This window comes from Tetrao urogallus (genome assembly GCF_951394365.1).
Source record: "Tetrao urogallus genome assembly, chromosome: 8".
Taxonomy (NCBI): domain Eukaryota; kingdom Metazoa; phylum Chordata; class Aves; order Galliformes; family Phasianidae; genus Tetrao; species Tetrao urogallus.
The window spans coordinates 8,843,870-8,964,212 of NC_136821.1; the positions used below are offsets into that span (position 1 = coordinate 8,843,870).

Consider the following 120,343-nt stretch of genomic DNA (forward strand, 5'->3'; position numbering starts at 1 on the left):
CTTGCTTTTAATACAGTAGCCCTCCCAGGCAGGTCAGTAAGAGGTTCTGTCAATGTGAGCTAACTTGCTACCAGCAGTTAATGCCTAAGGTACCTAGGTATAGCCTAAGAGAGCCAGAAAGTAGAAGTTGGGAAGGTGCTTCTGTTATGTACCAGCTGTAGTGTTCCTCTGATCTTAAGTGGAAAAGAACAGGGCAAAGGTGTTGTTGTTGGTTTGGTTTTTTTTTTTGGGGGGGGGGGGGGGAGGGAAGAGAAAGCGAAAGAGAAAGCTTTCTCTTTCCCCCCCCGGCCGGGAAGAGAAAGCGAAAGGCAGCGGAGCCGCTGACGGAGCGCAGCCATGGCGGGGCCGCGGCCGGGCTCCTTCCCGCTGCTGGTGCGCGGGGATTGGGGCACCGCGGAGCTGCCGGCCGCGCTGCGCAAGAAGCTGCTGCTCTACTTCCAGAGCCCGAAGCGCTCGGGCGGCGGCGAGTGCGAGCTGCGGGTGGGACCCGGGCAGCTGCTCGTCTGCTTCGCCCAACCCGACGGTGAGCCGGGACGGGGAGAAGGCGAGGGTGCAGGGGAACGCTGGCTTGATGAGATGTAGCGTATGATGCTGTAAGGGCACCTTCTAGGGAGGTGCTCAAGGTCAGGTTGTATGGGATCACAGGCTTGAAACTGGGTGGGCTTTAAGATTCATTCTAACCTGTGATTTACCATCTGATACACACTGTGCAACTCTGTTATAATATGCAATATGCACCATAATGTGCAATATAAAATATACAGTATGAGCATTTACATATATAGAAGCCTGAATTCAGTGCTTAGTCCTATCCTCTGGGTGGTTTTTTTGAGTAAACCTTTATTATCTATAAATTAATAAATCCAGGGAATAACACTTTCCAATGGTATCAGTGCCAGCAAAGGTTATGGAGCAAATCATTGCATCGCACAGGACAGTAAGGGGTCAGACTCAGCGTGGGTTTGTGAAGAGCAGGTCCTCCCTGACTACTGTAAAATCACAGACTCGTTTGAGTTGAAGAGACTTTTAAAGGCCCTCTGGTCCAACTCCCCTGCAAGGGACAGGGACACCTACATCCCAATCAGATGCTCAGAGCCCAGTTCAGCCTGACCTCAGGTGTCTCCAGGGATGGGGCATCCACCATCTCTCTGGGCAACCTGTGCCACTGCCTCATCTCCCTTATTGTAAAACAATTTCTGATCCAATTTTTGTCAACAGTAAGATGCCATCTTCAGTGGATGAGGGAAAGGCTGTGGATGTGGTTTACTCGGATTTTAGCAAAGAGTTTGATGCTGTTTTCCTACAGCCTTCTGGAGAATTCAGAGAAATTCTGTCAGCATATGGCTGGGATGCATGTGCTGCTCACTATGTGAGAAAACAGGCCTGAAGGGTTGTTGTGAACAGAGGTCAATTGGCTGGCAGCGAGCCTAAGGGGCTCAGCACCAAGGGCAGCTTTGTTTGATATATTGATATTAATGTGGTGGCAGTTAATCCTTATTGTGACAGCAGATATATGTTAGAAATACAAAACAAAAACATGCAGTAGGGAGGAAGCACTCAGTTCCAGTTATGTTAAACTCACGTAGGTACATATTCCTGTCTGTACATAAACTTACGTGTATGTAATTCTTCTGTCTTACCATGCTTCCTTGCTGCTGCCTCTCTCCAGCTGGTAAGTTGAGGTAAGATGACAGCCTCATGCTGCTGGAAGAGGGTGTGCCAGGCACGGGGCTGATCCTGGGGCTCCTGTATTGCCTTGGGGCTGCAGCCCTCACACAGGCTGGGAAGTGTGATGGAGCAGTGCAGGCAGGGTGAAGCTTTATGTTTTCGTGTTCTATCACTGGGATATTCTCTGTGCTTGTTTCCTTCCTGTTCAGGAAGAAAGTCCCCTACGTGCTCTGCTAGTGTCTTGAGTTTAAAGATCTTCTACTTAGCGGGGAAATGCATGAGTCCTAAGCAAAATGGTAGGATGTGCCACGTGGTTTAATGTATACAGTTTTTCTGTTCAGCTCGTCACCATTTTCTTTGGTTTTCCTCAGTGAAGCAACAGGTCCTTGAGAGACAGACTCACGAGCTGGATTTGGGAGAAAAAGGGAAATTTAAGTTCATTGTCACAGAGCTTGAAGCAGCAGCTGAACAGGAAGCACTTAAGGAAAAAATAGTTCCCACAAAGGTGAATACAAATTATAATCCTAACTAGGACTTTGAAACAATTATGAGAATGACAAATCAGTCAGTGATAATTTGTTTCAATTTTACTTTAGGCTCTGGATGCCATGAGAGGCCTTCAAAGAAAAGGTAAGCTGTTGTCCATCTCTCTGTGACGATTCTTCCTGAAACAAAAGCAGATCTCCCATTCAGTGGGGAGTTGGGCTGAAAGTTTCTCTCTGAATTTGACAGCCTGGCCCAGGTGATGTGGGAAAACATAAGCAGCCAGGCACACACAGCCACTCCCCTACAGTGGGATGGGATTGAGAATCAGAAAGGTAGAAGTGAGAGAACTGATGGATTGATATACTGTTTAATGAGAAAGGAGGGAATAATAATAATAATAATAGAAAAGAGCAAGTGGTGCATGACACAGTTGCTCACTACCAGCTGACCGATGCCCAGCCAGTCCCTGAGCAATGGAATCCCACCTGTTCAACTGCCCCTATTTTGTTACTGAGCATGACATTGTATGGTATGGAATATCCCTTTGGTGCTTTGGGTGAGCTATCCTGGCTGTGCACCCCCTGAGGCTCCCTGTGCACCCCCAGCTCTCATTCTCAGGCAGCATGAGAATCTGCAGAGTCTTTGACTCAGAGCTCTGCTCTGCAGCAGCTGACATATCTGTTATCAACATTCTTCCCAGCCTAAAGCCAAAGCACAGCTCTGTACTAGCTACTAGGAATAAAATTAACTCTATCCCACACAGAACCAAGACGAGTGCTGTGCTTAAAACTACTTCCTGAGTTTGATACTCGGGCTCAGGTGATGTAGGGAAGCATGCATAGCCAGGTATGTGCACCAAGGATGAGGTTCACCCTGCCATGCTTAAACCATGTGTCTCTTTTAAGCTTCTATACTAGCCAATTTCATTAGAGAAATGCATCCAGAGAGGGATTTAGTTCCTTTATCCTGCATAACTGCTCTAAAATGAGACATACATACAAACAAATGGGAGGTCTTAATCCCAGGCCAGGTGTCTTTGCGCTCTCTGCAGTTAATAGACTTTGTTAAGTGGCACATCTCACCACTATCATGGTGAACTTGATTACTTGTCCAGATTCCCTTTCAGCAAAATTCTAGCAAGTTTTGTGGCTCTGCAACCAGTCTAGAGAGCAGCGCTAACATCAAAATACACCTGCCTTGGTGAAAAGTCAATACTAGGCCACCAAGAAGGACCAGTTCCTCAGGAAATTTGTCAGTGCTGGCACTGGGGCATTTTCCTTTCTGTACTAAATCTAGTTTAATGCTGCTTTGTATGTTTCTCCTCTTTTGTACATTTTCTGCACTGGGTGTGGTGGCACAGATGATTCCTGTCTATGATGTGGAGATGCAGTGGTGGGCACAGAGCTGCTACTTCTGCAGCTGTGACTTGTAGAGCTGTTGGTTCTGCAGCTGTGTCTTGTTTTCTTCTTGTCAGGGTTATGCTGTTAGGCCTTCAAAGCCTCCCTTCTGTAAATATTATGGCTTCGGTATATCAGTTGTTGCTGTATATCAGGCTTGCTCCTGAAACCCTCTAGCCAGCAGTGTACAGCCCTTTGGCTTGACTGCCTGCTCCAGCCCTGCTCCTGCATTTCCCTCTCTTCCCTTGGGCCTGCTCAGACCGCTGGCTCCATGGGCCCCCGTCGGAATCGTGGGGTGAAGGTGTCTGTTCCCACAGAAGGTGTGAGGCCAGAGGATGCTGTAGGGACAGGACCAGCACCTGGTGAGATAACAGAGTGGCTGTGGGGGGGCGGGAGTACTGAGGGTCTGCGCAGACCTGCATGGTGGCACAGGGTTCTGGTGGGGTGGGAGTCTTCAGTGAGGTCAGAAAGCACCATACGGTACCAAAGGTGCTGCTGCATGGCTTGGGGGTTATTGGTTGCTTAAGCAAAAGCAACTTGTTCGTTGGGACAGTGAGAGGAAAGCTGCCACTGTTTGCAAGGATGGCTGCTGCGAGCACTGTGTGGCTCTGTGGTTGACTTGCAGGTGCTGGGGGTTTGTCTTCTGCCTGGTCAGTCAGCAGCTGGCTGCACAGATATCTCTTGGTGTCAGAGATGGTGCTTCTGCCCCTGATGGATGCTCCCAACAGGCGAAATTGCCATGTTGGGGACAGAGTACTGTTGGGTGGCTACTGGATGGCAGCATCTCCTGTTGGGTCCTGCAGAACCCTCTGGTTTTGACAGACCATGTGTCTGGAAGCTAAAGGAGCCTTCCTGCTCTCTGTTGGCTTGAGGGACAGCTCTCTCAGATCCCATTTGCAGTTACCTTCAGGCCATACAGGTGAAATAGGAAGAGCTGCTAAGGTGGATCTCTTTCCCCCCCCCCGCCTGTCTGTCCCACCCCCTGCATGACCCCAACCCCCCTCCAATTTCAGTAAAATCTCAGCAAAAAAATCTTGAGTGATAGCTGGTGGTCCTTTGGCTGTGCAGATTTGGGGCAGGGGATACTTCTGAGGTTGGCTGTATGTCCAGCAGCATCCTGGCTTCTACCAGCAGTAGTGCAGCCAGCAGGAGCAGGGACCTAATTGTCCCTCTGTACTCAGCATGGGTGAGGCTGCACCTTGAATGCTGAGTTTGATTTTGGGCTCTTTGCTATGAGAAAAATTCTGAGGCTCTGGATTGTGTACAGAGCAGGGCAGCAGAGCTGCAAGTGTCTGGAGCACAAGTGCTATGGGGAGAAACTGAGGGAACTGGCATTGTTCAGTTTGGAGGAGGCTCAGGGGAGACTTTATGGCTCTCTACAACTCCCTTGAAGGAGGTTCTGAGGAGGTGGGATTTGGCCTTGGTTCCCAGGTGACAGCAGTAAAATAAGAGGTGATGGCCTCAAGTTGTGCTAGGGGAGAGACAGTTGGATCTTTGATCCAACCTTTATGATGCTATGATTCTATTTATTCCTGGAAATATGCACCAATATAACAGGGTCTATTTCTCTTTCTGTTGAAAATGTTGCAGGAGGAGCATTGCAGAAAACAGAGAATGATTTTCCAAAGAGTGAACTCCAGGAGAGATCTCGCTCCATGGAGAAAGCTGCAGAACAGTCTGCAGAGACTTCACCTTCTGTGGTGCTTGGAAATGTTGAAGGATGCAGTGCAGAATGCATACAGATACTGCTAGAGGATGTCAGCGGTTTAGCTGCAGATGATGACTTCACTGTGGAAATGATACCGGAGTTATATGTTGCTGTAGCTACTTTTCTAAAAAGTATTGGTAAGACAGGATGAACACTGACAATTATTTTCATGCATATTGCTTACATATGAATTGTAGCATCCAGAGCTTGATTTCTTTCCTTTTAGAGACTGAGGTTTTTATAAACTACCTTTGCAGTGGTCTCTCAGGCAAGACGAAAGTTTTATATACTGCTCCATGAAAATGTGCTCCAAATTTTAGAGTGAAAAGGAAAATTGTGACATTCTATCTCATTTTGAGACAGATGGAGAATTAGAAACAGGCTGAGTATGAAGATGGATTCTGTAGATTATTGGAATATATGAAGTCTTTGTTCCAGTGTCATGGTTCTATGTTTTTTGTTTTTTTGGGTTTCAGTATTCCACATCAAAACATCATGTAGTGTACGGGGCATTAAAGTGTTAATGCCCCAATTCCAAGTACCTATCCCTGTACATTACAGCAGTCACGGGATCTGGCCCTGCAGGGTGGGGGGGGGGGCGGGCGCTCTCTTGCTGCCTTGCAGTGGGTGCTGGAGGGTGCTTCCCTAGCTGTTCCAAGCTTTTCAGGTTTGACTCTGTCCTGGGAACTCTCTCTCTCATCTTGTCTGATTTATTAATCCCAATTTCAGTTAAATTGTATTATATTGTTATCTTGTATTCCGGTATCATAGTAAAATAAGTTTTCCTCCATAGATTGTTGCTGCTGTTCTTCTCCTCCCTTCCTTCCTATTTTTGTGGAACTGGGGTTGGGGGGGGGGGGGCAGAGGCCTGTTGCCCCCTGTCATGGACGTAGATTGATCTAATCAACTCCGTGACATCCAGAAGACAGTGAAACAGTGAGAAGTGCTTAGTATATACAAGATATGGATGAGGAGACAGAGGAAGTAGTAACGAATAGCATGAAGTAACATGGCTGTGTCCACTTCCCCCCTTTTGTTACAACACTGAGTTATTTTGCAGCTGTCTTTTCTGCAAATGCAGGGAAAAGTAAACTTTGCTCTCTCCTGTGCCAGCCATAATGATAAGGATGTGGGAAAACATGTTGAATTAACGCTGCTTTTCTGTCTACAGATACTCAAGAATTCATCAACAACCTCACACAAAACAAAAGAGTGAAAAGATTCAAAATAACTGCCAGGCTTCTTGAAGTGACTCGCAGCCTGAAGGCTGAAAACATACCAGATAACGTTTCCACAGACTATCTCACAGTTTATTTTGAGAACACACAAAATGGAGGTGGGCCTTTGTCAGACATCCAGCTCTTCCCTGAGGAGAACTCGGCCATCATTACTTTCTGTGATCACAAAGGTAAGGCTGCCTCTGTCCTTGCTTTTCTTTTGATGTTCTGCATTTGCTTAGGGATGTTTATGTTAGTATGTGATTTAGTTCTTGGTAATGTGTTTTAAGCCCATGTCAATCTTATGATTCACTTCATTTGTCTGCTCCTACCAAATGGCAAATATTATTAAAAAAAAAAAAAAAAATGCATTGGGACAATAAGGTTTTTTTTTTTTTTTAGGCTGAAAGTAAGGTCCATTTCATAGTATTGTCCTGATTTGGCCCTGCTCTGTGCTGCGGTTTCCTTAGGAAGTGAAAGAAAACCACAACTGTATAAGGAATTAATGACATAAGCATATTCGTTAAACTATTCAGAACCCCTTGTCCCCTACAGAGTGCCTGGGAAATCAGAAAGACATGAAAATAGCTCCTTCAAGTGGCTGAACAAGACAAGTTATTTTATTCAATTTAATTGTGCTAACCATAGATTAACTTACTTGATTTGAAACTAATGATGTGTGTATGTGTGTATATAACTTAGATCTAAGCACTGTCTTGGAAAAGCAGCATTTACTTCAACAAACACCGGTTTCTGTGCATCCATATTACCACTCGCTGGGAACAGCTCTGTACGGAAAAGACAGACCAGTTACCAAGATGCCAGACCCTGTGGTGATGCCACTAGATCCCTATGTCTGGCAGTTTTTACAAAGGCAAGATAGACTGACTGAAGCCATAAACCAGGAAATGGCAAATTGCCATTGCTGTCTAAAGTGGCCGCAGGCAGACTGTGCTCAACCAGAAATCACGCTGTGTCCATCATCATCCATCTCTGAGCAGAAGGAAACAATGATTAAGTTGATCAAGACCTGGAAGCAAGATGTTTCCACCGAGTTCTCACGTATCATGTCGCGTTACATAGCTATAAAGTGTAAAGTAAGTTCAGCTAAGTGGAAAGATGTGAAGAACAGATTGATGAAAGATGCTGATTTGATCATAACTGATATTTCTGAGGAGATGGTGGTGATAGCAGGCAACAGAGCAGCCGTGGACAGTGCAGAGAAAGAAGTGAGGGAATGCATGGAAAAAGCCATGGAGGAAAGTGAAAGGAAAAAACAAACCATAGAAATTTCTGTGTCCATCACCCCAGGGAAATATGCAGTTTTGCATAATGCTGGGCTAGAAAAGCAAATTCATGAAGAATATCCATGCTTAAATATCTCTTATGATGAGACAAAACAGACTGTTCAGTTGAGTGGATTATCTGCAGAAGTTTATAAAACCAAAGCCAACTTACTGGAAAAGGTATTGAATATGCCCTCAGCATCAGTTAATGTTAATAACAATGTTTTCCTACACCTACGCTGTGTAAATAGTAAGACAATGTCAGAGATGTTATTTGCTGTGAACAAAATTAATGCTTTTTATGAGCTCAAGGGTGACACTGTGGTGGTATTTGGAGAGACTTCTAAAGATCTTTCAGAAGGAGAAAAGCAATTAAAGGCAAGCCTAGCATATAAGAGCATTGATGTGAAGGACTCTGAAGTCACTAAAACGAAAGAGTGGAGTGATCTGCTTGCCTTCTTGCGTAAGAAGTACCCCTCTTCCCAGGAAGCTGTAGTCATCCATGAACTTGTTGGAAATGAAAATACAGTGATCATTACTGGCTTTACTGAGACTGTAGAAGAAGTTTATCAGAACCTTTATGATTTTATAGATAGAAACACGCAGGTGGAAAAAGAAATCCCTGCTAAGTTGGTGGCAGCAGTGGAGTTCATAGAGAAGGAAAAATCTGCTGTTTGTGATGAACTGAGGAAGAAGGGTGGGACAGTATGCTTTCACACCAAGACACCATGTATTTCCCTGTGCGGACCAAGAGCAGAAGTGTCAAAAGCAGCCACTGTGTTGGAAAAAATTATCTCATCCCTTTACTGGAAGGATGTGTCAATTGATAAACCAGGGGCAAAGCAGTTCTTTGTCGACAGGAAAGATACATTTATTTTTGAGGCAAAGCAGAAGTTTAACTGTCTGATTAGGCTGAAAGAAGAACAGCAGAAGAGTGAAAATGTTGATGATAACGAGGAACGAAAGCTCCACTACAAGCAAATCCTACAAGATGGTGTTGAAGTGCTGGTATATAAAGGCAACTTGTGCAATTACCCAGTTGATGTTGTGGTGAACGCATCAAACGAAGACCTAAAACACATTGGTGGCCTTGCTTGGGCACTGCTCCAAGCAGCTGGTCCAGGGCTGCAGGCTGAGTGTGATGAGGTGGTGAAGAAGAGGGGGAGTCTGCAGGCCGGGTGTGCGGTGATCACAGGAGCGGGGAAGCTCCCCTGCAAACAAGTCATCCATGCTGTTGGGCCCCGGTGGAAGGAGAAGAGGGTAGGAAAGTGTGTGTACCTGTTAAGACAGGCCATTAAAAAGAGCCTGCAGCTGGCTGACACATATAATCATCGCTCCATAGCTTTCCCTTCTGTAAGTGGAGGGATTTTTGGCTTCCCGCTGCGGAAGTGTGTAAATGCAATTGTGTCAGCCATCAAGAAAACCCTGGAAGAATTCAATGGGGGAAGCAGCTTGAAGGAGATTCATCTTGTTGCCATTGATGAAGAAACAGTTCAGGCTTTGAGTGAGACTGTACAAAGAGTGTTTAGAACTAAGCCATCCACCTCAGTGCCACAGCAGGGATGCTCTACAGATCACAGGCAGCAGGAGAGTGAGAGTGAGGAGAGAGGAGAGGATCTTTGCGTGGCTTCAGATGGTGAGAAGATGATTACGACAGCAGAAGGACTGTGCATCCGAGTGGAGGAGAAAGACATCATAGATGCAACAGTAAGTCTTTAAATTTTCCATGTAGTAGCTAAACAAGAAAGCAAGATGGCAGAACCGATAGGTTTCAGACTGGGGTCTGTCATTCTGGTGAATGCACTATTTCTAGTGGGCAGCCATGAATTTCAGATGTTTTATTTCTAGCTGGGTTTTATTTATTCTCCAGATCTAGGGTCAGTGTGAATTGTAACATGGTCATTGAAGAAATTACTTTAGGAAAGCAGTCCCATAGAAGAGTGCATGCTTGGTTTATTTTTTCGAAGTCTAGACCTGTTTTTTCCCCCTATATTAGTTTCTTCCCCAGTCTGTCTCTAAGAGCCTGTTGCAACAGAAGAGCAATATTAGATGTAAAAATGTTCAGCAGGGCGCACATTTTAAATAATTTGTCAATAAAATACCTCCTGTGATCTGGAAAGCAAACAATTTGGCCTGTTTTGCTACATGAAAGCAATTCTTTCACCTTGTTTTTGTGCAAAAGATGCTGCTTCTGATCAGAATACAGTCCCTCTTCAGTGAAAGGGAGGAAATGTGCATTAAGTTTTGTGGCTTACATGGGCTTTATGCAATATGTTTTGTATCTTGTGACGATGCTGGCAAATGCATTTTTGAAGCCTGGCTAGAGATATTTTTGTTTTCATTTTGTTGCAGACTGACGTTATCGTCAACAGCGTTGGCCCAGATTTGGGGTTTGGTGTGGGGCCTCTCTGCCGTGCCTTGCTGGAAGAGGCTGGACCAGAGCTCCAGGTGGAGTTTGACAAGGAAAAAGGACAACAGGCAGTTGGTAACGGGAGTGTGCTCTGCACGAGTGGATGCACTCTGGCTTGCAAGTTCGTGTTTCATGCTGTACTTTCTCAGTGGGACAGAGGAAGTGGGCAGGCCCTGAAGGTACATTTGAATTTAGTTTTAAAATATTTGAAATGCCGGCATTTGAAACAGCTCTTCTAGACAAATGAACTTCATTTCCTCCTGTTTCAGCGACCTTAAAGATGCCTTGTGTACCCTCAGCTTTTTCTTATACCAGCATATTCTCTATGGATCTAACAGTGTATGATGAAATGCGAAAGTATTTTTTTCTCATTTTCTTAAAAAATTGATCTTTGCTGTGTTTTACAGACCCTAGAAAACATAGTCAATTTATGCTTGATGAAAACTGAAGAACTTGGACTGAATTCCATCACTTTTCCAGCTATTGGAACTGGGGGATTTAGATTTCCTAAAACTGTTGTTTCTAAGTTAATGTTTGATGAAGTATTCAAGTTCAGCAGCAGTCACAGTCGGAAGACTCTCCAGGAAGTTCACTTTCTCTTGCACCCGGATGATACGTATAACATTCAGGTATTTTTTCTCAGGGCGAAGCCATCTGTGGCACATGACAGTTAAATTTAATTATATATATATTTAGTACATAAAGCCTGAAATTGTATCTTTGGTGCCTTTTCTCTCTTTCTAGGCTTTTACTAATGAACTAAAACGTAGGGTAACTGGTGATGTAGCACCTCGGCTAGGTAAGTTTTGTTGGGACAGGAGGTGGGATGTGGAGGAGAATGTAAGTACTGCAATTGGTTTTATATGTAGCAGGAAACAGATGAAATATCATAAGAAAGAAGGAACGTTTATTTCCTCTTAATGGACTGACATTCTTAAATTCCATCTATAAAAATCTTGATGAGGAATTTCTTTTGTTGAGGGAGAGCTTAATATGACCAATCTTAGTATATGGAGGAGGACAACCTGGTAAGAGAACCATTAGTATTCCAGCTCAAAGGGTTTAAGGTTGTGTTGGGATCTCCATTGCTGATAATGCTTCATGTCATTTTAGAGTTCAGAGAAGAAAGTCTCTCACAGAGTTGGTCTCATCACATGTCTCTAGCAGTCCTTCCTGAACTGATACTGCACAAACTTGCAGGAATTGAGCTGGTTTCACTTTCACAGTATTTAAGCAGGAAAAGTACTGTACCTTCCTGCTTTTGGAAATGGATTTAAAGAGAAGTAGGCAGAGACTGTCAAGGTGCTGTTGAGCTGGTTGACAGTAAACTCCACAAAAGGATAAATTTACAGTTCCCTTCAGTGGAAGGGGATAATATACAAAGCTGCAACTGTAGTGTTTTAAGATCTTTTTCTTTTCCTTGCAGACTTCATCAGCCCTGTTTCAACTGAAGCATTGGGAGTTTATAAAATGAAGATTGGTTCCATTACGCTCAAAGTAATTAGTGGAGATATTACCAAGGAGGACACAGAGGTTATTGTAAATATATCAAACCGAACATTTGATGCCACATCAGGTATTGCTGATAAAGAACTACAGTGAATATGTAGTTCTTCAGTGGAAAACTTATGCTAGCTTCTAGGAACACAGAGGGGGAGAGAGTTGTCCATATGTGAAACATTCATGAAGTTTATTTTTCAGATGAGAAATAGAAAGCAGTGATTTGTCAGGAAATAGGTCTTAAACAGTTTTATCATATGTTCTAAATATTCATGTAGTTTTCAAACTACTCAGAAGAGGTTTAAAATGAAAAATGCTTAAATTAAAGGGATTTTTGAGATCAAATATAATTATGGAAAAATTCTCATCCTAATATATTTCTTTACATTTATATTTCATTATAAGCCCAAGTCTCAACTGTGTAAGAGTGAAGACACCAAATGTATAATTCAACGCAATCTGAGTTTGGCGAAGGTCATAATATTACTAAATAGAACAAAAGAGGAGTCATTTCTAAGGATTTCCAATCAATAACAAAGACAGTGTTCTATCTGCAGCCAGTGCAGTTTGTGATAGAAGGCACTTGGAGGAACTGGCAAGGTTTTGCCCTTTGCCTCTTGTACTCTGATACTTGGGGGTGTTCAAACTACAAAACTCAGCTGGAGTTTTGTGTAGAAATATTGAAGCTGACTTAATGTGTATTTTCTTGAATAATTTAAGGGGTTTTCAAAGCTATTATGGATGCTGCTGGTTCCGATGTAGAAGAAGAATGTGATCAATATGGTATGTTAGAACACATACATTTTTTTTTTTTAAACTAGATTTCTTTTTCTTCTCTCAAAACACTTATTGTTCTTGCTATAACTCTGTATCCTGATAGCAAAATTATTTTATCTTTTTTTTTTTTTTTAAAAAAAAAAAACCTCTCTGTGCTAGGAGTTCAGAGCAGTTCTGTTGCCCTGGCGTATGCTTTAAGAATTTTCCTTTTCACAACTGCACAGATGTTGGAAGACTTCTGATGCTAATAAACGCTTGGAAAATAATACGGTGTAAGATGTCAGCCCTGAAGTTATTCAAGCATGCTCCTGGCTTAAGGGCAGAAACAGTCCCTTTGGCTCAAACAGACTCTATTCACAAGTCCATTTATCCTCACACATGACTTCGACCTGAAGTGTTTATAATCCAACAGTGTTGATCTGAAAAAATGCAAGAACCCTTCCAAAGGTTCTGTACCACAGTTCTTAGACCAATTAATTAGTCATTAACTTCAAGACATTATTTTAAACATTCAGCTCCTCTGCAGAGTAACAGTTAGAGCTTTCAGTGAGTAAGCGACAAAAGAGAGGATTTCATGTATAAATGAATTGTGCACATTCAATTGGCATGCCTTTAAATAAAAGTGAGCTGTATTTAAATTGAACGTAAATGAAGTTGTACTAAATAAGAAACTGCTTCAAAGGAGAGATTCCAGGAAATTGTAGTCAAACAGAAAATGTTCAATCACTTGAATTATTGTCTCATGAAATTCTGACATTGGAATATTTACAGAGAAAACTTGAATAATCTACAGCCAGGATAATCACACGTAGAATCATAGAATGGCCTGGGTTGAAAAGGACCACAATGATCATCGTTTCAACCCCCCTGCTCTGTGCAGGGTCTCCAACCACCAGACCAGGCTGTCCAGAGCCACATCCAGCATGGCCTTGAATGCCTCCAGGGATGGGGCATCCACAACCCCTCTGGGCAACCTGTTTCAGTGTGTCACCACCTTTCACAGTGGAATTCTTTCTGCTTTTTCCACTCTTCTTCAAGTATTTATCCCGCTAGTGTACACTAGCATCCATATTAACATTTGCCTTATCAGAAAATAGCCACTTGGAAAATGTCTCCTTTTTTATCTTCTCTCTTCCAGCTGGACAGCTTCAAAGTGGTTTTATTACTACAGAGGGTGGTGCACTGTCATGCAGTAAAATCATCCACTTGATTCACAGTATGAATGTGAAGAATCAGGTCTCCAAAGTACTTCATGAGTGTGAGCTAAGGAGCTACAAATCTGTTGCCTTTCCAGCAATTGGAACAGGTTTGTGTTTTCATGGGGAAGTGATTAGAGCTGTGACTGGGGTGTTTGGTGAGCAGTTATAATGGGAGAAGAGAGAGTGACGCCAACCTATATGAGCTGGATGCTGCCTTGATTTAAATAATGTTCACTTCCTGATATGCGTCGTCTATTCTTGTGTAGGTGCTGCACGACAGAACCCAGCAAAGGTAGCTGATGATATGTTGGATGCTATAGTGGAATTTGCAAGCAGTAGATCAGTACAGCATTTGAAAGAAATTAGAATAGTAATCTTCCAGGAACATATGCTGAGAGACTTTTATGAAAGCATGAAAAGAGAAGATTTAGATTTGTTTGAACCGCAATCATGGATGTCTACGCTAAAATGTAAGTAGGTGGGTTGTCTGTATGCTTGGGCTCACAAAACTAAAGGTCTTCTATATAAAACTAAATAACTAACATATATTTCTCCAACAGCATGTTCTTGGGGCCAGAAAAAATCCATCAAGAAGGTTTTGGAGAAGAAAGTTGATAAAGTTACATTTCAGATTTGTGGAGAAAGCAAAAGAAATGTGGATGCAACTGAGTCCTGGATAGTAGATTTGATTTTAAAGGAACAGTTTGAAAACAAGATTGTAGATGAGCTAATTGAAAATTTTGATGAGAGACAAATTGAGGCTTTGGCAGATCTCCAGAGAGGAAAGCATGTTACCATTCAGCTTGATAAGAGCCATTCTCCACCTTGCATTACAATTTCTGGTATTAGCAGGGAAGTCTGTTCTGTTTCTGTGGAAGTTCAAAAAATGATCAAAAAAATAATGACTACTCAAGAAGAACAATCCAAGGCAGAACTTGTTTATAACCTAGTAGAATGGAGGTATCAAAGAACTGATGATAGCTTTGTTGCTTTTGATAAACTGACAAATATGCAGCTGGAAGATGCCAAAATAGATAAAAAAACACATCTGACCATCAGAATTAACAAGAACAACTACAGGGTGGATCTGAATACTCTACAGGCTCTTAATGACCAAGGAAGAACTATAAACATTCAACGTGTGCCAAAGAACGAAGGTAAATTACAGCTTTGCTAATAAAAAACCTTTAATAGTGGCTATTGTTTGTAATTATCAGAATTATCATTCAAGTTATTCCAAAGAAGTAATTTTCTCCCTAGCAATTTACTTACTTACTTACTTATTTAGCCAGGCATGCCATAGCTAGCAATTCTAAGTTTGTAATCAATAGTAGAGTAGGTATGACAGAAATCATAACTTCTATTGTAAATACAAAAGTTATCCATGTGTATGTAACTAGTAAGAATAGGCTTCATACATAAATTTTTCAAAGGAACATGTTTGGAATAGAGTATTTTATAATATTTACTGTGCTCTCAGCCTCCTGTTTGCAGTCAAACTACAAAAGTGAGCTAGATACGAGTGATGCTAAAACAGTTCCTGTTTTGCAGATATGCAGTCAATAGAGTTCCCTGCAAAGTGGGAAGACATGCAAGGGGAACGAGTCAAACTGGTGGCCCTCACACAATCGTGTCAGGAGTATCTCGAAGTTCAGAAGAGATTTCAGAAAACTGCTCACAGCTTTGTCATAGAGAAGGTGAAATCCTATGGGGGGAAAAAATGAACTCTTGGGCTGAAAGCATTAATATACTTCTTAAGTATCTGTTTGTCACATTTCTGTAATCTAATACACCTTCTGCATCAGGCTCTCCAAAAATTCCTGACAGTTGCACTGGCATTTCTGCCTTCCTAATAATGCAAAATGAGTGACCGTAAGTATGCAAGCTATAACTCTGTTTAACTAATGTGGTATTGAATAGTTAACATGATGCATTAGGGAATTGTATGTTGAAATTGGGCATATGAACAAAATCATTCAAAATTAAAAAGAAAGCATCTTATTTCACATAACAAATATGATTTAGGAGATGAAAGATTGCAGCCTTCCAGCTATGCATTGGATTAAACTCTGCTTCATCTTCTGCAGTTCATTTCATTGTCAAAGTTGACAAGATTTAGACACTGAATGCAGCAGAGCTCCCCATCAGTCTGTAGGGTGGCAAGCTGTCGATGGGAGAAACATTTGGAGATGCAGAGACTCTACTGAAAGAGCCAGATGCCCAGTTAGTTCTCTGCAGCCCTGTCCTTGCCGGCTGGCTGTAAAGCTTTTTACTGTTTTACTACTAGAGGAGTGGATTTCCCTGCTGGTCCCAGACAGAGCCTTTCAGGCTACAGTGCTGGTTATAACTGAAGTGTCATGATTTGATCCTTTTTTATTGAAAAATCCATAAAACAATGGATAGAGATTTAATTGCCAGGGAGAAGATAGGATTCTGTGAGAAAATAAAATGATATTAAGAGTGAGAAACTTGTTAGAAAAATAACTTCTCCAATGATCGTGGTCAAGAAAATAGGAATAGAGCAAGATATTAGAGTACAGTGTTTAAAAAAAAAAAAAAGCCAGCAACATCTGTCCTCCTGCCAATTTATTTTTAAATAGGATTTTCTACAAAACAAAAGAAGTAATTTTGACTTTTTGCTGAGGTCTAGAAGATAAATTCACTGTAATGCTATTGCTACAGCCTACCCTTCTGATGGGAAAAATCATCAGTAAAGATTACTAAGATGTGCGGAATGCATCTCGCATCAGTGCTTCCTTTCCACTAGCAGTGGTAGAACATCCTATTTCTGAAAATACCGGTGCTGCTATAGTTGCCTTGTACATGGTATGGAAGGCAAGACAAATGTGTACCAAAAATTACAAGCTCAAAAACCATTTGTAAGTTACCTTGCTTTCTGATTTTCAGGAGGCTCACTAAACACACACTAACAGGGTATAGTGATAATTATTGTCATTCTCTTAGTTTGGTTTGGTTTTGATGTCTTGTGGTCATGATTGATATTGGTCCCTACTATAGCTCTATTTTGTGACTTTGCAGATTCAAAGAATACAAAATCCCTTCCTCTGGCAGACCTACCAAATCAAAAAGAAGTCTCTGTGTATGAAGAACAAAAATCAAGATAATGAGAAGCTGTTGTTTCACGGGACAGCTAAAATCTCATTGAACGCAATCAACTACAATGGATTTAATCGTGGCTTTGCTGGAATTAATGGTGAGTCATTTTCCAAAGCAGTTAAGAGAAGGTGTACATAGCACCAGCAGATCTCTAGGGCTGACTTGATTTTGAGAGACTTGGGCATCCTGTCTCAGGTCTAGTTGACATTTCAGCCTGGTCTAAGGGGATTCATGTTGGATGAATAAAAAAGATTATTACTCAGACTATGCTGATAAACTACAAGCAGTTTATAATTTCTGTAGAATAAAAAAAAAAAAGAGTTTAAGAGATTATTCTGGGAATAAAAACACTAACTGTATCTGAAAACATCTTTCCAAACAGCTGCAGTCATTGGAAATGGAACCTACTTTGCCGTTAATGCCATTTACTCTGCTCAGGATATTTACTCAAAACCAGATACGAGTGGCCGAAAATACATGTACCTGGCTCGGGTCCTCACAGGGGAGTTCTGTGTTGGCAGCAGAGGGCTGGTCACTCCACCTCCAAAACACTCAGCAGATCCTACCGACCTGTACGACAGCGTAGTTGATGATGAGAATTCTCCAAAGATGTTTGTCATATTTAATGACATTCAGGCATATCCAGAATACCTTATTACTTTCAGACAGTAGAATACTCTTCATAGTCTAAAAAATGCTGGTGCCTTTTCTATATAAAATGTAACAGGCGTTTCTTGATTGCTTTTTACTCTTAGGTCTCTTAAGTGCTTTTTTAATCTATTCAGGTGCTTAAATAAGTCTTCATAGTCACCAAGGCCAGGATAAGCAATTATTTCAGAATGCATTGTTTTAATACTCACATTTCAAATTCAGTTCCGTAGAGGTGTAGCAAGAGCTTGAGAACAGCATAGACTTCCTCCCAAGCAAGGCAGATGGGAACTGATAGGAACGGGAGCTGCTGTGCCATACCTGTTGCCATCTGACTTTAGATTTGCTATACGAGGTTTTCGAGAAAAGGACAAATGTGGCGCTGAAGGGCACGGTGGCGTTGAGTTGATGATTGGACTAGATGATCTTAGAGGTCTTTTCCAACCTTAATGTCTGTGTGATTCTATGCATTATGTAAATTCAGATGCCACATACACAGTTATTGCTTCTGGAGTTCTTAGGAAAGTAAAGAGTGATTAATTTCTGCTGGATGAAATGGAAACATAACCTTTCTCCAGAAGAACTACTTTGGACAGAGTAGTCTATAGGGACACTTTCAATCAGTATGGGCACACATTCTAGGGACACATAGATACATATTGTAGGTAAACCATTCCAAAACACTTCATGTTCTGTAAAGCAAATAAAAATAATGGTATATGTACCCTTGAACATATGCAGGTTATGCACTTAGAGTGATCACCTTGCAACTGTCAATTAAAAGCCCTGTGTGTGTTTCATTTTATTAAAAGTAGTTACAAGTAAATTAGGTGGTATTGCTGAGTCATTGTTTACACAGAGGGGTGCACTTCAATTAGAAGTGTTGCTTTACATCAGAGTGCACTTATGCTACAGCGATGCTGTAACAGAAAGAAGCTGGAAAGCCTTAATTGACATTGGGTACCTCCTGGGGACAGAAGGGGGCCTGGGAGATGCATCACTGCACTGTGAGCTTCAACCAGCTGGCTGCAGCAAACCCAGTGCACTGAACCTCCTGCAGCCGCAGGACTGCGTGGACCCGTTTGGATTGCATTACATCTTACAGTGCTGCGTTATGCCACGTTGCACCCAGCTGGGGTACACAGCCCTGCACTGCAGCATGCAGAACTGCACGGCGCTGCATTGCTCTGCAGTGCTGCCCAGCACAGTGCGCTGCTCAGTGCTGCGTTGCTAACACGTTGCGTTTCTCTGCACAACGCTGCTTAGATAAGCCCTGCGTTGCTCCGCGCTGCACTGCGCTTCCCACACCGGCCTTCCCCTTACCGCGCTATCGTTCATTGCACTGCATTACATTGCATTACCCCGCACAGCTCGCCGCCGCCTTGCCCTTCCCTCCCTCCCTCTCCCCATTGGAAGAGCCTCACCCAATCAGGATCGTCGGCCGCCTCCGCCCCGCCCCCGTCCGTTATCTCCGCCCGCTCATTGGCTGGCAGCACCTCCATGGCGACGCGGTAGATGGGCAGCCCAAGATGGCCGCCGAGCCGGGCGGCGGATGCCGCGGTGCTGCTCCTCGGCCGCTGCTCGCCGTGCTCACCGCCGCCCTGCTGCTGTGCTGCGGCCGCGCCGCCGGCCTTTCCCCCTCCTTCTCTTCTTCGTCCTGTCAGCACCGCGTTCCCGGCCGCGGGGAGGTGCGGCCGCGGGGCTCCTCGGGCGGTGCGGGGCGGGGAGGTCGATGCGAGGCGGGGAGGTCGGTGCGAGGGGTCGGTTGTTCGGGCTCGGCTCGGAGGGAGCGGGGCCGCAGCACTGTGCTCCTCTCCGGGCAGGTGGTCTATCGGGTTCCTCTGAGGGAAAGCCACGTCCTGAAGAGAAGCGTGGATCAGCGTTTGAGGATTAAGATTATATACGACAGGAGCGTTGAGGGGTGAGTATGGCGTTGTGCTGCGGTTTGTCCGCGTATCTGCGAGCAGAAATCCTATTAGCGAAAAAAATAACTTTTTTCTTTTTTTATATATAGTTTGCTGCCGGAGAAAAGACACCTTATAAAGGTATGTGACATTTCTTTTTTTTTTTTTTTTTTTTTTTTCCCCTCTTTCCTTTCTATAAACTAGCATGTAATGGGGAGTTTGGTGGCCCTGCATGTGGTAGAGGGGTTGGAGACTCATGATCCTTGAGGTCCCTTCCAACCCTGGCCATTCTGTGATTCTGTGATAAACAACGCACACTGGAGAAGAGAAGGCTGCGGGGAGCCCTGAGAGCGACCTTTCAGTGTCTAATGGAGGGCTGTAAGAAAGAAGAGGACAGGGTTCTCAGCAGGTCTGTTGTGATAGGGAAAGGGAAATGGTTTCAAACTAAAAGAGAAGAGATTGAGACTGAGTATAAGGATAACTTTTTTTGCAGTAAGAGTAGTGAAGCACTGAAATGGGCTGCCTCAAGAAGTGGTGGATCTCCCATGCCTCGGAGGCATTCAAGGTCAGGCTGAACTCAGAGCACCTGATGGAGCTGTAGGTGTTCCTGTCACTGCAGGGGGTTGGACCAGGTGACCTTTAAATGTCCCTTTCAACTTAAACAATTCTGTGATTTTATAACCCCTGAACTGCATAGGAAGACATTAGGAAGTCTGCATCTCTGCTGTTCTAAGCCACAGCACCTAGCACATTTCATGTACCTTGGTTGTTAAAGCTTGCAAGTTCTGTCTGCACTGCTACTGGGTGACTTCTGGTTTTGTTCTATTTAGAACAAACTTTTCCCACAAGCTATCTCTTACTTGGAGAAGACTTTTCAAGTGCGCAAATCCACAGGTACTATCTTGCTAAGCAGGTATGTGAACTTTTGTTGAAAGTCTAGTACTGTCATTAGTATTTAATATTAAGTATAGACTTTAAAAAAAGAATATAGTAACAGCACAAGAAATGCCCTGGCTCAGACCAGTGGTCCCTGAGGTTCAGTGGTGGTGGGTGATGCTACCTGAGGAAAATGTACAAACCTTCTGTGATCAGCACCTGTATTTGGAGATGATAAAGAGCATACGTGCTGCTTGTTTCCTTTTTAGTCTACCCCATTTATGTACCTATTCCTAATCTTTCCTTGAACCTGTAGAATATTCCATTAACAACTGGAGGCATTGTACCTTCCGGATAGCATAACTAATGTTTTTCAGCTTGAAAGTTTACAATACTGCCTTGTTAAATATTTGTATTGTAGTGCCATTGGATGCTGTAAGATTATGCTATGCTTCCTTTTAAACTCTAAAATGGTGCTGTCTGTCTTTGATGTTTGATTGAAGGCAGTGTGCAATGAACCAGTATTTGAGGAGGAAAGCTGACCCTCACAGGTACTGCCGAGGGGCCTGTGCCAACCACACACGATGTGGGCCAGTTATTGTTCCAGAAAAACACCTCCAGGTACTCTGAGCTACCTCGGTGCTTCTTAGCTTTTTAAGTACTGTTGGTTGTGGAAACTACTGAAAACATTAATATTGCTTGCTGTGTGTATGTGACCATGCACAGGCGATGCTAAGTATGAGTGACTGTACAGCAATGGCTGCTTATGTATGCTGTTTGTGAGCCAGAACTTTCTAATTGTTATGGGAAACAAAGTGTGCTACTTTGGGGACATCTGGCTTGGCAAGCCCCTCTTCTCAATCATGAGAGCTAGTCATTTGTAAGTCATTCCCTGGCTCTGGTTTTATTTAGCATTGTTGCAGGGAGTTTTCTCATCTTCACCTGTCCTAGGATGGGGCTTATTCTTGGCCTCAAGCTAGCTGTAGTTTGTTAATACAAAATTTCTGTCATAGCAGATATATTTTAATGGTTCCATCTGAACATTGTCAAAGCAATGCAGGGTGTACAATCAGAATGAGCAGCTCTCCGACGTACCTGACCAAGAAGGGGTTCGAGATGCTGACTTTGTCCTTTACGTCAGTGCTCTCACCACTGAAAGGTGTGGCCACGAAAACATCATTGCATATGCAGCCTACTGCCAACTGGAAGCTGAAATGGACAGGCAAGTGTTCTCTCTGCTACAAACTTCTTTAAAAATTAAACTTGGGAGCTTATCTATGGAGTTTGTCTACTTATGTTATTGTATGGAAACTGCTGAGTTACGGCCTGAACCTCTGATTGATCACCTGAGGTGAGCCATGAGTCAGCCAGAGGAGCACAGGTGAAGGCAATTCACCTGTGCTGCCGGAAGGGGTGGAGCCAGGCTGCACCCCTCCTAGACCTATTTAAGAGCTGGCTACCAGTGGGGAAGGATCTCTTCTGGAGATCCCTCCTTCTGGTGTTTTGTGGTGAGCCCAGCATAAGGGTAAGCCTTCCATTTATTCTCTCTTGTTGTCGTTGTCCACTTCGCCTAACTTTCTTGTTTATTTTGTGATTGTAACATCTTGATATCCATTGATTATACAGTTATGTATAGGATAACAAAGTAGAAGTCATTGAAATAAAGACTAATGTTATATCCATGTAAAACCGGCAATGACAGAATAAAACTCAACTTGCAAAGCTGAGGTATTTAAATCAAAAGTAATCCTCCACTGTTACTGCCTGAACTTTATCTTGTGATCCTACTTCTGTTGTGGTAAATGAATTTGCTGCTATTTTACTGAAAACAATTATAAAACTGTCTTGCAGGCCAATAGCAGGGTATGCTAACTTGTGTCCAAACATGATCTCAACACAACCTCAGGAATTTGTTGGCATGTTATCTACAGTGAAACACGAGATTATCCATGCACTGGTAAGGTTTGACATTATAAAATGCATTTCGCTCAAACTTGTGCTGCTGCCTTCTTGGAAGAGAAGGATGTCTGGTGAGGGTAAAGCTCTGACTTTGCCTGTTTCAACTCATGCATTAATTGCTTTGAGGTGCAGCAGTTTAAGTGTGCCTGCTGCAAATGTGAACACTTCCATGGCACTGGACTTGTTGTGTGAATGTCTTACCAAAGGTTCTTACTTGCTTTACTTGCAGGGTTTCTCTGCTGGACTGTTTGCATTTTATCGTGATGATGATGGAAAACCTTTGACAGCAAGATATGCAGATGGACTCCCTCCTTTTAATGAAAGGTATTGATTGGTTTTGGACCTCTCAGTACACTGAAGTATGTCTTCAGGTTGTCTGATACATTCTTGCTGTCAGCCTGCTGAAAAGCCATCTTAATACCTTTTTATTTATTAATTATGTTTAGTGTTTATTATGTTCGTGCTTAAAAAAAAATCATATTAGTCTTCCTTTACATTGTCATTAAACACTTACCTTGTAATGCATAGGGGTGATAACGAGGCAGGATTTTATTTATCAGAAGGCTTGTAGCTAAACATTAGAACTACCCATGTTTTCTGAACACTTTACTGGATTGGGTCTTGCATTTCTTGTAGTCTGTTCAGTGTTGGTGCATTGAATACAGTAACTCTTTTTTAAGGCATGTATTTTTCCTTGTCTGTAGTTCAGCAGAAATGACAGTGCTTGTAGGCTAATGTGTGATGATGTTGTTGTTGAATAAACAATTTGCAGTACGTTTTTGATAACTGCAGAAAATGTGTCTTGAGTCTAAAGGTATAAGCAGTATTAGTAGTGAGTCATCTTTGTTGGTAGTGCATGTAATAAATGTGTACCTTACAGAGGAGAAGCAGTGCAAAGTCAATGTAAACTTCATAAAGAATGAGAAATAGAGATTATTCTTCATTCTGTTTTTTTAATGGAAATGGAACTTTGAATAGTTGCATGTATTTACGGGAAAGATCTGTAACTAACAAACTCTTCTTACAGCCTAGGTTTGTATCAGTGGAGTGATAAGGTTGTTCAGAAAGCAGTGAGGTTATGGGATGTTCGTGGTGGCAAAATGCTGCGCCATGCTGTTCATCTTCTGATAACACCTCGTGTTGTTGTAAGTGTTAAGTTACACTTTGCATGTGAAGGTTACTCTCACATTTCAGTGTCATGAATATTTTCTACTTTTGTAATGTTATTCATTACCATATGAATACCACCATATGTCATGCCAAAAATGCACTTTGTTTCAAATGTAACACAGTGTATAGGGCGAAAGTCTGTTTTCTGGAAACTGGCCATGCTGGCCAAACTGCTCAGAGCATAGCAGTGCCCATGGGTGCTGTCACATTGGCAAAGGCCAGGCTTTGGCTTTGTGATGCCTTTCAAAGTCTCCAGACCTTCTGGAAAACACGCTTCTTCACACAAAACTAGTTGACGTACAGTGCTTCTTAACAGAAAACTTCATTTGCACCCCCTCCCCACGGTGTTCCTCAGAAACAGGTTGTGGTGGTGGTGCTAAAAATAACAACATTATTTTTTTTAACTTAGTCTTTCGCATTCACGCAGTATTTTCACTTAATTCTGCTGTTTTATTCTTCCAGGCTTTAATGGCTTGTTGCTTCTGGAAGATAAGTAGGCAGATTGCTAGGCTTGGTGTTGGGGTGCCAGTTGGCTTAGTAAGCATCTCAGTAAGAGAAGTATTTTATATGAGAAGGGAAACAAGATAGTTGAAAGGAAAATGCTGAAAGAGTTTCTTAAGCTTATTCTAGAAGGTGATGAATGTATATGACTGCTTCTCTGTATTTTGAGAGTTGTGTTGAAATGTTTTCTTTCTAGGAAGAAGCTCGGAAACATTTCGATTGTCCAATCTTAGAGGGAATGGAGCTTGAAAATCAGGGTGGCATGGGCACTGAGCTCAATCACTGGGAGAAGAGGTTGTTGGAGGTTGGTGCTAATATTAGGAATAGAAAAGCCTGCTCCCCCTTCTTTTATTTTTGGTTTTATAGTGATACTGGAGCCTCAACAACATGGATGTGTCAAAGCTCACTGAAATATAGCTAAAACTGCTTAACTAGAAACAAGCATCCAATTTTTAGATGAATCTATTTTTATGTCATTGCTAAATCTCAGAATATGGGTTTGAAATAACTACTGAAAAATGAAATGTCCCGTTTATCTGCTGCTTGCCCTTTTGAGAAGGCCTCATTTTTAGGGGAAAGGACCTATTCCTTTGACTCAATTCAATTGTGTCATCCAATTCATTATCTCTGATCATTCAGTCTGTCACTGTCTGGATTTTGTCTTTACCTGCATGTCTCATTAGGGGAAGCTTTTCCCATCTTTACTCCAGAACCTTGCTGACCAAGGAAACACTTCCCTTCTGACACCCAAGCTTGTTTTTATTCGTAACGCTGAGTTATGTGTTATTTTGGGCAAAGATGTACCATCTAATCATTGTTGGTGAACAATATTGTAAATGCTTTAGGACAGACCTTTTCATGTAAGTAAACTTGAAAAAACATTTTTGAGACCAAAAGCAGCTGAATGAGGATAATCTAGAGAGCTGGATTGTCTATAATAAGGGACTGGAACTTCCAATGACCCTCACTGAGTGGCTGTAACATAAAATGCTTTCTCATAGTAAGCCATTTTCTTAATTAATGATTTTTCAAGAGCTTACTAATAGTATCTGGTGACTTTCAGAATGAAGCTATGACTGGATCCCATACGCAGAACCGAGTGTTTTCCAGGATCACCTTAGCATTAATGGAAGACACAGGGTGAGTGTTAATATGAATGATAATGGATTATCTTTTTTCTTCAAGTGTGTTTGTTGTTTGCTTTACTTGATGCTAGTTTTCAAATAACTGTATTTTCATTTCAAAATACCTTTGCAGGTGGTATAGAGCAAATTACAGCATGGCAGAGAAATTAGATTGGGGCCGTAATAAAGGCTGTGACTTCGTAATGAAGAGCTGTAAGTTCTGGATTGATCAAAAGAAACAGAAGTAAGTCTTTCAAAGAAAAAAAAAAAAAAGAGTAGTAGTAAGCAGATGCTCGTTTACATTTGCCTTCTTCAAATGAAACTCAGCAAGAAGTAGTATGCAAGGAATGTTCTTTGAAGTATCTTCAGAATGCACTCAAGAAAGAGCACGTGAAATGTATTAAGACCAGTAGTACTTTACCCAACAAATACAGAGCCAGACATATTAGAATGTGGAATGTGTTTACTCTTACTGTAAGAGAACTGTGCTTTGGAGAGGGACTTATACAACTCTTGTAGCTTTGTCATCTTAAACTGCAAATGCAGCTAGCAGTGTTTTGCAATGCTGCAATTTACTTAAAGCACCAAAAATGTGTGTTACCCATGACAAAGCAAAGCCTTCTTTGTTGGTTTGTTACAGTACTTATAAATTTGCTCCCTGGTGGCCTTGTTTGGTTTGTAAACATTTTACTTCAAGGTTTACAGAGCTCTGTCATTGAAACTGAGTGCATTGTGACTTTGGCAGTCTTGATGTTCTTGAAATTAGGAAGTTAATAACCAGACAAATAGTATTGCCAGCTCATAACAGACAATTTACCCCTGCTTCTTTGTGGCTGAACAGGTGTGAAGGAGAGCAGGAACAGACAGCTGACAGTAGTTATATTACAGACAGTATATATAACAGTATATATAGTATATATAACAGACAGTAGTTATACTACAGGAAGCAGTTAATCTGATTGGGTTATTATAATTATTTTTCTTTGAGGAGGCAACTCATCAGTCCATACTGTGACACTTTGAGGGGTAACCCTTTGCAGTTAACCTGCAGACAGGACCAAAGAGCAGTAGCAGTGTGCAACTTACAGAAGTTTCCAAAGCACTTACCTCAGGAATATCAGGTATTGTGGATCTTACTTTATCAAATAACTAAACATTTGCATTACTGTGTTATGCAGTCAGGTGCATGGTTTTGTTTTTTGTTTTTTTCTCTGAACTGGTAGGTGAGAGTAGATATTGTGAAAAATGTCTGCTCAGTTTCTTATAAGTATGAAGGCCTGAAATAAAGCCTTGTGACCTTAAGAAGATGGTAAGGATGTTGCTCATCTGTTTAAGCAAATCTCAGATGATAATGTTAGTGTGTAACAGAAGCTTTTCTTCACCTCATCTGCTGCCTTATGTTGCTGCATACTATGGAATTTGTTGTTTCATCCCAGCTATAATTGCAAAAAGGGACAGGGGGCAGTGCAGGGACATGTGAATCCCAGTGTGTTGTTTATGTATTCTTAAGTACTTTGGGCTCATCTGGCTCAGGGGTATTATAAGTGTCTGTTAATAGCATTCCTGAGAAGTAATTGATGTTCTTACAGCTGTAGTGATTTGTCCTATTTAAAAACAAACAAGCAACCCAGCTGTAGGCTTGTCTTTGTGCAAACTGCTTAGCTACCTCTTTTGTTTGGCAGTATTTTGACAATCTCAGTGGAGTACCAGCAGAAGATTTGCCTTACTATGGTGGCTCAGTAGAAATTGCTGACTATTGTCCCTTCAGTCAAGAATTCAGTTGGCATTTAAGTGGTGAATTTCAACGCAGCTCAGATTGCAGAATAATTGAAAACCAACCAGGTTCGTTTCAGGGCTTTAATGTGGTGCTTAAGAGACTGTATGTTTATCTGGGAAGGTCTTGCTGTAATCCAAAGTCATTGGATGTGAAATTAGTGTCACACTGCCCTGTGTGCTGGAGTGAGAAGCATTGCACTTGGTTACTTGGTGTTTTCTTCCCAAGTATACATGAAATACAGAAATTGCATAAGGGTTGAAAGAGATGATCCCCAAATGATCCAAATGTAAGACAGAGGTTGTGGGTGGAGGGTTGATTGATTGTTTTTGAGTCTCTGAAAAAAACCATGCTTTCCACCTTTGTAGTCTTTTGTCAAAGCAGGGAGGCTGGCAGAGCGTGGGTCTGTCTCCCAGAGTAGTCCCTAACTTGGAATATTGCAGAGCTACAGAATCCTGTAGGATATTTGTTACTCGTCTCTGCAGTTCTCTCAAAACAAAATGAATACCACTCCTCCTCCTCAAGCCAGCAGTTACAACTGGCTCTCTCTGGGGCAAACATATTCATGTGCTTCTATGGAAAATGCCTTTGTTTTCTTTGCACTGCATCCTCAAGACAATATGATTCGCAGATTGAGTAATGGTTAATGGTCTAGAAGATCCTAGAAGGAAACTGGGAATTAACTGTAGTGACATTAATTATGGCAGGCTTATTTGACGTGGGTTTCCTTTTCACGTACTAAATTGCAGTTCAATATATTCTCTCCACTTCAGATCCTACCAAAAACTATGGTGCAGAAGAATATGGACCGAACTCTGTATGTCTGATTCAGAAATCAGCTTTTGTCATGGAACAGTGCAGGAGGAAGCTCAGTTACCCTGACTGGGGTAGCGGATGTTACCAAGTAAGTGTGTATGTTGCGTGGCTTTGTTTCTTGCTTTGTTGGTTTTTCGTTTGTTTGGAAATCAAGGAGAAAAGTCTGACATGCAGTGTGGGTTGGGGCACCTGGACAAGGTTCAGAATCCTCTCTTCCTGTAAATAACCAGATAGGGCATGCATTGAGAAGAAGTATTTTTCAACCATAAGTCTGTAGTTTAGATGGCACATCAAGTCAAGCGTGTGGCCACTGGGCAGACCGTGTGTTACCTCCAGTCTTGCTAAGGGCTTCATTTGTCTTATCTCTGTGATGCTTTTTCCTCAGCTAAGTGAGAATACTTATGCTGAAATCGTCTGTTTGACATGAGTTAAATCACTTTGATTTGTCTGTGGCAGGAAGCACTGTGCACATGACACTTCTCGTTATCCTCCTACCACTCAGCGAGTGTCTCAACTGGAGGTGTCTCTTTCAATGACAGCACGACTCTAAAATGCAGTTTTTAGCAGAAGCTCAGAATTTTGCTCAGTCTCGATTGGTTATCTGTGTAATTGCATGAAAGAGTGCAGTCAGTGCATTTTTTTAGGCAGTTGCTGGGAGTGCATTAAAATACTTGCAGGTAATCTATGCTGTATACAGACTGCTTACTGAGCATCTTATTTCCCTGTTGAAAGAGATCCCACATGGAAAAATGTATTTCTAGTAAATCATAATACAGACTTCACTTTTATTCCTTTATTTTAAGGTTTCTTGTTCTCCACAAGGGCTGCATGTTTGGGTGAAGGACACTGCATACTTGTGCAGCCGCTCAGGTCAGGTGTTAACTGTGAGCATTCAGATGAACGGCTGGGTGCATGTTGGCAATCTGATCTGCCCTTCCTGCTGGGATTTCTGTGACTCCTGTCCCCCGGAGCAGGATCCTCCAGCTTTGAATTTATCGAGAGCTGCAGCAATTGGTAAGGTGTCTTACGGTGTGCTGAAGTGAGGCTTGATCTAAAACATCTGAAAGCGCTGATGATTCACATTAATGAATGGGAAGAGAGCCATGGTCTTGCTATTCCAGGATCTAAGATGTTAAAGCAAGGTGGTAAGGTGCTGGGCAGTCATACTTTTGCTTCTAGTGGCTAATACAGAAGAAATACATCTAAAACATAAATAATTTATCGTGTCTCCTTCTGGTAATCATCCCAGAAACCTAGCTTTAGAAAACCAGATCTCTGTTCTGGGGAACATAACATGACCTTCAAAATCATCACCTTAGTGCAAAAGGAGTACTCATATATTTTCCTGTTGACAGTACTAATGCAGTAGTCCAGAGCACAAATGGCAGGTGTTACTTTGCTTTCTGAAGGAAGAAGAAAGCTTAATTCACCGACGACCAGTTAATGTTTTATCAAGAGTAGATTCTCTCAAATGTTGACCAGTAAAGGAGAACATTCTTTACGGTATTTCTCATTTGTGGCTTATTTTTACGCCTTTAATCAATTCTTTAATTGTTGGATGTATTGTTTCGATTGCGTTATTTAAGGAAAAAGGAAAAATTAAGGAAAAAATAAACTGGTCACCTATAAGAGGGATAGTAATGTTATTTGGTCGCTCTGGATTGCTAGCCTTGAAAGCTACAAATAAATCAGTGCCAATACGTGCAAAGACAACAGATACATTTTTGCTCTCTGGTTATTTTATCCTCGCTTTAAATACAACATAGAAACTTTGTGCTGTTTTGTTCTTTGTTTCAGATTTGTGCTCTTCCTCGTCTAGCCTAGTCGTAACCCTCTGGCTGTTGATGGCTAACTTGATTCCACTGGTAACAGGATTATTCCTCTGCGCATAGCTCGAGCAGGGAGCAAGAAGATGTTTCAAGATGATGCACTACAGTGTTGCACCTCTTATTGTGGAGCACTGAATTGCTTTGTCTCTGCAGGCAGCTGCCTTCTCCTGAGCCTCATCTCTTGTGGCGAGTAGCGGTGCAGGCAGTAGTCAGGGAGGTGCTGACGGCAGCAGCCAGAGCCTGAGAGAGGTGGAAAACATTCTATGTCATCTCAATAAGTGCCAGTATTTTCTTGAATTGCAACCCTTGATTTTGACACAGTAACAAGATCGCTGTGCCAGCCTTCCTGGCAGCTTGGTCAGGATTTGAAAGGAGAACTGCTGTAGTAGAATTTGGGATTGTAGTTTGTTTGGTTTGTTGTTTTTTTTTTTTTTTTTTTTTTTTCTTCAGCGTGACTGGTAGCAAAGCAGCCTCAAACTGGAAATATACCTCAGTGGTTTAGTTGAAAGCCATGTGAAAATCAGTTATCATCACTGGTAATAACTCAGACCTAAGCAGGTATGGGAGGTTTCTGTCAGTTCTTACATTTTACAGGGAAAAATAATGGAATGGAATGGACCAGGTGTTGGGAATTATTTCCACAACTGAATTCTGCAGCTTTGAGGCTTCTCAGAATTCGTGTAATTTTGCAGTAAAGCATCTTCTTGGGGTTAACTTAAATCTTCATACATGCACAGAGTGGAATTTTAGAGTGATGACCATGACAGCTGTTTAGAAGTCACATCTTTGTTTAGCATGTGAAATGGAATATGTGAAGTATTTGAGTATTCTCAGAATGGTTTGCTAAGACAAACGCATTTCGGTACTGATACTAGTCTGTAAAATTGGGATAGGTTTTCTGATTTTTTTATTTGATTTTTTTCTTAAATCATGGCATTGTTTTTTATTAGAGTGAGCATTAATGCAGTTGTTCTCACTTTTTTTTTTTTTGTAGCCAGTAGCTATGGCAGCTATCATCTTACAGAACCATATTGACTTCTCTAGGCCAAAACTGTATTGAGTAGGTAAAGAAAAGTCTAATCTGTCTTCTTCCACTCCTCTTTCTTGAACCTGTAGTTGATAGTTCAGCTGCCCAAATAATTGGCATTTGGATTACGTTAGAGAATCAGACACATTGAGATATGCAAAGGCATGCCTTGGTACAAAATTCATCTCTTAGGGGACAAAATCTGCTTGAGGAAGGAAATGAGCAAAGTCTGTCTCACTGAGGACAGCTGCTCTATCTGACACTTGTGAAGATGTTTTTCTTTGTTCCTGACCCTACATAATGTGTTACTAATAATGCCTCTTAGAGCCAAGGAAACTCTTTCTGGTCCAACCCTTACCTCTCCTGTTGCATAACTCTCATTTGTGGGAACGTACTCAACAAGGGAGCAGATGTGCCAAGTGCACTAAAAATACAAAGGTAGGGAGAAAGATGTTACACCACTTCTTTAAGGCTTGATTCCTTTCTAAAATGAAAGGTAGAGGAATGGAAAGAGTAACTTCTTTAGCTACGATTAATGTTTAATAATAGGACTTCCATTGTACTTGTGAGGACACTAAAGATTATCTTCGTGCCTAGTATATAGACAATTTATGACACTGGTGAGGTGAGTAAGCTATTAGCTAAAACTGTCTGAGGGCACATTGCTAGGAGATTACATTGCACTGGGCTAGTTCCCTTCTGATCTGCAAGTTATGCACAGTTTGCTTTGAGCTAAACAAGGCCTGGTTAGCCTTAATTGGTGTTTCTGAGAAGCAATACAAATTAGGAATCAAATGCTTTAAATGTGTACAGGTTTGAATCGAGAAACACTCAAATTGATGAGCAGACACCGGTAACTTTTTAAGGTGTGCACAATCAGCAGTCAGTGTAACTGGATTCCTTGTAAATGTAAAGGTTTGAGAATATATCTTTGGCCCCAGAGGTTGGTATTGTGTCTTTTGTCTGTTGTGCAATAATACAGTTGAAATGGCATCACTCAACAGCAATGCTTTTTATACTTGAAAAGAAATTATTGATTATTTTTTCTTACTGTGAAATATTTGCACTGTTGGAACTCTCTGGTTAACTTTATAACTGTTAAACATTTCTAATGGTGTTAATTTATTGCACTTGGTATTTGATATGCTGGTCTCTATGTGTAAGTGGAGTTTGTTATATTTAAGTGAGTATTTTTTTATCTTCTACCCAGTTGTTTATCTCAAGGGCTTTTCTGAGCACTAACTGAAAACTGAAAGATGGCTTAAAATGTCAATGCTTCCCTACTTCTGGATTTGGATATGTTTGAGCAAAGAAAGGCTGCGGTGCACTGTACCTACAGGGAACATCTGCCTGCCTGTCGGAGTGCTAGCAGCCAGGTTCGGTCCTACCTGCTGAGTAGCTGCATCAGTGGATCCAGTGAAGTAAAACTATTAACGCCTTAATAATCTGAGATTTCAGTTGTAATCTCTTTGACGTGCAGCCCCTAAATTGGCCGTGAACCACAGAATTGGATGCAACTTGTTGAGAGGGCAGATTGAAGGCGGGCAGAATCCAACCAGTTCTGTTAGTGAGCTGGTGGCTGCATCTTGTTGGTGCTGCCAGAGGATGTGTCAGGTTCTCTTTAAAGTGGCAGTGAATTGGTGGCCTGTCAAAAGGAAGATCTGAATAAAACTGCCTACCTCAGTTCTGTGTGGCGTTGAGTTCAGCTTTTAGCCTGTTGTTAACTTGAGCAGCTTAAGGTGAATTAAGTAAAAACACGCCTCAGGTCTTTAAGAGCAACATAAACATATTAGGAAGCATAAGCCATTTTTTAGTGTAGAACACAGCTAAAATTGTAGCTTAAAACAGTCATTTGCGTAGCCTTAAGTATGGTTTGCCCAGTAGGAGTTTGTTTTGGCTTGAAATAAATACAAAATTTGCAGGTGTCTGCTTTGGGTTTCCTGACCATGTCATGGCCAGTCCATCACTCTGCAACTCTTGGATGTGAAAACTGAGGTATGGCGCAAACAAGCCTCATTTTCACCAGGGTAGTTAGCGTTATTCCCTGGGCTCTTCCTGCCCTAGGAAATAAATGGATTGACTCCTCTACATTTCCAGTATGTAATGTCCACGGTTTTAATGTTATAAAAGCAGGTTCCGTGTTTCCTTGTGGAAGTAAATTGGTCATCTTTAGTTATCCCAGTAGTTCAAATTTTTATTTATTTATATATATATATATATATATATATATATATATATATATATATATATATATATATATATTTCAATTAAAAGTTGAGGCAAGTCATGCTGTAGGAACTCATTTTTCTCGTGTTTCAGTTATAAGAGGGAAGGAGAGCTTTTGTCTGGAGTATGCACCAAGTTAAATGACATAGAGAAACAGGCTGCTCCTTTCCCTTGAAATGTCTTGAAGTTCTGGGAGGCTGCTCTGTGTACAGGTTAATAACTGGAACTGAACTTTGATGCTCACCAGTTGACTGTTGGTGCAACATAGCTTATTCTTTTTGTTATGCACTACTTAATTAGGAAGTCTGGTGCAAATCTTCCTGCTCAAATACATTTCAGTACAGAGGGATGCATAGGTCCTCCCTTCCCCACATGTCCCATGCGTGGCTGTGAGCTGTGGGAGCCTGCAGCCTGGTTGGGCTTGGCTCAGTGCTTGGCTGGATGACTGCTTGTGTCACTCTTTGGGTCAGGGGTCTGTGTTGTTACATTCAATGATGCCATCTTACACCATCAGACCTCCAAAGTGTAAATGGTGCCTTCAGAATGTGAAGCTTCCCTTGGAGATAAAACAACTGTCTTGGGAGAACTTGCTGACCTTGAATATGTGTTTCTTATTTTGGTACAGAATGTAAATACAGAACAAATCATTTTACATAGATTTTGACTGGGTTGAGATATAAGGGCTAATTTTTGTTATTTATGAAGTTCAAGTCTTATTTTATTGTGTAAAAGTGTCATACAAAAGAAGGAAAAAAATATGTTCATCAATAAAAATGTCTGTAGAAAATGGACTCTTCTTGGCCTTTTCTTTGAGAGCTGACAGTGCTAGCGGTAACAATAAGCACAATAGAGACTGTGTCACAACATTCATTTATTTTATGCGAGTTTTTTTAAATGAAATTACATCAAGCTTGCATTTATTGATCACTTCGAGAAAGTATTGTTTGAAACTTTGACCGTCACATGTTTGATGCTCAGAAATGAGGTAGAGAATTTCAGCTCACCCGTGAAATAAGGAGGTTTATGAATTCTCTATCCCACCCTCATGTATATTTGACACTTTAAGGACTGCGCAGTATTTAATTCTTTCTCACTTGATATTGCAGTCCCGTTCCTCCAGCCCAGGGTCTTCGTATGGGCTCCATTGCTGCCTCCACACAGTCAACGTTTGCTGCTGCCCAGCAGGGACCAGGGTGCTGCAGCCACGCTCCCACCAGCTGAGCCAGCTTTCCTCGCTGTAAGACTGAGATTTTTAATTATTATTTTTTAATTACTTATTTTTATATTTGATACACAATGATATATAAATCTGATAAACGTGAAAGACGGTAATATTCTTCTAAAGTATAGCATGGAGAGGGTTTGGTAACCTTTTTTTGGTTTATTTTTCAAACCAATTTGTCATTTGAATACAGATTAAAAAACCCCTTGTGTTCCTCTCTGCTCTTCTGGAAAATCAGATAAAGCAAAGCAAAAGTAGGTTATTCTTCCATTTTGCTTGCCTTCTTTCTGAATATGAATCTTTCCAAAGGGTATTAAAGCTTAGAAAATGTGATGCTCTTTATTTCACAACTGGTTTTAGCTCTGAAAAACATCAGCTGGGTAAAGCTACCTGATGTAGTTTAGAAAACTTGGATGCTTCTAAAATGAATGCCATTGGTAACAAAATTAAAAACTGGTTGTAGAACCAGTCGGTGTGTAAAACTCGAAGCAGAGAGAGCTGTCTCCCTTCAGGAATGCTGCCCACTCTGCAGTGGGTTCGGGGCATTGCTGTGGTGCAGTTCATGGGAAGACAAACGCCGTTCAGTTGTGTCAGTCCTGGGGGTTTCCTGGTGCAGCTGAAATGCAGCCCGGTTTCGGATCCGATTGGATAAGGAATTCTGTGCGTCTGTAGCGGTCGATTTTTGTGCATGTCTGCAAAGTCAGGGAACGCAGAGTGTTCCATTGCTGCTTCTGCGTCCTCAGGGTGACAGCGCTGCACAGGCTGCAGGCTGAGCTGTGCGTGTATCCCAGCTGCCTCTTCTTCAGCTTTCCCCTCCCAGCCACTACAAATACCGGTGGGTAACACTTGTTCAGAAGTGCTAACACTCACATGAATGTTTTGGGTCATTCTCCTTTCATTTTTCTTCTGTTTTTCAACAATACAATAGATGTAAGGAAATCAGATTACTATTGGAGGCTCCTTGTGTCCGGAATAAAAAAGGCCCTTCCTTTCTCCCCCACCCCTGAAACTTTTCTTTGTACATCCGCTGAACATTCATGCGTGTCTCAGCACAGCAGCAATACCTGTTTTTCCAAAGTGCCTTACAATGGGAAATGTTCAAGGAAGGACTAGACATCTCAAAATACTAAATGTTATGTTACTTGTGTTTGAGGGGAATTATGAATCCTGTATTGGCCCACGTGGCTGCATCTTATTGCTGTAGGACCTTTTGACTCTCATTCCTGTTTTGAAGCATTCTTGAACTTTTCTGCATCTTGTGCTGTTCTGTAACAACTATTAGAAAGCAAAGTGCTGAGGTCCACGAGAACTAAATTGAACTCCTGTTACAAAAGTTATGAGGGGCGCTGTCTTCAACCAACACAAAATTGCAGGCAAGTGCTCAAATTGCTATCTCAAAGCAAAACAGATTTTTACATTTTCCTGTTCAGTGGATATAACGTTGGAAGGCAGATTTTCACCCCCAGAACGAGGATACTGAAATACATTCTGTGTTGCTCTTACAGCAAGCATTGCCACACAATCTATTTGTCTACTTTATTTGCTGTGGAGTGGATAAAGTCCTGCAAAGATGAGAACACAACCAGGTGTGGAGAGCCAATTCCTAAACGTGCTGTGGGTGGTTCTGCAGGCATGAGATGAAATTCTGGATCGATTCGCCCTCGTAGCAGATCTTGTAGATGGTTGTGAACAACGGAAACCTAACAGAAGCATGGGAAAAGAAAAATAGTTTTGAAAAGTTCACACAAGCACACTTTGTTTGTAATGGAAAAAGCATTTATCTTTGTTTGTTGTTTCTTACATTAGAAGAAAAGTATCCGAAAACGTTTTATTTCTCTAGAAACTGTGCTACAGTAAAATTTTTACCTCGATTGGAAGATTGTAAATGAGCAACATGCAGACAAACCAGTAGGAATGAGGTTAGGACAATCAAGGGAGCTTAAGGACAACTTTGGAGGTGACAAAAGAGAAGTTGTTTTAGAGACAAAGTTGTCCTCTGCTCTTGTTTACCGAAAAACCCTGACTTGCACATCCCCTTTTCCTTTCTTTGTGTAAAATGCATAAATTTGTGTTCATTACTGCTGTCTGAAAGACAAAGACTGGAAAAGAAAATGCCTTAATGGTTTTCTTTTCTTTTTAAAGGCAGTACTACTTAGAATTTCTGTGTCTGTCTAGATTCTAATAGATTTATCATTTTAAATAAATCTATGTACTGCTAAAGTAGGACAGGCTTCAAATTATAAATCCTATATTACCATCCAAATAATTATAGTATTACTTCACCTGAATTATTGGCTTCTTTTGTGGCACTGAGGCATTGATATCTGCACATATTGTTCAATGTGTGTAAAATAGTTTGCTCATGAGCAGACTCCTGAATTTTTATATTGAGATTGTTTGCACTGGGAGCAGTATTGCAAGCTGTGATGGTGGTATAATGAGAATAATAAATCCTTTGAGCCACAGATCACATTCATAACCTTACTCCATCTATGCGTTTCAATCTTGCATGGTGTGAGCCAGTGATATCTGGGTAGTTCGTTTGGACTTCTTTGGTGTATTATATGTCTGTGGCTTGTTTCTTTTGATGTTGTTTTACCTTCATCCTATTCTACTGATCATGGCGATGAGGAAATTGGCTAAATTTAAAGGTGGCCCAAGATGTAGAAAGCAGTTGTTATGGAAATGAACAGGACAGCTGACCACAAATAGCAAGGAGGAGGTTAGGAATTGTTAATAATTTGTGGCCATACCCGGTGAGTCAGGTTTTGTTTTAAATCAGAACACTTACTTATCAAGTATATTTTTCTCTTTCAGAATCTTGTAGACTTCAGCTGAAGTCTGAGGACCTTGTAGTTTTTGTCCATTCAGCATCTCCTTTTCCAATTCCTCAATGGACTAGAAGAGAGATTACTTGGATCAGAGGGAGTACTTCTGTAACATCAGCAGTTACCAAAAAGGTAAACAGCTAACAGTGCCTTTATGAAAACAAACAATTTCATTTTTCTTTTTTCTTTTTTCTAAGCTTAAAATATTTCAAAATCCTCCTTACTTTTCCTGTGCGAGCAAAGGCCTCCGCCACTTTTCTGTTGCGTCCTCCATAGCAGGTAGTGATTAGGTCAGCAACCCCACAGCTTTCCAGGAAAGTGGATATTGACACAGATCCCTTGCAGAAGATCTGGGCAAAAGCCACCATTTCCATAAGGCCTAAACGGATCACTGCTGCCTTCGTGTTATCACCAAAGCTCAGTCCATCGCAGAAGCCAGCTCCTACTGCTACAATGTTCTAAAAAGTTCCATGCAGGACGGACAAAAAGGCAACCATCAGGTAAGACGTGTAGTTCATCAGGGTATACAGAGCAAGCTTTAAGAAAATTCCACACTGTGCCTCCACTCGGTTCAGCAGGATGGGCCCCAGGTTCATAGAGCCATGGATTCATTCAGGTTGGAAAAGACCACTAAAGTCATCCAGTCCAACCATCAACTCCTCCCCCCCCCCCCCCATGCCCACTAACCATGGCCCTTGGGGTCTCATCTCCACAGTTCTTTAACACAACACGATGCCTATGAATTTGTTCTGAGGAAAGCAGGTGTCTTTTTACATTTCAAGCAAAAGCTGCTCGATTTTGTTGGATTTTATAAAGCACCCACTGTTATTCCAGTGGGCAAATCTCAGAGCAGCTTGTGTAATATTGTAGTATTGCAATCATGTAGCAACGTGCAATTAATGTTTTTTTTTTCCTGCTAGTTCCAAGCTGGGGCTCATTTCTGTTTGAACTGTTCAAAATAGCCTGAATGAAGACATGCCTTCTAGCTCTTCTTTGTTAGTCTGTAGTTCACTGGTTCTATATTCTGACACTGCAGTAGACCAAACCTTGGTTTTTCCTGCAAGGATGGTCAGTAGAATTGGCCTTTCCTACAGCTCTAAACAAATGTATTGGGATCCTCAAAATCTTCCCGGTTCCTCACCTTGTCCTGCATGTCCCCTTCCCCACCTTTTAATTTGCTGCCCCTACAGAAGCGTAGTTTGTTGTATTTGAGTTAAAAGTTACTAGAAATGCCACTGATTTTGCTTTGGCAATGCCTTTGCTAAAGTAAACAATGATTTCAAGGGGAGCAGAAATTTCCCTTACAACTGAATGAACTCCAGCCTGTAGCTGGAGGCAAAATCTTTGAGTGTAAATACCTTACTCATATCTAGGTTAAGCAAAACCAAGTCTCCACCTGTCATCAAACCCCGCCTCCAAGTAAAGATGAATTGTTCTGATACAAAAGACTGTACAGAAACTACAAAAGGTTGTAGCCTGAGTTCAATTTTGGCACATTTAGAAACGAAGCCCAAATTTCATTCTAGTGTCCCTGACATGGAAACTTGATGACTGTGGTATTCCTTCTGACCCTGCCTGGGATCTCTATGTGGGCATGGCTACACACCATCCAGATAGGCTTCCAACTCAGAGTGGTGCTTCTGATGCTGCTTTCTAGTGGGTCACTACTTGAAATATGGAAGTAAGCTATTAGTTGGAATTATTGTATGTAGAAGAAGTCTTTGTTTCACATGCTTACAACATATATACAAGAAAATACAGTGGACTAAATTCTTCCCTCAGAAACAGAGGTGACTCTATTAAAAATAAATTCAAAAATCCAGCTATTTTGAAATGCTTTACCAGCTTTATATTTTTAAGCAAATTTTCTTTTTTTTTTTTTCTCTTTTTTTTTTCTTTTTTTTTTTTCTTCTGTATTGGAAAGCTGACACAGGAAATGTTACATGTTTTGTCCATGCCCACTCAATCATAATGCAGCAGGACTAATGTTAGACCATGCGGCTTACAGAGGCGCAGGCAGGGGTAAGAATTTAGTCCTGATAAAAAAAGAAAATTAGTTTGAAGTCACTAACTTTTAAGGCTCCACAGATCTCCACTGTATCAGTGTCAGGCACTACGGTAATCCTGAAGTTGGGAGTCTGCAGTAATTCCTTAAAGATCTGCCCTTGTTTCTCGTTTTTGCACCCTGTGTGAAGGAAGGATGGAAGTTAGAGCATCTGTGATGTTTCGGTGACACAGCAATATGCACAATGAAATGAAACCTGAAGTAAGGGCTGAGGGACCTTCGGATTTTGTGGTCACAGTCACTGGGCATTGCTAAAGGAGATGCTTGCTCCTGCTGCTGGAGGCCAGCGTAAGCGTTCTTGGCTTTGCTTACTAATGGGCTTTGTGGCTTTCCATAAGGAGAAATGAAACACTTTGAGGCCCCAAAAGCAAGGGGCAAGCGAGCCTTCCTGCACAGTTGTCACCCTGTCATGGCTTAAAGCTGGGCCAGCAGAAATTAAACTGCCCCCAAGAAAATGAATATTGCCTAACTCTCCTGATCCTGTCTCATTCTATTCATATCTAGTTTCTCTTCCAGCAACAACTGCCCAGCTGGTATGGTTTTCACTATTACTGTAACCTCTGCACAGCAAAAGAACAGTATTGCAATAATTTTTTCTTTAATCTCCACCAGCTATTGAAGAATGGAACTAATTTCTGCTGACTTCAGAAATGAATGGATTTTAAAACTGCTGGGTGAACTCTTGTAGTCAGGTGAGACCCAGTTCTAGGGAGGGAAGAACAGAATGTTACTGCTGCTCTTATTAAATAGAGAAATACAAAGATGGAGAAATACGCCTCAGGGGGTTTGAGCTTTTGATTACACTTTCCTAGACAAACTGCACAGTGTATCAACTGCCTCAGTACTCAGCAATGGGCTTTACAGACAGGTAGCTTTTGATAACTCCTATAGGAATGGGGTTATGCTGTAATTTTTTAATGGATGAAATTAGCTCACAGCCTCACTACTGGAACCTGCTGTCATTTGGGATCTGATCCCACCAGCACCCATCTCCCTGGAAAGGGAACTGCTCCCCCCGGATGAGTTCAGCACACACTGCACATATGGCATCGTGCAGAACCTCAACATATCTCATTGCAGGCTGCCTCCCACTGCTGCCTGCAGACACTGTCCTGCCATAGGTGAGGGTAAGCCACAGACAGGAGATGAAATTGCCCTTTGCAATAGTTACCAATGGTGGTTTCACAGAACTTCTCATCAGCCACTTCTTTGGCTATGTTGGCCCCCATAAGCACGCTGATTTCTATTTTCAGCTTCTCTCGAATGAGGTCAGATATGAGCTTCAGGCCTTCAGGACCCTCATCAATCCCCTGAGAAAAGGCAACAGCAAAAGCTAAGTACAGGTAAATGACAGCAGCAGCAGTGCTGTTAAAGGAGGTGTCCAATTGCCTGCAGGTCTGCCTGGCTGTACTTGGGAGATTTTGGGTCTTGTATTTGCTAGCATTAGCCATTAGAGCCAAATGCTCTGTGTTTGTACTTTTAAGCACAAATTCAGGGGAAGTTCAGGGAGAAGGTGCAATAACATTAACCCTGAAACAGGGCTCACATGCAGTGCTGCTGCCCTGAGATGTCTTCCTGTGCTGCATTTTTCTTTTGTATTAAACTCCTGTGGTATAGAGCCATATTTTTAAAATGAGCTTACAAGCAGTGGCTTCTTTAGCAAGATTTGAAGTATTAACCTTAATGCTTCATTGGTATAAGGAGTGTACTGAGCTGTCATAGTTCTTTTGAAGCTGAAGAAAGGAGTAGATTTTCAGGAATGTCCTTACTCTCCTCACCATCCCCTCTATGAGCTGCTACTTGCAAGATGATTTTGGTAGGGGAAAATCAAAAAGGAAAGATCTGTTATTACTGTCTGAGAACTTCAATTAAATTTCTGATATTTCAGTTTTAAGTTGAATTTTAATGCAGTCGGTAGAAGTGGCAGACTATATTGCTGCATTTTGCCTTAAACTTTTAGTTTGAGATTCTCATAAAATATGAATTTCCCCTTAATGTAGTGATAATCTGACAGCTCTAGCCTTTAAAAAGCGATTGCCCTTTTCCTTACAAATGGGAAATGCTCCAATTCTGCAAAGTTATTAATATTCCTGTGCAGTGTTTCCACAAACGGCTTTGCATGCACACAGGACAGGCACGTAGACCCTGTGCTCTCTTTATTTAACAGTTAATAGAGGCTGAGGTTGGAACATTTCTCCTGGCAGCAGCACCAGCTCATGCAGCCCTCTCTCTGCATTTTCACCTCTGTGCTGGCCTGAGTGGGAACTAATCCAGGCTAAAGATGACTGATAACGATGGTTACTTGGCCCAGTGGCATTGCCCAATCTTTTCAACTCTCTGGTCACATGAACAGCAGAGAGACTACTGGAGTCTTTGTGAGTTTCCACTCTAGAAGAAAGAAATGCTTATTTTATGCAGAGCGTGCAGCTGAGGGCCTATCCTTTAGTTGAACATATTTACTCCTTACAGGTTGATTCTTATGGAGACGACAACCTACCTTGATGAGTGAAATCCCAAATGCTCCAGGCTTTATGTGACCTGCCATCTGCTCACAGACTCGTCTGATGAACTGATGTGGTAGGACAAACACTAAGATATCTGTCTCTCTCACTGCTTCAGCCACATCTGGTACAGCCACCTGAGACAAGCGTAACAAGGAAAATGAGCCCCCTCACACCAGGTGAGAATTCTCACGCCTTGCAAAGTAATACCATTGAGGCAATGTGCTAAATAACCAGCAAGCTGTACCTTCCTCTAAATGCTAGTGTTGCTTAGAACAATAATTATAGCCAGATTACTGAGGAAACAGGAGGGGAATTTAAGTCTGCTCTTGCAATTGGAGAAAATACTGCCCTGAGACACACAGCCTTACAGTATGCAACCTTAGAGCAAGTGGGGCTCCTCACTGAAGAATCAGGATTGCTGCCAGAAAGGCTGCTTGAAAGGAAAACAGCAACAGTACAGAGGGGTTGCATCACTAGAACTGTGCAGAGAGGTTTTCTGTCTCTCCAAAATGTGGAGAAACAATGAGATGTAAAAATTATTTTTCAGTTGGAGATGAAGATGTGAGGGGCCCTTCCTCCAGTGCAGCCACTTGATCTATGCTGTAGAGATCTCAGAGACTTTGCTAGAGATGTGTTGAGGCTGCTCTCAGATGATGAAAACAAGCTTGTTGATCTGTTCCAGGACTGTAAAAATAACAATGGCAATTCAATCTGAACCCAGGAGAACTGTGTGCCAAGTTCAAATCATGGGAGTGCAAAAATGCAATCCCAGCACATAGTACTGTGAAACATAGTACTAAATATAACCACTCTCCAGGCATGGAGACCCACCATGTGCAGCATCTTAACTTCCCTTTACAACTATGGCTGTTCTAAGCTGTTCTAGAAATGCTACAGTGCTACTTTCTTTAATTCACTGACATTTGGCAAAATCTCGAACAGCCTGAAAGCCTCACTTTGCTTCAGTAGCATTGAATTATCTAGGCTAATTAAGTAGCAAAGTATAATTTGGTATTTCAAATGTATGCAAAAATTACATACCTTATATTTTGGTAGAATTTGTAGCATTATTAATGGTAGTAATGCACTGCTATCCTGAAATCACCCAAGAAGCAATAGCTCCCTGCTCATCTCCTTGTAAGCCATGGCTGTTAGTCACGCTGTTGATTTCCTTTTTTAGAAGAAGGGAGAGCAGTAGCTTTCCCTTTTTATCCAGAAGATGTTGTGGGTTTGAAATCTGTCTGCTCTGTGTAGACATAGCTTGAGGAATAGCAGGCAGAGAGATGCTGATTTGTGCTGGAGAGGAGGATGGCACGTTACGTACCTGTACTTGGCACAGTGGGTGTTTGAAGTTGTGTGACAGGAGACAAGCAGATGTCACAGAAGTGGGTTATATTTCATACTTGTAATACTGGAGTGAATTAGGTGGCAAACCAGAATGAATCGGTGTTGCCTTCCTTATAAATGTATGTTAAAAAAGTGACTTTTTTTTTTTTTTTCAACTTACCACATTTTTGGGCATCTTGTATCCAGGGAGGTACTTCACATTCTCATGTTCTTGGTTGATTATTTCTGAGAGCTTTCTTCCATTGATGATCTCTTCAAATACCCACATCTTGACAGTAGAATCAAATCTGTTGGACTTCTGGACATTTTTGCCAACAATTCTTGCTATGGCTGATCCCCTTTTAAAAAAAATAAATTGCCAGTTGGAAACACAAATTGTTTTCAACATAGTATCTCATAAAAGTCCTGTGCTATCAAGCTGTTCACATGCTTATAAGATTATCAGAAAGGTTTATTCACTATTCTATATAAAAGCAAAAAACTCAGTTTAAAATCATAGCAATTAGAACTAGATGTAATAAAGAATCTGAAGTCATATGAAAGATTGCAGAGTGGAAGTGGGATGCTAAAAAGCACTATTGTAATTAAATATCTATTGCTCCTCAGATTATTGTTGTTAATATAAAAACCAACAAATGTAAAGCAGTGCAGCACCCCAGGTGATCCTGCTGTGACAGCCTGTGTGCATTGCATCTAACACAGATAGATGCCAGCTCCCTAGCTATAACCAAATAGCTGCAATAAGGGTTTTATGTAAGAGATAAATGATAAGGAGTCGCAACAAAACAAACTTGAACTTGATGGTTTCTCTTGAGATGTGGTTCTAATGATCACTATAATGGTTTCTGGAGTACCTAACACAACTGAAAGAGGGGCTCCAGTGACAGCATTCTTATCCTCTGACCCACTTGGCACATGTGCACAATAAGGAGTGTGAGCAGGATTCAGATATGTTCAGTTTTCTATAGCATAAAGTGCATCCCAGACAAAGTCCAGTGAGGTCTGCACTGTGAGCAGTTCAAAGGGAAACCAACGAGGTAACTTGGCTCAACTCTATTTCTGATGTGGAAGCTTTGCACAAGGCTAATTGCTCAATAGGTAATAAAGAAGAAGGGCTTTGTTTTAATCTTTAACCACAAAGAAATCCCGCTGAGGTAAGTTTTCACTTTACCAGAGTGTTGGCTGCATACTGTATCCTGAGCAGCCATCTTTTTTTTTTTTTTTTTTCCTTAAAAAAAATCAACAAAAACCAAACCAGCAAAAAACGTCATTTGTTTTGTTTTGGTTCTTTGTAATGGTAAGGTAAACATTTTCAGGGTAAACCTTTATTTCAAGAGCGCTCATGTGTTCATAGTATGTTCCTATTATCTGTAAGGTGTTTCGTGCCCTGGTCATCTTTCCCTGCTCTCCAGCAGAGATCAAAACCAAGGCCTGAGCTGAGGCTGACCTGTGTCTCAGTACCATAAATGTGTATCAATAAGAAAGCACATAAGCACTGAGCTGAAGACATATTACGTGTAAAGGTACCTTCGTAAACCACAGTATTTTTGTTTGGTTTCTCTTAAGGGAATTGGGAACTTGGAGGAGACAAGGTTTAATGTTTAAAGGCACTTAGTAGCCATTAGGGGAAATGGCTATGGAACAGTACAGTCCAAAAAGCAGCGCGCTGTTTTAGTGGGGCCATCGAAGACTCACAGTCTCCACTGCTCAGAGCTGGAAAGAAGAATTGCTTTGTCTGTGACGCCAGTGTTTAGTAGACTACACAGGCTTGGCATGGAAGGTCTGCTTGTGCAAACAAAACCAAGGACACTTGAATGCTAAAGACTTTGCCACGCTATTTTTTCCTCTCTAAAACCATTCAGTGAAGATTCATAGATGACTGAGAACTCCATTTAGATTATTCTATTAAAGTGAGTGAAAATGCCACTTTTTCATTAAGTGTAATTTAAATAAGACCCGCTCTTTCACATATGCAAATATGAAAATACATTGGAACTGGTGAAAATTAGAGCTGAAAGGGCTCCATGAAACCTTTTGACTATCAGGTTGGAATGAACCAAAGAAGTTGTCTCCAAAGCAAGAAGAGCCCTCAGTTAGGATCAGGTCACTTGGGTTTGTTCAGTTGAGTATTAAAAACTCTTCAGGGACTACCTTCTCTCCTCTGTGGGTGACCTGTCCCAGTGCTTTAGCATTCTCATAGCTTGTTTTTTTTTAAACTCTAAGTATCCAGTTGGAGCCTCCACAGCCTAATTTATGACTATTGAATCATCTTTCTGTACAGCTCTGTAAAAAGCCTGGCCATCTGTGCATGGTAAAGACACGTGTCTAGTTAAAGCTAGCTCTTCGCTGCAGAGAGTCCAAATGAATATAAGAAGAGCTTTTATGTTCCAAAGAGTGAGACAATGAAATAAACCTGTACTTTTAACAAACAGATAACTGGACAACAGTTCACATAAACAGAACCCTTCCTGTGCCGGGCTGACAGCTACAAGATGTGGTGTAGCCTTTGTGTTACTTAACCGCATCAGCCCTGATTCTCCTGACTGTGTTGACTTAGTAAGCCAGCGTGAGCTGCTGAACTTCTGTGGCTGACATGAACTATTGCGACATGCTGCATCACATGTCAGCCACGTTTCTGAGCTGCGGGAAAGGCTCGAGTGCAGTTGTCTGAACTGACACCCAAATATTCAGGAGGAATGTAAGGAAATGGTGTTTGCCAAAGGAAAACATTCTTCTGTGTTGTGCTGAGATTACCTGTACTGTCAGAGAGGCTATAAACAGGTGTGATTTAAACACTAGAGAAAACATTTCTCTCGTTCATAAAGACTTTACAGTCTATCCATATGGTAGGAAGCAAGAGATAAATGCAGACAGGACAAGTGAGCAGACTGCACTGAGCCGTCCAGGGGTCTGGGCTCTCAGTATTTTGTATCACCTCTTTGCAAGTCTGTACACATGGTGAAAATCAGCTCTCTATACTACATTCTGAAAGAAAACAACTAACTGGCTTTTGAGAATGTTTTATGGTGAAGGAGCAGCCTGGGAACTGGTGTGAGACGCTTGCTTGAGGATGTAGCGAGAGAGTAATTGTTGGCTGATCAACAATGCCAGACGTTTGGCCATGGCTCTTAAGAATCTTGGAAGCAAAATAAGCAACTTGCGTAGGCTTGGACATCTGTGTTTAAGGATGAGGAAGAAGAGTGTGGCATGAGAGGGATTCAAGTGCTAGAATGACATGGTAACAGTGGCATTTGAGGAAATGCTATTGCAGAAATGACAGGGAGGGCTGTATCCATTGGGACAGAGGAGGAGATGCAGCAATGATCCAGCTGTGTGGCGGTGAGCTCCTGGAGTGGTATGGCTGCATGTCAAAAACCGTGCATTAGAGATGTCATGCACAGGAACCTGTGGTCTATAAACATGTCGTGTGTGTGGGCAATTAAGAAGCAGTGGGCTGGTTTTGCATGGCAGGAAGGTGAAGAGCAGGGCTATAACTATGCTGCGCTCTCAGCAGATCACAAGCAGCCACTCCTTCTCCTGTTGAATTTTTTTTTTTTTTTTTTTTTTTGTGTGTGTGTGTGTGCGTGTGTGTTTGCTTCTGGTAAACTGTCAGGTATGTAAAATTCTACAGAAACTTGCCCTTCTTGCACAAAAACAATCCGAAGAATTACCTGTTTGCTAATCCCAAGCACACGCACATACATGTTGTTCATTTTATTTGTGCTTAGGTTATACAAACTGCAAGTAAGATGCAAAGTCCACTGAGACAAGTATTACTGATTTCAGTGGAGGCCGTCAGTGCCAAGGAGCTTTTGCAAGCAGTGCTTTCATCTAGGCAAAAAGGACTAAGCGGGAGCAGATGTATTCCTATAAGCAGGGGCAAGGATAAGCTGTGGACCTGAGCACAATGCTTTGACAAGGCTATATCTGCATATAAAATCTTTAAGTTTGGAAAAGACCACTAATATAATCCAGTCCAAACCTGACCTATCCCCACCATGCCCACTAACAATGTCCCTCAGTGCCACTTCTCCACAATTCTTGAGCACCTCCAAGGATGGTAACTCTACCATCTCTGTGGGCAACCTGTGCCACTGCATCACCACTCTTTCTGAGAAGAAGTGCAAAACTGCTTTGCCAAAAACGATGAAAGTGAAGAGTGCCAATATGTTGTGCTGGTAAACGAACTCCAAGTCCTGGTTCTTTCAAAGGAATAAGAGCAGTGCTGCTGCTCTGCTAACTACTTTAGGCTGATATTTGAACAGCACGGACTCTGCCACAAACAAACACAACTACTGGCTCAGCTCTCATTCTCCCTGGGATCATACTACGCTGGTGCCAGGCTTTCAGTGTTTGAGTTCATGCACTTAAGTAGAAGCCTTATGTTTTTCCAATTCTCATTGGCTTCTGCATTTCTTTCTTCTGTTTGCATTTGCTGCATGCGAGCAGTCTGACAATTCCCAATTGGGTTATAATACAAAGAGACCCCCCCCAGCCCGGAGCTAAAAGCAGCTGCTTACAGAATTTCCTCTTCCCTCTGGGTTATTATTTTAACAGAGCAGGGATGCCAGACCGGTGCAGCCAGTCAGTGCCCGGAGCGTTAACACGGGACAAGCCCCGGCCGGGGGTGGCGGAGCGGCGCGGTGAGCGCTGCCGCTTTCAGCACCATGGAGACCCGCACCCCGCCGCCCGACCCCCGCCGGAACCTGTTGCGGACCCCGGCCCCGCTGCTGGGCAGGGGAGAGCGGCACGGCGCTGTGCGGGCCCCCGGCATCCCGTGATGCGCCTGAAGGAGGCGGGGGGACGGGCAGCGAGAAAGGAAAAAAGAAAACAAAAAAAAAGAGAAAATGGGAGAAGGAAGGAAGGAGGCAAGGAAGGAAAAAGGTTCCCTTCACTCACCAGTTTCCCGAACCCACGATGCAGACGCGGAGCGGCGACATGCTGCTGTGCTCGGCCCGGTTACCAGCACCGCCTCCGGCCCGGCCCCCGGCGCCTGCGGGAGAAACGGGCGTCAGGCTGCGAGGGCTCGTGGCCCCGAATCGGTCCTGCCCCCGGGGAGGCGGCACCAGCGCGGGGATGTGCCCTGTGCCCGGCCCGGCGGGGTCCCTCTCGGGGCTGGAAACGGATTGAGCTTCACCTCGTAGGAGGGGGGCGGGGGGGAATGAGGAAGGGAGGGGAGGAGATGGGGTGAAATGGCAGCGGGGGTCTGCGGAGCTGGCTCTATGCGCCACCTGTCCTGCCAGCAAGATGGACACTGGTTAGGATCATCCCGCAGATGGGGGTCTGTCTCTCCAACACCAGGGAAAGGGGATAAGTGCATTGCAAGAGCCGTGTTCAACTGATAAACTGGAACGATGGACTGTATTGCAGCTTCTTATGTCAATGGAAGCAAGGCAGGACAAAGCAGTGTCTTTCTTTTCCCCTATATGGTCTGACATCCATGACTCCCCGCAAATTGCCATATGTCACCTCTCAGCCCTCCACATCTCCTCATCAGAGCAGCCTTCCCTCCCACTTCTGTGCTATGGAGCTGCTTCCCTGCCCTCTCTCTGCCTGTGCCTCCCCCATCCACATCCCACCAGCTCTCTCCTGCTGGGCTCTGAGGCTCAGCCTGCAGGTGCTATTCTTGCCCAGGGGCCAGCTCAGAAGCACCCAGCTCCACAACAAGCAGATTGACACAGTGACTCATAGATTGAGGACAGCTGCCAGTGTTTTTGGGAAGGGTAGGGATAGTTTTGGAGGTAGGCACATGCTCAGCCCACCTGCTGTCAGCTTCATCAGCTCACCTGCATCCTGAGCTCACATAAAATGCCAGGAAATATGTGAAAAACAGCCTCCTGAAGATGAAGCTAAAGCTGGGAACCTGATGTAAATTGTACAGTTTGAGTATAGCCAAGGCATGCAAGCTCTGGTTCTAGGAGCGTTTCCTGCACTCTCAGCTTGTTTACCATGTTTTGTGCTTTCCCTGGCTGCATAGTTCCTCTGGGCCTCTTAGCTTTCTTTATTCTCTTTTTTACTATGAAGAAAATCTCCTTTGGAGATGAGGAGGAGTTACCATTTTACTGCACCCCAAGACTTCTCAGCTGCCCAGTCCTGCTGACTCCTCTGGTCCTGAGGTGAGGACATACCAAAGCATTGGCTTCTGGACCTAATTCATGCAACAATCAGGTAACCATAGATAGGTTTGGACTGAAAGGGACCATAAGGATTATCCAGTTCCATCCCCCTGCCATGGGTAAGAAACAACCCCCACCTGATCACATCTAACCTGCTCTTGAACACCTCCAGGGAAGGGGCATTCGTAAGTTCTCTGGGCAGCCATTGCCTCAGTACTCCCAGCATGAAGCATTTCCTCCTTACATCTAACCTAAATCACAGAATCACAGAATTGTAGGGGTTGGAAGGGACCTCCAGAGATCATCGAGTCCAACCCCCAATCTATGGAGCTACTATCTCTTCCTTGTCTTATCGCTACCTTTCTTGTTGAAGGGTCAATTCCCTTAAGGTGTTCTTAGCAGACAGAATTTTTGAGTATTGCAAACAGCAATAGTTTCATCTAAATTGAAGTGAAAACTTTAAGTTACAAATGGGTCCTGTGCCTATAGCTTCCACTCTGACCTTGCACTGACCATTTGGTTGGTGCACAGAAGGTGGCAGGGGTGAGGTTGGCAGAGGGCGAGCAGGCAGATGGATGTGGGGAACACCCATGGGGAGCAGCAGCCTGAGGCTGGGCATGCACACATTTGCCTGTACATCATGACATTAATTGGGAGAGCTGGCACTGCTGTTGAGCTGTCCTCTGGGTTTGTGCAATCACGGCTCTGTGGAAAGCAGCCACACGTGGCTATTGCAGCCTGCTTTATGTGGCAGGTTCAGGTGCCTGGGCTGTCTCAGTGGCAGTTTTGAGTGGGGACACAGAATAGCCAAGAGAAACTTATCCTTTCTTGGATTTGAAAGCCCTGGAGCTGCTTATAGCAGCAGTGGATGCTGATGACTGTAATTCTATCAGAAAAGGAGAAGAACCTGTTCTCTCTGACAAAGTCACAGTGTTTGTTTTTCACATAAGTGCAGGAGAACTTGCTCAGGTGTGAGTCATTAGAATGTAACAGACATAAAAGCTGGGTCTGGTTAGCAGGGAGGATAAGGACAGCCCTCTCAAGGCCACCCCACCCATGCTCACCTGATCCGCTTCAGCACCTAATAGGTTCTGCACATGTCAACAGCCTGGGTTTACAAAGCCAGCTGGTTTTGATCAGCCAAACAGCTGCTGCAAATAAACAAAAAGGCTGATTGTCACTGCCACGAAACCAGGACAGCCAAGAGGCTTTCTTAACTTTTAAGTCAGGTGTGCTTTTCTCCACGGGGACAAGGTGGGCTTTGGACACTCATAAAAATGTGACTGATAAATGCCAAACTTTGCAGGCAGGAGATGGGCAGGGAGGAATAGGGGGCTGGCTGCTCTGTGGGAAGGGAACTGAGAGCAAGTTAGAGGGCACTGCATATTGAGGCTTCTTCTTTCTGCCCGCCTCCTGCCCCAAGTGTATTCGCAAGGAAGAATCAGATCCCTTCCTAGCGCTCATTCTGCCAAGCTCATGCTCTCTTATCTCCTTTGTTATTTCTCAGATTATCTGGGTGCTGCTTCTCTGTACCTGTTCCAGCATGAATTCAGACTTGCTAAATGCTGATAACCTGAACGATGCCCTAAAATCTCAGTGGAATTTTACCCAGTGCCTTGTCCGTACCTAATGGTTGTTCCCGGAAATACTCGCTAAGCTACACATGAGATTGCATTTACCTCTTTAATGATTGTATCAGCCATGTGGCTTTTCCTCTTCTGTTGTTCATAGCTAATGAATTTTAATTTACAGCAGAAATGTAATTAGTCAATCAGTGCATGTCCTTGTGTTTTATATGTTTACAATTCATCCCATGCCTGTTACCAGGGCATAACAACCATTCTCTCTGTAAGGCTTCCTCTGTATCGAGAACACCTCCCAGATTTCTTGTTAGCAAATTTCATTATCCTGCTTGTCATTTTTTTTACTCCAAACTGATTTAATGACAGCATTCGTATGGATTCCTCCAGGCCCATTCTTTGCTGTCAGCACTATCAGTAGTTTTTACCTCTGTCCTAGACTCCTTCAGCATTTTACCATGTTTACATTAATCCCTATCTTCTTGAGTTTAGCTAATACATTTTCTAGTAATACCAAATCAAATATTTTACCAAAGTCCAGGTTAATAAGATTTTACTAGTTTTCCTTCGTCCACAAATGCAGTTATCTTATCAAAGAAAGATACTGGGTTCATCTACATGTAACATGCCTATCTTGCACTTTAGCCCTTTTCCTGCTTCCCTCTGTGCTGTTTATTACTCATTTGCTCTCTGGCCTGTGTGCTAAAATGCCAAGAGATTTTGTGCGATGGAGATTACTCATTCTTCAGAACTGAAGGGTGAAGAGCTTTCAAGTATTGCATATGGTAATTTCCATAGCTGTGCCCTTAAGCCCATTAAGTGAGTTGTCTCTGCCCTCCAGGGTTGCAAAATTTTCTTTATGGAAACAGAAGCAACATACTTCTTTAGCTTCTAGCTATCTACCCTACTGCCGCTGCTGGTGATCCTTTCTTTTGTTTTCTTTGTAACAATGCAGATAAAACCTTTTTCATCTTGATTTCCACCCCTGTGCATGGTCTGCTTTGTTTTGATTTTGAGCAGTTTTGCTACTACACCTTTAACTGTTGATGTTTGAAGGATAGCTTTTTCTGCATATCATATTTTTTCCCTTTTCCCTACGCTTTCTGTGTATTTCTGAGATGTCTTGCATTATCTGCATTGCAGTTCACATCTTTCATAACGACATAGAGCTATAACTAAAATTCTGCCTCTACCTAAACTGCCAGCATCGCATCTAACCCACGCCTTCAAATGATGAGCAGCATTAGCATTACTAATATAACACAGGCCAATGTGATTTCCAATGGATTTTTTTACACAGGTTTTTCCTGAATTATACTCTATATTGAAGTTTTGCAAAAATATATGTATAAACACTAGTTCACTGTATGCATAATTACTGTTAATTGTAGGTGTTAAATAGCAGCCATTTATATTGAGGCCGCATCTAATATCTTAACACAGCTCCTCCAGGGTGCTGCATACAAACAAATAATGTCAGTTTCTGTCTGTAAAAAACTCACAGTCCAAATTACTTACAGCTTTACTGCTTCCACGTGGATTTCTTGCAGTCTGACTTTACCAGCTCATGAGATCTAGGAAACAAATCAACAGTGATGTTTTTGCTCCATTCATTTTATTCAGTTGAATTCTCTGCTGCAGGCTTTGATTGGATTATATAGCAGGAATGTTGTGGTTTTTTTTTTCCACACTTAAATAAGTTTTCCAAAAGTACTTAGTAGAAAATGAAGTTGCATTTTAGGCCTATAGATATCTAAGCAAATTTCAGACAGGTTTCATCATTCAAGCAGAATGGACAGCAGAGTCAGTTGTTTACAGTCCCTACTGTGTAGGGCTTTCTGTAATCGAATGGAGAAGGTTTTCAGGAGAACTAAAATATCATACGATTACAGCAGAAATGAAAAATGCATCTGCTGGAAGAAAAACGGCCCTGGTTGGTAATTGTCTTCAAAGCACTCCTCAGGCAACAGAGCTACACGGGCTTTCCAGAATCCTAATATACCTGCTCTGTAAGCAACAGGGGCTGCAGTGAGAAGGGAGGATGTAATCCGGATGTTATGAAGTGGCTATGGAATTGATTAGAGCATGCTGATACATGTGGGACATCTGGTACTGAAAAGAGCTCAGTATCAGTCTCCCATAGGTAGAGCATATATGGCAATGGAGCAGTGGGATTACATATGGCAGGTTTGACTACCAAAACTACTGAGTGCTTTGGCTTGATTTCCAATCTAATCTTGTTATCATGACACACCTGGAAATGTTATTTGGCAGAGATGACAAGAAAGAAAACATGGTAACAGGGATCTGCAGCAGATGGAGAGGTACACAGGTTGCCATAGAAACCATGCAGAAAAAAAAATGTGTAGGAGGGAGGAAAAGCACAAAAAGGCTTCTAGGAGAAGGGGCTAGTGACTGAAGAACTGAACTAATTCAGCAGCTGTTCCATTTATTGAAAGAAAAACGTATTATCTTTTCAGAGGATTGAGAAACATGGAGCACAGGAATCCTCACAGTGATCTGCAGAACAGTGGAAGGCGGGAACGTGATGTTGTGCCATAGGGTAGGGTAGAAAAAGGCTGAAGGTGGTCATGAAGTAGATGAAAGGATTGGGAAGCCCTGAACCACAGCCATAGATGTGCTCCCCTTGTCTCTGGCGTGTCTGACTCTGGATTGTGCCAGGTGATGTAATGTTGGAGACAAGAGCATGACTCAATGCAAAGTCATACTTAGTGCAACTGGAAATGGTGTCAAATGTGACTGTGAAGGATGCAAGTGGGTTGTGGGTGGGGAGGGAAGCATTTGAGGCAGCATGAACTGCTGCCATCTATGGCTCTGGTGCTTATGGCTGGGCTTTTGAATTATAGTTGAGCTACTCTGCATTGCAGCAGTGCACAAAGATTGATACAGAGGAAGAGGAAGGGAATTATGGAGTGACAAGCATCAGTGGACAAAGGGAATGCAACAGATGTCATCTACCTTGACTTGTGCAAGGCCTTTGACATGGTTCCCCACCATGTCTTTACCTCTAAATTGGAGAGAGATGGATCTGAAGGGTGAACTATTTGGTGAATAAGGGATTGAGTGGAAGGTATCAGCCAGAGAACTGTGGTCAATGGCTCTCTGACCAGGTGGAGGCCAATGTTCAGAGGTGTTCCACAGGGGTCTGTCTTGCGACTGATACTCTTTGACATTTTTATGATTGACAGTGACTGAAAAGCACACATAAAATAAAGGTTTTGACTCATTAAGGCAACAGAAGGAATGATGAATAACCACTAAAAGCAAGTGTCAGTGATCCTGCAAGTCAAACAGCACAGAGCTTCATATGTTAACTTCCTGCAAACCACAGACCCAGTAATACAGAGATACCTGTAGAGTTTCATTCAGGACTTCCTCTCAAACAATGTGAAATACTCCAGAGGCTGAAGTAAGTTCATATTACATTCACTTGACCTTCTTGGCTATTGTCATGTATGATCAGGAGAATATAGTGATGCATCCAGTGTACTGTAGAAGAAAGGCTGTTCATTTAGCTATATTCCTTTTCATGTTCTTGTGTTATGGCACTCTAGAGCTGTAGTGGGCAAGATATCTTCTATTCATGGTAAGCATGGGAAGTTCTTTCATATTCATTATGTAGAAGAGCCCAGAAAACATAAAATATATTTCAGACTATTAATAAACTCTAATCTCTGCTGCCTGAAGAAAGAATCTAACCCTAATAAGCATTGATTGTACAGTCAACCAATGTGGATGTGAAGCAGTATTAGTCATTTTCTCATTAGTCAGCAGCTTTCCCAGTTCAGCAATGCTTAGGAAACACAGCACTCCTTGTGCAAGGAAGGCAGGTGATACTTCTGTCTTTCCAGGATTTATGGTATTCCTCCATGACTCTGTAGAGGATGCAGTTCCTTTAGCAAGCAGGAACAGTCCTTTCTTATTTTCTCTGCACTGGCTACCAGAGGAGGACACAGGTTTAATTGTAGGTTAAGCTCATCCAAAGGTATGATTTACATCAGGAAAAAAGTCCCGACCAACTAACAGGAGAATTATAGAGAACCTGTGCAACTTCTATTTGGAAAAACCACAGGTGTTATTGTTTTTTTTGTTGTTTTTTTGTTTGCTTTTTTGTTTGTTTTTAGCACACAAGTGATTAAAAATATGCTGGGTTTTAGAACTTTAGTCTTTGAATGTGGGTAGATCTTGGTATTCTGCAGAAATGGCACTGACCAGAAGAAATGCTAAGCATGCATATCCAGACTGCAAGATTTGGAAGAAATCTGCAAGAGCAGTACAAAGTTTTGGAAGTTTTTCCAGAATTAACAAAATGATAAATTAGGATGTACTTGCAGCAGGGTGCTTCGCCATGGCACCTCTGTGCTCTCCCTGTGCTGTTTCTACAAGGGCCAAGGCATGATTTTGGTCACTTTGAACCATTAAGCTACAACTGGGAGAGGCGACCAGAGCAGTGAAACTGACCACAAGTTATAATTAGCAGCGAGTGTAAACTGAAGTTAAACGACATCTTGAACAGTACGTTCTTATTACATCTGGTCACGCAGTTGTCAGTGCCACCTTACGATAATCTCTGGTATTGCAAGCGCAGCGCTATGAAAAAAGAAAAACGCCCGTGCATGGAGGAAGCAAAACAGTTTATCATCTGGCACAGGTGAAGTTCTGCTTCTGTTGAGACCAGCGGTTCTTGTAAAAACGCAGGAGTGGAGGATTTTATGCCTGTGCAGTGGTGATGTGTCTCTGTAAGTGACACTGCAGCTGTCGGTGTAACAGGCAGTCCTCACTGGGCTGTGTTAGCTGAGACTGTGTGTGCTGACAAGGAGGGATGGAAATGGGCTAATTTAGAACATCTTCTCCTTTGCATTTTTGCTTCTCTGTGACCTATGTAGGTTCCCATACAGGGCATTGTGTATAATGGTTGTTTCCCATATTACAGGTGTGCTGCAAGAGACTGCCTGGAAGACGCTTGCCCAAACACCGTGCCCGTGGGCTGGAGAGAGGAGGGAAGGATGATCAGATCGCATGGGATGTGGAGCAGAACCATAAACCCACTAACCGAGGCCATGGTTTGTTCTATGCTCCTGTTCTTCGCGTGCTGAGTGAATTAAGGTAACAAACAAACAAACAAACAAACAAATAACCTCTGCCTAAGGTCGGGCGTTAGGCTTGAAATGAATTACTTGCATCCCGCACTAGAGGGCACCAGCCAGCCGGGAGAAGCTCCATCCCCAACAAAACTTGTCCCGATAGAAATCACGGTGTGGGAGCGGTGTTGTAGGGCGGTGTGCAGCTCGCCGCTCTGTGACAGAGCCGGCTCTAGGAAGTTCGCACGAACGTGGCATCCTTTAAGCCGAGATATCTGATAGATAAAGCCTTAGGCACGTGGTCTGAGTAATGACCGTAACTCACAAACGGGCTGGCTTTACCCGCTCCAGAAATGACTTTTCTCTCAGACAAGCAGAGAAAGGCTGCACTAGTGCTGGCAGCCTGACGGAATAAGCCTGAGCTGATTGGTTTTGGTCTTGGTGCTTGTAACAATCTCCGTTTGGACGGCTTGACTTTACACCCTCTGAGCAGGATAACTGGTGATTGCCTCCCTACGTTTCTCCTAACAGCAGAACCAACCAGGCAGCAAGTTTTGCCATCCCGCTCGCAGGCGAGGCGCGTCCCCGAGCACGGCGGACCGGGCGCAGCCGCCCGCCCGGCGCGGAGATGGCGGCGCCCCGCCTCCGCCGGCCGCTGCCCGCACTAAAGATGGCGGCGGCGCTGCCCCGGAAGAGGCGGCCGGGCGAGGGAGAGGGAGGGCGGGCTTCCCACAGCCCGCGGCGGCCGTGCGGGGAGCCGGGCCGAGCGAGGCGGCGCGGGGGTGCGGGGAGCCGCCGCCATCGCAGCCCGCATGGGGCGAGCGCGGCCGGGTCCCGGCGCTGCCTGAGCGGGCTCGGCGGGCCCTGCGGGGGGGGGCTGCCCGCCCGGCGGCGGCGCGCCCTGGGCCGGGGGCGCCATGCAGTGCGCGGACCCCGCGGCGGCCGCGAAGGGGCCGGAGGGCGAAGGCAGGGCGGAGCCGGCGGCGGCGGGGAAGAGCGGCGGGCGCGGCGCCAAGGGCTGGCAGTACAGGTGGGCGCGCCGGGCCGGGGGCTGCGGGGCCGCCGCTGCCTGCGGAAGTCGGGGCGGGGCCGGTGTCCTCCGCGGGGGCTGCCCGAGCGGGGCGGGCTGTGGGCTGCCGCTCTGGCTGTTCTTTGCGTTGCCTCTCGGCTGTGGCGGTGGAACAGGCGGCAGCTTTGAGGCCGTCGGTGTGCTTTTGCGTTAGTGCCCGGCCACGTGGTCAGGCTGCGGGAACGCGCCCCAGTGTTATTATCTTTGGTGGCTTCTAATTTCCTAGCAGAATGCGGGGAGCTGTTCAAACTTATTGGCAGTGTGCATTTTTTTTTTCCTTTTTTCCAGCATTTCCAGAAAGCCAAACTTTGTGCCGGCTTTGAGCTCGGCCTGTTTGTACCAGCAGAACCGTAGGTTCTTGGTGCACCCACATGGTGGGTTAGTGCCTAAAACAGCGGGTTTAGAAACCGGTTTCTGCTGGAAGTTCTGTATTTGGCTTTCCTCGCACAGGGCGTGGGTGGCGTGTGGTCACGCAGCATAGAGAAGTGCGGTCCTGTGTCAGCACGGAGTCTGTGCAGGAGTGTAATTCAGCGTTGGGTGAAGTATAGGCAGCCTCTGCTCATAGCAGTGCCTCCTTCTACGCTTGTAAGGGCTCCATTTCTTTGGAGTGGTGGAAGATGCTTTGTTTCTGCACTAACAGAATTAGAGAGTGCTTGAGAAACTGCTCTTCCAGACATCCGACAGGAAATTATCTTGCTTACTTAGGAGCGTGTGATCAGCATCAGAGTGTCTGAGAGCAGCTGAAGCTGAGCTGCCTTTTCCCCACTGGTGTCTGTAATAGTGTGACCGCTAAGCTGCAGTGAAGTAGATTACAAAGGAGAGCCCAAGAGGCTGTGCTTCCTGCTCAACTCTTGTTTCCTATTTCCATTTAGAAAGCAGTTATTAGGAGACAGCACTTCAAATGGTTTCAAATTATTGAAAGGCTACTTGGTAAAGTGATTTCACAGAGTGGCCTGGGTTGATTTAAAACTAGAACTTTCAAATTGCTGCTCTGTTTTCAGCAGTTGTTAAGCTAGGAAATCAATGTGGCATTGCCACGAGGAATTATTTGCATTCAACAACACTAGTTTTAATCTTGACCATTTTCAATCATTTCTGTCTTGCTCAGGATGGAATGACTAAAGTAATTCCAAAGCAGTCGGAATGGGCCTTGGTAGTGCTTGTATGATACATGAATCATTGTTATTCAAATAACATAAAAATATTGCAACCAGAAAGCAGAATCCTGTGTCTGTGAGCTAACAGAGAGCTGGGCAGAAGATGTACCAAGGATATGTAACAAATCTTCTCAGCCCCTTGAGGGGCTTTCAGATAATTCTGAGAGAAATGGCTTGCAATAACTGGTTCTCATTTATCTACAAAGCTGAAAGCTAAAAGCCCTGCAACTGACTACAAGGTTGTCATCCTTAGCTGGCTGTGTGCTAACGTGTTGTCCTCTCACACTTTTCTTCAAATGTGTAAATCAATTCAGCTGCTATTAAAAAATCTTCCAGCATTTATTCTCTTGCTGGTAGAGATATATATCTCTAGGAAATTAATGAACATGTATAGCTGATTTTTAAAATCAGGTTGCATTTAAAAACCTATATGCTTGAATGTTGCCGTACAAATATTTGTAAAATGGTACCGAATAGATGTCTCTTGCACCTTTTCAAGGAAACAAGTTAACTTTAGGTCTTGAAAGTTTGCAGGTGTGGTAGGGTTGTGAAATAGTATAGAATGGAAGTAATTTCTATGGCAGGGAGTCAGTTTCCTAGGCAAGTATCTCTTTTTGCTAGGGGTGGCAATGACAGGTAGGAGGGTTTCTCATGATGGATTCTGTTTGCTGTCCTCAGCATAGAGGAGTTGCTGTTGCAATATTACTCCATGGGCCTTTGGGCTGGAGTAAGAGAGACAGAGAGTCTGCAAACAGAAGTGCAGACAAACAGCTGAGAGAGGGTTTTGGCAAAAAGAGCAGCATTACAGCGTTGTAACTCTTTCAAAAGTTGCCAACAGTTGACACTGACTGCCCTTCGTAAACTTACGAACAAACCAATAACAGCACCCCCATCAAACAAACAAATCAAACAAATTGCTACTGGCTTTATAGCAGTCTTCTGTTTCTGTATGTCAGTATGCAGTAGTGCAACAGAAGACCTGGTAGCTAAAACACACGGATATATTTTAATTCTGTATTTTGAGGTGGTCGTGAACCACCATGGGCAATGTGTTTCATAACAGGTGGTTGTTGCAGTCCCCAGTGGAGGGGGTGGCTTAACCTTTTGCATTTCCATCTGATGTGGCTGTCAAGTGTGCGAGACTGAGCTTGGCTGTGAAAGTGCGTAATTATTTTTTTTCTTATTCATTCTGCCTTGTGAAAGGAGCCTAATTAGTTCTAATAAAGGGAAGTGTCTTGAAACTGATACCATCTTCTTGAGCGGATGTTGATGGGAGCCCTTTTTGTTGAGGATGGAATTGATGCCAGCCTTAGCTGTGAGAAAAGATATGGAATGTCTCTAGTTCCTATTCTTTTCTCTTTATGTTCCAAGAATATTTGTTTGATATTGGAGGGTAAACACAGGGCAATGGCAGCATGTTTATCAGCTCTTTCTGCTGCGGACTTCTCTGTGGCTGACCCAACCCTCCTGTCTCAGAACTGGCACTTGTTATCATGGCATTAATGTAAATTAATAGTAATACAACTAATTCTCACTTAGGCTGCCACGCGATGTGTTGGCTGACCTAATTAGCTTAGTGCTCCAGAGAGCAGGCCAGCATACATACAAGTCCCTTTCATTTGAAAAGTATAAAACAGAACCCTCACAAACATACTGTAAATGTCACCCTGGAGCAGTTCCCTCTGGTATTTCCCTCTTGGTCTTGCCCTCCTGGTGTTTCCTCAGTGCTATTTAAGACAAATTATCTGGGATCGCACCTGAGTTTTTTGTGCCCTCCTCTTTGCCTACAGCAGTGGGAGGCTTTGTGGTGTTACCTGGGTCTGGTGTGAGGTGATGCCTGCCTCCGTGTCTGCTCCTTGAGAGCCTGTATTCCCTTGGTGTCCTGCTGGCTCTGGCACTGTGACATCAAGCCTCACTTGGTGCTGGTTCTGTTTGTGGTGTCTGTGGTGACACACTCACGTTCTGGACTGGTACTGGGCTACTGAGCTGTGGTGTTTGCTGCTAGAAGGAGGAGCTTCTCAAATAGTTGCTATGAAATCCAGAATTTAGTTTTGCTGTTGTGTGTGTTGTACTCCCTTTTGTTGCTAGAAATCAGATCAGAGTGACTGTCACATTCATTTGATGCATTGGAGAGAAATAGCTCAAAGCCCTGGGACCTGAATTTGTTTATCCTCATTGAGTGTTTGCTTGGAGAATACACCGTATCTATAATGGTACTTGAGAAATGCCATGTTCCAGGTAATTTTCTAATTAGAATAGACAAGAAATCCATTTTTAAAAGGCTCTGTTGACTCTCAGCCTGGTGATCCATGCTTTGTTATTAAAACATCGAGGTTGTTGTGTGTGTACTTCAATGCTTGTTGAAGCACCAAGAAGAGCAGGTTCACATTCACACATGCTTACAGGCTGGAAGAGTGGAGTTGCAGCAGGTGAAAGTTTATATGCACTGTAAATTAGAACTGCATGTGTGTGAGGGGTAATGGAGTTGGGGAAATAGGTTTGGGTGACTGAAGTATACCTCCATAGTGCCTGATGCAATGACCTGAGCTGGGTCAATGAGGTCTGGTTCCCTTCCCCAGCCCTGTGGCTTTGTGAGCAGTTGTCAGGAGCCCTGCCTGCGTCCCAGGGCACAGCTGTGGTGTGGGAGTGGAGATGTGGAAGTTGCTGGGGCAGGGGAGATAAAGGTGGGAGTTGGTTCTGATGCACAGGATGTTTTCCTTAATATTGGGATATTCATTTAGTGTTTAAAATTAAACTGAACAAGCAGAAGATTAAAATAGCTTTTAAATACCAAATAATTCGTGCTTTCTCTGGAACAGATCTCTGCAGGAACTAACGGCCATTAGAAATGCCTCTCCTCTAACTGCAAAGAGTATTTTTTCAGCTTTGCCTTTTTTTAATGTAATCTTGTAGCAGCATGTTAATTAAAATTGCATATAATATTAACATCCTCCTCTGCCATGCATGCTTTCTCCCTTGGGAGAAGCTGAAAACCAAACTGCATACGGCTGACCTAATCACATTGATTAGTGCACAAGCAGAAAGTGCCATCTTAGGCAGGTTCTTGTGCTTCACTTGCAATACCACAAAAATTATGGCATGTGTGCAGAGACCTGTTTACTGAAGGTCTGTTGTCAGCCAGTGCTAATGCATTTGTATTGCAGCAAATAACTGCCTGCTGGTGACAGTCTGACAGCTTTCATTTTGGGGTGCTTGCAAAGCTTGTATGGTTTCAGGCTTTCTGTACTGTGCATCTACTGATGGACTGCAGCAGGCTGAAATGGATGGAAGTGCTGGTATTTTTTGTGTGACAGTCCTGTGTTTGACAGCCTGTAATGCCACTGGGCTTTGGAGCAGGAACATCAGTGTCTTGGAAAGGACTTTTTGCCTTGGATGTGCATTTTTACCCTTTAGGTGAAAATTCCTAAGTTCTTGATGAGGCTGAAAACCTTAAACAAAAAAAAAAACCATGAGTGTTTGGGAACTGGCATATTGATTTCCTGCAGAGTTCAGAACTTGGCTGCGTCTGCAGTGGAGGAGCAGTAGGTGAGTGGTCTGCAGCAGGAAGCCCAAGGTCGATAGGGCTGCAGGATGCTGTGTTGAGGAGCTGGTTTCTCGCCCTGGCTCTGTTTTCCCATGTACTAACAGGCTGCTTAAACTGTTTTGTCTCTATAATGACTAATTGTGCGTTCATCTTTCTGGGAGGCCTAGTTTGGAACAGTTGTCTGTGATTCTGCAGAAACTGTTGCAGGGTCACAGCTGCAGCTGAAATCCACAGGAGCTGTGGTTTGAATGTATCAGCTGCTAAGTTAGGGTAGGAAGTTAAAACTAAATAAATAAATCAGGCCAAAGCTTCTCAAAGTTTGAGAGGCTGAAAGCTCACTGTACATCAGTTTCCAACCTGTGTAGTGGGAATGGCAATGTCCTCTTTCTCTGTTGTTTGCTCATGACTCCTTCATAAACATCAGTGACAAACGTAAGAGAAGAAAACCACATGAAAACTTCTAATTGGAACATTCGTACCAAGTGAATAATGCCTGAAGTTCTTTTTCATTGTATAGTGAACAGTTTTGAATAATTCCTTGTCTGAGGATCACTGTCCACGTAAAGCTGTGAACAAGAAAGCAGCCCTGCTGTTTTTGTTTATCATAACTATGAGTGCTTAAATGAACACAGGTGCTTTGTTAATTAGTGCTTAGACCTGAGGAGTAGCTACTCATCTACCTGCTGAGCTTAATGTAGGAATGTTTTTGATTAATTTCTGTGTAATTGGGTTGGGAAATCTCTAGTCCTGTTTCCTGCTCCGAGCAGTGTCAGTTCCAAAGTCGGAATGGAACATCCAGGGCCTTCTCTGGTTTTATTTTGGGTGCTTCCAAGGATGGAGGTCCCACAGCCTCTCTGGGCTCCTGTCTGGGAGCTTTTCCTCTCTCTTTGGGAAGAATTTTTCTCCTGTCCAACAAGGAATTTCTCTTGTGGCAACTTGATGCCATCTCTGTTTGCCCTTCTGCAGGGCATCTCTGAAAGAGTCTGACTCCTTCTTATTTATGGACATCTGCTGGGTGGTGGGAGGCAGTGGTGAGCTTCTCTCGAGCCTTCCTCTCCTCTCAAGGAGGCTGAACGGCACTAGTTCTTGTCCTTTTCTTGCCTGGCATGATGTACTCAGCTTTCACTGACAGGTTAGTCCATCCCAGGCATAAGCATTGGTTTATTAAGCTCAGGAGGTCTCGCTCAACCCATTCTTCTGGATGATTTGGAGCCCCTGAGTGGGAGCTCGCATTCTCACATTGTGTCTGCTCCCCTTGCTTTGGGGTCATCCCAGGGGTTGCAGAGTGTGTACTTGGCAACTTACTGGAGGCACTTAATGGTCCCCTGTAGCAGATCACTTGTAACCAGCTGCCTGCTGCTGCTGCTTTGGTTTGGTGGCTCACACGGTTGTTTTTTTTGTCCATGTTATAGTATTCTAGGCTTATGGTCTTTCTGAATATTTAGGTAGTCCTTGTGCTTTCTTAGGTAGTAATGTTTTTTTTTTTCCCCATGTTTGAACCTGAAAAATCTCAAAAATAATAAACAGTTCAACTTCTATTTTTGCCTGGATAGCTGATCAGTGAATGAACCTATACTTAATAGTCATTGATGCATTGCTACAAAGTTCAGGATGGCAGTGTCCAATTGCAATACAACTTAAAAATCATAATGGCAAAAATAAGTATTAAGACTGGAAAGGTGCATCTTTCTACACCTTGATTAGAAGCAGACCAAAATGCCTGGGGAATATAACCATTACTTTCTGAAGTACTGTAGGCAGCTGATACTCCTGAATATCAGAGATGCTCATTCATCAGTATGTTTGCATAGCTTATGTTATGTTATTACTATTTACTGAGCAGAGCAGCTTTAACCTACTTGCTAGACTTCAAGGGAGAGTTTTGTTTCCTGGTAACAATAATATGTGAAATGGTGTTATGGTGCACAGTCACGAAATGATAACATGAAAGGCAGCAGAGCTGCAGGAAGCAGTAGTTGTATTCCAGGGGTGGAAAGTGGAGAGTTCATACCTCCTTAAGCTGTTTGTTGGCATGTGTTCCACCTCTAAAACGTTGTTGTCAGCTGAATCTAGAGTTACTTTTCCAGCAGTAGTGAGTAGTGATCCTTGTGGAATAATCCGCAGCACTGGCAGCTGACTCCCAGGTCCAGCTCCAGTTGTGTTTTGCTGATGCAAACCCCACAAATAACTTGTATGTGGGCAGAGTTCATGCTGACTTGAGCTGATTACATGTGTGTAAAAGAAATTGCTTAGCTGAAACCGATTGCATTTTTTTTAACAGGTGCTTAAAAAACATCTTTTGAGAGCTAAAGAGCTCTATAAACAATAAAGCTGTTAAATATTACCAGCTTTGCAGCAGTCCAGTGGCAACGCTGCACTGTTCTGCTTCTCAGTGATTAAACGCTGTCTCTCTTTTGTTCCTGTTTCTACCCTACAAAAGTTTGTTTCATCTTTCTAATTCATCTGTGGCCTTGAATGCATGAAATTGCAGGTTGAATTAGGATAGTTCTAAAACAGAACAACAACAAAAAAACCTTGTAAGCTTGATTTGTTACATTCCCCTTGAGGACTTGGCAGAAATTTTAAGTGCAAACACATCTGTGCTATTGGTGGCTGGGGAAGCTGAGTGGTAGAAGAGCTCCTTGCCCACAGGGGTATGTGGAGAAGTTCATCATATGTCAAGGCTTTGTGTTGCTGGTGTATTTGCATGCTCACAGCCAAGTGTTCTGTTCACAAGATTTACTGTCAGTGTTGTGGACTTGGACATTTTCTTTTTTTTCCCACTTGTCTGTTGTATTTTAAGCTTGTAATGGAATGCAGCATCAATGTGAACTGAAGAGCAGGAGCTCCTGCAGCCATTTCACAGTCAGCTGCATGGCACTGTTAGTAAATAGCATGGTGAGGTTGCCTTTTAATTTCTTCCAGAAGGCATTTGTAAAAGCAGAGCTAGCTTGTTGATGAGGATACCCTGTAGGCAGGATTGAAGGCTTCTGCCCTTCCTCCTTCAGGTGCTAGGAAACCCATCCTCAGCAGCACGGAGCTGCAGTTTTGGAGAATGCTGGTGTTTTCCTGGGACCATGTGGTCTCTGCTGTCTGACATGCCCAAAGTTTCTGCTGGCAGATCTATTCTTTCCTTTCTCTGTTTCCTTCTTAACAAAAAGAGGAATTAATACTTTGTAGATGAGCGCTCTGCACTGATGTATGACAAGTAAACAAGCTATCACAGATGAAGTTCAGTAGAAACAGCTGCTGCTTTATTTCTTCAGACTGTGTGGTCAGAGCCATGCATTGAGGGACATGGTTAGCGGGTGTGGCGAGGATGGGTTGATGGTTGAACTAGATGATCTCATAGTTCTTTTCCAGCCGTGATGGTTATACGACTGGTTTGCCCTGCACGATGCTCATTTCTTCAAATCCATGTGCATTCAGCAGCTGCACGAAGCCTGGCCTCGTGGGGAAGCTGTTGGCTGCTCCTTTGAGCAGCTGCTGGCTCAGAGATGCCTGGCTGCTCCGAGTGTCACGTGTGAAGTTGTCCAGGCTCATCAGAGCTAAAAGCATCAGAGGGGCTGCATTGGGAGCACTGTGAGCACCTTCCAGCTAGGTGTGTTTGTGTGTGAGGCTCGAGGGTGATGTGAGAGGAGAAGGGGAGGCCACCAGTGTGGAGCGTTCTCTGAGGTGCTGGCCCTGCGTTCATCATGGAAGATGTCATTCAGGGACTGGTGCTCCTCAGCATCCGTGTGAAAGACTTGGGTGCTGTCTGTAAACAGGATGCAGGAGGAACCAGGCCCCAGCCATCACCCGCTCTCCTTCCTCCCCCAGGAGGAAACCAGCCCACGAGGCACTGACAGCTGTTGCGGCTTCAGAAAAGGACAAATGAGCAAGGAAATAAAGCATTCACAGAGGATTGTTGCCAGTTTGCTTATCCTGTCGTCTGTCTTTGGAGTGGTGCTTGGCGGTCTGAAAACACCGCTTGTGGAAGATGTGACTGCAGATGGGGTGGGGCTGTCCCCTGAAAGCAGAATGAACTGTTCTGTAACTCCTCGCTGACTTTAACCACTTGCTTACAGGGGCGGTTTAATCTGCCTCACTGTTTATAAGTGAAAATGTGATGATGGGCAGCAGGGTGATGTTTGGCCTTTGAAAAATGCTTTATTGGTGGGGAGGATGTGGTGTGGACTGGCTGTGATTTGCTGGGTATTGCTGTTTGAAGTAGTTCAGCAAAAGTTAAAGCAGAATTTTTCATTAGGTGTTCCAAGCTGTGATGGGTCTGTTGTGACACTTGCACTCATCTTCTGTCATGAGGTGATGGGAGGATACTGAAGTTCTACATGAACGTGGGCCTCAGGGCTGTTGACTCATTATGGCTGAACTGCTGTGAACATTTGGAAAGCAGCCCCAGCATGTGGGTTGTTAGAGGGCACAGGTACATGCACATGCATGGAGCTGGCAGCTGGAATGCCAAGGCTTTCCTACAGAGGGAAAGGATCCCAGTGCAGCCCCGCCTTGTTATCGCTTCTCAGTATTTGTGGTCAAATTCACTTCTGAAACCCATTTCTCTAAAATCAGAAATACCATGGTAGGGGTTGACGTGAAGCAAGTCTTGCTGTTGTTCCTCTGGGTGCAGTGCTGGTAAGGGCTCGAAGGAAGCTCTGAGTCATGTTTTACTGTCTTCTACTGCTGTGGTTATCTGTGAGCCCAGGTCACTGGCTTCTGAAATTTGCCCTTCTAAGTGCCTCCTGTGGCTCTCTGAAGGGCCTTGATGTTAATTCCATCTTAATGAATTATTATTTCTTTTTAAAAAACTGCTTTTTTTCTGCCTCACGACATTGTTTGCTAATAATCCCGAGAATGTGTTGCTGTATACTTAGGAAAAAAGAAGATCAGGAGATTAAGTGTTTCTACAGTGGGTTTGTACAGTTACAAGGTCTGCCTCCTGTAAACTGCATTTTACAGACTGGATTTAAGCTTTTTTTTTTTTTTTTTTTCTTTTTTTTTTTCTTTTTTTTTTTTTTGGTAAGGTTTAAAAAATTGTTTCTTATTTAAAAGTAAGCCTTAGTTCAAATGCTGGCAATTCCCTGATCTGCACAGTGTATCTGAGGATTAATGCCTCTGAGGGCTGTGTTTCTGCTCAGATGTTTGCTTGTTTGTTTGCTTCCAGGGTCTCATGCTGTCAAGCAAGTGTTCTAAATACCAGCAGAGTTTCTCATAGCTCTGGGTAGGCTAATCTGTGCTGTGCATAGGTGTTGAGGGCTTGTCCAGCCTCTGGCAGGGTGAAACCTAAATATAGGCTCTTTGGCTTGCAGTTCCAGTATAGCTGTGCAGACACAATTAAGGTAGAAAATAATTTAATCAATGTTCTGCTTGGACTGGCAGAAAGTCAAAAGACAAGAAAAGGCTCATTTTGCATGAGTTCGTGCTCTGTCTTTCTGGACAAATTAGTCAAGTGCTGCTTTGCTGTGGAAGTGCATCTCTGTCAATTCTGCAGCAGGTTATTTTTTCTCTGGACAGATCAGATCAGTTGTCTCATCATTCCCACTCAATGCTGTTTAACAATTTCAATCAGACTTTTAATTTACCGTTGCTATCAGATGAATGGACTTCTGCGGCCTTACATACGGTCCTGTTCAATTAATTTCAGCCTGCGGTTGCTTTTGTGACTCTCCTAGCTGCTAAACATACCCGTGTTCCAGGCAGGCAGTGAATGGAGGAAGGCAGCAGCTGCATGCTGAGCCTGCAGGCTGCTGGGTGGCTGCAAAGCAAGAGTGAGGTTTGGATTCACAACACAAAATGGAAACCAATTAGCCATGATGAGGGGCAATTTTCAGACCATTAAACGCAAGTTTATGACTGCTGTCTCACAATTTTCTGCCAGATGGTGACAGTGAGCATGTCTAAACAAATGAGGTGTCTGCAGAGGATGTGCTTGGTCATGTCTGCGTAGTGTTTTGATGTAGTTGAGATACACCATAGCTGGGAGGACAGAGAGGATTCAGGCTATTACTTTTACCTGTGTAGTACCACTTAATGAGCTGCTACCAATTAGGTTCCCAGATGGTCCCACTGGGTGCTCTCCATTGTGATATGTTGCTGTAATAGCGATGGCAGCACTAATAACCAACTGTGTGCTTCTAAATGTCGATTTGCAGCATTGCAACTTTGTTTTTTCTTCAAGAATGTGCATTCTTCCATCTTTTCTTTGGACTCTGCTACTGAAGGTAGGGCTTCCTCATATGGCAGTGATTTACTGTGAGGTTATCTTTGTTGGCGGTGTCCTAAACAGCTTTATTTAAGGTGAAGCTTGGTGCAATATTGTTATACTTGCTCAGCTGTTGAATAGCTCATCACAGTTCACTCATCTAGCATGATGCCATTGACACCACTTGGTAAAGAAGTGTGGGCAGCTGCGTCAGCTGTTCCTTGAGATTTACACCAATATTTAGTCCCACTGTGTTTGTAATCAAAATCCATTAATAAGGGAGATCCTTTAGCTCTGTCCCCAGCTTCTGTTCCTGCTTGTAGGAAGTACTTGGAGCTCTTAATGAGTGAAACAAGCTACTGCTCCGATGGATAATTTTCAGAATAAGTATCACTTAATCTTCAATGTGCTGTGATCTACAGGTATTTTAATTTAAAATCTAATCCAGTGGCTTAAATAGGAGATTCTTTTAAAAAGCAAATGGTTAGGGTCTGATATTTGGCTTGTTGTTTCAGTTCTTCATTGGGATAACAGGAGCTGAATTGTCTCTAAGTGTGCGCTTACTTCAGTTACAGGGCTGTGCTCTGGCAAGAGCTGAGGGTATTGCAGTGGCATTGGGGGGACGTGCAGTATTATATCAGTTTTCAAATTGTGGTTTTAAGGAGATAAGTACATAGCCATAACACCTGTAAGCCTTACTTGGGTCTGTAAATGTTCAGAAGTGAGGATGCGTTGTGTCTGTAGTGATGTTAAGCCTCCACGCTAAGTGCCTCCATGGGTTCTTGGTTTTGGTGGATGTCACAAGTTCAGATTGAAAGAGAAACTACTGGACTTTCTTGCCAGGCCAGAGAAGGAGATGTTTCAAATGTTTCAAACTTGTTTTATACTTTGGAATAGCTTGATGTGACAAGAACCTGCATGTAGTCTTCTGTACAGCATCTGTATTTGTTAGTGTAGTCAGGAAGGATTCTGGAAATTAAGGGTAAGTGCAGTGGTTTTGGTGATATAGGAGTGCCTGGGGACCAGTTCTGGTGGATGGCTGTGCTTGAGTTTCTCTGAACTTACTGCAAGTTAGTTTTGTTTACAAAGCTTGCTTACATGAGTGTGAAACAGAAGAGATATGTGTGCTAAGTCTCTGTCACCTGCAACTAATCCAGAGTGGCTGCTGGGTGAATCTCGGGTGTTGGTGAAACTAATTATGCCTTGAGATTATTTAGAATTCGTTGAGTCCAATTAAACTGTCTTATGAAATAATGTCAGAGATGAATCTGAAGAATTTGCTAACTACTGATATTTTTATTAAGAATGATGGTGCTGTTTTAAAGTTAAGAATTCATTTTCAAAGAACAGATAATGATCAAAAGTTGTGAAGATCTGGCCTTTATTTGATGCTACTGTTATTTGATTGCTTTTATTTTTCTTTCTGTGGTAGTGATCACATGGAAAATATTTTTGGCTACTTAATGAAGTACACCAATCTCGTCACTGGTTGGCAATATCGGTAAGCTTTTTTTTTCTGATGTTTTTCAGTAATGGTCATTTCTGGCAACATCCAAATGAGCATGTTCCAATCTTCTTGAATAACACTGGAATTGCCCATTTTCTATTTGGCAAACGTGGCAGACCTGTCTTATGCACAGCATAAAAAAGATGCACAGCATTGATACTATTCTCCTTGCCCCTTTCTGAAAACTTGTAGTGTTCCCTTTGTTTTTTCTTTTGAGGATTCAGCCCTGCTGCCAGGTAATACCACATCAGATAAATAAGAAGGCTGAAAATCCAAACTTAAGCAAGGTTTTCCCTTTAGTTCCCTGGGCTGTTTGTTTCCCATGGATTAACTTGGTCTTCTATAACAGGTGAACCCTGTTATACCCTGTTTCCTAGAGCAGCACAGCTCAACCAAATAAATATCAGAAATAAGTCCTTTGTGTATCTCCTTGGCCAGATTCTTGTTCCCTCTGCCATGCAGTGATTTGTGTCAATATGCTTATTGTTACTTCACTGTTCTGTAACTGTTCTATCCTTAGTTTACATAGTTTAAGGGTGAGCTAGGCCTCAGAGTTCCCAAAACTTAAAATCTTGTAATAGCATTCTTATTCTCTTACTCTATAACATTCCTGATCTTTGAGGAAAAAAATTGCTAAGAATTTGTGGCCAGCCTTGTTGGGAATATATTTCACATGGCTGAGGCTGAATTGACACAAATCTTTAAATCCCAGTCCCATCTCTACTGACTTGTAATGAAAGTTTTGACTTCTTAGCTTCTTTCCCCTTTGCCCATCCTTCTTAAAAATAACAACCCAGGCTTATTTTCTGTGTTTACTTTGTCAATGTTACAGGTTTTTTGTTCTAAACAATGATGCTGGCCTGCTGGAGTACTTCGTGAATGAGCAGTCTAGATACCTGAAGCCCAGGGGCACGTTGCAGCTAGCAGGAGCTGTAATTTCACCCAGTGATGAAGACTCACACACCTTTACAGTCAATGCTGCCAGCGGGGAGCAGTATAAGCTAAGAGGTAGGACTACTGCTCTTGGGCAGGGGACTTTTCCACTAGAGGCACTTTCAACTTCTACCTGTGGCTGCTATTCTGGGCTTGGCTGCATGTCTAACAGCCAAAGAGCTTGTGCAGCAAGCTGTTGCAATGAGTGTTTTGAGTGTTTTGTGTGAAGCACACAGTGTTATGGCTAATCAACGGGTTTTTTGGATCTAAAACTTGCTTAGCTGACCTGGAAAGTCCTCTGCCTGTTTTATAGAATTGCGTGGGATTTTTTTTGCCTGTACTTAAATATCTTCATGTACATGATCCTTTTGCTTTGCTTTTGTTAGCTGTTGATGCTAAAGAACGACAGCACTGGGTTAGCAGGCTGCAGATATGCACACAGCATCACACAGAAGCTATTGGGAAGGTATCGTATGATTCATGTTTTCCTGGGCAAAAATAATTTAGGGTGGTGGAAGAAGTAGGTGGAAATGCAACTATCATGTTATCTAAAACAAATACTAGCAAAAGAGCACATGGTTGGGCTTGGGACTCTTGACAAGGAATATACCTTTGAGCAATGGCTAACTTGTAATGGAAGCATGCTTTAGGAATGAAATGAAGTGGCTTTGCCTTGGGATATTTGAGTGGTCCTCCCTGACCAGGTGCTGGCGAGCTGATATTTGATCAGGAAGCAGAACTTAATGATGAGAGTAAAAGCTCAGCTTTTCAAATGGTTTTTGAACTTTATTTAATTTTTATGGAAGGTCTTTCATTTGGAAGCTTTACTTTTTATCTTCTTTTTTTCCATGATTGAGAAATAAGCCCTTAATTCTTCAAGTGTTGCTTACCTTTGTTCTTTGTGGGGTGGTTGTGAATGTAATACATTTTGTAGAAACTCCTGATTACTATAAAAGCTATGTGTTATCTGAATGAAACCTTGCTTTTAAAATTGAATGATCTGCAGCGGGTTGATCCTGAGCTAATGTTTACTTCAATGAATAGTTCAGACTGAAATTCCTTTCTCTCAAACGTGAGTTCTACCCATGCAGGATCCACGGGCAGTCAGTTTCTAGAACTGTTGCAGATTAAGGACCAATTTTCAAGTCAGAAGTGATAGGTATTGATCCATCTCATTGCACTGATTCCTTATAATTAGACTGTAAAGCAGGGCAGTTGTCAGCAGTACAAAATATTCCTTTTAGCAGTTGCTGCCAATATGTTTATGGCTTTGTCATCTGTTACTGCTCCACTAAGAATCCGGGATTAAATGTTCTTCTACATGGTTTAAATTAGAACGCTTGCTGGTTAATTATTGTAATTAATTGTAAATATTTCTCAATCTTCTTATTTATTCACCAGAACAACCCTCCTCTGAAGTCTCGCAGCTTCTCTCTCGCATCCCAAGGAAGCATCAACTCTCCAGGGCTGCAAAGACGACCCAGCCAAAATGCAGTTTCCTTTTTCAATGTTGGGCATCACAGATTGCCTGCTGGAAAAAGAGGTCCTATTCTGCAGCCAGATCACCTTGTAGATGTCCGAGAGGTCTGTAAACCTTGAATTACCTAACAACCTCTTGAAAAAACCATTGTCTTATATTTAGCACTGTGGAGAAATCTGTTTTTAATTAAATGCATGTGTTGTCAGTCACATCTCTTAAACTATTACTGCTTAGCTATGTTAGATTAAGTAATTTAACCTGACTTGTTGTAGAATCATATGACATGTATTCTGTGACTATGATCTTTGCAAATCTGGTGCTAAAGGTTTGCCATCATGTGATATGTTACTGACGTGTTGTACATCATGCTTTTTCCAGTGTCAAGTTGTAGACCAATCCACTGAGTTGTTCTTTTACCTTGTATGACCTTTGTTATTTCGTAGCACTTCTGGTATTAGTGAGTATTTTAGCATTAGCAGTGTAATTAGCATAGCACTAATTGGGATAGCACTTACTGGGAAAAGGTTTCTAATGGAGGGCTTTTTAATTTAATGAATAAGGGTCTAGCAAGCATGAATTGTTAAAAATTGCACTTAGAGAAACTGGGACAAAAGAGTATTGTGTCATTAACCCCAAAATGTCTGTCTGGACACTGGTAAATTCATCAGTGGGAGTTTGTAATGTGGGGTGCAAAATGCTTTGCCCTGGTAGGTATGCTTCCATCATTAGTGTTCTTGATTATATCAAATCCTGAGGCATAATTGTTCACCAGGCTGCACAGTGGGGCTGTGTTCAAACCTTGGAATATGTGAACTTCTGTTCAAATCAGAGTGTTTTCTCCAAGTTGAATGACTTCTCTTAGCGTTGCCAGGAGAGCAGGAAATGATTTGTTTTTTCTTTTGATTATTACTTAGTTGGTTTTTTGATCTGTATAAATGAAGAATGCTCTGGATGTCAGTTTGCTTATCTTTTTGAAGTCAAAATGCTTGTTGGATACACGCCTGGGGTTTTTTAGATACAGTTAAAATGCTTGAAATAAAAAAAGGCAAGTTACACTTGAGCATTCTTGCTACATTTGAGGTGAATATACTTCCAATGCTTCGAATCCATTTGAGAAGCTATGGGAAGAGCCCATTTCTTTCAAGTTATCTGCTGCATGGTGATTCTTTCTGTGAACTTCCCAATGGCTTGCAGTGCAGCTATTCTGTCGGTCCCTTTCCCTTCTCCTTGTTCTTCACCAAATGCTGCTGACTAGGGTGCCTTGCAAAACAGGAGATCTGAGAGGATATTTGTGCTGACTTGCTGTAAATGTAGGTGCATGCAGTTGCAAAATGAGAGCTATACCTTGCATACTTCTGACCTCTTGTCTTCTGTAACAGTGCTTCTCTCCCCTACCGCCAGCGCTGTTTCTTTGTTTTACAAATCTGAATATCCAAACAAGAAGAACTTAAGCCTGTTCAAAGTACACTTGTAGAAAGGGCAGATGTGGCTGTTTAAATGCCAGTGCTGAGTATGGTGTGGCTTGTCTTGTTGTCTGACCTGGCCCTGGAATGAAGTGCTGAGAAAAGGTCACTGGTAGGACTGCAGTGGTTTGCCAGCCAATGCCCATCTTTTTCTTAACTCAGCAGAAGCTTATGAAGCATTGAGGGAGTGGGGGGTAAAGAAGACTCAAGTCGTATTCTTGACAGGAAGCAGACACTGTTCTGCTGGTTACGTAGCCCTGCCAGTGCTGACACTGCATTCACCGAGTGTTTGCTGGCTTCCTGCACTGCCACACCTGGGACAGGTGCCTGTGTGGGTAGCTGCGCCTCTGAAGAGCCCAGGCCTCTGTATGTTCACACCACAATGTACGTTGTGGCCAAGCCCTAAAATATTCCAATTACCACATATCATGAAGTCAGGTGAATACCTATTGCTCGAGTACTGTGTAAAACCTTAACAGCAGTTCCTGGAAGAAACTTGAGGTAAGGATATAGGAAAAAAATACTAGGATAATTGCCAGAATTGCTAAATTAAAAGCCTCAATAGTACCGCAGCAGTAAAGCACATGAATGCATCCTGGATTCTTTTAATAAATCCTTTTTCTACTCTGCTTAATCAGTCTATTTTTATATTTAATTTACTGCCTGAATGCGTAATGATGGCAGAATAGCAGCACCCAGTTGCATTAATACTGTCTGTTGTGTCTTCCCAGAAAGGTGACTAATATATATGAGTCTCCTTGCATCCCCATGATTCGAGTTACACTTCTGTGAGCTCAAGGAGGAATTTATATTGTTTTGTTGATGCTGTTTGGCTGGTGTGTGTTCATGCTCTACCTCTGGCAGGCAAATGAGATGTGCTGTTGCAGGTTCTGTAATGTAGGGGTGTACAGCCCTGTTCCAGAGGAAGCAGGAAAGGAGAACAGGGAAGAGCAAAGGGAAAAAATAATAAGGAAAGCTACAATTTGACAGACAGTGAAGGTGAAAATCCTGCTGCTCTTCTTATTCCCTGTGCTAAGTAAGCAGTTTGATAGCAAAGCTGTGCATAGCAATGGTATGGATGTTAATAAGTTGCTATGTATTTCAGTGAGAATTTAATGATGTGTAGTGGCTGCATGAAGGAAAGAAGTATGGTTGAATGTACACATACCTATGACATTTTAGTTTTATTATCATTAAGTCATGTGGGACTCTGTGTATGCATGTCTGGCACATCACGCAGCAGCTTCCATCACCTTCTGATGCACACCTGCTTTGTTTGGTAGATGATGTCGCAGGCTGAGGGCCAGCAGAGAGACTTGATCAGGAGCATAGAATGCCTTCCTGTCTCCGGTCACCTTACGTCCTTGGATCAAGACCTATTAATGCTCAAAGCAACTTCCATGGCAACCATGAACTGCTTAAATGACTGTTTCCATATTCTCCAGTTACAACACGCTTCACAACAAAAGGGATCCTTACCAGCAGGTGAGTGTAGATGTTTACAAGGAGCTGAACCGTATAACAAGTATGAAGCCTTTCTCTCTTCACTTCTGAAAATGCTTGTCCCACTAAATCTAGTTGCCTGTGGGCAGAGACAACTGCTGTCTGCCTTGTTACTGGTGAGCTTGTCTAGATTTGTTGATGTTAAGTACAACTCCTGTGCATATTTTCCCTCTTGTCTATAGATTTCTCTATTAAGGAAATCTGTAATAGCTGCATGAATGAAACAACTGATTAATGCAGATGATCTCATGACAGAAAAAAGTCCATAAGGCTCTGCAGTAGAAAGGCTCCTTTGGGATGCAGGAACAGTAATGATGGAGGGGGATTTCTGTGGGGTCACAGGCACAAAGGATATGTGCTATCTGCTGGAACTCTGCCAAATGTCGCGCTTCTCTGACTTATTTACACACTTAATGCCTACTGTAAGCATTTACATATGCAAAGCTTTAATTTCTAGCTAAGCATTAAAATAACGAAGCTCTGAATTTGCTTAGTGACTTTGTAAGCAACAAACTTTACTCAAATGCTTCTATTATGCAACAGGTGTGTTATACTAAGTATGCAGTAAACTACACTTGTAAGTTGTCACTTTCTTTATCTTTCTCACATCCCTTTTTTCTGGTATTTGCATTTGCATATCATTTTTCTGGTATTTGCTTTGGCAATGCATATTATTCCAAAGCTATAATTAGTTTAGCTTTCCACGCAAAGAAAGTTTGTTGTATTGATGTAGTTTATTTTAAATGATGACAGGTTTTAGAAGGGAAAGTGTGAATAGGACAGGTTAACTCTTGCTGTATTTCAGTTCAAAAAGGACTCTATAGAAACAACAAACTGGATGTAATCTCTCCAAATCTTAGTCTGACTCCAAAGTTACTCACACTGAAAGAACTTTCCCTGCTCCCAGCCAATTTGTAATAATCAGTGTGTAAAGATGGGAGATCGCTCTCTTTCTGATGTGTTTTTTTGTGTGTGTGTGTGTATGTGTTACAAAGGTAGCTTTGTGTTTGTTTTGCCTTTGAATCACTATGATTTGTGGGGGTGATTGTGTATCCCCACTTTGAACTTTCAGAAGTTCAACTTTGTGAGAAAGAATGCCAGTTTGCTATATTTGTAGAAGAGGGTCAGGGAGGGAGGAACAAACTAAAATACAAGCAAGAAACCCCAGAGGAGTGAAAATAGCGCCCCAGCTGCATTGAGGTGTCCCGAAAATCAGACTTGGAGATGAATAGGGAAGTTTCAACTATTGGCTTGAGTTTCAGAAATGTTAAGTGATGAAATCATGTACTGGATTTAAAAAAAAAAAAAAAGGTTCTCTTAGGGGATGAGGAGATCACAGGTAAGAAGAATAGGTTGTGTTACCTGAAGTAGCTGAGAACAGATTTGAGTGTGATATTCCAATGGAAGAGAAGTGTTGGTGTGATATCCTGTTCCCTCTATCATTATAGCATACCTGGTATCTCAAATCACTTCTAAAAACCTCCTAGAATTTAGCAGTGAAATGAAATTGAACTTTTAAGATTCTTTTAGTAACTGATAGCATAAAATGGGGGATAGCTGTTAAATCCAAGCCATGCATAGGCAGTGAGTGTGCATTGCATGCAGTCTAGAATGCACGCTTAGAGATTCTTGCATTCTTAAAAGCTGTACATTTTTTTTTTTTTCCTGCCCCAGTACTTTTCCTGGTGGAAATGTTCTTATTTAAATTTCCTCTGTTGTGGCTGAGGCTGTGACCTAGTTGCAGGTAACACAGCTCTGCAAGGAGAGTATTTTGGGTGGCATAGAAAGATCACATTCTTTCTGATGTGGGTTCTGAAGTGCAGTAGGATGCTTTATCAGTTCTACAAATTGGGACTCGCACATCATTTCTGTGCTAGCAGCCTTGTCACAGTTTGTGTTTTGATTCAGTAAAAAACTTCAGGAGTCACCTGTTCGTTTATTAGCCTTTGAAAAAGAATGGAACATTTGCATTATTAATGAGGAACTTGAACTGTCCTGATAAATTAGCTGGGAGTAACTGGAGATATTGAAGTCATTGAGTGGGTAAACAGCGTTCCAAGCCCTGCAGCTTTTTTGAGCAACTATTATTTATTCAGCAGCATGTGCCTGCCTCCTTTGCAGCCAAGAAAAGATGAGTACTCTCTCCAGAGGAAAACGTTGGCAGCAAAACTTTTTCTTCTTTGGCTTTTTTTTAGTCTAGAACAGAGCTGGGCATGAGAAGGTGATAAGCGGTGTGGTTTTTTTGTATGAGTTAAAGAAACCTGCAAGGGTTATGTTCCTGTCGATTGGGTTCTTCCTGGAGTGTCTGATTACACCTTGCCTGACACCGGCGGGTTGCTCCAGTGCAAGTTGCACGTATTACAGCTCGCCAATCGCAGGGTTTGTGCTAATGATCGCCGAAGGTGGTGTCTCATTGCACCACCTTTGTTCGGTGGCTGCTGAAGGGATTGGCTGCAGGAGGATCTTGCTGCTTTCAGCTTCTCCTTCAGAAAGCTGTTCTGGGGACAACTGCTATCTGCTGCCCTCGTGGAGGATGAGCAAGTTTCAGCGCAAACTCTCTTTTGCTTCAGGAACGACGATCAGTTGGTTGGAACCAAAGATATCCCTGTCAAACCACTTCAAAAATGGGGCAGCTCAGAATTTCCCAGCAGAGATAAACAAGCCAGCATCTGTCAGAGAGGAGCAGTCCATTGCGGAGCCCTGCCAGCTAACAAGGGTAAGGTAATGTGAAAATCCTCTTTCCGTGGGGAGTTTCTGAGGAATACCTGATCATGTTATAGAAAGTGATTTAAATACAGTACTTCTCAGACTTTTCAATTAGCTGTGTTGGAGGAGGAGCAAGTGCAATTGCAGTAAAATAAAGTTTCATGGCATGCTTTTTCAATGAGTTTTGCAGCTTTCTCTAAATAGCTGTCGCAGGGAGCCAGTTGGGACAGTAATGCCAGGTGATGAAAGAGGCACTGTTCCTTTGCATGTTGATCTGAAACAACTGGAGTCTAAGTGTAGAAGACCTAATTGGAATTCATGACACTCACAAAATAGGCCCAAGAAGAGCTGCTTATGTAGATGAGAGGAAAAAATGCCAATCTTCAGCTATTAAATCTTCCCATCTTTCTTTTCCGGCTTTTGCTGCATGTGTTTTTCTTAACGTGAGCAGCTCTCATCAGTTGGCTTCAGATGGCTTATGTTTCTGAAATACAACTACAGTCTGTGTCATTATAACTGTCAAAAAGAATATGGAGTGCAAAATATTCAAGTAAAAGAACAGGGTTATTTAAAAAGATGTTTTCTAGCTGAGGTAGAAAACTGTAATTACATTCTGTCTATACCACTTGATTTCACACAGTTCTGTATGTGAGGCTGCTATTGTGAAACGGTCATGTGTGGCTGTATGTCTCTACAGCAGCATCTGTTTCACTTTGCTGTCTTACAGCAAAATGGCAACTGAAACATCTTTAGGTTTTTATATTTTTTTAGTTTTTAAATAGGTCTAATTTTCATTAAGTTAAAACAGGGGAAGAAGAAATGACAAGCAAAACTGAGCAGCAAGTAAACAGGAGTTTTCAAATGTATCCCTTTGGTTCCTTCCTCCTACTAAGCACTTAAGCTCCAACTCCCTTAATTATTAATGTATGTCACTGTCTGTAGTTGTGGTATGACCAGTATTATCACTTTCCATGGATGTTTTCAGCTACCTTATTTTTTGGCAGTAGAACAACACAGCGCCCTTGGAATGGACTTGCTCATACAACGGCGTGGGTTGGAGCTTGATGGTCCTTGAGGTTTCTTCCAACCCAAGCCATCGTATGATTGCATGGTTCTGTGTGATACTGCACTGTTCATCAGGCTATGGGCTCTGCATGAGGATGTGGACCCTTGTGCTTTCTGCGGTGATTGGGTGATGAGGAATTTGCCTTGAGCTGATGGCTGCTGATCTAGGGGGAAGGCCTTAGGGCAGTTACATATTATTGCTATCTCCTTGCACTCAGGGCATCACCCCTCTGCTCAGCTGTTTGTCCCAGGATGTTCCGCAGATATCTGGATTTGTATAATCTCTTGTATCATACATGGAGACTTACAGTACAAGAGGCAGTCCTTTTTGGATACTGTATGGATCGGACACATCTTTGACCTGATATTTATGGCTCTTATTCCAGGAACCTGAAGAAATAAATCCAGATGAGGAGCTGGAGGACCTCTGTGATGATAAAGAAGATGATCTAGGAGGAGTGGAGGAGCAGCGCAGTGTTATCTTGCATCTCTTGTCTCAGCTGAAACTTGGCATGGACTTAACAAGAGTAAGTAACTGAAGTGTGAAGACACCTCTTTGAATGCAACAGACTTAAATGAACTGTTTGATCTCCTGCTTGAGACACTCTTGTCTTGCTTATTACAACAAAGCTAGTTATGTGAGGTTAATTCTCACTGCAGGGAAGGAAAAGACTGATAATACATCCTTCTTATACTAAAATAATTTTCTCTTGGCCCAGCAAAAGATATCCCTTCTACTTTTTTATTACAGTAGTGGATATAGATGGGGAGGTGTTAAATCTTCTGCTCAAAGGTAGAGGCTTAGCTTAATTTATTATTTCTGATAAATGCTTGTCCTATTTTTGTGATGTGAGAGACAGCAGGCTTTCAAGCACGTTGGCACAGCTTGTGTGCTTTTTCACTCTATTAGACAAAACCTTTTCTAACCTCTGCTGTGAACCTTCCTTGCTATAGTTTGAGTTCTGTCCTGCCCGTTTTCTACTCTACAGGTATGTGGAACACATCCCTTTCTTCAGAGCTGATTTATTTATTGTTACTTGGGGGGTACTCAGTCCCTTACCTATCGGATTCTTTCTCTTTGAAGAACTTTTCTAGGATCCGTGATCACTCCACTTTCCTCACATCTTTGAAGAGGGGTAGTGAGGTTCAATCTGAAAGCGCGGTGTCCAAAGCAAGACAGAATCCTCTACCTGAGAACTTCCCTTATGAAATTGCCTGCCTTTTCATTTCACTTACTACAGCCTTTTCTTTATTTCAGGTGGTTCTTCCCACTTTTATTTTAGAGAAGCGATCGCTGTTGGAGATGTATGCGGACTTCATGTCCCATCCTGATCTCTTCATTGCGATCACGAATGGCAGCAGCCCTGAGGAGAGGATGATCCGCTTTGTGGAGTATTATCTCACTTCCTTTCACGAAGGTCGCAAAGGAGCTATTGCAAAGAAACCATACAATCCCATCATTGGGGAAACATTTCACTGCTCCTGGAGGATGCCCAAGAGTGAAGTAGCCACTGACGGTGGCAGTAACATCTCTGCTCACTCCACCTCTGAGCAAATAACTTTGTCTAAAGATCTGGAAGGCCAAGCAGAGTCGGACTACTACACAGTAAAGTTTGTAGCCGAGCAAGTGTCCCACCACCCTCCTGTGTCAGGATTTTATGCTGAATGTGTGGAGAGAAAGATGTGTGTCAATGCTCATGTCTGGACAAAGAGTAAATTTTTGGGAATGTCAATAGGGGTGACGATGGTTGGTGAAGGTAAGTGTAATGTTTTTCCTTTATTTGTCTTAAGAAGATGCTGAACACAATAATTTGAGAGAAAATTCAATGCTGTGTGTCTCTGTCAGAAATACAGGTGAATACCACTTGGTGGTTTTGTTTCAAAGGTGTTTCAGAAAAAGCTTTTTGCCAATACTACACTTGCCACCGTGGGTTTTCAGGCTTTTTTTTTTTTTTTTTTCTTCTGATTTTCCTTTGATCTCAAATCTGGAGAACCTTTATGTATAGTCATCTGGTGATTATTTTTTTTTTTTTATGCTTTACAAAGCACAGGCGATAACTATAAGTCCTCATTATAAACAGCAGGCTTGGGGGGAAAAAATAGATGAATTTACACTTCGCCAAAGATCAGGAATATTTTGGCATTCAATTTTTGACTTCTGAACCAAAGAGCAGTAAGTGCAAACTGGTCTTTGTGAATGTTTCCAAAGCATTGCACAAAATAACTTGTACCAGATATTTGTTAAAAATAAACACTATTTGCATATATTGCAAATATATTGTTTTAATTCTCTTCAGCTATGGAAATTAGATCCTTTAGGGGCAAAGTGGGTAATTCCTCTTTAGCAGTAATTTTACTGTAAGAGCTGAGACAGCGTTGTACATTATGTTTCTTGTGTATATTGCTCAGCAACTGATGGCATGTAGGTTCAGACATTTGAGTGTCAGCTGAGAAGTAGTGAGCATGGCAGGGGGATGGAATGCATATCTCAGTGCTTCATCTGTACCAGGTAATTTCAGTTGTGAATGTCTCCTCTTGGGCTTTCCTCATATCATGAATCTGAAAACCAGGAGGAACTCTGAAAATGAATGTCAGAAGCACAGCGCTGGCATGCTGCAGAGGCAGGGCTTGATGCAGACAGCTATCAACTGCCATACTGTGCTCTTGTAATGCTGACAGGTAGACTTTCTGTGATGTGGGTCTTTGATTCCTATTTAAAAAAACAAACAAAACCCCAAAAAAAACAAAGAAAAAAAACCAACCACATCTTAAAACCCAGAGAAAATATCTGGTTTTCATGAGTTTCTTAACAAAAACTGTTGTCAGGAAAGAATCTAGTTTGTCAAGTCTGTCTTGACAAAGAAGTGTAGTATCAATGAGTCTCTGCAACCTGCATTCAGGTAGAGTAGAGTGTAGTAAAGGGAGAGGAAATGAACAGGAGTAGTGTCATTCCTCAAGAACTGCAGTTCAGGGTATTCACTCATTTTTTCCTTTTGGCTGCATAAGTGTCGTCATGCTCCAGAGCTCTCCATAAGACAGTGACAGCCTTTTTACATTTGGCTGAGAAGTATATTGCACTGCTCAGTATTGTATTTTGTGGATAGATATTATTAGGATAATCTCATTTCAAGAAAGAAACATAAGTTTCTTCATACTGAGAGCCTTAACCTTGAGTGTCTGGAATCTGTAATAAATGTCACTTTTGTTTTTCTTTCATCTGAAGGAATGATGAGGAAAGGTAGTCAGATGTAGTACTGTCTGTGGTTTCAATAACTTGTTTGGTCATTTCTAAAACAGTGCTCACTTAAGGATGTTTCTTTTCACAGGTCTCCTAAGCCTCTTGGAACATGAGGAAGAATACACATTCTCTCTGCCCTGTGCATATGCTCGATCAATTTTGACTGTTCCCTGGGTAGAACTGGGAGGAAAAGTCAACATAAACTGTGCAAAGACAGGATATTCTGCAAGTATTAACTTCCACACCAAACCCTTCTACGGTGGGAAATTGCATCGGTGAGGACACTTTCTCTGTTTTTCCACATTTGTCTGTGCTCTGGAGCTCCAGCAGCTGTGTAACTGCTTTTTTTTTTCCTGTGTGCTGAATAAGTGTTCCAGTAGTCTGAGCATGACTCTCTTCTCACTATCGGTGAATACTTGAGATGTTACTTTGCTCTGAAACAACATCTTGTGATCCTTAAGGAACAGTGAGGTTACATTTAAAGGCAGTAAAGAAATCCCTAGTTTCTCTGACTCTCAGTTCAAACCCTTGGGAAAGCAGAGCTCCTGGCTTCTTTTCCTGACTGCTACAGATTTCTTCCTACTGAAATGAGCTTGTTAGCATGTTTTACAGCATGCTTTGTAGTTAGTTGTGTGGCCTTGAATTTTTTCTCTTTGAGTACCTCAGCAGTGTTATATGAAGGAGTCTCCAGCTTGCATTTAATCAAAAGGTAAAAACAGTGTGAGAAACAAATCCCATCAAGCTTAAGCAACTTGAAGAAAATCTCTAGGTAGAAATACCTGTCAACTTCTGTTTCATTTCTTTCCTTAAAGACCAGAATATTTGATCTTGGAATGGTGATTCCTTGTGTATGCCCTTATTCAGAGACTAACGGGTAAAAGAGGACTAAGGGGAAGTTTGCTTGGGGTTTCTTCCAGGAAATCCCTGCAAACATCTGTGCACTTGGTGCAAAGCCTTTTAAAACTGATTAACAGTGGTGTTTTTAGAGATTCCTTATAGTAAGACTGCATGCTGCAAGATTAGCCTTGTGCTATTATGGTGACAGTGAGTTAAGGAAAAGAAAAGTGAGGCACTAGTCTCACACGGAATATGTGATTGTGGAGCATTTTGCTCTCAGCCACGTACTGGACAGCACTTGTTTAAATCTTTCCTTAGATTTAATGTCCAAGAGGCAGTAATGAAGTATGTAACTGCTTGGCTCATTAGGACTTCTGAAACGTGGTTTGGACTCTTCAGATTGCAAAAAAGAAATAATTGGGGAGAAAAATACTTTTTCTGGAACATTAGGGCAAGGATCTACTTATATGTTGAAAGAAAACAAAAAGCACCTTCATATTGAAGTGCCTTGTCCCTTATGTTCCCAGACATGCTTTGAATTTACCCTGCAGCTAAAGCTAACCATCTCAGTGACATCTGGAGAACTGAAGCTCGTGTGTAAAAAATGCTACAAGTGAAACACAGCTGAAGCTATGTCATTTGGTATCCTTATTTCCATTGCTTACAATACAGCTTCCACCTTCTAGTCACTCCAGTAAAAATTTAGCTGTAGGATGCATTTTTAAGTTAATGATTAAATTTTGGAAAATGTTCTACTTGTCTCCATGAAATTAGTGTATATAGAGGCTTTTTTTAGACAGATTCACTCAATGTACTGGAAACTATTGGAAATCTCATGCAGTAATGATTGACCGTTGCCAAAAGAATCGCTTGGTGGGGAAGCAGCAGTGTTGTCATGGTTACACAGAGTGCAAGTAAGTTGCTATGGCAACATTATAGATTTCTGTGTTGACCCTCATTGCCAGCCCTCAGCTGGGTATTGGCTGCTTGGCCCTGTGCCCCTTTAGCTTGATCAAACAGATGATGATAGTAATCTCAGATAGCCAGGCATATATCAGTCATGCCAAGCCTGCAGACGAATGCTCCCAGGCTTTGTCACTGGTATTGGTTCAGGCAGATATTGTGTTCTGCAGTGTGGGAATGGTGGTGTCACTGAGTAATACGGTGGGAGGAAATATGGGTCACAACAAGAGTTTAATTTAGCAGCTCAGTGCAGTGCCTTGTAATGCTGCACGAGTGATAAAACCTTGTTTACTTTGTGCTAAGTAGAGACTGTAATTTTATGATTGATATTAAAATACTGGGTTGTGAGGTGCTCTGCTGTCACCACTTAAGAATATGAAAGAGCACAGCCTTCTGGAGATGTGACTGCAGTGTGACCTGGCTGCTTTCTGGCACTGTGTGGATTCAGTCTGGGAGACGATGGGGGCTTCACCTGTGCAATACTTTCAGTGAGGTGTGAGAGTCACAAGAAGAGAAAGCAGTAGAAGAGGAAGGCTGCTTGTCTGTGGCCTGCTCTTTTAGTTATTTTCAGAAACTCCTACCCACTTGTTAACTTCAAGAGGCATACATGTGCTCTTACTGCTCATGTTGTTCACACTCTAGCTTGTTTTCCTAAGCAAATCTTAAATTTTGGTAATAGGAAACTGTGTGCTTGATCAGCATGTAATTTTAGGTTTTTTTCCTCTCAAAAATCTTGCAAACCAATTTAATCTTACTGGAAAGAGATGGCCAAAATTCAGATGTTTCATCATAAATGGCCTCCTGCCATGGGCCAGTTGACTCCATCCTGCCATGCCCACAGCATGCCCCATGAGTTCTCAGCACATCCAGCACCCAGTATCCCTGTGCTGAGGGGACTGGAAGCTGGGAAGTGGTGTGCTGTATATTGTCTATATGCAGGTAATGAGAGTTCAACTGAAGGTAGAAATGGTGTCCTTTGTGTAGCCTGCAGCACCTTGCAAGTGAGGTCACGTCTTGAGCATTACCTGTGTAATTTGCAAACTCTTTTGTTTCCTTTTCTTCAAGCTCTGCTTGAGCTGGGCAGTTAGTGGGATACATTCCTGGTAAACAGCTTCACTTTTGTCTTTCAGTCTGAACTACATATCTGATGGGATGGATATTTTTCTACTGCTTGTTACTTATGACATGCCTTGTTTGCTTGTTTTGGTTAAAAGATTCAAAACAATTCTGTGCTGAAGCCAAAATCGGAATGCTTTTCTGGGTAACACAAAAGGAACTGGAGCAATAAAGAAAAGTCACTTTGTGCTCTGAGCTTCTCCATGCCAATGCAGTCTCCATGCCTTCAAGTAACTAACGCTTGTCAGGGCAGTGTGACAAGCATACCAACTCTTTTGGAATGAGGTTGATTAATGCAGTGAATTGTCCTAAGGTGTCTCTGACCATGGTCTTTTAAAAATAACACAATTTCTTAGAGTAACGGGTGAAGTGAAGCAGAACACGACCAACACAGTGGTGTGCAGAGTGCAAGGGGAGTGGAACAGCGTGCTTGAATTCACCTACAGCAACGGGGAGACAAAATATGTGGACTTGACAAAATTGTCGGTGACACGAAAACGAGTCCGGCCCATTGAGAAGCAAGGACCATTTGAATCTAGGTAAAATACGTGCATTTATTTTTGTCTGACCCTTTTTTGTCCTGAGTAGTCTGGTGAGAATTCCTTGGAAAAACCGCACAGCTGAGCAGTGCCTGCTGAGGAAGGTCCTTATGAGAAGCTGTCTGTTGAATAATGCTTCCATAGCAACTTCCAAAGGGTGTGCGGGCTGGCATTAGATGGATGCAATTGAAGCCTCAGAGCCTTTTCTTATCTGCTCCTATAGGTGTGAGGCTCAGCCACAAGCCTCTCCACCTGTGTCACATTGTCATGCTTTGTCTTTTGTTGTTTTCTGTGCATAGAGCAGTTATTTTGGAAGAACTGCACGCAGTGATTCTGCCTTGCGGTTTAATGTGGTGAGCTAAGGAAACTTTGGAAAACTGAAGTTAACAACTTGCTTTGTAGGAGGCTGTGGCAACATGTAACGGAGTCTCTGCGGGATGGAGACATCGATAAAGCTACAGAGCACAAGCGGGCCCTTGAGGAGCGACAGAGGAATGAAGAAAGGCTTCGTGCTGAAACAGAAACTCCTTGGTGTACTAAATACTTCATTAAAGAAGTAAGTCCCAAAGTACTTAGCTGGCAAAGGCAGAGCGACAGTGGAAGCAGGTGCGTGTGTGGGTGTGTTCTGTCAGAACAGAGTATCTGGACTTGCATCTTATCATTTAGTTTCACGGGATGCATACTGCTGAGGTAACACGTGAGCTCCCAAGTGTGATTTACCCTTTGTTTCCCAAACACTGTGATTTATTTTTTTTCTTCAGTTACTCTATAATTAAATGTTTAGAAGCATTCACTTTCAACTTAGAACTTATTTTCTGGCATATTAAGTTTTGGATTGAGCTTATTGGTTGAGCCATTGAACAAATATTGCAGTAATGGTATTAGAAGTGCAGGCTGTGCAGGAAAACAAGTGGCTACTGATATGGTAGCTTTGAAGTAGACATTCCTTGTGATGCAGGTGGTATTGTACCCATAAAATTTTAAAATGAAAAGCAGAACTATGTAATTTCCAGGAACATGGTCAGACTGTGTTAGAGCTGGTAATGGTTGGTTGGTTGTCCCTTTGCTGGTGTCTTGGTTTGGCCTTTTAATGAAATCTGGATCATGGAGTTGAGAAGAGTGATTTTTCTGTGCGGGTTAATTGCAAGTACAGTCAGTTCCCAGAGCTCAGCTGTGTCTCAGCTGGAATCACGCATGCTCTCAGGTAGGCTCAGTGGCCTGCAGTGTTGATCTCTGTCTTAATCTGTGTGACTTAAAAGTATAAGCGACGTCCCTTTGGCTTTTCACAGCTATTGGTGTAGTAGTTGTGCAAAGAGACTTCAGTTGAGGCAGTGTCTGTTATAACTGTATTTTCTCTTTAAATTGCAGGGAGATGGCTGGGTTTATCATAAACCCCTTTGGAGAGCAGTCTCTGCTGTGCAAACTCAGCAAACGGACGCTAACTAGAAAAGCTGCTTAAAGATGAGTTTCCCGTTTCTGATATTCTTTTTCTGTCTCTCAAAATGCAGTAATCACACTGAGTGTCCCCTTTTTATATAATAGCGAAAGCTTGAATGAACATAAGGAAATAAACTAGGGCACTTTAAAGCTATTCAGAACAAGGTTGTAGAGACAAACTTGCCAGGTACACATTCAACCAACTTGGTTTTTTTTTTTTGTATGATCCTGAAGATTTTATCTGACTTGTGTAAGAGTCTTCTAAGTAGGTCTGTCTGATTGCAAAAGCTGCCTAAGAGAAAGAGAAACTGTTTGGTGTTCAGAGTGACATGGGAACTTCTTTCTACATCAAACTATTTAATGACTGAAGTATGCTCGGTACCCATGTAGAAAACAGCAACCAAAAATTGCTGCTTTTATGCCCAACATTAGACCTTCGTTGGTAAAAACAAACTGGAGAGGTGCTTGGAAGATGTGCCTGAAATCAGTGTTAAGAATCAACTGGATCGTGGGAACTTCTTTCTTCAGAGAGAAAACGTGCATGCATCGGAGGAATATGGAATATCTGTAGAGACTACCTTTCTTTTTTATGGATTTATAAAAGCAATTAGAATCGTAACCATGGAGAAATTTTTCCTCTGAAACATTTTAATATACTTGAAATATTTGACTTGAATTGAAAAAGTAATTTGAACACTTTTCAACTCCTAATTTTATTAAATCTTTGAGTAACCTTTTTTTTCCTCCTGTTGTAATGTAATGAGGTTTGGCCTTTTCTCTTCCACCTTCCCTTCCAAGGACTGAGGCTTTCAAACAGAACAGAAAATACACAATTTTGTATTTAAACTTCTCTACCCATCTGATCATCGCAGAGGTGAAGTATCAGTGTTACAAACTGTCCTTTGGATTGTTTTGGTTTTTCTCCTGTGGTGTTAATCAGAACAAAGCAGTGAAATGTGACCTGTGAATACATGGACTGTAGGTTTTGGTTTTTCATCTTAGATATTATTTAAAAAAAAAAAAAAAAAAAGCTGATAATGCTGAAGACTGGGTATTGATTTGAAACACAATCTGGTATCAGGAAACTGTATTCAGGTACAAACATCCTTTGTTTTTTATACCTATTTTATTGAAGTTAAAGAATTGCTGGCAATTAAGATTAGTACTTATTATGGCTTTCGTTATTGTTGTAACTACAAGCTACCTTAATTTTTTCCAACAGTGGTGCCTTACTCTGTTTTTTCTTCTGATGTAGTCTTCCAGTCAGTGTATATAACATTATCTGCCACCTCCCAGCCATGGCAATGGCTGCACCTGATCCATCCTCATAGGAACTCACAGCTTTGTGATCTGGTAAGATGTTTTCTGTGGAGAACATACAAATGTAAGAGTGCATCAGAAGGTTTAAATCATCATGTCAACTTTCAACACAAACTGCAAATTGTGCAAAAAAAGTTGGATTTATGCACAACTGTCTTGATTTTTCTTGTTCTTTTTTTTTTTTTTTTTTTTTTTTTTTTTTTGCTGTGAAATGCACTGAGATCTCAATGCGAGTCATGGTCCCTTTGTGAGAATTGGGGGTGGGGATAATAAAACTACAAAATGATTTGTTTGTTCTGTTTGCTTTACCTAGAGGTCAGGTGGCCAGGAAGAGTAGATTGTTGTCTTTTATACTGGAGATCTGTCTGTCTGGGCTTTCTCTGGCTGTTATAACAGGATATTTTGGCACTGTGCACTTCAGTAGTAACTGTATTCTCCAGCAGAAGAATGTGTTTCGGACCCTGCTGTCTTGTTTGTGATATTCTATACAATTACCCTGTCTTCATTTTTGGATACCTACTGGGCATTTTCATGTTCAACCAGGAATAAAAATATGTATGAAAGCAGTGGGTGTAGCTTTTTCTTGTCTCTGGGTCTGCAGCCCATGTGGGCTGTGCTCCTCGGGCAGTTGGAGCATTTGTGGTAGGAATCACGGTGGCGATGTGTTAGCCTCCTCAGCTCTGGAGTTCTTTGGTACCTGCACCAAGCTGGGGCTGGTAGAGGGAAAGAAAATAAATAGACAACATTCCTTGTTTCCTGGTTGTGTTCTCTGTCATATAGCAGATACCCCTTAAATAAACAGCAAGGGTGGTGCCGGGTCCAGCTGGTTCCTGCTGTGATCACTGCTGCATTTACTAGACTTACTTCCTTGGATTATGCTCAGCTGATAAACTTGTCTCTATTAGAATACAGACCTATGACTCAGCTGCTGAGCTCTGCTTGAAACTTTGACTTGGGAGTTTGTCAAAGTGATGGCTGAAAAGCTCCCGTGTTCACCCTAAACCAATTTGTGTTCTTTGTTTAACATCAGCCAAGTTATTTCTCTTCCACCCTCATCTGGTGTGCCTGCGGTTTCATGCTGAGAAAGCTGTTACTAATTTTGTCATGTAAAAATAGACCAACCCTGAAGTAGTCTTAAAATAGAAGACGATTCTTTTTAACGTAGGGATGCTGCTAGGAAAATAAAGTCTTCCTTTGCTCAGATGATCATAAGAACTGGAGTGACTTTGTGATGTGGATATAATAGTGATGCAATTTTCTAGTTTATTCTGGAAACAAAGGATGGAATTGAAAAATAGCTTAATTCTAGCCACTGAATATCCAACTCAAATTTTGACATTTGTGATTTTTTTTTTTTTTTTTTTTTTTTTTTTTTCTTCCTAAGAGCTGCAAGTACTCAGCAGACTAATGTGTATTTTTAACACTGACCAGATTTGATACTCTTGCATAACTGCTGTTGTTTCCATCTTGTACCTTCTGGAGTGGAGGGAAAAGAGATCACTGCTGCTTCCTGTGTAGATACTTCATAGAACCACAGTGAGTTAAATAAGGAGCATGGCAAAACATAGGATTTAGCCTTGTGTTCCTTTCTTTATGGCTTGATTCAGCTCCAGTGAAGTTGAGCAAAGTTCTTGCTCATCCTTGGTAATTTCAGGGCTCTCTAAGACGTAAGCAGATGTTAGAGCCCTCTTTGGGGGGTACTTGGTTCTCTGCTGCTCATGGAAAACAGAGCATGATGTGTTGCTTGTATTTAATGTGTGCATTCAACAGTATGATCCTGAATGTGTGACTGTTGAGTTGGTTTGCATGGAGAAAAGATGAATACATAAACTGGAGTCTGGAGTTTATTTTCAGAAAAGCTTCTCAGTCTGTTCCCCTCTCTTTGCCTGAAAGCATTCTTTTGAGAAGAATATCTGCAGTAGAAACTGTCAAGTCTAGAGGAAGGCCTGCTTCTCTAGGAGGATTTCCCTTTCTGCCTTCAAAAGCACATGAGCAGCCTCCAACTTCCAGTTTGCACACGTTGATTCCACTCTGCGTCCCTATCACTTCTGGAAGGCCAGACAGAGACTTATACACCTCTCAAACCGAATTGGGAAGAAGTAGTAAATATATACATCGTTGCTATGATCAAACAACTTGATGAAAGTATAGTGAGGAAACTTTGCACTGAATGCTAAATGAAAGAAGGATTTGACAACTTAGAGGGAGTTTGGTGTGATGAAAGCTGCCTAGTGCCTCCTGTTCCTTCTGGGCTTACGGAGAACAGTCATTAATGTGTTAAATGAGACTGACGTTTAGTGTGTGTGGAAAAGAGTATTGTTATGGCAAACTGGAGGTGTGCTTTGAGGGAAGGGGCTCACTTGAGCACTGTAAGGTGACAGGAAGGAGCAGCCAGGCATGCTGTGCTGGCAAGCAAAGCATTCCTCTTTCACACTATCCTGAAAGAACCTCTGTGTAGGTGCACATCAGGTGTGGGCTTGCAGGACTTCTTGGTAGCAGTGAGAGGTTTTATTACCTTTTGCTTACAAGAGTGGAAGGATTAAGATTTGCACAACACTGTGGTTCGATGTGGTGTGACTTACCTTTCTCATTCAGTTAATTGCCTTTCTACTGCAGAGGCTGCCTGGCTCGGTCTGGGAGTTATGGGGAGTAAAGGTCCTTGCTCTGTCTGATCGTGTTTCTTCAAGTTGAGTAATGCTGTGGAGGAGGGGAAGTAACCGCAGGAAGAATTGGCAACCGTGTTTGTGTTGGCAGTGTTAGTGTGGTAAGATCTGGTTGGGGGTGGCTGGGGACCGGACTGGTGGCAGGGGTGTGGGAGGTGTGCTGGTAGGGAGTTTGCCAACACTGAGTGGAGATCTCTTAGAGCAGCAGGAGGTCTCAGGATCAGCAGTGCCTGTGTTGGTCACTTGGTTTTATTTCTGTGTGTGTTGTTTTTTTTTTTGTTTTTTTTTTTTTACTGTTGAAAGAATTTCACCTGAGTAACTTCCATGCTCTTTGTTCCACTGCAACCTGTAACATCTCAGGCTGCTATCTCATCTTTTTTGGGGTTTCTTTTTGGGGTGTGTGTGTGTGCACGCACGCGCCATTCAAGAAGTGTGTGAGCTGTGCAGAGTGAGCAGTTAGAAGAGAAACTCCTGATGACAGCCTGGAAGGACTTCTAAAGATGGGCATGGAGTTCATGTACTTATTAATAAAAGATTAAATGTTATTGTTTTAAAAAATAATAGAAGAAATGCTTTGCACCATTATACACTTAAAGTAAGTACAAAATCAGTTCATATATAGTGTTGCGCTTAAAAAAAAATAAAAATAAAAAAATTGATTCCACAGTTCAGCCCATCACTGGGAGGAAACAGATGTAATAAATAAGTTATGCACTATATCGTAGTTCCTTTCCTGGGACTCTCATGCTGAGGCTCCGTGCTGCTGCATCATGGCATGCTCCTGCTCCCATCATTGCCCTGCTGCTCCCCTCCCGCAGAGGCTGTTTTGCCGACCTCGTTGTCCGTGTTGTTGTTGAGGATGTCGTCGCAATCCATCTGCGCCATCAGGTTGAAGCGCTCGGCCACGCAGTGTGCGGTGAGGCGAGCCTCGGGGTCATGGTCCCAGCACTCCGTGATGGTGTCACACAGGAAGCGCATCCCCTGCGGTCAGAAGGATTGGTGTTAGGAGCTGAAGGAAGGGAAGAGAGGAGCGAGAAGCTGATCTAAAGCTTTTATGCTTTGCTGGGCTTTGGGCAGCTTCCTGCAGAAATGCAGTAGGTAAGTTATGGTATGTGGTGATGTTTGTGTGTTGAGATAGGGCCCTAACGCGTCCCCATCTCCTCAGCCTTGGCCATTGAGATGGAGCACCCTGAATTCAGGAGGAAAGGGGAGGTGCAGGTGGTCACCCACAGCACTGGGAGCTGAGCCCAGCTCTGGATGTCCCCCACACATAGAGGGTTGGGTAGGGGCACCTTGAAGGTAAGTCTGGAATTAAACTTCTTAACGTGACTTTGTTTCAGCAGCTTTCTCAAAGGGGAAACCACACCAAGTAGTTCAGCACTGCATTGAATAGTTTCTCACCATAGAATCATGTCTTACGTGGGATTGGATGCTCTTCATCATGCTTCAAAATGCTCAGTTCCTCTGGATTACAATGGTTAGAAACCCCAGTAATGTCTCTCTTCAGAAAATCACACAAATAGAGTCCCAATATTTTAGGCTCAGGACAGAAGTACTGCACTGATGTTTTCCCCCTTTGAAGCTAGCAGGAGCAGCAGCAGCTACATCGAACCTTCCTTTGACTCTGTAATTCCTATCATGTGCTTTTTTCATCACTGACAACAGAAGTTGCGACACAGTGGAAAAATCATTATTCTAAATAAAGCTTTGTGGTTTTCTTTCCCATGGTTTTGTGCATTTCAGCTTACAATTGAGAACCCGAAAAGATGAAGGTGAAAGAACAGCGTGAATCCTACAGCAGTGTGCCATGCTGTTGCCTGTCTTGCTGCCCCTTCGCCTGACCTCGCTGTACTGCTCGGAGGCTCGTTGGACAAAGCCTTGCACAATGGACACAGATAAGAGGGAACGGGAGCGTGCAGTAGAACTGACAGAGGGCGCATTTCAGTGCTCCTGTCAGCACTCATCTGTTAACCCAGCTGGAAGGATTTGAGGCTAATTAGCTAGCATCCAAAAATGAGCTCATTTAACTAAAGTTCTCTCAGGGTTGTTGTATTCTTTAGTCATTAGACCTTTCTGTGCTTACTCTACCCTGCAATCTTCGTGTTTATCTGTAGTTTGCCTTGTAAGTGTGGTGCTCCTTGTTATGCTTGCAAAGCAGGCTTAGTGCAGGGTTTGTGCTTGGTAACCCTGATTTCCAGGGGATGCTCAATGCTGCATCCAGTTACAGTTCTACAAGTTGTTTTTAGCAGCAGTGCTGAGTTCAGCTCCTGCTGCTCCTGCCCTGCAGCAGCCTTCGGTTTTGCCAGTACAAGTCGTAAAGAACCAACTCTAGGAATTTACTTCACTGAGAAAACCCCACTTTTCTTAATAGTAGGGGGCAAAATGAGGTGGGAGCATGGGCATTTAAGAGTTAATTGGGCCGCTTTGGGGATAAAAGTCTTAATTGGCTTTGTTGTGCAGTTGGTAGACTGTTGTGTTGGGGCTACTGATGTGCAATGCTCTGGGTGAGTCAGCTGAGGTGATTTAATGCTGTGACCCCAACAATGTCAGCTGGCAACCCTAAACCAGGGCCCACTGCTTTGGCCCTCACTTCACTGAGAGGGAGCACTGCAGAAGTAGCATTTGGAGCTGCGCATCCCCTGGGTTTGCTTTGATGGGAACAGAGAATCACAGAATGGCTTGAGTCAGAAGAGACCTCGCAGATCATCTGGTTCCAACCCCACAGCGGGAGCAGAGCTGCCAACACCTGCCGGTGCTTCCCTTCAGGCCCCTCATCTTGGTGTCACCCGGCACGTCCTCCAAACAGCAGCTCCTGGAAGACTTCTACTGCCTCCCAGCAGATGGTGCTGCCTTATGCTGCAGCCTGGGGAAACGATGTAAAGCCAGGTTTGTGGCAAGCTGCTTCTGACTGATACTAGTCAAACTCTCAGGAACACAACATGACTTTTTTTGTTCTTCATCCCCAGTGAGTATCAGGCCTTATAAAGGCAGCAGCTTTTATAAACCTCACTCTGTTTGTGTGCTAGGCCAGCCCAGCTGTGGCAGCAGTGTTATTTCTCAGCAGTAACTGCAGTCAGCACTTCAGCTCAGCACACAGCACAGGTATGGTTAGGCTCTATTAGAGCGTGACTTCTGACAGCCCAAGCCTCTGTGCTTTTTTTCTGTGGTTTCAAAGTTTATCAGAGACCTGGGAGGTGAACGTCTGAGACGAATACTCAAAGGCTTCAAGCATGCAGCTGTGCTGATTTAAGTTCTGTGTTTTACTACATAAAGGAAGAAGGCAGGGCAAACCCGATGAGCTCACTGATAAACTCGTTGATGGGCCAACAGAAACCACAGTAATTTGTTATTGTTTACTGTATCTCTTTTTTGAAAATTCTGGGTTTGTGTGTTGTGTGATGGAAGGAAGCAGTGTGTTTTATGGATAGGTACAAAATGACCTGTGACGATCAATGCCAGAGCACTGCAGGGCTCTGCGAGCCTGAAGACTCTGTTTCAGCTTTCTGGGGGGGGAGCTGAAATGGTGATCAATGTATGGTGATTTTTACCAAGGCACGTGAAATTTAAGAAGCAGTACTTCAGGTGAGATCTGAAAACTGTGCTTAGTCCCTTGTGTCCTCAATTCATGAATGGAAGTACTGGGGAAGAGAAGGCCATTTGGGTGCAATGCTTCTGTAGTTGGTTGTTCTGGGAGTGTATGTGGGTGATTCTAGAACAGCATACCTCATTACTGCTGAAGTGCATCTACTCTAGCATGCTGGGCTATGCTTTCCATACTAAAATGCTGTGCTTTCAGGCCTTCTGAGCTAAAAGATGGTGAAAGGCTTTCCCTTGGGAAGACTTAACCCAGTAGTTTCCCTGCTGTCAGCTTTTTGCGTGTCTTCAAGCTGTTTCACTTCGAGGGAAGTGCTGCCTGTCTTCCCCTTTCCTTGTACAAGTTGGAAGTCCTTTCTTCCATGCATGAGATTCAGGATGACCTCTAAACTTCAAACTCCTTGACAAAGTAGGCAGAAGCCTGGATGCTCCATTTGGCTGTGCTTCAGCATCCACAAGATAACCAAATGTCATTACTTGGCATTCATAACTTCTGCTCTTGACCATTGATTTACCAACTGTGAATTCTGCTGTATCCCTGGCTGTTGGCTTTTCCATACTGGGGAAGTGGATTTAGGGGAGCTTATCTGAACTCAGCCAGCCACACTGATTTGATTGCAGCTATAGTAATCTTCAGGATGGGTCAGTAGAGAAGGACAGGATGGTTTGCCTCTGAGCCAGCTGCTCCTGGCTTACCTGGTGCACCAGCCAGCTGCTAGGGATCTCAGGCCGCCCTCTGCCATGCAGCACAATGTCTCTCATGGTGTCCACACAGGGTTGCTCCTGCACTTTTGATCCAAAAGGCAGCTCGTAATTCTTTACCTCTGCAAAGAAGCAGTATTATATGATGATTTTCTCACTGCAGTGCTTTGGTGTGGCCTACTGGGTGAGAAGAAATTTGTTCTTACGCGTCTGCGTAAATAAACAGATCTGGAAATAGTTTAGAATTTGAATGCAGAAGTGTAGCACCAGATTTTTGTGTAAATGCTATTTTCAGAGATGAGACTGATGGATTGCCTGACCTCTTCCCGGAACCAAAGGTGTATACTGGAAAGAACCCCAATATGTCTGCTCCCACCTCTGTGACCAGTGCTCAGAGTTGGATGGTTTCAGTGTTGTGGCTGGGATCACCTGTGATCACCTCTGCTGCTCCTCAACCACAGTGCCAGCCCCCTAGGTGGGTAGCTGGGCAGAGGTAGGCCCTAGGTGAGATCTGTCACCGGCTCTCAGCAGCCACCTGAATCCAGGTCCTGTGATGGACAACCCTGCATTGGGGTGGAGCACCAACACCACCAGGGATGTGAGTGGATGAATGTCCCTGTACATAGAGGAAAGGAGCCTAAGAGGTGCAAGACAAACCTGTGTGTGACATTCCTACCTCCCACCACTTCACATCTGGAGGCCATTTCCCACAGAACGAGGGCCATGGAATAGACATCCATCTGCTTGAAAGACTCCAGATCTTCCAGGTTCACCCTGGACTCCAAGACCTCTGGGGCCATGTACCTGGCAGTGCCCACCTGTGCGCAAAGAAGAGAGGTTAGCAGGGGCTGGGGAGCACGTGGCTGACGTCTTATGCTCCAGATGGTGTGGTGTGAAGACAGCCCTATTTGTAAAGGCCACGTCTCCCACCCAGGCCCATGCATTTGATGGCATGCATGCCTGTCCAAGGGGTGCTGAGGTTCATACTCACCTGCCCGCTGTTAGCAAAGTCATCTGCCGTCAGTGAGGGGTCGAGGCGTATGGCAATGCCGAAGTCACAGATCACACACTCCTGCTCGTTCTTCACCAGGATGTTGGTGCTTTTGATGTCCCGGTGAGCAATGGGGATTTTCGGCCGGCCACAGGCTGTGTAATCACTGTGGAGGTGGGCCACCCCGTTCACCAGGGACCCTGCCATTTTTTGCAGGTCCATCCAACTCAGGATGTGTCTGGAGAGATAGTCCTTAAGGTTGCCCCTGCTGTGGTAGGCGGTGATGAGCCAGTACTCCCTGCGTGGCCCGGAGCCCCTGTCCTCAGCCGTGAGGAACTGCAGAACACTGTCATGTTTGAGGCTGGCGTCCGTGAAGATCTGGCTCTCGTTCTTCCAGGAAGAATACTCCTCACAGGGAAAGATCTTCACCGCCACTGTTTCATACTGCCCTGAGCTGCTGTGGTTCAGCTTAGCCCTCCACACCTCTGCAAACTGCCCCTTGCCCACCATCTCGTCCAGCTCAATGGGCAGCAGCTCGGTGTTGTGGTTGAGGCTGTTGGCGCAGGTAGAGTTCATGGTGGCCGGGCCATCATCCATCAGCACAGACAGCTTCTCGTCCCGCTCGGCAGCCCTGCCTGGCTCCTGCAGTGCCGGAGCCTGGCCTTGCTTCCCAACCCAGCTCTTGGCCCTCTTGCGTTGCTTCTGCGTGCGGCAGAGATAGAAGATGACAGTAATCATCACCGCCACCAGCAGCGGCGGCAGGAGGCTGATGGCGGCCACTGGGATGACCTCCTTGCTCTGCAGCATGGAGTAGCCTGTGGGGAGGGAAGCATGGAGGAAGGAGCTGCCTTGAGGGGCCCACGACATCTTGTTTTGATCGCGCGTAGGAGGAAAATATGCAGGGTGGTTAATAAGGCGCAGCCGTTCGCAGGGCGGTAATGCAGGCTGCACACAAATCCCATCTGAGCAAAGAGTAAGAACCCAGATGTATGCAATTATTAGAGAGCCATTCATTTCAGTACTGGAGTCAGGGCCCTTTTGTCAAGTGAAGGTGCAGGAAGCCAGCCCTGCACACCAGGCTGCAGCCCGCACCCCAGTGTGGCCGTAGTGCCATCGAGCTGCTGGTGTGTGTGTGTGGGAACTGGGCCCTCCTGCCCATGAGGGTGGCACAGAAAACCGTGAGAGATGGTGCCATAAACGAGCATTGCTTCAGCACTGAGTGTCACAGAATGGTTAAGGTTGGAAAAGACCCCTAAGATCATCTAGTCTAACCATCAGCCCATCAAAGTATCACTTATCATCGCAGTGCAGCACTGGCACTGCCCAGGCAGCTCCCTGTTGTTTCATGGCTCTTGAGCCCGTCTGCCTTCAGATCGTCAGAGGGGGGAACAAAACCCTAACCCTTGCGCAACGTGTAATTGTGTGATGCTTTGATGTTCGCGATTCCTGGAATAAACATGCTGACTTCAGTAGAGATATTCAAGTAAAATCTTACTCAGAGGTTTTCCTGCCAAGTATAATAACCCAGGGGAAGAGGGATAAGAATCATTCCATAAGCAAAACTCTTGCTGCTTGACCTCAGTATGTGCAGATCATAATTCAGGTTCTGGAAAAACAGAGCATTTTGCTATTTTCCTTGGCAAATTTCAAAAAACGTGCTGCAGCTAATTTCTGCGAGGCTGTGAAAGCGTTTCTAAAATAGGCATCAGGTTCAAACCACAAGATCAACCTAAACTGATATAAATCAATAACTAACTCAGGAATATGTTTATTTTGGAAAGTGCGAGGCCTGGATATCACCTACTGCTTTAATGGCTTTTCCCGATGCTTCAGATCCCATCTCTGAAACTCTGAAGCAAGAGAATAGACTTTTAAGGGCGTTGCGTGCACAAGTCCTGAAAGCAGTAATTGCTGCAGATTCCTTTCTGAGGATGCCGCTTCCTGATGCCATGGAGGGCTGCAGCACAGCTCCTGTCCCTGCTTCCTAGAGCAGCAGCTTTGCTCTGTCTTCCCTGCAGACAACCACAGGGCCCACGCGTTGCCCAGCTCTGGCTTTTGGTGTTTTGCATGCTGGTTGGCACAAGGAGGCTGTTTGTGAAAGTCTTGGCTGCGGGTGGCATTTCCAATGAGCCAGTTGTCATTTTGGTGTGAAATTATATATGCTGGCACCAGCTTTGGGATTAGACTATCTTTCTCTAGAAGCGTGTGTACCTGTTATGTTTGGCTCAGCAAGCAGCAAGAAACTGCCAAATTTAGCATCATTCGCTTCCATTAAAAGTGGCTTGTTTGTTCTAAGAATTTGCATTTTATGTGATTCTTTTTTTTTTTTTCCTAGCATTGTGCAAGAAGCTGTGCTGCTGGCTTGCAGGTTATACTTAGCCTCACTTTCAGCATTTCATGAATTGCAGAGAATCAGAGGGGCTTTGCTTTGCCACTGATACAGATCAGATGCCTGATGGGACAGATGTGGTCCATTCAGAGCTACAGAGGTTTGGACAAGACCACAAGAGGTTCAGGGTCCAGTTAGCAGCTTTTGCAAAGCATATGACCCTCCTGAGGAAGAGAGACAAGCTGCCTCTTAGTGGGAGTGGATTCACAGCTCCTGTTGGACCTGCAGCCATCTGTAGGGAAATGCTGCATCAGGAGAGTGTTCCCAGCACCACCCGCTGCTGGGTGCCAGTCCTTGTGGGCACCAGGTGTTCCCCTGGTCTGCTGGTGTGGGATGTATGGTGTGATATTTTTTTTTAAAGCCCTTAGAGCATAGACTTGTTCAGGGTTACATCAGCTTTTGGGTGCCTTGTTGATTGACCCCATGCCAAAAGGTGCAGCCTACTGAAGGACAACACGGTGGATTTTCCATCTCCTGATGTTCTCAGGAGGCGTTTCTGGTAGGGAAGGGTGAGCCACTGGAAAACTATTGGGCTCAGGGCAGCAGTAATGGGGTACAAATGTTACCTACCTCATACAGGAGGTCAAAACAGACATTGCATGTGTGCCCATTTTCTTGGAAATGTGAAATTGCGTGTCTCCCAGCATGCAACTTATTTGTCATTAGCACTGAGTGCTCCTTCTCTCTTCAAATAACATCAGCAGAGGTACTCACCATTAGTATGATTTTCAAAGATAAGCTTATCGTTGCACTCCTGCTCATCCACACAGCCGCAGATGTAGATGATGCCATCCTCGCTGGGCTGGTGGGTCATGATGCAGCGTGAGGTGTTGTAGTTGGGGACCATGAGGTTCTCTATGGGGCGGTGGGGGTTGTGGCAGAGTGTGCTGATCCTGATGCTGTCATTGTCCTGTCTCCTACAGGGGCCAAATGAACCAACAAAGCATTAGGTTAGTGGCGCAGCCACCCACAACCACAGGCCATTGTCACCTGCACGCCATCTGAACCTTCTGCTGATCATCAGTTCTGTGCTGTATATGAGTGGACGTGTTAGTGGTGGCTCTAATGTAATTCTCGTTATATATACTTTTGAGAGGATTTATTTAATCCTTTTCTCTGTTCCAGATGGCAAAAGAGAAATTTCTAGAGCACGCCAATAGTGGGACTTGAGCCAGGCACTCTGTTGTTTTCCACAGATAATTCACAAGTTTGTTGGGTCAGGTAGGGCCAGCCCCGAGGCCGAGCGCAGGATTTGAGTAAAATTCTTCCTTTCCCAGTGCCAGAGGCACCATTCCTCCATCCTTCTCCTCTCAGCACATGTGTTGGCAGAGCTGCTTGGCCCCATCTTTTGCCCTGGGCTAATTGCTGGTGCTTACACAACATCTTTGCATGACTGCTTGTGCCCACCTGAGGGAAAAGAGCCCTTGGGTCACCGGGGACTATTTCACAGAATCACAGAATGGCCCGGGTTGGAAGGGACCTCAAGGATCATGAATCTCCAACCTCTCACTACAGGCAGGGCCACCAACTTCCACATTTAATACTAGACCAGCCTGCCCAGGGCCCCATCCAACCTGGCCTTGAACACCTCCAGGGACATTCTGACATTTGGCACTTCAAAATAGTAACTTGAGTTTGATACAGCTCCTGGACAACGGTGAGGCCATAGCTGTGTTTATAAGCTGTGCTGGAACATGGTGAAACAGATCTGCCTCCAAAACCCCAGGTGAAGCTCATTGAGCACCACCAGCATCCACTGCCAATTGCAGCATGAACACGATGTGATTGAGATAAGAACCAGCTGGGCAGAGAAAGAGCACATTAAAATGCATTGCTTGCCTTATGGCTAGTCCTGTTGGTAGACAGATTTTATTTTATTCCATGGGGTATGGTCCTTCTGAAAGGAGTTAATTTTGAGACAAGTAAGATAATGCAGGGAGATAAATGTTCCCCTGTTGGGGCTTGCTCTCTCCCATCACTAACTGGACTAAAAGTTGGAGGAAAGTAATTATAGAGGCAAGACTGTGGGGTGGGAGATGGCCTTGTACTTACCAAGATAGGTGAAGGAGAAGCCTGGGGAGCAAATGGCAAAGCTCCTCAGTAATGTGGGTGCCTGGATGATTTATAGAATCATTTAGGTTGGAAAAGACCTTCGAGATCAAGATATCCATTTAGGAATGGCTGGGCATGAACTGGGGTATATTCCTTCCAGAGCAGGTGGTGGTAGCTGCTAGAGCTTGGAGGTGGGACAAGCTGCTGGGAAGAGCTGGAGCAGAGCTAATTGGGGTGATTCACATGGCATGAGGGGCAGCGGTTCAGTGCTCAGAAGACCTTTACTTAAGGTGGATCAGCTTATCTTCTCTAGAGCCAGGGAGTAATTAAGAGCTAATGAGGAGCAAAGGAACAGCTGCTGAGGCAGAGTGCCATTGTAGACCCTTGTTTCTGGAAGAAGATGGAGGTACGGAGAGATTTCACAATTCTTTCAGAGTCAGCTGGGATGTTGGAAATAGAACTGAGGGAAATAACCCACATTTGTCACCCTTCTTCTGCTGGACTGGGTGGAACATCCCTGTCCTTTGTTCTCCCCATGTCCTTTTGGGTCTTCATGGGACTTCTTTAAGGTTTTCTCCATATCTGTGCTCAGGGAAATTTGGGTCAGAGGCAACCTTGTTTATTTGTTTGGGTTTCTTGTTGGTCTTCTGCTTTTGTTATTTTTTTCCAGTCCATAATGCAGTAATTACATTGAGGTAAAAGTCTACTGAAAGCCAGGCAATCCAGTGTTCACACTAATTAGCAGGTTGAGATAAAGCCTAGCAATATGTGCTTCCTGGATTTCACCCTGGCAGCCGAATTAGAAGGGACAGAGGAGAAAATCACTTTGGGTAGACCCAAAATGCACTTTAGTTTTGCTCATGGGAGGCCAGAAAGTTGGAGGAGGTGCTCATTCATCCTGGCGTATGCTTGTATGCCAGAACACATTTCCTTTCCAGGCATTTCCAGCAAAAGCCAATAGGGCTTTTCCCTGGGGATGTTGCCAGTGGCCTAGTACCGGTGTAGATGTCTGTGCCCTAAGTGGGGACAGACCTCTGGGGCAGCAACTCTCCCTCTGCATCCCTGCACCTGGAGCAGGCTTTTCCCGTCCTGATGCAGGAGGAAATCACAGCTTTGGGCATCACGTCTGCTGGCTTTGTGCAGCAGGCTCAGCTTGCAAAGCTAAATTCAGGTTTATGTGGGTACAGAGGAAACATAACATGCTTGTGGTGCTGTGTGGGGCACATATATGCATAAATTATTTAGAAAATAAACCACTCCTAATTATAGTTAAGACTCAGTTGCATCTCAGTTATGATTACAATGGAGGCAATGGGGGAGGAAGAGAAAGCCCTTAGTGATTTCGATGGCATGGGGTCCCCACGAGCACATTCCCACCAACCAACCCTTTTTCCCATATCCCCAGCTCACCATATGGCCACGCAGATCTCAAAGGGGTCCTCGCAGTAGGAGTTGAGGTTGCAGTTGCTGTAGCACACCTCCCGCTCACAGGCTGGCGGCGTGGAGTCACACCACTTGCACAGGTTGGTCTTCAGGCTGCGGCGTGCACCGGCACAGCAGGCTGTGGGCACAGGGGACAGCAGTTGGCCACTTTCAGCGAGTTTTAGCCCAAAGTGACTCTCCTTCTGCATGCATTTGTTCTCCCCCATTGCTCAGTCCAGTGTGTTTTAGAGGATGGCAAAGCAATGAGCTGATGCGATTGCACTGGCCCCGTGGAGGCAGCTTCCTCCAGACAGGAGCAAGTTATCTCTATTTTTAAAGGAACTATTCTTGGTTAAGGAATAAATCCCAGCTAAATTTAAACTTCCTGTTTTAAGGCTGCTAGATGTATTTTTCTTTTTCCTTTGACTTTTTTTTTTTTTTATGAAGCCACTGAAAGGCTTATGTATGAATACATGCTAGCATGTACTTGATAAGTAGACTCAGCAGCACTCAGATGGGAACCTGAATTACAGCAGCTACTTTGCAGAGGTACGGACCATCTGTACATCTTGCAGTGAACTTTCATTGCAGGTAAAGAAGGATTGTGTGGGAGATTTTAACTCCAAACAGGGCAGAAAAGCAGTCATTCCTGTAGGAAGTCTGATCACCTTTAAGCTGCTCCCTTACAACCTCTGGTAAAGTACGCAGGGGAAAAAAAAGGTATTTGCTGAATGGATGCATTGAGAAATACAAGTTTTGTGGCACGTGGAGACAGAGCTCAGTGCTCCTGCTCTTCCCTGGGTTCCTTTCATTTTGGGATCCCAACACAACTGGGCTGCTCCATGCTGCCCTTGTTAACAAGGTTTATTTTGGGCTGCTGAAGCACAAAGGTCTGTTGGTGGGACAGCAAGGATGGCCATTGCTACATCTGTGCCTGCTGGTCAGTGTTCTCCTCTTGTGCCTGCACCACCCTCATTGCTCAACACCCATTGGAGGTTTGCTCTTTATTTACTCATTCCCACAGGGCTGATATTTACTTATTGACACCCCACGGGAGCACAGTGCCAGGCTTAGAGTCAGCTACACTGCAGAGCAAGGCAGCCAGGGAGGATGAAAGAGTTAAATATGGAAATGAGAGCCAGAAATACAGCAGTAACCAGACAAAACTCTTTGGAGACAAATTGTTCTAAACTAGCTCAGCCCTCTATGCTGTTATCTGCAAGAAAGGTCAGAGCAGGAATACATCTCTTTTTTCCCCCTCCTAATTCTCCCACTAAAACTCAAACGAAGTACACAAAGCCCACTGCGAGTTTCTCCAGAACATTGTGTCCTTGAAGCATGAGCTCGTAGGTACAACTGAGCTGCCACATCACTTGTCTTGGCCATGATGAGACCCAGATGAACACTTTCAATATTAATACGCGGATGATTTAATAAAGCTGCACGAGCAGTAAAAGTAACAATACGCTTCCATAAAGGGGTTCCAGATGTTGCTAAGGCAAATGCTAAACATCAAAATACAAACTTCAAAAAAAAAAAAAAAAAAAAAAAAAAAAAAGCTGGATAAGCAAAACTTGGAACAAACTATAAACTAATTAAATGTGGGTTGCGTTTTCAAAAAATAAATTGAAGCCATAAGGATGTGATGTGAGCCAATAAATAGTACAGTTAGTCAAAGTTACTGTGGAAAGACAGTTGGGAAAAGGGTTTGAAGTCACTGATGAGGTGGGCTCCCAGGGAGCTTGGCTCCCTATCAATAGGAAGGCTTGTTCTCCTGCAGATGAGAATGGGATTGAGTGTTCTGGTATCTATAACTAGGACCTCAGAGATGCTATGGGGAGAATACTAAGCAATTTTTAAGTAGAAAGAGGAAGGGAAAACTATGCCAGAAGTGCCTCCCCTGTGACAGCAGCAGGCTGATACCACCACCTGCGCTGACCCCAAGAAGGGTGAATGAGCAAGAAGCAAGCCTGAGTGCAAGGAGGTGGAAGCTCAGTGTGTTCATTATGAGGGCAGAGGAATCACTTTGTAGCCAAAGCAGTGGTACACGCAGGCAATTTGCCCTGCTGCAGGGCTGGATGAAAAGCTTTGGTTCTCAAATCCTCTCTGCTGTTCTCTTTGGTGACAACCCAACACCAAATGGACTTCAGCAAAGGCACTTAGTGTGAGGTGCTAGGGCTGCCTCCTGCATCCTGGAAGGCACCGGAAGAGGACCTGCTCAGGTGACCTGCATGTGAGCTACAGGTTATGCTCCATCTTGTCCTTAAATTGGATTTAAGGATGAGGCTGAGGTGCAGCAGGGACATGTGGCAAGTCACTGGGTGCTAACTTGAGGTGTGGGCACAGCATGGAGTGCTGGGCTCAGCCACGAGCCCTCTCTTTGCTCCCAGCTCAGGAGCAGGCTTTGCACTGGGCTGTGGTCCATGGCCAATGACACGGCTCTGCAATAACAGAGCCACTCATAAAATTGTTATGAGAACAAACAAATTCCTTCCCTGTTATTTACAACACTTGTTTCTGCTCACTCGCTGTCCCACGTGAGGTCTTGTCCCCATCACTCCTGAGCTGACATGGGCAGAATGCAGCAGGGCAATTCTTACATCCCCAGTTTCCAGGGGAAGACGCACAGGGCTGTGCAACCTTCTGGCAGTCTGGCATGAGCTGCCTAGCATGGCCCTGGATTTCCTGCTTTGGGAGACTAAGTGAAGCTAGCAGACCCAATATCCCAATTCTTGCCCCTGTGAGGCTTCTCCATGGACAGTGGCAATGCGCACACGGCATCGGGTTCAAGGGAGCAGCTCTGCTCTCAGGTCCTGCATCGTCCCATGTAACAAATACTGGACTTGGCAGCGGGCGTGTGGAGTGAGGAGTGAGCCAGTAATGTTTCCTGGTGAATAGAAAGGGGTTGATTTTGATTGCATTAGACATCAGTGCTTCCCAGTGCCAAAAAAGACGTGCAGTATACGTTTCTGGTGTGTTTGGACCTTCTTCAAACAGGCTGGAAACCAACTTACTCTACCACTTACTTTTTCTTCATGAAAATAAGCCTTTGTATGAAGTGTTTAGCAAATAATGCACAGTGCTATTACAAAGTGAGTTGGGTATGGATTGTACAAGAAGACTTCTCAGATCTTTTTCAGATGCCTGAATGGCATCATGATCTAACTTCACTCTGGGGAGACGAGGTCAGCCAAATGCTGTGTGTCCTTCTGCGTTGGCCATCTCCAACGTTCCTGGTGTACCTCCTGCAAGTGATCTCGTGCTGCTTTGGGACTTGGGGATGTTTCATGGTGAGGACGTGGCCAGGGAGGTTTCATAGCATCAGTAATGTTGTCCAACCATCAGCCCATATCCACCATCCCCCACTAACCATGTCCCTCAATGCCATGTTTAGCTTCTTGAAAACACCCAGGTTTCTGTTTGATTTCAGTCAGCAGATGCTTTGTGCAACCTGGTCTAGAGGAAGGTGTCCCTACCTATAGCAGAGAGGTTGGAACTAGGTAATCTTACAGGTCCCTTCCAACACAAACCAATCCTGTTTCTGTGGTGATTCTATGTCTTTGCCTATGGGTGAGGACAGAGCAAGTGGTTCTCCGTCTGCTCTCAGAAGTGCTGGGATCCTCCATCCTCTGGCCACCACCACATCCACCTTGGCCATGCTTGAGGCACTGAAATAAGGCAAGAAGTCTCCTTCAGGAGAACTTGAGCTCCCTGCCCCAGATCCTGCTTTCGACCCCTCTGCTGGGGCTGGGAGGGCTGTGCGGGTAATTGTCACCCATATTGTGCTCTCACTCCTGTTTAAAAACAACAACAGCTCCACTGACTCATAGATCCTACAGCCTCTGAGTCATTTTTTATTTCTGGATTTCGCTGCTCTGCCCTTTGCAATGAGGGGAGCTGCATGAGCACTCGCACACACACACATCAAGTTCACATTTGTTTTTCCCCTATAAAAACAAAACCATTTCCATACCATTAGTGAAACAGAAATGATTTGACTTAGCGTTCCCTGGCTTTTATTTTCCATTGTATAAACTGTGCAGATGAAATAACGATGGCTGTAAAGTAAACCTCTCTCTCTCTCTTTTTTTCCCTTTCCTTTCCCTTTCCAGGCAGCTTCTTTTCGAAATAGCAAAGAGTCACTTACAAACTTGGCCCCAGCACTGTGCTGAATGGGATTAACCCCTGCATCCCCAGCTCTGCTCTTCTTCCTGCTCACACTGTGGGACAGAGGCAGCACCAGCACCAAGGGGTGCCACAAAGCAAAGTGGGGCACAGGGTCAGCAGGGCAACACTGGCAGGGGAGCAATGTTTTTTTCACCACAAGAAAGACATTGATCTTGTCCAGAGAAGGGAAATTGAGCTGAGAAGGGTCTTACAGGAAGCAGCTGAGGGAACTGGGGTTGTTCAGACTGGAGAAAGCTCACGGGAGACATTATGACTCTCTACAACTCTCTGAAAGGAGGTTGTGGCAGGGTGGGGGTTGGCCTCTTCTCCCAGGTGACGGCAATAGGATGAGAGGTGATGGCCTCAAGTTGTACCAGCAGAGGTTCACATTGGATATTAAGAAGAATTTCTTCTCAGACAGAGTGGTGATGCAGTGGCACAGGCTGCACAGGGGAGTGATGGAGTCACCATCCCTGAAAGTGCTCAAGAACAGTGGAGATATGGCACTGAGGGATGTGGTCAGTGGGCATGGTGGGAATGGGTTGGTGTTGAACTTCAGCAGTTGAACTTCAATCTTAGAGGTCTGTTCCAACCTTAATGATTCTACAAGAAGGAGAAAGGTATAGGCAGGTGCCTGCAGGGGGAGGCAAGAAGGAAGAAGGGGTCAGTTGAAGGATGTTGGGCTGAAAACCTCTTTTTTAAGTGTGCAAGTCTTTTCCTGTTGAATCTGGCAGTCCCTGCTTGCGTCTTTTTCCACCTTGTTTGCTGGGGACACCAGTGCTGACATCTCAGCCAAATGTCCCCTCTCCACATCATCTCCACAGCCACCGCCTGTGCTAATTCATGCCACATCTCCCTCCTGCTGCTTGCAGGGCCCTTATGCTATTGCAGAACATCCTGGGGACAACTAATATGTGACACTACACTGCTTCCTGGAGCAGCAGATGCATCTGGTTGTGTGAACACGCGCTTGGGAGAATGGGATGGGATGAGAAGGGAGAGTTGTACCTTAAGCATTGCCTTCGAGACTTCCAAAAACAGCAAGAGCATTTTTCCTCATCACCCATCTCACATCCCACATCTCTCAGCACTGGTCAGATGTTTCTCCAAAAGCCAGTGGCCAGGCGGGTTGGTGACACAGCTGAGCTATCATTGCTCTTCCCAGACTGGGTGATGTGTTTTATATTATTTCTCTTGGATTTATTAAGCATTATGTAACCAGCTAACCAATCCCGCATGCTACGAAATCGCTGCCGATTTCATGTCAGTGGAAAGTAAACAAAAAGCGTTCTGAAGTGGCAGAGCTGAAATTCATTTCCACGTTCAAAGCAATCCTTGGAGGATTTCCCCATCTCTTCATCACTAATTTGCATCCAAGCACTGCTGCAACCCATTAGAAAAAAGATATGGAAAATTTACATACAGCACACAACAGGCTGGTATAAGCAAATCCTCTCTCTTTACTCTATGCACAAAACAATTAAGACCAAGGTTATTTTACTTATTTTTAAGCATCTTTCTGGGTTTTGTGATACTCCTTGAAATGGGTTACTCTGGTATGTTTCTCCTTAAGGAGGATTCCTCTGAATAAGAAAACCGCTTGCTAATTGTACCTGTGGTTACAGAGCTCAGCAGAACCCCATCCAAAACAATGGGGAGGGCACTGCGCACTCTGCAGCTTTGGAAGGACTCTGAGCACTAGGTGAAGCAAAAGCAATGACTCCATCAGGCACTACTCAGTGTATGCACCATGGCTCTTCCAGGAACCCTTCTTTTTGGTGCTACAGACACCCTTCTGGCCATTAATGCTGGTTGGCACACAGTGAAGTTGAACTGAGGATGGAGAAAATGTGGATCAGTGAAATGGCCTTGCACTGCTTTGTTTGCTTGTTTTTTCTCTCTGTCTTTGAAACAGTCATTGATACCTGCTAGTATTCTTCTACTTCTGAGCCCATTTAGCCATGCGTGTATCATAGAATTGTAGAATGTAACCTGCACTAAATCATCAGCCAAGCCAGCTCTGGGGGAAGATCCCAGATCCCCGTAACCCACTGGGCAGCTGAGCCCAAACCAAGCTGCATTGGGGCGGCTGGGCTAATGCACTCAGGTGGGGGCTGCCTGCATCCATCCACCAGCATTACCCGCTGGTGACAGGTCAGGACAGAAGATGCCTTCAGGGGCAGGGGGAAAGCAGATTTTTCAAGATGAAGTCACAGAGTACAATGTTCATAAACAATTTTAGCAGCTTTGCCAGTGTCTCCACTGACCTGGGACTTTGCAGGGTGAAGCAATGTGTTGGCATAGGGCTGAGTTAGCACATCCCCCCTGAAAGGCACCCCGTGATGAATGGGATTCACATGCTGCATCCTCAGAGGCATCCAGATTGCAGCCCTGGAGCTGCTTTGGGCCCGGCTCACTGCAGATCCAACAACAGAAGAAAGAGATGGGAGTCGGCTACAAACACTTCTCTGCCTTTGACTACTGCAATCCAAGAAAAAGTACTGCACAACTTTTTTGTTTGTTTTGTTTTTATAATTCTTTTCATATTAAGCCCAGTAATTATCTTTGTATATGCTTCACAGGCTCTGCAGGAACCTGGATCTCTGTGGGTGGCTGGAAGTGCAACTTAAAGATATCATCCAAATAGGTAAACGTGTCAGAAACGTTATCTGGGTCACATTTGGGCAACAGGGTTTGCTCTATTTTAAGTGGAAATGGTTTGCTGATCGTTTAGATGAACTTCCTGAGGAGTATGCAATTCCTGGCACACATTCGATTTGCCATGTGTTAGAAGGACTTTGATGAGTTCACAAAGAGACGTTCGACCGGAGCTGGTCTGAGTATTTTGGGTGGACTTCTGTGATGGACCGGTTTGCGTTGGTTGGATTTGCATTGCTGCAGTTTCATGGGTGCTTGAGGGAGCAAGGCTGAGCCCTGGGCTGAGATGCACCAATAGCTTCCCACCAGTGCACTGCCACCAACACATTCCAGTGCTGCCTGTTCTTTATGTCTGCTAACATTACTGTGTAACATTGAGTTTTGCCCTCATTTACGCCGGATCTAGCAGTCATAAAGTGCTCTGTGCTGTCAGAGGGAACTTCAACCCAAGGCTAGCATGGATACAGATGCAAAAATCTTTCTTGCTTTTCCTAAAGCGTCCCTCATACAGCACGTAAGTGGGTAAACTGGTCTGCTCTCTATGCCCCTGGTGGGAATGTCTGCCACCACCTCCAACCAGCACGAAATGCCTTTTGACATATTAAAGGCACAACAGGAACCGGGCTCCCCGGGGGATGCTTGTACCCTGAGGCTATTTGGGGGAGGATGATTAATTCTGCTGCTCATGTCTCTGTGTCACTTCCCTCTGTATGGCAAAGGATCTTGTCTGCTCTCGTGCAATGACTGGGGCTAATTTTGGGATAGATTTAGCGTGGAAAAAATACTTTAGGCAGCGAGAGAGCAGCTGATTCAGTCTCTTCTAGGCTGGATGCTGGTGTTCAGATGCTCTCAGGCAGTGAGTTCTTCAGCGACATCAGGCAGATGTCCCTTGTCATGTCCCAGCTGTGCTCCATGGCTGAGCCAGACCCTTGGTTGATGGGACACCACGGCTCATTCTGCATGAGCACAAGCACTCTGGTGTGGGACGGCTGAAGTCAGGAGGGACTGTTGACAGTATCTCCACCCCCAGCGTTGCTGCAAAGATCACATATCCAGCTTTGACTGCTTCAGGAACTCCAGCCAAGGCATGGGGTTGAAATGGTTAGTGGGGCTCTGCAAATTGACACCCAACACCAGCTCTCCATTGCAGTTTGTTTCTGCTGATAGCTGCAAATCGCACACTGGAAATGTTGAAAAGGCTTTTCCCCTTTAAATCTTGACTCCAGCTGTAAACGATCCTGTATACTCCAGGGCAGCACTTTGGTGAAGGTATGTTCCCAGACCTGCCTAAGTCCATGTGGGCAGTAGCCAGAGGGATGGCTGCAGGGCACAGATGGATACACTAATTGCCCCACAGAGGAGAAGCATTTGCTGTGGTATAAATCAGCTGCCTCTTGTCAGGCATGTTCCTGGCTTATCAATGGGAAGTAAAACACTGCAGTGTGAGAGCTCCAAGAAAGGCCATGTCCTGGAGCGGCGTAATTGGTGGGAGCAGGGGCTGCAGAGGCGATTACAAGATAAGCAGGCTCTCCCTCTTCTCCTAAAAGCTTGACAGCTACCAGCAGCTGGCAGGAGTGTTTCAGCCCTATATGGCTCTCATTAAAAGAACCAAATGGAGAAAAGAAACATGACTTCGATGGACCTTACAAAGCCTTTCTGGAGGCAGGATCACAGTGGTCTCATCCTTGCAGCCACCCCTTTGTTTCTCTCTGAAGATCCCTAAGAAAGTGATTTCCCACAGTTGGAGTCCAGCACTAAGAAGAAGCAGCTCTGCCCCATAATGGCAGGCAGCCATCATTGGTGTTGTCTCCCTGTGAATTGGGGCTCTTCCTGTGTGAGGCTTTCACTTGGCACATGGTGCAAAGCATTAGATGTGGAAAGAGCAAAGTGTGTGGGAGCTGCTGATTTCATCTCCTTGGTGGGACTGTTTTTTTTTAATAGCAAGATGAGCTGTGGCACTTCCTTGAAAATATGACAATCCATGGGAGAGTTCATTAGTTTATGGCAAGTCGCAACAGCGTGGCAGCTATCTGAAAGCAAACGTTACTGCAAAGAGTTACCACTAAGGGCAGAGGAAAACGTGTCCTAAGGAAATCAACTTCATGGAGCAATATAAAGCTGTAGAGATAAGCAATAGAGTTGAATGCTTCCTCAGAATAAAAGCTTCCTGTTAACTAGTTTTAATGCCAATGATTGCTCTCTGCCTATTTAATGAACACATGGAACACATCTGCTCAGGACTGTCTCTAAGAGGACTAACAAATATCATGACTTCAGCTGACTGAACCTTTTTATCACCGTTACACAAAATGTCTTTGTGATCACACAGAAATTAAAGGACAGGTTGGATGTGGCCTTGGGCTGCCTGATCTGGTGGCTGGCAGTCCTGCCTATGGCAGAGAGGGATGATCTAGACGATTTTTAAGGTCTTCTCCAACTTATGCCATTCTATCATTTATGACCATCATTCAATATTGATAACAGCATTAAGAGCCAAAATTGGCTTTGGCTTTTTTAGAAAGCAGTGTGTTTTAATTTCAAGTGCTATGGAATTATATCTCTAAATGGACTTTTTTCTGCAAACTTAATCTAGATTTACACTGCTGGTTTTCTTATTTTTGAGTCTATCTAACTTGCATCAGTGGCAGAAAATGCAGTACCAGGTTTGGCGAAGCGTGAAGGTGAATTCAGGATAATCCATCATTATCTCAGAGTCTCATGCCAGTCACGACTGTGCAGAGGATTCCAGTTTTACAGCGTCAGGGCTTTCCTTGTGCTTTTCCCTTTACTGGGGAATATGTTGCTCCAAAGTCAAAGCAAAACAAGATGTTTCTTGAGAAGCTTTGTTGTAGCCAACCCTGCTGCCATGGTGAGTAGCACCCTGTTCCATACACTTCATGGCTTGGGAGAAGGGCTCTGTTCTTCACTGCTCTGGATCAATCTTGGACTGCTGCTTGGACCCCATTCTGCATATGCATGTATCTGTCTGTGAAGTAGAGGGTGACCCTTCATTGTTTTCCTCTCTTTCACCCTCTCACTCATTCATATTTGACCCTAGGTTCCTGTCTGAATTGTTGTTTGTTGCAGTGTGATCCTGATAGCTTCCCTGCCTGAGGAGCTTGCTGGCATTCTGGTGACAGTGCAGCCCCTGGTTTTCGCGCTGGTGACCTCAGAAATAGGAGACCAACTTCTTGAATGAGATGCCTGAGGAGCCTGAGATAGGTCAGAGAGGAGTTGGATGGATCAAAAGACAGAGATGTTTCTCTGACAGCCCTGGGTCTCCCAGTCATGATTTATGAATTACATACAGTCTATGTGTTTAGCAAAAGAGGCTCAGTGGGGAAACAGGAACTGGTTTGTGCAAGCAGGAAAGAGCATGCAGCTTCAAAGAGCCACCATCCAAAAAGAGATACCACCTCCAGCTCTCTGTGGAGCCATCAGGGTGCCATGTAAGAAGCAGTGAAATAGATGGCAGAAAACATCAGGATATGTTAATGGGCCATCATTTTAATGGGAGATGGTTACAGGAAAATAGAGACCAAACTCAGAAGCTGGGAGCTGTGGACTCAAAGCAGCGCATGTTATTTTCCCTCTCTGAAAAGCTGGATGTTGGGTTATGAGCCAGCTACAATACATGCCATGGGACACTGAGTTGTGTGGCCCATAGCCTGGTGAGAGAAGGGTGACCATCCCCTGAGCAAGCAGGCAGGAGGTCTGTGCTCCCATCGAGTTCTGGGCAGAGACAGCTGAAAAGGTAATGGAGAAGTGGGAATGGCATTGGATAGTACTGTGAGGATTGAATAGGCCTCTCCAGTACCACATCCTGAGGTAGGACTGCAAGCCATGAGAGAACATACTTGCTGAAATTCCGGAGCAGATTTTTCCCTGGGAAAAATCCTAATTATAAATTTGAAGGCCGGAGCATTACAGTGTGCACAGTGCAGTAGCCCCATATCCAACCTATGACATTGGATGGGTGGTGATCTACCTAGGAGATAGTCTTGCAGTTATCAAAGGCTTTGAGCAACAAAAACCTACTGCGTTCTGAGTCTGAGTAATTATCTGCTGGAGTAACTTTGCTATGTTGTGATCTAACACAAAACCACCTATTTTCAGCTTCCAGCATGTGAATCTTGCTTCTCCTTTGTCTGATGGAAGAGGAATTCCTCTGCCAGACAGAAACTTTCTGTGAACTTTTTGTAGACCATGACTATTTCACCTCCCAGCTCCCAGCTGCTAAAGGCAGTAAAATATGTGAGCCTCCACTGTAGGACAGGTTTTCCCATCCTGAACGATCCTGGTATTTTTTGTTGGAGGTAGGAGGTGAAAAGGGGAATCAGGGAAATCCATGAGCTGAAATTTCAGGCATTTCTTAGGCTACAGCCTTTTTTTCCATTGCATATGGACCAAAGAAGTCAGATACACTGATGACCATGCTGGTGATTGAAGAGATGGGAATAGCCAGTGTGGATCCCACAGTTGTGTCTCAGCAGCCCTGGGGTGACCCCTTAGAGAATAACAAAGTCTCCAAGGACACTCAGTTGGTACTGGGAGATCTTTTCCAGAATAACCAAACACCATCCAGCCATTTTCTCTATGGTAATTTCTAAATCTCTGTGCTAAGAGGAGCTACTTTACTGCCGTCACCAAGCCACTGCTGTCGCTCTTTGCAGGGAGGCTGGGTGACTGTGGGGATTTGCTGCTGGGAGAACAACTGAATGCATGTTTTCAGCCATTTTGAGGAACTTGCTGTTCCCTCCTCTCTCAACGTCAATGGAAAGTGGGCCCCCAGGCTGCTTTTACTGTCACAGAATTACTGTAATGTTGATATTAACACTGGACTCGATGGATGGGAGGTAGCTCCAGTAAACATATATCATTGTTGAGCGAAATCAGAGAGAGAGCGCCTTGGCTTATTTTTTTTTCCCCATGCCGAGACAGATGCTGTCATCATATCATTCACGTAACCTTTCAAATGAACTTAGTAATCATGATATGTTTTGGTTTGGCTTCTTTCAGATTAAAACCCTGCCTTTTAGAAAAAGGAAACCATAAGTTAAATAACTCCAAAATTAGGTATTTCTGAAGGATAATTAGTGGTCTTCTTTCTTACCAAAAACAACCCAAGGCTGTGCTTTAAATAACACCTTCTAGTAATTCCTTCGGTGCTGCTCCAAATGTGATTAATTTAGCAGGATGTTATCAGTATAGCATCCTACACTTCAACCCATACTTTAGGGTATTATCTGCAGTAAGGACTGCTATGTATTTCTGCAACATTCTGAAAGTTGGCCTGACCTTATGTTGTAAATCCCCCTGCGTGGGGCTCTCTGCTTCAGAAGTCACAGCAAGAGTTTGCTCGCTACAAGGAAATTACCAACCAGCTGTATTCTTTCATTCCCCATTTCTGTAGATAGGGGGACCCATGGAAAGTGGACGCGGACACAGATCCCTGCCCCCCATTGTTTCAATTGGATGCAAATATATGGGCACTGTAACCCCAGGGCTTCATTGCTTTGAGCAAAAAGCAGTTTTAGTTGAATTGGATATTCTGTACCAAGGGGAACAGGTCTGTATCTGGAAAGGGGCTCGCTGCAAAAAGGGAGCAAATATATAAATATATACTATATAGGGATATATGTGTGTATACACATACATTGGGGCTGTATATACAGAACGGCACACACACATACTTAGGAGATGTGTATATAACACTCGCTCATATACAAATCTACTCCTTGTTATGAAACAATCATCGGGATATAAACAAGAGACTTTAAACCTCGGATGGGCACGTTTTCAAGTGCTGCTGGAGGGTTTTATCTGCAGTCCTGAAGAAGTGCTATCAAAACCTTAACAGGGTACTCGTTACAAAGAAATCTTTACGTAAGTGCTGGAAAGGTTTGCCGAAGAACCAGATGTTGTTGCAAGGACAGCTCTCCTCCCCCTCCCCACTTCTTTCCATCTTTAATAGTTCGATTAATGCTGCACATAAACCCGGGTTGATAAAACGTCACCACATCTGGACACTGTTGAAGCCAGATCATTTCACAGTGCACTTCGGTCGCTTTTAATCTTCCTCAATAAAGTAAAAGCTTCCACCAAGTCATGCTGACCGACGTACAGACTTCTGCGCTGTAAACACTGACATCTGGGAGCTGCTCTCGGCAAGCATGCAGCGGTCTCCGCTGAGCCAAGCACTCGCCCTTCTCCGTAAGAGGAACGCACAGCTGATGCTATCGGAGCAGCACTGCGATCAGATCACTGCAAAGCTCTCCACTATTCCCAACCCTCCACCTAATTGCTGTCAGGGGAGAAGTCAACGATTTGCTGTTTTTCTGGAGCAAGGAAAACTAAACGACCTCTCTGCTTAACACTGCCCGAGTAGAAACATTTCTGTACTCACAGAAGGACAGCAGCAGCAAGGAAAGCAGACCCAGTCTCCTCCAGCAACCCATTTTCTGGATCCAGAAGCTTGGCTTCAGGGTGTTGACCCGTCCATCCTTCTTCCTCTCCGATGTCAACCCCACAGCCCCACATTCATGAGGCTGCAGGCTGGGAAGGCGGATCCAGGCACAGCGAACCCAGCTGTGCGTGGGGTCCGCCCAGGAACTGCAGCTCATGAACAAACTCAGCCCAGCTCTCCTCGTGAAATATATACAAATATGGGAGGGGGGGGAGCTGGGGGAAGAGCTCTGGCTCTGGGAAAAGTTTGGTTTTTCCAACTGTGGAGTTGAGCTGCTTTGAGCAGCCCAGGGAGCTGTAGAGGGGACCTTGTGCCTAGAAGTGGCATGGGCACGGCCACAGACTTCTTCTGTCTGAATAAAACATGGAAAGGAACGCTTCAGTACTCTGAGCTGCCATTAATTCACTGTTTTTTCTCCTTTTACAAATTGGCTCGACCCTATAAGTAAACTGCAGTGGGATATATCTTTAATAGGGATAACTGGAGAGTATACGGTAACTTCTACAGACAGATGGCATCACCATGAGTTCAGCCCAAAGTAGGTGTTTTCAAACTGCGAGTATCCTGATACATTTTACTGAATCAGAGCCTAAAATAATAACAGAGCATTTAAATAGCTTCTTTCACCCCAAAACCTCAAAGTTGCTTTACCAAAAAAAAAAAAAAGGGAGAAATATTATCCCTCCTTACAAAAGTAAAACTGAAATACAGCAGAAATCTGACTGGCCTTGATTGTTCATTCAGTGGCAAGAGTAAAATCCTCACACACTTGTACTATATTCTGTCCTAATCCTTCACAGTATGCTGAGATAATAGTCATTATATTGGGGTGGAACAGAGAAAGAGATTACACTGTCAAGATTTTTTTTGCAGCCAGAATACCTGCCCTAAAGTAAGACTACTTTATTTTTTTGTCAAAGTAATTGTCAAATATAACTATTTCTTAGCATTCTAAGTCAGTAAGTCTTGTTTATACATTTGTTTTTTGGTTCATTAATCAGTGTGTGATGTATATGTGATGCATGTATGTTTATGCTTGCATGTATGCTGGCTCATAATCAACGGGCTTCTGCTCAGCTGGATTTGAAGTGCCTGTTCCTTACTGTGCATGAATCTTTCTGATAAACTGCACCCGCTTATTTTCTGTATTATTTATGTAAGCTATGCTGTTAGGGGGTTAAATAACAGCATTTTTTTCCCTTTTTTTTTTTAATGAAAAAGGGAAAGTGTTAGATGAGATGGCTCTCCTATGCCATGGCTATAGAAGCACGCCTCTGCAGAGAGCTGCTTGGTCTGCTCCCATTCACACCAGAGTGCCCAGACACAAGCCTGTGCTCTGTGGAGAAATGGCCTTCTGTTCCTGGGATAACAGAAGCTACAAGGATGGCATAAGAGAAGAAACCACCTGGAACGAGCAGAGCAGATATTTGGAAAAATGAGTCCAGAAGGGCTTGCCTGGCCAAGGAATCTGCTCATGTTCCTGGTCCTGGAGGACATTGGCTCAAGTCCTAAGAAAGGTCCAGAATTGATTTCCATCACCTACTTTTCTTTAAATCAGGTTGGGCATCTTCCTACGTGCTAAGTAGCATTAACATAGAAGGGATGGGTTGGACTGTTATAACCACTGGTGAATGGCTGTTTGGGAATAAGGACAAGTAAATGTTTAGTAAACTTTGAGAAAGACACTATTTTCCAATCAGCATATTGAAACTGCAGTTTGCATTGGTAACCTGCCAGCTCTCTTGCAGTATTTCAACGTGCCCATGGACCACTCAGGCTGCCAGCTGGATTTTCAAGTCTGAGCCCTTTTGCATGTAATGAGGAAGCTGGGTAAGGCTTTTGCTGTGAATGCTGCAGATTATTCATGATCAGTGGCAGCCCTCTTTAAATTCAGGAAGGATCCACTGCCATGCCAGGACACTTGGAGAGGTAATGTCCCCAGCAGGAGACAAAACATGCCTTGCGTTGTGGAAGTGCAAGTGCAAAGGACTGGAGTGGTGGATATTATTGTTTGAACTGCAGAACCTGGGAGGGCAGCAGGAATGCTGTGCAGTTTCCCTGCAGCCAGGTGCCCAAGCCATGGGCAGGACGGAATTGTCCATGTGCCCCAGTGTATGCAGACAGCTGCTGGGCCAAACAGAACCCTATAAGATGTTTCTTTTATGAAGAATAATCTTAGGGAAATATTTGTGTCTTGAGCACAAAGAATCATAGAATCATTAAGTTTGGAAAAAACCTCTAAGATCATCAAGTCCAACCCCGAAGTATCCCACCATGGCCACTAACTATATCCCCAGTGTCACATCTCTGTGGTTCTTGAACTTCTCCAGGGATGGTGACTCTGGGATTTAGCCTGAAGTTCTGAACTCAAATCACAGAACTTTGCTCCAGTGAGAGAGCACAATGACCTTTGGAGTAAGATGCTGAAGAGCAAGAAAAGGTAAATAGTTACTTTTATTGTTGACTTGCTTATGCCTTTTGGTGTAAATTCTCCTGCTTCTCTGTTAGTGACCTGGACAGCCTCATAACTCAAGACTTACTGAAGGTTGGATTTAAACTGAGGAACATAAGGTTTCTGCAGGGTGATTTTTAAGTTGCATCTTGGGAGTAGTTTTCCTTAAGTTCTCATTTAGGAGCTGGAAGATATTTACCAGAAAATTAAAACAAAATTTTGGCCACCTGAAACAATATAGTCTGAGTTTCCACTGCGGGAGGCAGGAGTCTGCAACCCATCAATGGGTTTGAAGCTCCCAGCACGGGCACTGAACACCCCTGTGCAGGGCAAAGTCAAGATGGACTTTGCTAGAATCAGGTGAGTCAAACTTCTTATTCCCAGGGCCAAAGATATTAATTTGACAAGGAATATGAAGGGTGAGAAAGGGAAGAAGGAACCACATAGCTATAATCCACGATGCAGATGTAGATGTGCAAAAAACTGAGCTTCTCTCCATGCCTGCTGGGACCCAGAGAACATAGGAGAGCATTGGTTTTAATGTCTGACTACAACAAAAGATGCTGAGTTTTCTTCTGCATCAGTAGATCTTCCCTTGACCCAACCAATTGCTTGCATGTTATGTGACTGGACTAATATCTGTTGCATTTGCTTAGTTCTTTTTTAAACTGTTAATATTTGTAGTTATCAGTATTGATGCATAAACTGAGTCCTGAGGCTTTAGATAAGTGATGGAACACCTCCCCATTCGAGGGCAAGCTGGGAGAGCTGGTACTGTTCAGCCTGGAGAACAGAACTTGAGGTTATGGAAACGCCACAGGCACTGGAAGACAGATGCAAAGCATACTTACTCTTCTAGTAGTTTTTGTTTAAATTCTCAGTAACAAATTGACAGCTATTGTTGTTTCTGTTATCATTTAATTGTAAACACTTCAAAGAAGTTGAAGAGATGAGAAAGTCTAAATGAAGTTATTAAAAATCAGTATTGTGACAAAGCGGAGATTATCTGAATGATTTCCCATGAATATGGTGTACAGGTTTTGCCAAAGGTGTGTCAGTTCCTAGAACAAAACAGAACCAAGTAGAAAAGGTAGAGCAATACGTAACACACGTAACCTTACTAAAAGCATCAGGAACTGAGTTGCTTAGCTTTGTTCAGTCAAAAAGCAGTTTATTCAGAGTAAGAGCAGGATTTAAAATAATAGATTTAGAAGCTAGAAAGAGGTAGGCTCTCTGTTTGCCAGGGACCATGCTGTGAGTAAGAAACAGCTGAGAGGAGGTCAGTGAGGCAGTCTGCATCTCCCTGTGTGGTGCCATTGCTTAGAAAAGGCAAAACTTGGAAGAAAGAGCAAATGTGTTTGGTGAACCTGAGATGTTCCTTTCTCTCTATTAAGGAAGTCAGCGGTGGTTTGATTGGAAAAGATTGTTTTTGAGAAAATCTGTCTCTCCAGTATAAGCTTCAGAGGCTGAAGGAGCTTGAAGGTAGGAAGCCAAGTACAGCTTGCCTTGTTATGGTTGGAAAACAAAGGATGTGTTGCCTCATGCTTAGAGTAACCTGGAGGAAGTCACACTCACCTTCAGAGGAGGGGGTCTGAAGAGAGCCTGACAGCACAAGTAGCTGTGTCAAGCTAGGGGGAAACACTGCCCAAAGCAAAGGTTTGAGTGTCCTGCCATGCTACTACAGTGAAAATATTTATTCCCAGCTTGGACACTTACAAAATCTGACTAACACTCAGCCTTCTGATTAGTTCATAGAAAAAGTTGTGTGATCTGCTAGTTAAATCTGGAGACAGATGTTCCTGACTGCTGAGTCATATTTGCAGGCGTGTCGATCACCTGGATGAAGACCTTTCATACTGCCTTGGTTTACCTGTAAGAGAAGACAGCTTGCTTTGCAGGCTGTGCTGGGGGGAAATGTGGCTCAGGAGGAGCACTCTGTGTGGCTGTGGTGCCATTGGTGCTTATCAAAGCTCCTCGTTGCACAGTAGTTCATGAAAAGGGTCCCTCATACTTCCCTCTAATGCTCCCAGGCTGTATTGTCTCTGAGGGCTGTCCATGTTTGTCATCTCGGATTGGACTCTCTGTCATTATCCCTCTCCAACACACACTGTATTCATTTATCTCCATATCTGTACTATGCCATGACTCTACTTTTTAGGAATAATAAAAAAAATTCAAAGCTGAAAATAGTTTTTGAAATGACTGGATGTTACAACTGCAAAACATTGCTGTATTTTATTGATAACATCGTTTCCATAATAAAAATATTTAACACGAAGGATGATGTCCTCTATGAGCTTCACATAAATATTTCCATTACATCTCTGATAGGGATCTGAAAAATTTCAGTATGCACATCCTGCAAATGTGAGTGTAATTGATACAAGGTATGTATCTTAATGTACATCTTGAGTAAACATAAAAAGACCATACCCTAATGGAAAACAGACTCTGTCTTACAATGTACAATCACGCTCTTACATCTAAACTGGACTTCGGGTTTAGAAAACAAATCCTAAATCAATCAATTGAAAGGACAGATCATAGTTCACATATTTGTAAAAAAACTTTTGTTCTTTGCTGAAAAAGCTTGGGAAACTCCATCCAGCCCCAGTGGTGGAGGGGTGGGAAAGGAGGGACTGAGGTATCAGTTCAAACAATCTGAGGAAAACGTTGAATAAACATTGAAGACAACAGAATAGAAACCAGACGCCAAATATTCATTTGTGGGGTCTTCAAAGGGGACTTTGTGATTTATTTTAATTGTTGTTGAAAGAGAAAGATTAATTTGGGGATGAAAAATGTATGCAAATTCAGCTCTAGTTATTACTAAAAAAATATTTCCTACTCAAAGCAGAAGAAAGCAAAGCAATGAAACCTATACCATCAGCTCTTCTGTTCCCTAAGCTGGCTTTAAGCTAAGTTTGAGAAAGGCACAACTGGAGGAACTTCTTTGTTTGATTTGGTAGCTGAATAAAGACGGTGTGGCACTGCAGCTTTGTGGGGCAGTAAACCCAAGGGCTGCAATGACAGAGGTGTGGGTCCATTGTACACAGCACAACATGGATATATTTGCACCAGGAACATTTTCATGGTGATGGTTGGCAGAATCTTAGTGCCAGAGCTGCTGAACATCTTTCCAAAAGGATAGAAAGGCAGAGAATTGTTTGCTCCTGCTGAATGAGAAGAAAGGAGGTAGCTGAAACTTTTATTAAATAACAGCAGCTTTCCAAGAGATGAACTGTGGGGACTGTACCCACTCAGTTATCTCTTGAGTGATGAGGCTTCAACAGGGAGGGAGAAGGGTACCAACAATCTCCCACCAGGGGTA

The 120,343-nt window shown here is 43.5% G+C and overlaps 5 protein-coding genes across 5 annotated transcripts; 3 read left to right on the forward strand and 2 right to left on the reverse strand.

Moving 5' to 3' along the window:
* Positions 1 to 336: 336 nt before the first annotated feature.
* Positions 337 to 17,437, forward strand: PARP14 (poly(ADP-ribose) polymerase family member 14; the record flags this gene model as incomplete). Its single annotated transcript, XM_079539219.1, has 17 exons — positions 337 to 523; positions 2,040 to 2,173; positions 3,811 to 3,913; positions 5,142 to 5,396; positions 6,431 to 6,667; positions 7,179 to 9,469; positions 10,115 to 10,351; positions 10,580 to 10,801; positions 10,917 to 10,971; positions 11,599 to 11,748; positions 12,393 to 12,455; positions 13,588 to 13,775; positions 13,929 to 14,118; positions 14,209 to 14,805; positions 15,200 to 15,345; positions 16,688 to 16,862; positions 17,148 to 17,437. 17 exons carry the CDS (start codon positions 337 to 339, stop codon positions 17,435 to 17,437), a joined length of 5,520 nt encoding a protein of 1,839 aa, XP_079395345.1.
* Positions 17,438 to 18,942: 1,505 nt separating this feature from the next.
* LMLN (leishmanolysin like peptidase) lies at positions 18,943 to 29,429 on the forward strand (the record flags this gene model as incomplete). Its single annotated transcript, XM_079538827.1, has 17 exons — positions 18,943 to 19,101; positions 19,237 to 19,334; positions 19,428 to 19,458; positions 20,148 to 20,234; positions 20,701 to 20,814; positions 21,246 to 21,415; positions 22,045 to 22,150; positions 22,382 to 22,476; positions 23,180 to 23,297; positions 24,020 to 24,127; positions 24,887 to 24,963; positions 25,081 to 25,191; positions 25,936 to 26,068; positions 26,630 to 26,789; positions 27,495 to 27,625; positions 28,341 to 28,551; positions 29,335 to 29,429. The coding sequence occupies 17 exons, from the start codon at positions 18,943 to 18,945 to the stop codon at positions 29,427 to 29,429; spliced, it is 2,004 nt and encodes a 667-aa protein (XP_079394953.1).
* Positions 29,430 to 35,444: 6,015 nt separating this feature from the next.
* Positions 35,445 to 47,737, reverse strand: LOC306949397 (glycerol-3-phosphate dehydrogenase 1-like protein; the record flags this gene model as incomplete). The annotated part of the gene is made up of 8 exons (XM_079539265.1): positions 47,485 to 47,737; positions 42,746 to 42,923; positions 41,232 to 41,372; positions 39,906 to 40,044; positions 38,742 to 38,854; positions 36,894 to 37,127; positions 36,633 to 36,739; positions 35,445 to 35,541 (listed from the first exon to the last, which is right to left on the reverse strand). The coding sequence occupies exons 1-8, from the start codon at positions 47,523 to 47,525 to the stop codon at positions 35,445 to 35,447; spliced, it is 1,050 nt and encodes a 349-aa protein (XP_079395391.1). The 5' UTR covers positions 47,526 to 47,737.
* An 8,563-nt stretch (positions 47,738 to 56,300) lies between these two features.
* OSBPL11 (oxysterol binding protein like 11) lies at positions 56,301 to 86,145 on the forward strand (the record flags this gene model as incomplete). Its single annotated transcript, XM_079538777.1, has 13 exons — positions 56,301 to 56,413; positions 68,782 to 68,850; positions 69,689 to 69,864; positions 70,176 to 70,255; positions 71,191 to 71,373; positions 74,016 to 74,217; positions 76,806 to 76,951; positions 78,393 to 78,533; positions 79,265 to 79,763; positions 81,333 to 81,519; positions 84,517 to 84,699; positions 85,102 to 85,255; positions 86,068 to 86,145. The coding sequence occupies 13 exons, from the start codon at positions 56,301 to 56,303 to the stop codon at positions 86,143 to 86,145; spliced, it is 2,211 nt and encodes a 736-aa protein (XP_079394903.1).
* A 4,742-nt stretch (positions 86,146 to 90,887) lies between these two features.
* Positions 90,888 to 114,717, reverse strand: LOC306949489 (TGF-beta receptor type-2-like; the record flags this gene model as incomplete). Its single annotated transcript, XM_079539399.1, has 7 exons — positions 90,888 to 91,100; positions 94,410 to 94,537; positions 95,092 to 95,233; positions 95,407 to 96,368; positions 98,510 to 98,712; positions 101,258 to 101,408; positions 114,501 to 114,717. The coding sequence occupies 7 exons, from the start codon at positions 114,715 to 114,717 to the stop codon at positions 90,888 to 90,890; spliced, it is 2,016 nt and encodes a 671-aa protein (XP_079395525.1).
* Between the last annotated feature and the right edge of the window lie 5,626 nt (positions 114,718 to 120,343).